The sequence below is a fragment of the Microcaecilia unicolor genome, unplaced genomic scaffold (genome assembly GCF_901765095.1).
Source record: "Microcaecilia unicolor unplaced genomic scaffold, aMicUni1.1, whole genome shotgun sequence".
Classification (NCBI taxonomy): domain Eukaryota; kingdom Metazoa; phylum Chordata; class Amphibia; order Gymnophiona; family Siphonopidae; genus Microcaecilia; species Microcaecilia unicolor.
In genome coordinates, this window is record NW_021963085.1 from 25,286 (window position 1) to 169,464 (window position 144,179).

General features: G+C 45.2%; 1 protein-coding gene and 1 long non-coding RNA gene across 2 annotated transcripts; both read right to left on the reverse strand.

Annotated features, from left to right (window-relative positions):
* Positions 1-9,572: 9,572 nt before the first annotated feature.
* On the reverse strand, positions 9,573-108,759 carry LOC115458911 (zinc finger protein 709-like). Its single transcript, XM_030188757.1, has 8 exons — positions 108,739-108,759; positions 108,472-108,585; positions 99,855-100,094; positions 26,952-27,065; positions 19,617-20,535; positions 18,855-19,519; positions 17,372-18,623; positions 9,573-9,594 (listed from the first exon to the last, which is right to left on the reverse strand). The coding sequence occupies exons 2-8, from the start codon at positions 108,521-108,523 to the stop codon at positions 9,573-9,575; spliced, it is 3,264 nt and encodes a 1,087-aa protein (XP_030044617.1). The 5' UTR covers positions 108,524-108,585; positions 108,739-108,759.
* A 32,299-nt stretch (positions 108,760-141,058) lies between these two features.
* LOC115458910 lies at positions 141,059-142,047 on the reverse strand. Its single transcript, XR_003940166.1, has 3 exons — positions 142,007-142,047; positions 141,268-141,381; positions 141,059-141,129 (listed from the first exon to the last, which is right to left on the reverse strand). It is a non-coding gene; the product is annotated as an uncharacterized LOC115458910 (long non-coding RNA).
* Positions 142,048-144,179: the final 2,132 nt, after the last annotated feature.

Here is a 144,179-nt window from a genome sequence, read left to right on the forward strand (position 1 = left end):
CATGTTGATGGCTTGCCTATCTCTGGACAGCCTTTAGTCATGCGTTTCATGAGAGGTTTGTTTTTGTCAAAGCCCCCTGTCAAACCTCCTCCAGTGCCATGGGATCTCAATGTCGTTCTCACCCAGCTGATGACAACTCCTTTCGAGCCACTGGATTCCTGTCATCTGAAGTACTTGACCTTGAAGGTCATTTTCTTGGTGGCTGTTACTTCAGCTCGTAGGGTCAGTGAGCTCCAAGCCCTGGTAGTTCATGCACCATTCCTTGTCTTTCATCATGACAGAGTAGTTCTCCGCACGCACCCAAAGTTTCTACCGAAGGTGGTGTCGGAGTTCCATCTGAACCAGTCAATTGTCTTGCCAACATTTTTTCCCCCTCCTCACATGAGCCCGGGCGAAAGCAAGTTGCACACTTTGGACTGTAAAAGAGCACTGGCCTGTTACGTGGAGCGGACACGCCCCTTCAGACAGTCCGCCCATCTGTTTATTTCTTTTAATCCCAATAAGAGGGGAGTTGCTGTCGGAAAACGCACCATTTCTAATTGGCTAGCAGATTGCATTTCCTTCTCTTACGCCCAAGCTGGGCTGACTTTGGATGGCCATGTCACGGCTCATAATGTTAGAGCCATGGCGGCGTCACTGGCTCATCTAAAGTCAGCCACCATAGAAGAGATTTGCAAAGCTGCGACGTGGTCTTCAATCCACACATTCACATCACATTACTGCCTTCAGCAGCATAGCCGACGCGACAGTCGGTTTGGGCAGTCGGTGCTGCAGAGTCTGTTTGGGGTTTAGAATCCAACTCCACCCCCCTAGGCCCATTTTTATTCTGTTCCAGGCTGCACTCTCAGTTAGTTGTGTTTTGTTTCAGGTCAATTTTGTTTTTGTCCTCGCCGTTGCGGGACCCAATTGACCATTCTTTGTTATGTTGAGTGAGCCTGGGGGCTAGGGATACCCCATCAGTGAGAATATTGGCCTGCTTGTCTTTGGAGAAAGAGTAGTTACTTACCTGTAACAGGTGTTCTCCGAAGACAGCAGGCAATATATTCTCACAACCCTCCCACCTCCCCTTTTGGAGTTGTATTCCTCTAATTCTTATAAATTAACTGAGGAATGTGCCCGCGCGACGGGCGGGAAAACGGACGCGCGCATGCGCACTGCATCCGCCCGCGCGACGGAGGACATTTTTGTTTTTGTCATGGACTTTGCTAGAAAGTCCTCCGGGCCGACGTGACGTCACCCATCAGTGAGAATATATTGCCTGCTGTCTTCGGAGAACACCTGTTACAGGTAAGTAACTACTCTTTCTCCCAAAGGCAGCCACCGCCATCTTTGTAAACCCAAAACAACATACTTGGCAGGATGATAAGCTCTGCCTACTAACTTCAGGTCACATAATGGGTCATGCACGCTCCTTGGTGTTTTTCTGGGATTTCCTACCTCCTTAAAGTGCATCTGTGTAGAACAAGGAGGTTAAATAAACAGGAGTGGAAGTGAGCCTATCTAGTCCACTGTAAGCAAGAAAGCCAGTTTCCCCTTCCCAGCGCAGCCGTCATCCTCATTCACTCAAAACAAAGCAAGCAAACCTAGGAGCTGCTGCTCCACATTGTCGTTTTTTAATTGTTGTTCCATCTGAAACAAGTCTAAAGCTATTTCAACTGGATAGACAGTGCCTTAAAAGGTGGAGGACAAAAGGTTTTTATTTTTTGTTTCTTACTGGACAGCTTTTTAATTTATTTGAAAGCTTCCCATCTGTAGATATGAATATCCTGAAATCACAATTGAATATCACTAAAACAGCTTTAAAAAATATTATAGCTGGCAGAAACAGCAATTTTAAACTCAGTATTTTGTGCTCATTTTTCTACACTAAAAACTAAATAAATACACTGTATACAATACAGATGGCCAAATTTCAATGAGAATATCCTGTTTCCTGATGGGTTCATCTTAACTGTTGTTGTAATCTGCCCTGGGAAGCCTGGTGTTATAACGATGATGGAATATATTGAAATTAAATGGAAGTAGAATTAAACTCTCTTTTCATTGGGGCATATGGAATCACATCTTCATCTGTTTTGTAGAATTTTACCTTTTAGATACACAAATGGATTATTCTGTTGTTTGAGCATGTTTCAGGGACAAGTGGTTTATAAGTCAAAATAATACAAATATTTTCTGTCAAACAGATCTAGGATTCAGGATTTCCAAACAAGCTTGGCAGAAACAGGAGCACACAGAGCGGAGACAAGCAGGAAAGGGACTGGAGCTAAAGACTACCAGGGAAAAGACAGACAAGCAGGGTCAGAACCAAAGCTGAAGGTTTGCAAGGCAGAGACAAGCAGGAAGGGAACTGAAGCTAGAGACAGACAGGGCAGATACAAACAGAAGGGGAACAGAAGCTGACTATAGCTGAAGACAACCAGGGCAGAGACAAGCAGGATACAAAGCTGACCCACACAGACAAACAACAGAACAGTGGCAGAAGCTAAGGTAGAGGATACTAGAACAAGCAAGGCAGACTAGGCAGAACACAAAGCTGACAAACAACGGATTAAGGCTAAAGGCAGAAGTGCACACAGGCACCCTAATTAAGAAATCAAGCCCGGGTCCGTAACGTCACCCTGACGTCACTTCAACTGTGTGGCTAGATGATCCCACTGTCCATGGAGAGCAGGAAATACACACTGAACACCGAAGTGAGGCTTGGAACACACAGGAAGTAGAAACCCTACACTCTGAACACCAAAGTGAGGCTTGGAACACACAGGACAAACACAACAATACAGATAGACATCAGCTCATGAGCTGACCAGCAGAAAAGGTGAGTCAAAAGAGGGGTCACGGCCACAATTGTGACATTAATCATGTTTTTATCTATTGTCAGTTTCACTTGCTTGTAAATAGCCTTTATTTTTAGAATAGTTGGTTTGTTTTCTATCTTGTCAGTTTCCAGAGCAATAAAACTTGGGTACACATCTCAGCATGGCCCTCTTGAATGGTGAGCTCTCCAAAACCCACCAAAAACCTATTGTACTCAACTGTACACCACTACAATTCTCCTTTATATAGGTACAGTAGGTATTTATTGGGTTTTGGAAGGTTCACACTTTCCTCCACAAGTTTACCAGTTAGAGTTGGATATGGACCTAGGTCCCCCCTCACCTCTACAGTCCATTGTACCAACCACTAGGCTATTCCAGGGACCTCCTTGCTGCTCTAATAGTACTGGTCATAACATCTCAAGCTATCTGTAGAAGCTGGTGTGTACTATTTTATTCACAGCTTTGGGAGATGGAACAGAGTCAGTGACCACTGGGGAATAAGGAGGGTTTATGCCTTTATTGCTTCAGTGGTCATTTAAGGCACCTTGTGGTCACTTAGTCTTGACTGAAACAGGTCTAGCCAAAAAGTCTTAATTTTGGTCCTAGACATTTTCATTTTGTTCCAATATTGCAGAAAAATGTCTCTCTTTTGGTGTCGCTCATGTCCCACCCAAAACATGCCCCCAACATGCCCCCTTGAAATATGGACGAACTGTGAAGCAAAACTGAGGCGTCAGAATTGCAACTTGGACATTTTTGAGAGAAAAATGTCCTTCTGCCACCTTAAATGACATTTTTTGGATGTTTTTGTTTTGAAAATGAGCCCCTTAATCTCTTATAATATTTTTTACTGAATTTTTCTCTCAGTGATTTCTGCTCAATAGTTGTTCCTTCCTCCAGTCCTAGATATTTAAATATACCTTCCTGATCAAGTTCCTTTATCTTCCAGTCAACAGTCAAACAGGATATCAAAATATGGGTAACATAATTTCAATATAGTTGTAACATCAAACCTATTCAAATATCATCACAACTATCATCACAACTATGGCCAATTACATTCCTCCTGACTAGACTGGACCCGTTTACGCAGGGCCACTGAGAGGGGGGGACAGGGGGGACAAAAGTCCCGGGGCCCGACGCCGGCACCGCCTGGCCCGCCCTCCGTCACTCCCAGAACTAACCTTAAGCCTCCTTTCACTTCGCAGCAAGCAGCAGCAGGTCAGGCTACTCCTTCCTTCCATGTCCCGCCCTCACCTGACATAACGACCGCGAGGGCGGGGCACGGAAGAAAGGAGGAGAGGTCTGCCCTGCCGCTGCTTGCTGCGAAGTGAAAGAAGGCTTAAGGTTAGTTCCGAGGGCCCGGCCCGATAGCGGGTGGAGGGGGCCTGGCGACCTCGGGTGGGTGGGTGGCGGGGGGGCCCGGTGATCTTGGGTGGGCGGCGACCTCGGGTGGGTGGCGACCTCGGGTGGGGGGGGGGGGTCCCGGGGGCGGCCTTGTCCTGGGCCCGGCTCTCGGCGGCCCTGCGTTTACGCATTTAGTGTGATTCGTTGGGCAAGCGATGGGAGAAGGGAAAGTGGGCCCTTTACTGAGACACAGATGTCTGTGGGGGTGGAGACGGTTATGGAAGCTTGCTTAAGGTCATGGAGAAGGAGGGGCATCTTGAGAATGGAACAAAACATGTATTTTTGCTGACCAATGTTAATGTCATGTCTAGGGCAAGATACTATACAAAACAGCTTAAACATTTACTGACTGTGAACTTTGTTAAAAGCTTTTAGTAGATAAGGATATAACATAGTAACATAGTAAATGATGGCAGATAAAGACCTGTACGGGTCCATCCAGTCTGCCCAAGATAAACTCATTTTACATGGTATGCGATACTTTATATGTATACCCCAGCTTGATTTCTCTTTGCCAATCTCAGGGTACAGACTGTAGAAGAGTTCTGAAGTTAATGTCGAAGCCCCTTCAAATTTACACTCTAGCCCATCCATATCTATTCAGTCACGATCAGGGCACAGACCGTAGAAGTCTGCCCAGCACTGGTTTTGCTTCCCAATAACTGGTGTTGCTGTTGCCAGCCAATCTCCACTAAGATTCCTTGGATCCATTCCTTCTAAACAGGATTCCTTTGTGTTTATCCCACGCATGCTTGAATTCCATTAGTGTTTCCATCTCCACCACCTCGCGTGGGAGGGGGGGGGGGCATTCCATGTATCCACCTGACATTACTCCTGAGTCTGCCCCCCTTCAACCTCAATTTATTTCCCCTGGTTCTACTGCCTTCTCGTCTCCAGAAAAGGTTTGTTTGCAAATTAATACAGACGTTCAAATATTTGCAAGGTATCATCTCACCCCGTTTCTCCTTTCCTCCAAGTTATACATGTTCAGGGCATCATGTCTCTCCTCATAAAGTTTGCAACGCAAATCCCATACCATTCTTGTAGCTTTTCTTTGCATCGCTTCACGTGTTTTTACATCTTTATTTATTTATTTATTAAGATTTATTTACCACCTTTATGGCCTCCAAAACTGAACACAGTACTCCAAGTGGGACCTCACCAACGACTTGTAGAGGGGCATCAAAACCTCCTTCCTTCTGCTGGTGATACCCCTCTCTATGCAGCCTAGCAGCCTTCTGGCCCAACATTAAAACTGTACTGTGACCAAAATCCAGAATAAACAGAATTCAATAGAGAATAACACATGTGTACAAGAAAACAGAGACCCTGATACAATGTGACATTCATTGTGGTGAACATGTGTACCTATGAAGTAAACTGAAGTGAATGTGAAGGTCTACTGACATACATTAAAGTGAAATGTGAAATAGGTGGTTAATGTGTGATAATAAAAACCAAGTAACAGAATATAAAACAGCAACATCCACATGGTGGTGAGACCACAGAAAAGTAAAAGGAAAACAAGGCTTACCAACAGAACAGCAGAAATAACATGAGCGGTTACTCAAAATGTATTAGTGTATTGTCAGTCCACTCTATTAAAAAAATAAAGAAAACTGTAACAATCCAGGATTCTTATCAAAATAAAAGAACCTGAAATGATATAAACACCAAGCATGATAAATATAAAGATAAAGTGCTTGCAAGACATACAATACTACTATTCATACTATATCATGGTCTGGTGTCTAAAATGTGGGGAGAGAGCTGTCTTAACAATCACCGTGGTTTGCGATAAAGAAGCGGCACATTGCGTGGGACACGGTGCAAACATCATGACCTCTGGCTGCAAAATTCTTGTCTGAAAACATCACCCTGACAAAACCATGTCCCTCCACCGGGTTCGATCAATCACGGTATTAAACGGACTGACGGCATCGCGCAAAAGCAAGGAAGAAATCCCATAAAGGAGCTATAAATCATATAATATTGAAAAACAGCTAGTTGCCTCACCTGGGAACAGAGAAACACCGACTTGATGCAGTACATACCGCCATGGATACTGTGAAGAAGGGGATAAGGGAACAGAGAGGGGGGGTACTGGCGGAGAAGATAAGGTCCAAAGGAGGGGACAACCCAGATTCTTAGCTGAGGGAGCCCCACATGTCAGGAGAAGGCATAGATCATTTTCCCTAGTTGCCTCACCTGGGAACAGAGAAAGACCGACTTGTGCCAATCCATTTTTCAGCACACCTGTAAAAAAGGCCTTTTTAAACATTTTTGCCAAAACAGATGTGCGGCAAAATCAAAATTGCCGCGCATCCATTTTGGGTCTGCGACCTTACCGCCAGCCATTGACCCTATGCCTGAGGATGTAGCACAGCTCCTGCTTCCAGTCCTGGTTCCAGCTCCAGCATAGCTTCTGCTTCAAACACACTGTCAGTTTCCAGTTCTGGGTACACTTTCCTGCTTTCCTTGATGCCTCTACTGGAGCAATTCCTTCTGCAGGGACTCACCTACCCCTCCCTACCCATCTTCAAATCCTTGCTCAAAGCCCACGTCTTCAATGTCGCTTTGGGCACCTAACCATTGTACCTCTATCCAGGAAATCTAGACTGCCTCAATCTTGATTGACTGCACTTTTTGTCCTTTAGATTGTAAGCTCCTTTGAGCAGGGACTGTCCTTCTTTGTTAATTGTGCAGCGCTGAGCAACCCTGGTAATGCTTTAGAAATGTTAAGTAATAGTAGTAGTACAGTCTTCCTGCCCCCTGGGCAGACAGGCAGTGCTGTTCCAACGAGGTCCAAGGGCTCACTCATCCTGAAACGTGTCATATATATATATATATATCAAGAATTTTGTATCCATTGACCGAAGCAGCTCAGCCAGAGGCTTGACAAGATATTAAATAAAATTGGAGGCAATATGGCTCCCTGTGGCACCCCACAGTTCATTGCTGAAGAGAACTGATTGTCGTCTGTCTGACAAATAGGATTTGAACCAAGTAAACACTGTGCTACTGATACAGTGGTATGCTGGTAAATTTTTAACAGGCTCTCTCCCCGGGATAGCCAGCCCTCCAATTTTTTTATTTTTGGGGGGTGCAGAGGCCCCAGTCCACCTCTGTGCCCCCCCCCCCCCCCCCCACAAATTGCAAGGCTGGCTATACCCAGGGAGAGAGACTGGGAGGGGGCAATGCATTAATCTCTCCAGAAAAAAAGAAAGATTTTAAATGCTCCCAGGTTCCAATCTAATTCATGTTTAATGTAGGATAAAATGCCAAAAATTAAGTAAATGAATGGATAGAACCTCTGAATGTTGAGCATCTGATTCTCATACTGTGATGTCTGTTTTAGTGGACCTTTTACTAGGAGAAAAAAAAATCTCTGCACACATGCTAGGGTGTCCCTGTAACCAGCCCCTCCTCCAAATGACACACTAATTACGATTTATAACAAATTACTATTCTACCTATAAAAAGTTATATTTTCTCTAGTACATCCATATGCTGCAGAAGCTGGCTAGTATGTCTGAAAATATAAATAAGATTAAATCAAAATGCTACCAACAATTAAGCACAACAACGTGGTTGCAGCAGCTCTTATCCAATCCGATCTGCTCCGGCTCCCTCCATCCCCCATCCCAGACTCACACTTTCTGTGGCTCCTCTGGCTCTGTCCTCTGTGGTGGCGCTACAGGTCCCTCTCTCCTAATGATCTGCTCTCTTGCTTCTCTAACCCATGTTCTGATGTATGGTGGTATTGCGGGACCAAAATTCTATATCCCCTCTTGCCATTACAATGGCCTGGTATATGTGCTCTCATACAGTTAGTTATACCCATTGTAATTGGCAATCCTCACCAGGTATCTCATGTCAAAAGACATGTTCCTAACTCTCTTGATGACACTGTCAATCTAGACGCTATAGGAGTTCCAAGAGGGATACCTGATCAATTTAAGGCCAGAAATCAGGTATAGGCAGGTCTAGAATCTACTTTCTTTTGGATTAATTACATTTATTATAATCAGCAAAGATTCATAAATTTTACTAGAAATGCCATTCACGGCTTAGCGGATCAACTTGGTGCCACTAGTCGAGTAGCCTGGGAAAATAGATTTGTTCTTGATCAAATTCTTTCCAAAGATGGTGATGTTTGTATTGTACTTCATGCTCATTGTTGTACTTTTATTCCCAATAATACTGACCCTGATGGTTCTGTTATGAAGGCATTACAATGCCTTTCTGCTTTAGCCAACGAATTAGCTACCAATTCAGGTATTGATACTAGCTGGACATCCTGGTGGGATACAATCTTTGGTAACTAGAAAATCTTTCTTATGTCTATTTTTACCTCCATTTTGGTTGTCATTTTAGTTTTTGCTTTAATTGTCTGTTGCTTTATTCCCTGTGCTCGTGGGCTTGTCTTCAAACTTCTTTCTAATAGTACAATTGAATGTAATGTTTAATTTTATCTTTAACATTTTTCTGGTTTAGCCGCTTATTGGTTACATGAGTTTCTCCTTCTAGAGCTTATTTCAGCTCCCCAGGCATGGAAAGGTTTAGTTTGGGTTCCTTCCTTTTCCAACTATTGTACCCTTCATCAATGGACATCGAATGGGCACTCTGCGGAATCACAATTATTATCTGTACAGGTGATGATTTCTCAATCATCAAGAGGGGAATGAATTGATTTGCACTTTTCTGTGCACTGACAGGTCAGTTATGACCCATGAAATGCATAGCTAAAAGCTCAAACTTAAAAATGCCTGAGAACTGCATTTTCTGTACTTTTTGCTGAAAGCTGTGAATTTGAGGTCATGATGATCCAGCAAGGAGCACTTTTACCCCTCCCTGACAGAGTGGTGCCACTAACTCTACATCACAAGGACACAAAAATGAATACACAGTTTGAAAGTGAAGATGTGTTGAGGTTACCAGACAAAACAATGATAAGACCTGGGTCCTGGAGAGATTCCTGTAGCAAAGTGACGACTACAAGAAACCTTGGACTTGCTGTGTTCCACAAACATTTAAATATCATGTTCTGTGTTCTATAACATTCAGATAGTGTGTTTCATTATATGTAAACAATGAAGTAAGACAGAAATTAGCTGAAATTGCAAACTGTATGATTTGGGAGGGAATTTCCATTGTACAGAAAGTATATAAGCCACGGTTGCATTATATTTAGTCAGAGGCTGGGATGACCGACAGTGAGTAAATCTTTACAGCAGTGGCTTTTCTCTCCCTCTCATAACAAATTGCTATTTGTTATTGCATAATTGCTTTGTTATTGGTAAGAAATAAAGACTTTCTTCTTGGAAAGAACATAGCTTCTGTCTATTCTGCCACCCCATGTCCCCTGTGGGATTGGAGAAGAACAGCTGTGAGCCCTCTTCACGAAAGTGGCGACAGAGAAGATGCTGGAAACTACAGGCCAGTAAACCTCACGGGGAAGGGGCAAGGATGGGGACAGAGCCCCTGGGGTCAGGGACAAACTTTGCCCCTGTGTCATTTTCTACTTTGAAGCCTCTTAATGACCTGGAATGTTATTCATATTTGAGTGATGCAGACAACAATATTTTGATTTTTTGGAAAAATAAGCAAACATGCTGGCCACAACTAGCAAAATTTGCATGGGGGATCCTGTACATCCTGCTACCAGCACATCTTCTGAGAAGACAAGTTGCTTGTTTTTCTTATTGTTTTCTATTGGTGATTTATAAACAACAGTTGCACAGCATCTTGTTCCTTTTTATACTTTAATAAAAAGATTTAAATATAAAATCATATGTGTTCGAGGCTTCTACAGATGAGAACAGAGCCCACGGGTACGGGACGGGGACAAACTTTGTCTCTGTGCAATTCTCTACTAAGATAGGAGTGGTTTAGCTTCAAGATAGTTGGCAAGTTGTAAAGAGGATTGAACAAGCGATACAAGGAACTACGCCTTCATTGTGTAAATTCTCTCAAGAATGTTTGGTTAAAACGAAAGAGATGGATCAGAGACTTATAAAAGTTGAAACAGCATTTCGAAAGACTGAACAAACTGTTGTTACCTTGCAATCCACTGCAGTTTCTGCTGTTAAGGACAGTTGGCCGATTCATTCACACCTGGAAGCTCTGGAAAATAAAATCTCAGGGGTCCTGTTAACTAAAGGGTTGCCATGCAGCAATCTGGAATTACCACCGGTGGCAGTTCCACCGTGAAGGCGCAGCATTTCCAGCGCTAGCAGAAATATTGGAAAAATATTTCCGCAGGGGGTTACCGCTGACTTAGTGACGGAACCCTTACTGCCACCTAAATCCTTATTGCACGGCCATTTCGTTTAGGGGCTACGGTAAAATGAGGGACTCTGCAAGCATAAAAAATATGCACTGACGCTAGTGCAGGCCCCCTTTTACTGCAGCTTAGTAAAAGGGGCCCCTTAGGACCCTGAAATTTTCTAGTGACATTATCTGGCTCCTTTACAGCTTCTGAAAATGTACTACTACTACTACTTAACATTTCTAGAGCGCTACTAGGGTTACGCAGCGCTGTACAAAATAAAGGACGGTCCCTGCTCAAAGGAGCTTACAATCTAAAGAACGAAATGTCAAGTTGGGGCAGTCTAGCTTTCCTGGGTAGAGGTGTAGAGGTTAGGGTTAGGGTTTTGTTGGGTATCATCATGCAGCTGTTCTAACTGTCGAGGGTATATTTTATGTTCAAAGAAGCTCAATCCAGATAAGAGGAGAGGGTGAAATGGACCAAGTAATGTCTAGTCCTGATTTATCTCAATTTTTGGAGTCCTCACAGGATTTGATAGCAAAAAAGAGCTACTCTTCTGGTTAAATTTTCCTCTAAAATTGAACCCCCCCCCCCCCCCCCCCCAATATTCTTATATTTCTCAAAAAAAATGTACCTTTATGTGGTCACCAAAATTTATTTGTTTCCTGATGTCTCCAGGCAGAAGCAATTATGTAGAAAGCAGTTCCCACAAAGTAAAGTTTTGGCTGTGGGAGCAACTTTTTTCCTTAAATTTCCCCGTAAATGCCTTTTGGGGAATTGTTTCTTTCTGATAAACCGGTACTTACATAGTAACATAGTAGATGACGGCAGAAAAAGACCTGCACGGTCCATCCAGTCTGCCCAAGAAGATAAATTCATATGTGCTACTTTTTTTATTTGTACTGTCCTCTTCAGTGCACAGACCGTATAAGTCTGGCCAGCCCTATCCCCGCCTCCCAACCACCAACCCCGCCTCCCAACCACCAGCTCTGGCACAGGCCGTATAAGTCTGCCCAGCACTATCCCCGCCTCCCAACCACCAACCCCGCCTCCCAACCACCAGCTCTGGCACAGACCGTATAAGTCTGCCCAGCGCTATCCCTGCCACCCACCACCAGCTCTGGCACAGGCCGTATAAGTCTGCCCAGCAATATCCCCGCCTCCCAACCACCAACCCCGCCTCCCAACCACCAGCTCTGGCACAGACCGTATAAGTCTGCCCAGCAATATCCCCGCCTCCCAACCACCAACCCCGCCTCCCAACCACCAGCTCTGGCACAGACCGTATAAGTCTGCCCAGCACTATCCCCGCCGCCCAACCACCAGCCCCGGCACAGACCGTATAAGTCTGCCCACTCTAGTTCCGCCTCCCAACCACCAGCTCTGCCACCCATTCTAGGCTAAGCTCCTGAGGATCCCTTTCTTCTGCACAGGATTCCTTTATGTTTATCCCACGCATGTTTGAATTCCATTACCGTTTTCATCTCCACCACCTCCCGCGGGAGGGCATTCCAAGCATCCACCACCCTCTCCGTGAAAAAATACTTCCTGACATTCTTCTTGAGTCTGCCCCCCTTCAATCTCATTTCATGCCCTCTCGTTCTACTGCCTTCCCATCTCCGGAAAAGGTTTGTTTGCGGATTAATACCTTTCAAATATTTGAACGTCTGTATCATATCACTCCTGTTCCTTCTTTCCTCCAGGGTATACATGTTCGGGTCCGCAAGTCTCTCATACGTCTTGTAACGCAAATCCCATACCATCCTCGTAGCTTTTCTTTGCACCGCTTCAATTCTTTTTACATCCTTAGCAAGATACGGCCTCCAAAACTGAACATAATACTCCAGGTGGGGCCTCACCAATGACTTGTACAGGGGCATCAACACCTCTTTTCTTCTGCTGGTCACACCTCTCTCTATACAGCCTAGTAACCTTCTAGCTACGGCCACTGCCTTGTCACACTGTTTCGTCGCCTTCAGATCCTCAGATACTATCACCCCAAGATCCCTTTCCCCATCCGTACCTAGCAGACTCTCACCGCCTAACACATACGCCTCTCTTGGATTTCTACTCCCTAAGTGCATCACTTTGCATTTCTTCGCATTGAATTTTAATTGCCAAACCTTAGACCATTCTTCTAGCTTTTTCAGATCCTTTTTCATGTTTTCCACTCCCTCCGGGGTGTCCACTGTGTTACAAATCTTAGTATCATCCGCAAATAGGCAAACTTTACCTTCTAACCCTTCGGCAATGTCACTCACAAATATATTGAACAGAATCGGCCCCAGCACCGATCCCTGAGGCACTCCACTACTCACCTTTCCCTCCTCCGAGCGAACTCCATTCACCACCACCCTCTGGCGCCTGTCCGTCAACCAGTTCCTAATCCAGTTCACCACTTTGGGTCCTATCTTCAGCCCATCCAGTTTATTTAAGAGCCTCCTGTGGGGAACCGTGTCAAAAGCCTTGCTGAAATCTAAGAAGATTACGTCTATGGCACGTCCACGGTTCAATTCTCCAGTCACCCAATCAAAGAATTCAATGAGATTCGTTTGGCATGATTTCCCTTTGGTAAAACCATGTTGTCTCGGATCTTGCAACTCATTTTCTTCCAGGAAATTCACTATCCTTTCCTTCAGCATCGTTTCCATTACTTTTCCAATCATCGAAGTGAGCCTTACCGGCCTGTAGTTTCCAGCTTCTTCCCTATCACCACTTTTGTGAAGAGGGACCATATCCGCTGTTCTCCACTCCTACGGAACCTCGCCCGTCTCCAAGGATTTATTAAACAAATCTTTAAGAGGACCCGCCAGAACCTCTCTGAGCTCCCTCAATATCCTGGGGTGGATCCCATCCGGTCCCATGGCTTTGTCCACCTTTAGTTTCTCTAGTTGTTGATACACACTCTCTTCCGTGAACGGTGCTATATCCACTCCATTCTCAAATGAACTTTTACCAGTCCATCGCGGTCCTTCTCCCGGATTTTCTTCAGTAAAAACAGAACAAAAGTATCTATTTAGCAAATTTGCCTTTTCTTCATCATTATCTACATAGCGGTTTGCAGTATCTTTTAGTGTCACCCCTCCTTACCTTTCTAGCCATTTGTTGCTAATCAGTTCCTGAAATGTAATGGTTTTTGAGGTTTCGGAGTGATAGAGGAATATATTTGCATCACCTGCTCTGCTTTCCAGTGTTTCCATTTCCCTCTTGAGTCTCCAGCTTCCTCGTTAGCCTACTGCACTTTCCTAGATGTGGACTAAGCCTATGTATCTTTTCCTTTATTATTATTTTTTTAATTTTTGAATTATTCTTGGATATTTCTCTACTTTGTATGGTAAAATTACAAATAAGAATAAAAACCTTCCCTGTGGCTGCCTCCAAATGCTGTCTGAGTAAGATCATGTCATTTCCGTTCAGCTTTTCTTTTGAAAGAGTTTTCATATTTAGAACATTTCAATGGTTTATGTCACATGTGACAATTACACAACAAGGTGATGAAAAGTCCCCACAAAAAAAAAAAACTAGGAATAACCAAACACAAACCGGAGTGAGAAACACCTTAATTATTACCCTACTTTGAACATTACAAATCAAAATACATATGCACCCGAATCAACACACTTTATCTGTGGTAATGGAGGAAAAAGACCTCAGGAGCGGTAGAAGCTCTGCAGATCAGTGGCTTAACACACCTTACAGACCAGCGGTACTTCCGAATTGCCACGCAGCGAGCCTGCAATAGGCTTTCTGCACTTCAGTAAAATAGTCCCTTTATACATTTCTTTTAAACCATTTTTCTCTCCAGTGAGACCCTATAGGCCAGTGATGGCGAACCCATTGCACGAGTGCCAGAGAGGGCACGCAGAGCCCTCTCCCTTGGCATGCGTGCAGTCGCTGGTCTACCCACTCTCCCTCCGAGCACCAGGCTGGCCTCCCTTCCTCCCACCAAGCACCAGGCCGCCTGCCTGCCCTCCCTCCCTCCCAGGCGTACCTCGGGGTTAAGGTGGCGTCGGCAGCGGCAGTGAAAAGCGTGTTCTTTGCTCGGCGTGCCTTCGGCCTTCCCTTCTGTCTCTCAAGCTCTGGTCCCGCCTATGCTGGGTGGGAGGGAGGCCTGGTGCTGGGTGGGAGGGAGGCCTGCCTGGTGCTGGGAGGGAGGGCAGGGGGGGAGGAGGGTGGCTGGATGGGAGGGCAGGGGGGAGAGGAGGGTGGCTGGACATGGGTGGCTGGAGGGGAGAGGAGTGTGGCTGGACATTTGTGGCTGGAGGGGAGAGGAGGGTTGCTGGACATGGATGGAGGGCAAGAAATGAAGAAGAAAGGAGGAAAGTAAAGAAATAAATGGAAAGGAAGCCCTGGAAACAAAGTTAAGAGAACAGATAGAGAGCAGCAGAATCAGTGACTAGGACCAATATGGATAGAAAAACAAAATCACCAGACAACAAAGATAGAAAAAATCATTTTATTTTCATTTTAGTGTTTGGAATATGTCCAATTTGAGAATTTACATCTGCTGTCTTATTTTGCACTGGGTATACTGGAGCTGTAACAGCTTACGGAAATGATTTATAATGAAAGAAAATCATGTTATTTTTCTCCTATACTAGTATAATATTTCAATGATGTCTGTTTATATGCGCCATGGCTGGTGTAAGGGGTGTGGCTATCATAGGGGTGGAGTCATATGTGGTGACCCCACCCATAATGAGTACCGGCACTTTGCGATAAATAATTAGATTTTGGGTTGCTGTTTGGGCACTCGGTCTCTGAAAGGTTCGCCATCACTGCTATAGGCCATTGCAGCTTGTAAAACGCCATAAGATCATCTCGCAAATTTCTCAATCTGCGCTTCCCCAGCTGTAAAGGACTAAAATACAAGCTGATACACGCCACTACCTTTTCCTACATGAGTACACAGTTGTGGAATGCATTACCCACAGCCCTGAAAGCTACTGAAGAAATAACCAACTTCCGCAAATCTTTGAAGACATACCTCTTCAACAGGGCCTACAAAGAGAACCCATAGCCTTACAAAATACCTCACCAACCCACCCAGTTACTAAAGTCCACCTTCGGTACTATCCTGCCTAACACCTTCCTTCCCTCTTCTCTCTGACCTCACTTAATCTACAAACTACCAACTGTATCTATTATCATGTAATGACTGTGTCATAACAAATCTCTGTAAGCCACATTGAGCCTGCAAATAGGTAGGAAAATGTGGGATACAAATGCAACAAATAATAAATAATAATAAAACATTTAGAATATTGAACTGGTTTATTGTATAAGTCATTTCATGTCGTTGCAGCTCAGTATGACATTCAGGAACATTTAAATGGTTTCTCTTTTGTATGATTCACTATATGCCATTTGCATATCGGCCTCCCTTACCAGCCCACCATACACTCACTGTGAGGTTTAACCCCTTCACACCACCTCTGCGATGGGGACGTCTTACCCAAAAAATTCTCACACAACCAGCTGTCAAATTCAGCAAGATTCTTTATTTTTCTTACTTCAACCAGCAGACAAAAATCAAGGGCAGAGTGCAAGCAGCTACTGAAACATGAAAGAGAAAGATCAGGAGGGGGGCTATGCGGGAAGTTGTACAGAGGGTGCTTCCGGGGCAGGCAGGTAGCACTTACATTGGTGATGCTGTTGCCAGAAGCCTCGAAGTTGAAAGACGTGCAGGAGCGGAGGGGGAGAGCGATACCGCACTAGTTGGGGGATGGGGGTGGGGGAAGGACACCCATACAGCACCGCACCAGGGGGGGAGGGGTAAAGATGGCAGCACTGCACCAGTCGGGGGGGGGGGGGAGAGGAAGACGTCCAAGGCAGCACCCCCTCACGAGCTGCACCCGGGGCGGTCCGCTCCCACCGCCCCGCCCTCGGTACGCCACTGTCTATCTGTCCTCTTCTTCTCATTTGCTTATCTGTCTTTTCCACTTAGTTTCCATCCCTCCCATATTCCATAACCATCTTTCCCATCTTCTGTTTCTATGTCATGTCCAGCTACAGTTCTTTCTCTAAATTCTTAACAATGCAGAGACAGTTTGCTCCTGGTACTTTCCTTATCTGCTTAGAATACAAGCTTAGACGCAGTGGTAATAATGAACAGAATAAATGTTAAAGTACATATCTCCATACAGGCTTACCTTAATGTAATTTATATAAGTAAAGCTAATATAATTCATATATGTAACTCCCTGTCTAGAAGAGCTTATAATGTTACCATTTTTACAATACTTAAAGTGCAATGAACTCCTGTACACTCTCTACTGAACTGCCACACAGTTCATACATACTGGTCCCCGTCCTTGTTCTTAGGCATGTCTTAATGCCTTAAACTATGTGACAGGCCTACGCAATCCCTCTTTTCAGATATTCCTAGTTGTTTGTCCAGGCCATTGGCCTGCTCTGACCTTCCTATCTGACAGTAACCCCTTGCTTTTGAAACATGTATAACATCTTGAATATTGATTTATTGCAAGCCCAGTCAGATAGTTCTTCCCTCTGAAACATTTATCACCTTCTAAACATTTAAATGGTTTCCCTCCCATTTGAGTCCTTTTGTGCTATTTCAATTGGACCTTCTTATTAAAACACTTATCACATACTTAATATTTAAATGTTTTTTTTCTTCCGTATGAGTTTTCGTGAACTTTCTTCTTGGCCTTCCTTCTGAAACATTTATCACATTAGGAACACGTATGGTTTCTCTCCTGTATGAATCGTTTTGTGGCATTCCAGGTTTACCTTGGTTCCGAACCATTTATCACATTCTGAACATTGAAATGGTTTCTCTCCTGTATGAGTTCTTTCATGACGTTTTACCTTACCCTTGGTTGAGAACCATTTCTCACAATCTGAACACTGAAATGGTTTCTCTCCTGTATGAATCCTTTTGTGATTGTTCAGCCCAGACCTGGTTGAGAACCATTTCTCACATTCTGAACATTGAAATGGTTTCTCTCCTGTATGAGTTCTTCCATGCTGTTTCAGATGACTTTTACAGATAAAGGATTTATCACATTCTGAACACTGAAACAGTTTCTCTCCTGTATGAGTTCTTTCATGAAGTTTTAGCTCAGTCTTGGTTGAGAACCATTTCTCACATTCTGAACATTGAAATGGTTTCTCTCTTGTATGAGTTCTTCCATGCTGTTTCAGATTACTTTTACGGGAAAAGGATTTATCACATTCTGAACATTGAAATGGTTTCTCTCCTGTATGAATTCTTTCATGAAGTTTTAGCTCAGCCTTGGTTGAGAACCATTTCTCACAATCTGAACATTGAAATGGTTTCTCTCCTGTATGAGTTCTTTCATGACGTTTTACCTTACCCTTGGTTGAGAACCATTTCTCACAATCTGAACACTGAAATGGTTTTTCTCCTGTATGAGTTATTTCATGAAGTTTTAGTTCAGCCTTGGTTGAGAACAATTTCTCACATTCTGAACATTGAAACGGTTTCTCTCCTGTATGAGTTCTTCCATGCTGTTTCAGACTACTTTTACTGGTAAAGGATTTATCACATTCTGAACATTGAAACGGTTTCTCTCCTGTATGATTTCTTCCATGAAGTTTTAGCTCAGCCTTGGTTGAGAACCATTTCTCACATTCTGAACATTGAAACGGTTTATCTCCTGTATGAATCCTTATGTGGTTTTTCAGCCAAGCCCTGGTTGAGAACCATTTCTCACATTCTGAACATTGAAACGGTTTCTCTCCTGTATGAGTTCTTTCATGCTGTTTCAGATGACTTTTACAGGTAAAGGATTTATCACATTCTGAACATTGAAACGGTTTCTCTCCTGTATGAGTTCTTTCATGAAGTTTTAGCTCAGCCTTGGTTGAGAACCATTTCTTACATTCTGAACATTGAAACGGTTTCTCTCCTGTATGAGTTCTTCCATGCTGTTTCAGATTACTTTTACAGGTAAAGGATTTATCACATTCTGAACATTGAAACGGTTTCTCTCCTGTATGAATCCTTATGTGGTTTTTCAGCCAAGTCCTGGTTGAGAACCATTTCTCACATTCTGAACATTGAAACGGTTTCTCTCCTGTATGAGTTCTTTCATGACCTTTTAGCTCAGCCTTGGTTGAGAACCATTTCTCACTTTCTGAACATTGAAATGGTTTCTCTCCTGTATGAGTTCTTCCATGCCGTTTCAGATTACTTGTACAGGTAAAGGATTTATCACATTCTGAACATTGAAATGGTTTCTCTCTTGTATGAGTTCTTCCATGCTGTTTCAGATGACTTTTACAGGTAAAGGATTTATCACATTCTGAACATTGAAATGGTTTCTCTCTTGTATGAGTTCTTCCATGCTGTTTCAGATTACTTTTACGGGAAAAGTATTTATCACATTCTGAACATTGAAACGGTTTCTCTCCTGTATGAATTCTTTCATGAAGTTTTAGCTCAGCCTTGGTTGAGAACCATTTCTCACAATCTGAACATTGAAATGGTTTCTCTCCTGTATGAGTTCTTTCATGACGTTTTACCTTACCCTTGGTTGAGAACCATTTCTCACAATCTGAACACTGAAATGGTTTTTCTCCTGTATGAGTTATTTCATGAAGTTTTAGTTCAGCCTTGGTTGAGAACAATTTCTCACATTCTGAACATTGAAACGGTTTCTCTCCTGTATGAGTTCTTCCATGCTGTTTCAGACTACTTTTACTGGTAAAGGATTTATCACATTCTGAACATTGAAACGGTTTCTCTCCTGTATGATTTCTTCCATGAAGTTTTAGCTCAGCCTTGGTTGAGAACCATTTCTCACATTCTGAACATTGAAACGGTTTATCTCCTGTATGAATCCTTATGTGGTTTTTCAGCCAAGCCCTGGTTGAGAACCATTTCTCACATTCTGAACATTGAAACGGTTTCTCTCCTGTATGAGTTCTTTCATGCTGTTTCAGATGACTTTTACAGGTAAAGGATTTATCACATTCTGAACATTGAAACGGTTTCTCTCCTGTATGAGTTCTTTCATGCTGTTTCAGATGACTTACAGGTAAAGGATTTATCACATTCTGAACATTGAAACGGTTTCTCTCCTGTATGAGTTCTTTCATGAAGTTTTAGCTCAGCCTTGGTTGAGCACCATTTCTCACATTCTGAACATTGAAACGGTTTCTCTCCTGTATGAGTTCTTCCATGCTGTTTCAGATTACTTTTACAGGTAAAGGATTTATCACATTCTGAACATTGAAACGGTTTCTCTCCTGTATGAATCCTTATGTGGTTTTTCAGCCAAGTCCTGGTTGAGAACCATTTCTCACATTCTGAACATTGAAACGGTTTCTCTCCTGTATGAGTTCTTTCATGACGTTTTAGCTCAGCCTTGGTTGAGAACCATTTCTCACATTCTGAACATTGAAATGGTTTCTCTCTTGTATGAGTTCTTCCATGCCGTTTCAGATTACTTTTACTGGTAAAGGATTTATCACATTCTGAACATTGAAACGGTTTCTCTCCTGTATGAATCCTTATGTGGTTTTTCAGCCAAGTCCTGGTTGAGAACCATTTCTCACATTCTGAACATTGAAATGGTTTCTCTCCTGTATGAGTCATATGGTGGGTTTCCAAGTTCGCCTTGCTTGCGTAACATTTATCACATTCAGAACATTGAAATGGTTTTTCACAGTATCCAGATGGGTTAGTTTTATGCATACCTTGACAGTCATGAACTTCAGTCCTAAGCCCACTTATGTGGTGCTCAATAAAATTGGAGTCGGTAGTAAAGGTTTCCCAAACATCAGCCCTTTTAAAATCTCTCTCACCGTTGAGTCTTCCAGGTTGTTCAAGTGTTGGGAAAAAGCTACAGTTTCTCTTTTGTCTTTCAAATCTTTCTCCTTTCTGAACTGCTGCTTTCTCACCAGTTGGTATTATGCTACCGATACCTCCTTCACAGTCTGCTGAAGGATCTGTGCTGTCTCTGGAGGAGTCTTTGTGTTTCCATTCCTCTTTCTGCTGCTCATCACACATTCTCACTCTTTCACTCTCATTCCCAAATCCATCATCTGTTGGATAAAATAGAAAGAGTATGATCATTCATTTTACAGCTATGGAAAAGGATATACTTAAGGTGGGCAGGAACGAGGAGAATGTGCTCCTACCCCACAAAATTCACTGGAGCACCTGGGCTAGAGGTAGAACCGGGAGAGGAAGAAAAGATGGAGCATTGTCAGGAGAGCCCGGGGGGGGGGGGGGGGGGGGGGGGCTCGAAAACCTGAAAGTGGAAAAAGCTACAGAGCTGGATAGGATACATCCCAGTGAGGATGTGTTTTTTGCCTCTATGTCACTGATCAGGTAGGATTTATTACTGGAAGGCAAGCAGCTGATGGTAGAAGAGTACTTTCCATCTATGAAGGGTGAAATACAAAAGAGGTGTATAGACTCTTTGCTTTCGTATCAAACTGCTAAAATAGACAAGGAAATTTCTTCCTGGATAGTTCAGGCATCAAGCTCAAAACAGATTTGTTTCAGAATTATGGAAGGAAATGAACATATTAGTTTTCATTCATGATAATATGCTGTAATTTCTGGTTTGTCTAGTCTCGTTGTACGTAACCCACACAGAACTGCGAGGTATTGCGGACTATAAAAACAAAGTGTTATTGTCACCAAACGCCTAGCGCCCGCCTGAGGTTAACCCTGTGGCCACCTGGAGGGTCTGTCTCCAACATTGCTCAGGACCGCCTGCACCTGGGCATGTGCTCTATACTAGAACCCTCCTCCCACCGACTGTGTCCTGCTTGCCTCTGAGCTAGTCTCCCACTCTCAGATTATTCTCTGGTAATTTCTAGGACACTGGGGGCCACACTCCAGGAGTTCCACAGTTTCTAGAAAGCAAACCCAAAAACACAAACCAGGATTCTTAGTCAGTACAGGACGGCAGAACTAATAAACTATTGGTTTATTATCATGAAAATGAACAGTGAATGTTTGAAAAACCAGATGAAAAAGTACAGCAAGCAATAACAGATAACCACCAAAACAACCCAAACATTAAAACTATCTAACAACAGCAGAGTGGTCCCTCATTAACCGTACATCTGAGAGCCACGGGTGTGCCAACCCTCTCTCACCTGCAGCTAGCGCGCGGCTGAGTTCTCCTGTCTGTGCTCAGGAAGTTCAACAGACCATTAAATCTTTATCAATGGGCACCGCCCTGGGCCTGGATGGCTTTTCCTCAGAGTATTATAAGATTTTGGTGCATAAAATAATTGTACCGCTCACTCTTTTCTTTGAGGAGGCGATGTTGGGCGGTGAGCTGCCTGCTAGAGCGAACGAGGCGCTCATTGTTCTGGTTTCCTAAGCCAGGTAAACCCCCGGATTTACTGGGGTCCTACCGCCCGATCTTCCTCCTCAACGTAGACGTGAAAATCCTAGCCCGAATCTTGGCGGACAGACTAGCCACTCATATTCCTACCCTGGTGGGAGACCATCAGGTAGGCTTTGTCAGGGGATGACACCCAGGTCTGAATGTTCGTAGAGCGCTGCTTGCAGTGAGCAAGGCGAAGGCTTCTCAACAGCCACTGCTGCTGGTGGGACTGGATGCAGAGAAGGCTTTCGACTGGGTGAGCTGGGACTATCTTTTCGTAGTGCTACGCTTTGTGGGATTCTCTGGATGGTCCTTGCAGGCGGTGAGAATACTTTATGCAGATCCGGTAGCCCGAGTGTTGGTGAATGGGTCACAATCTCCTAGTTTTCGGGTACGCAGGGGAACCAGACAAGGATGCCCTTTGTTCCCCCTCCTGTTTCTACTATATCTGGAACCTCTCCTCTGTGACATTAGGGGAGACCCGACGATTGCTGGTGTGGCACTGCCCCAGCTCACCGTCAAGGCCTTGGCTTACGCAGACGATATCTTGCTGGCTTTAACACACCCCCAGAGCTCCCTGGTCGCAGGAATTCAGATATTACTCTGGCTTTCGGCTGAATTTGCAAAAATCTGAAGCTCTGCCGGTTCCCCTCTCAGTACAGACAACATGGGAGGGGCCCTTCCCGTTAAAGTGGGCCTCTGGCTATCTACATTACTTAGGCATCCGGGTTCCGACAGTCTTGACACAGCTCTATAACATTAACCTAGCACCGTTGTGGTCTTCGACTAAACTTTCTTTGGAGATGTGGCAACACCTCCCGGTGTCCCTGTGGGGAAGAATCGCGCTATATAATATGACCCTAGTCCCCAAATGGTTCTACATAGTCCAGGTATTGTCACTTTTTAACTTGAGAAGGGATGAACTGGCATTGCATCGCCTGTTAGTAAAGTTCTTTTGGAATGGGAAGAGATCTCGTGTCCCTTTCTCACAGACTTATCTCCCGATGGATAAGGGGGGCCTGGGAGCAGATAGTATTAAGAAGTTTTCTGTTGCGGGTTGTATGAGACACATTAGTGATTGGTTCCGGAGTACCTCATTTTTCCTTTTCCTGATACAGAGTCTAGGGTGCTGAGTTCCTTCCATTTTAGCTATTGGTTGCATGCACCGGCTGGGCGTGCCCCCACGAAGCCGGGTTTTGCTCCTCTTTTCTTACCTTTACGGAGAGCATGGCACTGGATTTGCAAACTACATGGGTTTGACGTCCCGGTGCCCCCGCTATTGCCAAAAGGGGCAATGCTGATTTTCCGGTGGGTACGTCCACAGTGGTTTTCCGGGAGTGGAGAGAGGGGGGGACCATTTTCCTTTTCCAAGTCCTGAAGAAGGAGGGCACTTGTAAATCTTTACAGGAGTTGTGTGCGGGCGGATACTTGTCCACCTGGGCTTTTTTGTCCTACCTGCAATTGTGTCATTATATTGCACCCTTGCCGGGGGACTCTTTGACCTCTAAGAGACGGAAACAATTAACAGAGCTCTATGACCTGGAGGCGCAGCTTCTGGTTCCCCTAAAACATTTTCATAACCAAACTAGAGAAGCGTCCCCTGTGGTGCACTATGGAACCTTGGCGCAGTCTTGGGCTGGGGAATTAGGGTGTAGAGTCCAGGAAAAGTCATTGCAGGCATGCATAACTACTTGTTACAGAACGTTTGGGAGTGCGAATCTACGAGAACTACAATATAAATTTATTATGCGTCTGTATATTTCTCCGCACAGAGCCTTCAGGACTACCTTGAGACCCCAAGACGACTGTCCAAAGTGTTCGGGACAAGGGGCGCATTTGGGCCACATGTTTTGGCCATGCCCCCCGGTGCGAACCTTCTGGAACTCAATATGTGCCTTTGTGTCTAGGTTCTGGGGGATCGAGTGGCGTCCCACTCCCATGCTTTTGTTTGATGTTTATCAGGTGATGGGTCGTCAAAGGAGGGGAAACTCGCGTTTCTTCGGCGAGCATCCATTATGGGGAAAAAGACTGTACTATCTGTTTGGTTGTTAGCAGAACAGCCTGCGCTGCAGACGTGGTGGTCTCTGATGGTCTCCCTGAGTGCAGTGGAACGTAAAGATGTAGAAGATCTGGCCTCGCAGAGGGGAGACCGCTTGTTTCAATGCTGGTCTCCCTTCTGGGATATCTTGACACTGACAGCCCGCAGTCGGATTCCGAATGGGTAAAGTCCACACGAGTAGGGTAGGGAAGGGAAGGGTGGGAGGGGGGGTTTAGGGGAAGGGGAGGGTTATGGGTAGTAAGTCAAAGAATCTAGTGGATGTTATAACAAAAAGAAAATGTTGGAACATGTTACAGTTGACTGTTGTTAACCACAATCTTCTTTTGAATAAATAAAGTTATATATATATATATATATAAAACTATTTAACACTTGTTACTACGTGGGTAGCACCTGGGGAGTTCAGGAACTTAACTGTTCACAAGAATTGGACAGGATCTCAGGACACAGATGTTCCTCCTTCTTACCCCCCACCTTGAGAATAAAGAAAAATCCAGTACCTCCTGTCTAGTTTGAAGTCCAGGGCTAATCAGAGCCCCAGGGCATCAACTTTGAAAGTATCTGGCCAATGATTGCAGATTGCCTTTCCATAAGCTTAAACTGGAAAAGACAAAGCCTTTTTTTCTGCTACAGCTTTAAAACTCAAAACAAGAGCCATCTGCTGGCCAACCAGTAGAAAACATTTCATGAAATAATACAGTTTTCAGGCTTAGAAACCCAGAGTTTTGTCACAGTTATGTTATCTTTTGGAAGGCTCATCAAGAGTGGATACCTATGATAGCAGAAGCAGTGTCGCTCGTTGCTTGCCTTGGTGGTAGGGAAATTAAAGGACTTATAATAGGAGATAAGGAACATAGACTCTCCTTGTTTGCCGATGATCTTTTGATATTGACTCAAGGTACAGAAAAAGCCCAAATGGCTTTACAGGAGCAAATGGCAGAATATGGAAGCTTGTTGGGATTCAGAGCTAACCCCACTAAGACAGAGATTTTGAATACATCCCTTCCAAAAGGGGAGGAGACAAATCTTAGGAAATGTTTGCCCTTTCAATGGGTTTAGTATCTCTGTATCAAACTTGGGGCAGACTGGGAGACACTCTGTAGTTGGTATCGAGATTTAGAGAGGTGGGATTAATTAATACTGTTCAAGAGAGGAAGGATGGGGGCAGTGAGAATGATGGTTCTCCTTAAATTTTTATATTTATTCCAAGTTCTTCTTGTTGAACTACCTCATAGAAAGATATTTTGCTTTATATAGGGAAGGAAGAGATCCAGAGTAGCCTGGGAGCCTGTATTCCAGTCTAAGGGAATGGGGGGATGGGTATACCCAATCTGGAAAAATACTACCAAGATGCACAACCTAAGGCAGTGTTAGAGTAGCAGATACCCCCAACCCAACCCAAACAATGGGTGCTAGCAGAATAAGAGGCTAGTATGTTTTAGTTGAAGATTCTCTACTGGGCAGCTAGCATGCTCAAACACATTCAAGAGGTCCAAAACCCCTTTACGAGGACCACTATGAACCTATGCCTCAAGACACATCCCCATTTATTGAAGAATAAGACATGGGACATACGGATAAGTTTATACCCGAGCTAGGCAATAGCTTGTTTCAAAGATGGGAAAGACATGGTCTTCTCTATTTTGGTCAATTTATAGGAGTTAACCAAATTCTACATTTTGGAACGTTACAAGTTCACTATCAACTAGCAGCTAGAGATGTTATTCCCTTATCTTCAAGATAAATGTTTCATTCAGGTAGAACAACAAATAGCAGGGGGTGGAGGCCTTAAGTCAGCTTTTGAAACTTTAGTGGGTGGACAAGTTGGTAGAGGTTATATATCTTTTGTTTATGGGCTCCTCAACACCTTAGATAAATGGAAGGCTACCTACAGGGGGGCATGGGAGAGGAATGAGAAAATGTCTCAATGCCATCTCATAAACTGTCACATGCACCTCACATTATTGAGAACGGTCTTAAGGTACTGGTGAGATGGCATTACTCTCCATGTAGACTGCAAGCCATTATGAGGAAAGGGGATGGTTTATGTTGGAGAGGGTGTAGCCGGAGGGGAATATATACTCACATCTGGAGGGAATGTCCTAAGCTCCAGAAATTATGGAAGGAGGTATCTGCATATGGGCAACAGTTACTCGAGACTCATATAGAGTGTACTATAGAAAATGCCCTACTAAGTGGGAGAGTGGAAGGGATAACGGGAGCTATGGATACATTAATGCTACTGGTTTTTACAGCAGCTCGACTGCTGATTGCCTCACATTGGCATACACGGACCATGCAAAAACAGGCTGTATATTATATGCAAACGATATAGATTGACTACCTTAAAATCTAATAAATGCAAATATCAAGAAATGTGGGGCAATTCCTCCAGTTGGAAGGACAATCTGAGTTTTGGGGAGGGGAGTGAAGGGAAGGGGAGAGATAAGGGATGTGGAGGGTCTACTTTTAGTTTTTCATTATTGTGGGGTGGCAGTTTGTTATGTAACAAAATACTTGTTCTTAATTTTTTCTGTTAAGAGATGCTGTCAGTTATTTTGCTAGAAAATTAATAAACAAAGTTAGAAATGGCAGTCGTAATTTCCCGTGGCAGCCTGCATGAGGTTGCGGCCGCCATTTTGGAATTGGGAATGGCATCATTACGATAAACTGCATTATATACTGTGATTTGTATTAACCTATCAGCAACACAAAATGTCCATGACTAAGTCAAACTGAACCATGTTCATCAGTCATGTCCCTCCACAACAGTGCAAAAGACTCTCCACCTCCAGAAGCCCTTTCAACAGTACAGATTTCACAACCCCAAGACACTCTAGGATAAAGGGTTTTGCAGACCAGATCCCACCGCTGGGATACCCATCTCTATCCGTGCCTCCTCCATCTCCACAGACAGTTTAATCTGTCCAAAGTAGGGAAACAGACAGAGGGAGGAGAAGAGGAGATGACAACCTTTTATCTCACCAGCGCTGAATTCCTGAATGATTCCAACTGACTTTAGTAAAGATGTGCAGGAGGAATTCTATACTTACCTGTTATAGAAGTCAGGGTATGTTCAGACATCTTTGATTCAGGATGTTCCATGAAGGGGAGATCTTCCTCTTGCTTAATACTCAGGGAGAACACAGATGTTACAATTGGAAGGTCTGTGATGAGAAAACACATTCACAAGGATTCACGAGGTATCTGATAATACTAAATTAGGAAACTGATTTTAAGTGGCCAAATGTTTGATGTTATTGACCCATCTCCTGTGATATAAAATGCAAAGCCCATTAAATCCAAAACATTTACTTACTGTTGAGGTCATTTGGATTTTCTTTTCCCTCCCTCTCAAATTGTTGAGTGAAATATTTCTCATCTTCCTTTTTAATCTTGAATATAACATCAGGATTAAGAATTAAATAACCTGTTGATAAGAAGTAGGAAAATTACATTTAAATTGTAATTGTAGAATCCCTCGGGAGGTTCCCTCTGCTTCATGTTTTGATGGAGAAGTGCGTGATTTGTGCATGGAGGTCTGTGTACAGATATCTTGAGACGTGTGTATTTGACTGACAAAGCTTGGAGAGAAGAGGCAGCAGTGGTCCGACACTTGATTAAGATTATATCATAGAGGTTTTCTGGTATAGAGATTTCTCTTCGTTTCCCTCCTAGGTGGAGGCATTGCAGCTGCCAGTCTTCTGGTTACCATTTGGAGAGGTTATACGTTGTACAGTATAGTTGACGTGTGCAGCTGTTATGTCATGACCTTATGTAGAAGTCTCAGAGGAAATCTCTCTCTGGTCTTCTGTGCCAAAATATTTTGTATAGGAATGGGAGAGAAACTCCTGCTGGTGCTGTGTGAAGCCTCTAGTTTCAGTTGTACATTTTATCTTACAACAGAGAGCAGCATCTTTTGCAGATCCTGTAGAAGTGGAGTCTTTCACAGGCTCCTATTGCATATGGGATGGTATCAGAAGCCAGGATCTAAATTTCAGGTGCTCATGGTATCTAGTTCCTGTGATTTTTATACCACTGATTCCATAATGTGCTTGTGTGGTAGATGATAGAGAAACATATTTACCTCGTGAGATGAGGATGTAATGAATCTCCTTGATGACCTTCTTGTACAGCTCCTTCTGCCATTCTCCCAGAAGGTCCCAGTCCACTTCCAAGAAATAAGCAGCAACATCCTTGAAAGTGACCAATGCCTAGAACAGCAAACAGGACACCCTATGTCAGAGTTTCATTATTTTCTCATTTCATTTTATTTTTATTAGCATTAGCAGTTTTTATTAGCATTTAGCATATTAATCACACAGTACATTTCTCTGGACTAAATCATCAACGAATTATGTTATATAAGCCAATACAATTCTGAACAGTAACTTCAAACTTTTAATTTCCACCCCCCCCCCTTTCCCCTCAGCTTCCCCCTCCTACCCCACCTCCCAATCCTTTGGTAATCATACATCCGAATAATCTATAGACTCAGTACCCATTTAGTACCTCCTATACCCCCTTACCCCCTCTGGGCTTGGGCTCTGATAGCCCAGGGGTACTTCCCTCCCCTTCCCTGCGTGTCAACCTTAACTGGGGGGTGGTTTTGTAGGGAGTATCACTCCCCATATCAGGGTTACAGCAAATTAAGAAGCAGACTTCGTCCTTGCGGGCTTAGTTCCTGTATGTAATGATCCCAGATCCTTACAAAATTCTTTTTCCGTTTCGGAGATCCCTTTGCTTCCCTGGCTTCCCAAGTGGCCAACTCGTGCACTTGGTTTCTCCAATGCCAGTAAGCCGGCGGGTCTGATGAGATCCAATTTTGTAAAATATTTTTTCTAGCCACCAAACATACTTTGCGACACCATATTCTATCCCCCCCAGCCTGTGTTTGGAATGCTGTTTGTGTATCTAGCACGTAATGATCCCAGGTTCCATCCACGGGTTTCTTTACTATAAAAGACATAAATCTCTGGATCTCTCCCCAAAAAGCTTTTACTCTTGGACATCCCCAAAAGGCATGATATAGAGTGTGGGGTATGTTTTGTTTTTTGTTACATTTGTACCCCGCGCTTTCCCACTCATGGCAGGCTCAATGCGGCTTACATGGGGCAATGGAGGGTTAAGTGACTTGCCCAGAGTCACAAGGAGCTGCCTGTGCCTGAAGTGGGAATCCAACTCAGTTCCTCAGTTCCCCAGGACCAAAGTCCACCACCCTAACCACTAGGCTACTCCTCACATTTAACACATTTCTCCTCCCTTGTGCCGCCTATGTGTCCCCGTTGGCGTCCAGACATGTAGGCCCTCACCACCACTCTGAATCCACATTCTCTAAGTCTCTCATCTATAGTGAGGGCTGGGATATGTGCCAATGTTGCCCCAATGTCCCATCCCGCTAGGGTGGCTCCCGATTCCTTTTCCCATTTTTGTATTATATACCGTATTTTTCGAACTATAAGACGCACCGGACCATAAGACGCACCTAGGTTTTAGAGGAGGGAAAGAGGAAAAATTTTTTTTTTCCTACTTTCTCTCCTCTAAAACCTAGGTGCTCCGGTGCGTCTTGTCCGAGTTCGGGATCGCCCTCCCCTACTCACGTCACGCGATGTTCTCTGGTGGTCTAGTGACGTCGGGCCAGGAAATAGCCCCCTCTCCAGTGCACTATGACTCCTGGCCCCTCCCACGAACAAATGCCTTGGATTTATTAGTTTTTGAGCTGGGCGCTTTCATTTTCCATTATCGCTGAAAAACAAAAACGCCCAACTCACAAATTGTCGAATAAAACATGGACGTCTTTTTCGAAAATACGGTTCGGTCCGCCCCTTCACGGAACCGTTCTCGGAGATAACCGCCCATGGAGATAGACGTTTTCGTTCAATTATGCCCCTCCATGTCATAGGGGGCGAAATATTCTTCTTCTATAGCTAGCGGTGTAAATAAATTAGTCTGGCCAACCCAGTCTCCTATATGCCTTAATAGGCATGCCTGATTATATCCGGCTAGATTTGGCAATCCTAGTCCTCTATGACCCCATCCTCCCAATAATAACGGAGTTTGCATTTTAGGTTTCTTTTGTGCCCAGCAAAACCTACTAAATGCTCTCATGACTTTAGTCAAATCTCTCTTCAGTACACGCAGGGGGAGCGTCTGCATGAGATATAACCATCTCGGGAGTATTACCATTCTAATTAGATTTATCCTGCCTCTCAGCGTCAATGGGAGACCTTCCCATTTCTCTAACTGGCGTTTAGTCTCATCCACCATGGTGTTTATATTAATCTCATATAAATTCTCTAATTCCATGGTCAATCTGATTCCTAAATATTTAAATGATTTGTCTGCCCATCCCAAGGGAAAATCCTGATTCCATAGCTGTCTGACTATTAGTGACGAAGCCAGTGCTTCCGATTTTGCCAGATTCAACTTAAGGCCTGCATAGTCTCCATATTCCTTCAGGATTTCCATTAACGCCGAGAGGGATGCCCGTGGTTCCGTAATCATAACTAGGAGGTCATCCGCAAAGGCCGCTATTTTGAATACTGAACGTCCCATTTGCATCCCCTTTACCAACGGATTGTCTATTATCTCTCGTATCAACGGGTCAAGAGTCAAGACAAACAGCATCGGGGACACGGGGCACCCCTGTCGAGTTCCCCGTTGTATCAAGAACTCCTCCGATTCCACCCATTGACTCTTATTTTTGCCTTCGGCCTATGATACAGGGTCCGTACTGCCGCCAAAAACCGGCCGCTAAACCCATATTTTTCCAGCATCACGAACAGGAACGCCCAGTGTACTCTATCAAAAGCCTTTTCGGCATCAAAACTAATAAGTAAAGACTGGGCGTTCCTGCGCCTCCGCATTTCCAAGGCGGCTATGATTTTCCTGAGGTTTTTAGCTATTACTCTGCCTTCTACGAAGCCCACTTGTGCCTCATGTATTAACTTTGGCAGCACTCTTTTCATACGGTTTGCCATTATTTTTGCCAACAGTTTAAAATCCACATTTAGAAGGGAAATCGGACGGTATGACTCCGGATTTAGTAGGTCTCTCCCCGGTTTTGGTAGCACCACTATTTGCGCCAGAGCCAGACCATCCGCTGATTGCTCCATATCTATCATTCTATTAAAATAATTGGTCAAGGTCGGGGCAATGCTGTCTCCTAATATTTTATAGAATTCTATTCGTAGCCCATCCGGGCCTGGTGCTTTTTGCCGTTTCCCTTGTGCTATCCCCAGCAACACTTCCTCCACCTCAACCGGCTTGTTCAGTTTGTCTCTGTCCTGTTGACTGAGGGATGGCAAGCTTAAATTATCTAAATATATAGACTCTGGTAGTCCTTGGTCTTCTGGCTTCGCGTAGAGTTTACCATAAAATGCGGCGAAAGTTTGGCAGATTTGCTCCGTCTTACTCTCTATCTTTCCCTTTTCTCCCCGTATTTGGAGTATTTGCCTTTTACTGCCCCGTGGGTTAGCCAGTCTAGCCATCAGGCGCCCTGCCTTATTGCCGAATCTATGTAACTGATACTTATAGTACAACTGGGATTTAGATGCCCGCTGATGTAGTAGCACGTTGAGTGCTGTCTGTGTTTCTAAGAGTTTGCTGCGGTGGGCGTCAGTTTGTCTCTGTCCGTATGCTTTCCGGGCTTGACAAACTAATGCGCTCAAACGCAAAATTTCCCTGTTTCAGGCTTTCTTCACATGGTGATAATAACTAATTATTTCACCACGGAGTACTGCCTTTGCTGCATCCCAAAACAAAACCGGGTCTCCTATATGTTGTGTGTTCAGGGTCATATAATCTTCCCATCGTTCCTTTAATTTCTCTCTGAATGTCCCATCGTTAAACAACTCTAGTGGAAACTGCCAAGAGCCATCCTTAGATCCCGTATCTCCCATGTTCCACTCTATATATACCCATGCATGGTCTGATATCGTGTAAGGCCCTATATTTACTTCTTTTATCCCTCCAAACATGGCTTCTGATGTGAGTATGTAGTCTATTCTAGCTTGAGATGTATGCGCCCGTGCATGGTGGGTATAATCCTGCTCACCAGGATGTAGGACTCTCCATATATCTACTAGGTCCAACATCTGTCCCAGTCGCTTCAGGCCCTTATTGGACGCCGTGTTATCACTTCTCTGCCCCTTAGAGCTGTCTATTGAGGGATCCCACACCGTGTTAAAATCTCCTCCTACTAGTGTGTAAGTCTTGGAGTGCTGGAGAAGGTGGGCTATTACTTGATTGTAAAATTGCTTATCATATTGGTTGGGTGCATACAAGTTACAAATTAGGATCGTTTGACCCGCCATCTCCACCTCCAGCAACACATATCTGCCCCTTGGATCTCCTTTAAGAAGTCGGACTGCCGCTGCCACCCCTTTTCTAATTAACACCGCCACCCCTCCTTTCTTCCCCTGTGCTCCTGCCGAAATACATTCCTCCACCCACCACGTCTTTAACTTAGTGTGTTCTTCTTGGCTAAGGTGCGTTTCTTGCAGCAAAGCGATGTCTATTTTATGTCTCTGCAAGTGATGCAATATTTTTGTTCTTTTAATCGGTGAGCTGATGCCTCCCACATTCCAGGTGACACATCTGGAATGTGAGACTTGCTGACCTGAACATGTATACCCTGGAGGAAAGGAGGAACAGGGGTGATATGATACAGACGTTCAAATATGTGAAAGGTATTAATCCGCAAACGAATCTTTTCCGGAGATGGGAAGGCGGTAGAACGAGAGGACATGAAATGTGATTGAAGGGGGGCAGACTCAGGAAAGATGTCAGGAAGTATTTTTGCACGGAGAGGGTGGTGGATGCTTGGAATGCCCTCCCGCGGGAGGTGGTTGAGATGAAAACGGTAACGGAGTTCAAACATGCGTGGGATATGCATAAAGGAAACCTGTGCATAAGGAATGGATCCTCAGAAGTTTAGCTGAAATTGGGTGGCGGAGCAGGTGAGGGGAAGAGGGGTTGGTGGTTGGGAGGTTAAGATAGGGGAGGGCAGACTTATACGGTCTGTACCAGAGCCGATGATGGGAGGCGGGACTGGTGGTTGGGAGGTGGGAAATACTGCTGGGCAGACTTGTATGGTCTGTGCCCTGAAAAGGACAGGTACAAATTCAAGGTAAGGTATACACATATGAGTTTGTCTTGGGCAGACTGGATGGACCATGCAGGTCTTTTTCTGCCGTCATCCGTAGATGAATTGTATCGTGTCTGCCTCTCTACAAAACCAATTTTTCCTCCCAGAAGGGCATCCCAGCCTATGCCCCCCCCCCCCCCCCATTCCTGCCATCGTTCATTATTCAGCTCTTGCCCTCGATCCCCTCCTTTTCCTTTTTTTTTTTTTTTTTTAACAATTTTTTTATTAATGAATAATTGCATATCACAAATGACAACCAAATTCTGTAGCTCCAATACATCTTAGCCAACAGTATACACCATTTGGTATAGTAACATCAATTTTCTTTTTCCTTAATACACAAAATAGACGCTCTTCAATAGAACGTGATAGTCATTACCTAAACATGACATAAATATTCCCAGCCTCCAATTACATCAGATATTTTTGATCCCCAAACTTCCCTTATCCCCCCTCCCCCCCACCCATCATCGGTACATAACATAGCCTCATTAAATTCCTTTCCATTGTTCATACACATGCCATATTTTTTGGAATTGTTGTATTTGCCCTTTACGGATAGCTGTCAACTTTGACATTTGATAGAGATGGTGCAGTCTACCTTTTATTATCTGCATTCTGGGGACTTCCTTCTGTCTCCAGGCTTGAGCTAGCGCTATTTTAGCTGCTCCAAGGAGATGGATAACCAACTTATGGCAATGTATAGGGCTCTTCCCTGGACGTGCATTCAGTAAGCAATATTGGGCTTGAGCTGGGTATTTTATCTTTAACATGTCAAATATCATGTCTAGAATCTCGGTCCAAAACCCCTGAACCCGGGGACAATCCCACCAGATGTGCCAAAATGTCCCTCGTCCCCCACATTCTCTCCAACAGTCTGTTGTAATCTGTGGATAAATTTTATGTAATCGCATCGGCGTATAATACCATCTATACAGAATTTTATATCCGTTTTCTGCCAATGACTGGGCCACGGTCAGTTTCAACAGATGTCTATACCCAGCCGCCCACCATTCCTCCGAATACTGTGTCTGGAGATCTTCCTCCCATCGCCTCGTATAAAAGCCTTGGGGCGACGAGAGGAGGAGTAATGCTCTATACAGGCATGTTATGCTACCTTTCCATCCCCCCCTCTCATCGCTTGCTCCAACCCTGTCTCAGTCAGTTCTAGTTCATCCCTGGCTCGTTTCAAAATGTAACTCCTTAAGCAGACATAAAATACCAGGTCTCTTTCCTCTAGATCAAACTCTTCCTGCAGATCTTCAAAGGATTTTATTTCTCCATTACTCCATAGCTGTCCTAGTCTATCAAGCCCTTTCTTGGCCCATATTGAGTACGTTCTCTCTTCTTCTCCAAGGGGGAAGCCCGGTGCACCTCGTATAGCCATCTGTAGAAAGTACTTTCTATCTGGAAACACCTTTCTCCTGACTTGGAGCCATGTATTTAGTAAGTGTTTGAGACCCATCGGAACTTTCCCTGCTGCTGCTAAGATCTCCCTTCCCGGGCCCCATAGTATGTCCCTCAGGTATCGGGTCCCCAGCCACGCTCTTTCCCAATGTAGCCACTTCTTGCTGTTCCTTGAATCCCACCCCGCTAGAATCCTAAGTTGTGCTGCCTGGTAATACAGATAAAAATTAGGGACTCCCATTCCACCCTTTGCTGGAGTTTGAAACATCATACTCCTTCGTACCCTTGGTGGTCTCTTTCTCCAAATATATGCAAACATTTTCTTATTTAATTGTTGAAAGAAAGCTCGGGGAATCGGCAATGGGAGTGCCAGAAACAAGTACAGCAATTTAGGTAAGAGCATCATCTTTACGGCCTGAATTCTACCCAGCCATGTTATTGTTAGGCCTTCCCATCTGTCCAGCTCCTCGAACAACTCCCTCAGTTTCTTTGGGAAATTTTCCTGGACTATGTTCTCAATCCTAGATGTGACCATTATGCCTAGATATCTGATTGTTTTGGTTGCCCATTGAATTGGATATAATGCTTTCAACCTCTGGGCCTCATCCTGGGGCATGGTAAGATTAAGTATCTCTGATTTATTTACATTTATTTTAAATCCCGACATCTTCCCATATTGTTGCAACTCCTCCATCACCTGCCCAAGCGATTGTGCAGGGTGAGCCAATGTCATCAGCACATCATCAGCGAAGAGCATAATCTTATGCTCTCGCTTCCCTCTAATTACTCCCCGTATATTCCCGTGCTCCCTGATCTTCTTAGCTAAGGGTTCAATTGAGAGTGCAAAAAGCAGAGGAGAAACTGCACAACCCTGTCTCGTCCCTCTTCCCAGGTTCAGCAATTTCGTGTGAGAACCATTTATTTTTAGCATTGCCATAGGGCTTGTGTATAATAATTGTAACCACTTTAGAAACCTCCCTCCCATTCCTATCTGTTCTAAGACTGCAAATAAAAAGGACCATTCCACTCGGTCAAAGGCCTTTTCCGCGTCAACCGAGAACAAAATTACTGAGTCTGCCTCATCAGACGCCTGCTGGATGATATGCAAGAGGCATCTGATATTATCAAACGTCTGTCTGCCCTCAATAAATCCCGCTTGATCATCATGTATAATATGTGGTAACATTTTCTGCAACCTATTTGCAAGGATTTTAGTGAAGATTTTATAATCAATATTTAATAGCGATATGGGCCTATACGAGCCACAGCTCAGGGGGTCTTTTCCCGGTTTCTGTATTAAGACTACTTCAGCCAGTCTCCAGGAATATGGTAACTCCCCTGCCTCATCAAAAGATGTTATTACCTTCAGCAACAAGGGGCCCAACCATTTGGCAAACATTTTATAGAAACGTGCGGGAAAGCCATCCGGTCCTGGGGCTTTATTCGTAGGCATTTTCCTGATCACTGTCTCAATTTCTTCTAATGTCATGGGATTTGACAGGGTTTCAAGCGCTTCCTCAGATAGTCTTGGGAGCCTGACCTCCTGTAGATATTTCTCTATATCTCCCTGGGCAGTTTCCTGCTCTGATTTATATATTTGGTCATAATAGTCCCAGAATATTGTTTGTATCTCCTCTGCTTGAGTTAACAGTTTACCCGTGTCGTCATATATACTCGATATATAATTCCTCTGAGCTTGCTTTTTTAATTTGTTGGCCAACAGTCTACTAGCTCTGTTCCCAAATTCGAAATGTTCTTGCTGGGCTTGTTGCATCTGATGCGCTATATCTAATAATTGCAATTCATTAAGCTGGGCCCTATATTGTTGTAATTCCTGCAACATTTTTGTATCTGTCTGATCCCTTTTATGTGCTCTCTCACTGAGTTCTATCTTTTTTCGCAGGTCAGCCTCTTGCTCTATCTTTTTTTTGGTGGTATGGGACTGTAAAGCTATTAATTGACCTCTCAGGACCGCTTTCATGCCCTCCCACACGTGGGCTGGGTGCACCTCTCCCGTGTCATTATACTTTATATATTCCATAATATAGTTTTCTATTATAGGTATATTTTGTGGGTCTAATAACAACGCCTCATTTAATCTCCAGGGCTTTCGCCTTTTCTTCTGAGTATCTGATAGCATTGTTAATACTACCATAGAGTGGTCTGACCAGGTACATGATTCTATCTCCACCTTATCTATTTTGGATCTCATGGTCACATCACCCAACCAATAATCAATTCTCGAGTATGTGTTATGTGTGGGTGCATAATGAGTATAGTCTTTTTCTAACCCATGAGTGTCTCGCCATAGGTCCATGAGTCCCCATCTTGCCATCCATGCCCTAAAGGCCATACGCTCTCCTTTGGCATAGCTTTCTGCACCACCCGAATTATCTAATTGTGGGTTAGTTGTCAAATTAAAATCTCCTCCCACAATCAAATTGCCTTTGACATGATCCCGTAGGACCCGCTCCAGTTCTGCCAGGAACACCTTTTGGCCCTCATTGGGTGCATAGACGCACAATAGAGTGTAATACACATTACCTCTAGAGACTATCAGCAGTAGATATCTGCCCGCTTTATCTTTAACTGTTTTATGTATTATCCACGGGTGAGAACTCGAGAGCGCAATCAAAACCCCTTTTTTTTTTTTATCTTCTATACTGGATGCACAGATTATGTTGGGATAATGTTTATGCTTTACTAGGTGTTCATGCTGCCTTTTGAGATGGGTCTCTTGTAGAAACACCACATCTGCCTTTTGGCGCAGCATTTCTCTGAACATCTGCTTACGCTTTTGCGGGGAATTTAAACCCCGTACATTTATGGTAACATATTTAAACATGGCAGTATAGTAATGTGATATCTAATTCACTGAGAACCTTATCGTGTACCAAGATGATAGTCCCTTTTCCCTCTCTTCCCCACCCTCCTCCCTCCAATAGCATATTACCCCAAACAATTTCAGCTTCCCCACCCTCCTCCCCCCTCCCCTCAACCCTACCCTATAACTTTAACATCCGATCCCACAATTAGGTCGGAACTTACAAGGGGGGAAGTGACCCTCTTGCCCTCTTCCACCTTCAATCTCAGCCAAACATTAACTCTTATCTAATAGCCCTCTGAGCAACCCGGGCATAATATCTTCAACCCAAATTAACTTTTCAACCAAATGTCCACAGTTAAACAGACAGCCAATTCCACTCGCCTCCTCGAGTGTACCGTTAGCCTTCAGCCGGCCATACTTCATCCAGCCTCCCGCAATCCGGAAATCTCTCAGGTGAGGCGTCCCGCTGACTTCTGGCGTTGCAGACGCCTCTGGCCTACTCTCTGCCATTTCGGGTGGGTTCGCTGACCTTGGACTGGCCGTGAGGCAGCTGGCGTGGACGGCGGATCCGCCTGCTGATCTCCCTGAAGAATGTCATGGGCCTCTGCTAGTGATTTTATTTGATACTGTTGTCCATCTTTGTAGAATGCTATCGCAAACGGGTATCTCCAGCGGTAGCGAATCCCCAAGTCTCTCAGTTTGGTAGTAAGTGGCTTGAGGTCTGCTCTACGCTTTAATGTGATCGCGGCCAAGTCCTGATAAATTTCTATAGGGTACGAGTCCCATTGGAAATCTGTTGTTTTTCGAGCCGCAGCTAGTACTCGCTCTTTTAATTTGAAGTCCTGGAAACATGCAATTATGTCCTTAGCGAGATTTAGTCTATTGGCTCCCAGTGCCCGGTGGGCCCGTTCCAGGTTTACATTTTCTGGTGGGATCGGGTCAGCTGAGTCCGCTAGTATAGCACTTACAATCTTTTGTACCACCTCTTCACTATTTTGGTAAGTCGGGGTCTCAGGTATTCCACGAAATCGGAGGTTATGGCGTCTACTCCTGTTTTCCAGGTCCTCCAGTTTATCATTGATTGTTTGTTGCCCTAGCCGTCCATCGGCTATTTGTCTCTCCAAAGAGCCCAGAGTCTCCGCATGGTCATCCAGGCTGTTCGCCACTTCCTCAACTCTGTGGCCCAGCTCCTTTATCTCTCCTCTTAGATCGTTTCCAAGAGTAGCCAGCTCTGAGCGCATCGCTTTCAAATCGGCGCGAATCTCTTGAATCCAGCCACAGAGTTCTGGTAGTCCGGCGCACTCCGAGTCTCCGCGGCCTTGCGTTGCAAACAGATCCCCCGAAAACGGGATCTCCGCTGCCATTTGGTCCGCTGTCTCCTCTAGCGTTTGAGGCGCCATATTTTTTTTGGACCCTTCGCTCGCGAATGCGAACTGTGAAAGATCGACGGCGTCCGCCCGCTTCTGCATGGCCCTGACGGGATATCTCCCCTCCTCTAGTTCTGCCGCTGTTTTTCTCCGGTTGCACGTTGGGCTTTCACGTTCGAGGGCGCTAATTATTGCGGTGGGCAGTCAGGAGCACGGCACTTAAGCGGCCATGTTCTCCGATGACGTCACTTCCTCCCGATCCCCTCCTTTTCCCAGTACATTGGTTGACCGTCTACCCCCCTCTAATTCCCTCCTCACCCTCCTTTCCCCCCCATTTGACTGTTCCCTCCCTCTTCCCATCTCATATCCCATTCCCCCAAACTTGTGTCCCTCAATAGGGAACCAATCACTTTTGATGCCTCTAGTCCTCCCCCCCCTGCATTAGTCAGAACATTAACATCATAACCCTGTATAACAGTTCTTTATATTTACCATCATTAAAATAGGAAAAGAAAGATGAAAGAAAAAGAAAAAATGGGGAACCCCCTATAAGACATCTCATTACATTAACCAAGACTCGTTTAGTATGTTTTGAAAGACCCCTTATTTGCTTTCAGCCATTCACTCCTCCAGACCCAACCCCACTATATCTCCCTCTATTATCCCCAGCAACTACAAACAGATGAAGGAAAAATAACACGTCTTAAACAATTCTTCTCTCACGTCTGGAGATGCTGCACTTGCTTCTTCTCCAGGTCTTCTCTTTCTAACTAGAGTTTGCAGCGTCCTAGTCCCTCAAACTTGGAGATCTAAATTGACATTTAACTTCCCCAAACAGTACTTGCATGTGCTGATCAGTTTCTGCTTAAGATGGGGAAGCAGTGCTGGTTCCGGTCACCTCTCCCTTCTCCAGCCGCTGTAGGAATTCCTTCGCCTCCTCCACCGACTCATAGGAATGGGTTACCCCATTGTAGGTGACTCTCAATCGTGCTGGATATAATAGCGCGAAGCGGACCTTCAAGTTAAATAATTGGGAGCAGATTGAGGAAAAGGCACGTCTTTTCTCTGCTACACCCGCCGAGTAGTCTTGAAAGCAAAGAATCCTCTTCTGCTCGTACTGCAGGGTGTTCTCGTTCCTCGCGGCTTGCAGGATCATCTGTTTGTGGGCGAAATTTAGAGAAAAAAATATCCGCCAGAAGGCGGAGAACTCTAGACGCCCCACGGACAACAACAAGAAATGAAATAAAAGTGGGAGGACGACCAAGGATTCCAAAGACTGAAAGGATATATAATAATAAAGATGTTTATTGAGGTATGAAGACTCGACACAACGTCGTGTTTCGGCCGTTAGGCCTGCATCAGGAGTCTTAATGCCGAATGCTTTTGAGAACTATTTGATGAAGGCAAATCCTCAACAAAGGGAGGTCTCCTGATGCAGGCCTAATGGCCGAAACACGACGTTGTGTCGAGTCTTTATACCTCAATAAACATCTTTATTATTATATATCCTTTCAGTCTTTGGAATCCTTGGTCGCCCTCCCACTTTTATTTCATTTCTTGTGGGCGAAATTTAACACCTTCAAGATTATAACTCGTGGTTTAGTAGCTTGATCTCGACGTACGCCTAGTCGATGGGCTCTTTCCACTCTTAGGGTGTCCGGAAATTTTACTCTCGCAGTGAGCCAGCGCTCTAAAACCCCCACCAGATCTCTGCCTCAGATGGCCTCGGGAAACCCCATCAATCGTAAATTGTTTCTTCGGGACCGGTTTTCAAGGTCCTCAATTTTTTGTTCCATCGCTTCTATTTGTTCCCGGAGTTGTTTCTGTCCGACTTCCACTTCTGTGACCCGATCTTCCACTTCACTTGTTCGGGTCTGGAACGCCACACATTCCTGCGTCAAGTCTTCCATGCGGGTTTGTAATTTCTCTAATTTAGAGTCTATGGGTGACAGTCTTCTTTCCAGAAGCTCTTCCAGTACCGTGGTCATTTCAGCCTTTATTTCGGCGACCCACGTGGATGAGACCGAGGAGCCGATCATGCTGGGTGAGGCCGCCATCTTTGGATCCGCCAATTTCTGTCGCAAGCGTTCCTTGGCGTTTGTTTTTGTTGTCATTTCTATACCCGGCTCCCGCAAACGATTGCCAGGGCTTCAATCTACTACTACTACTACTATTATTTAGCATTTCTATAGCGCTACAAGGCATACGCAGCGCTGTTTAGATTCATTTTTTAGATGCTGTTTAGATTCGTTTTTTAGGGTTTTAAATGGCCCGAATCTTAACGGGGGCGAAGATCGAGGTCGGAGAGCGCTTTACATGCGTCCTCTCTCCGGCATGGCGTCACGTGATCTTCGTTTTATTTTTTTTAAATATACTCCTATCAACATAATTCTAGATGGTTTACAACAAACATATGTAATAGTTCACATAAAAAGAAATAATAGAAAATCATTCAAAATAAAATGGGAAAGTAGAAGAAAGCAGTCAAGCCTTTATCTTTTTTCAAAACATCAAATAATGCTACACACACCACAACTTCAAGGGTAAATTGTTCCAGTTGTATACATCATACTGAAAACACACACTGTCTCATGGACGTTTTATACCACAGCACTGCTAAGAAGAACGAAGGTTTCTAGAAGGAAGACGTTTAAGTAGTGTGCGATATTTTACAGGTGTCCAATGCAACTCCCTCAGAATGGAAGAACTAGGCATTAAATGGGCAATTCTAAATTGAGGGAGGCGAGAGGATGTCGCAATCGTAAAACCCGTTTTTTGAAGCTCTGGGACCCTTTTCTGTCCTCTCTGTCCCCTAGGGGAAGAAGTTTGGTGCTTAACGTGTTGGGATTGCATTATCTCTTTGATCTGCCCTCTTATCGAATAACGACTCCAAATTATTGCCTAACCTGTGTTGGGAGGGTACCTGGGTGGGTAGGGGTAGGGTAATACAACCCCGTAGCCAAAGCGCCCTCTGTGCCGCAAGTACGAGGGACATATTCTTTGCTGATGCACGTAGCAAATCATAAAAGCCATCAGTCAGGAAAGAAGAACCCATCTCCAACTTGACCAACTGCTGCACTAAATCAGCCCTGTCCAAGACCGAATCTGCCCAGCGAAAGGAAGCGCGGGCCACTAGCCACGCACAAACGGATGCTTGCAGCACTATAGCCAATAAATCAAAACTACGCTTAAGAAAAGACTAAGAATCCAGGGAGTCTTCCTCCTCCATCCCTCCTGAGCATTCATCAGCCAAAAAAGGACCAGACCGAATATCTTCCGAGAGACTGGGCCGGGACTGGGGCAAGGCTGTCCCCCCCCCCTTCCGAGGTCGCCGCAGCTGCAACTCCCCCCCGAGGGTGGCCGCCCCCTCCATTGAAATCAGAGCGCCTCTCACCTCCTTGTGAAAGTGCTGCACGCAGCAGCAGATCGCCTCCCTCCGGGGCTCCTTCCCTCCCTGTGGTCCCACCCTCGTCTGACATAACTTCCGCAAAGACGGGACACAGGGAGGGAAGGAGGCCCAAAGGGAGGTGATCTGCTGCTGCCTGCAGGCGCTTTCACAAGGAAGTAAGAGGCGCTGTGCTTTCAATGCAGGGGGCCCGGCCCGGTGGCAGACGGTCGACAACAAAGACACAGGTGGGTGGGACTACAGCGCCAGGACCCCCATGGAGGCCCAGGCCCAGAGAATTTTGTCCCCCCCCCCCCCCGCCCCCTCTCCCTGCGGCCCTGCAGTGATGGAAGAATTCAAAATGGCGGAGGTTTCCACTGAAAATGGAGCCGCCATCGGTTAACCCGCCTGCAGGTCAGCCTCCGTTCAAGCTGTTCCTGCTGCACTGTGCTCAGTGGTCAAATCGGGGTGGTGTTGCCGAGGACAACTGCGGCTCACCACAAAGCCGGTGCTGCGATCCATGCGCCTCAACCCCCTAACCACAGAAAGGCTCTCCTCTGGTAGTAAGACATCTTTCTTCTGAGAATCCAGAGAATCTTCCTCCTCGAGCTCACTAAAAACCTCCTCTGAGCCTGAGAGGGAAACCGTCCAGATCCTCAGCCCAATCCAGGCAAGGTCTTTTGGCCACCACCGGACCACCTCTCTCACCTGTCTTCCAGGCCTGATATAAGGTCCAGACAAACTCAGGAGGGAGCCCCATTCCTCCTGAGCATTCACCGACCAAAAGAGGCCCAGACCAAATATCTTTTTTTTGTTTTTTGTTACATTTGTACCCCGCGCTTTCCCACTCATGGCAGGCTTAATGTGGCGGGCAATGGAGGGTTAAGTGACTTGCCCAGAGTCACAAGGAGCTGCCTGTGCCGGGAATCGAACTCAGTTCCTCAGTTCCCCAGGACCAAAGTCCACCACCCTAACCACTAGGCCACTCCTGCAACAACTGAGGCGGGCCTGTAGCACGGGATCCGCCGAAAACGGAGCCACCGCTGGTGAACCCACTGGCAGGGCAGCCTCTGTTCCAGCCGTTCTTGCTGCGCTGTGCTCCACAGTCAAATCGGGTGGAGTCACAGAGGATGACTTTGGCTCATCATCAGAAAGCCGGCACTGTGATCCAGGCACCTCAACCCCTGGTGCGCACACGAGCAGCAGCGAAGGAGCTTGGCAGCACACATCACAGTGGTAAAAACAGGAGGGAGGAAAGATGTGACCCGCCCTACAAACCAAGCAAAAACAACTTCCCCTCCAGCACAGAATCAACACTCTGCTCTCCCGGACAGCCAAAACGTACCGGCACTGAGTCTGGTGGTGTTTACTCTCTCTCTCTGTTTTTTTTAACCTTGAGCCCCGCTGCTGAAGGCTGAGCAAGGCACTCAAGGCTCCCACCCAGACACGGTAACAGAGGCACAAAGCTGTCCACTCCAGAGAGTAGAGAATGGGGAGGGACCTGGCCACCTGGGTTTAACACCCCAAGGGGAAACGGGGCCCCACCGGACCCACACTCCAGAACCCCAGAAGCACTACAAGGGACCAGGTGTAGGGTTTTTTTTTCCATATGCTCTACGCAAAATACGAAATTGGCATTCACGAATATCCGCATTTACCGACAATGTGAGCACTTCGGCCAATAGCTGATCAAAATCTAAAACAAGATCCAGCCTCCCTAAATCTAGAGCTCACCAGCTCCTTATTCTTGCGAGGAGCTATTCTCATAAGCGTCTTATATAATCTGGAGACCAAAAGACGGTCTCCCATGACCATACCAAAGAAATCCCTTACTCGTTTGCCGTGTCTACCTGACGAATATAATGAGCTAACTGGTTATGCGCAAAGATATTACCAGAATCAGAATCAATACCCATCCCTAGGGCCCCAAGATTCAACATCGACACATTCGCAGTCAGAACATGTTCTAATCTAGTAACATAGTAGATGACGGCAGAAAAAGACCTGCACGGTCCATCTAGTCTGCCCAACAAGATCAACTCATATGTGCTACTTTTTGTGTATACCCTACTTTGATTTGTACCTGTCCTCTTCAGGGCACAGACCGTATAAGTCTGCCCAGCACTATCCCCACCTCCCACCACCGGCTCTGGCACAGACTGTATAAGTCTGCCCAGCACTATCCCCGCCACCAGTCCCGCCTCCCACCACCGGCTCTGGCACAGACCGTATAAGTCTGCCCAGCACTATCCCCGCCTCCCAACCACCAGCCCCGCCTCCCACCACCGGCTCCCCATCTTCGAAACACAGGGTTGTCCATACCCGGGGAAAACAATAAATTACCCTTAATGGGCATCAAATCAGAGACTTCCGACGTTACACTCCAGTATCTATTCAAGTCCTTCCAAACCTCCCTCAAGGAACGTAGCAAGACACTTTCTCTAAAAGAGGAAGGTATCCTCCGACTAGGAACCTGCAGTAAAAAATATAGGTGACAAGGTCGAGAATGTTCCATTTCCAGCTCTCGGGGAGTATAATCCTGTTGTATTGTTATTTGACAGCCAAGGCCTGAGACTTTGGTTCAGGCTCCAAAATGGTATAAAAACTTACAGGCCTTTAGCCATAATTTGAACTCTGAAGTTCCAACAAGCTCCTGAGCTATTGGGACACAGCATGCAGCAAAATGAGGAAGGAGCTGGGGTGCAAAAAAACCTTGTAAACAGGATACAGATGGCTCCTCAAGCCAGATGCAAGGTCTTGCTTAAATTTGTGGTTAACTGGGCTGAGGATGAGAACATGTTCTCAAGATAGAGCTACTCATTAGCAGAAGCCAATCAGTGCTAACCATGACATAATCTAGATCCAATCAGGTGAGCTTCCTGTAATATAACTGATAGTAACATAGTAACATAGTAGATGACGGCAGAAAAAGACCTGCATGGTCCATCCAGTCTGCCCAAGACAAACTCATATGTGTATACCTTACCTTGAATTTGTACGTGTCCTTTTCAGGGCACAGACCATATAAGTCTGGCCAGCAGTATTTCCCGCCTCCCAACCACCAGTCCCGCCTCCCATCACCGGCTCTGGTACAGACCGTATAAGTCTGCCCTCCCCTATCCTCGCCTCCCAACCACCACCCCGTCTTCCCCCCTCCTGCTCCGCCACCCAATTTCAGCTAAGCTTCTGAGGATTCATTCCTTCTGCACAGGATTCCTCTATGCATATCCCACGCATGTTTGAACTCCGTTACCGTTTTCATCTCCACCATCTCCCGCGGGAGGGCATTCCAAGCGTCTACCACCCTCTCCGTGAAAAAATACTTCCTGACATCTTTCCTGAGTCTGCCCCCCTTCAATCTCATTTCATGTCCTCTCGTTCTACCGCCTTCCCATCTCCGGAAAAGATTCGTTTGCGGATTAATACCTTTCAAATATTTGAACGTCTGTATCATATCACCCCTGTTCCTCCTTTCCTCCAGGGTATACATGTTCAGGTCAGCTAGCCTCTCTTCATATGTCTTGGAACGTAAATCCCATACCATCCTCGTAGCTTTTCTTTGCACCGCTTCCATTTTTTTAACATCCTTCGCAAGATACGGCCTCCAAAACTGAACACAATACTCCAGGTGGGGCCTCACCAACGTCTTATACAGGGGCATTAAAACCTCCTTTCTTCTGCTGGTCACTCCTCTCTCTATACAGCCTAGCAATCTTCTAGCTACGGCCACCGCCTTGTCGCACTGTTTCGTCGCCTTCAGGTCCTCAGATACTATCACCCCAAGATCCCTCTCCCCGTCCGTGCCTATCAGACTCTCCCCGCCTAACACATACATCTCCCTTGGATTTCTACTCCCTAAGTGCATCACTTTGCATTTCTTCGCATTGAATTTTAATTGCCAAACGTTAGACCATTCTTCTAGCTTCTTCAGATCTTTTTTCATGTTTTCCACTCCCTCCGGGGTGTCCACTCTGTTGGAAATCTTGGTGTCATCCGCAAAAAGGCAAACTTTACTTTGTAACCCTTCGGCAATGTCACTCACAAATATATTGAACAGAATCGGCCCCAGCACCGATCCCTGAGGCACTCCACTACTCACCTTTCCCTCCTCCGAGCGAACTCCATTCACCACCACCCTCTGGCGTCTGTCCGTCAACCAGTTCCTAATCCAGTTCACCACTTCGGGTCCTATCTTCAGGCCGTCTAGTTTATTTAAGAGCCTCCTGTGGGGAACCGTGTCAAAAGCCTTGCTGAAATCTAAGTAGATGACGTCCATAGCACGTCCTTGATTTAATTCTCCTGTCACCCAGTCAAAGAATTCAATGAGATTCGTTTGGCACGATTTCCCTTTGGTGAAACCATGTGGTCTCGGATCTTGCAACTTATTGGCTTCCAGGAAATTCACTATCCTTTCCTTCAGCATGGCTTCCATTACTTTTCCAATAACCGAAGTGAGGCTTACCGGCCTGTAGTTTCCAGCTTCTTCCCTATCCCCACTTTTGTGAAGAGGGACCACCTCCGCCGTTCTCCAATCCCTCGGAACCTCTCCTGTCTCCAAGGATTTATTAAACAAGTCTTTAAGAGGACCCGCCAGAACCTCTCTGAGCTCCCTCAGTATTCTGGGGTGGATCCCGTCCGGCCCCATGGCTTTGTCCACCTTTAGCTTTCCAAGTTGTTGATACACACTCTCTTCTGTGAACGGCGCTCTATCCACCTCATTCTCAGGTGTACTTTTGCCAGTCCCTCTCGGTCCTTCCCCAGGGTTTTCTTCAGTGAAAACAGAACAAAAGTATCTACTTAGCAAATTGGCTTTTTCTTCATCATTTTCTACATAGCGTTTTGTTGTATCTTTTAGTCTCACAATTCCCTTTATAGTCTTTCTCCTGTCACTAATATACCTGAAGAAGTTTTTGTCTCCCCTCCTTACATTTCTAGCCATTTGTTCTTCCGCTTGCGCCTTCGCCAGACGTACCTCTCTCTTGGCTTCTTTCAGTTTCATCCGGTATTCCTCCCCGTGTTCCTCCTCTTGAGATTTTCTATATTTCTGGAACGCTAACTCTTTAATCTTTATTTTCTCAGCCACTTGCTTTGAGAACCATATCGGTTTTCTTTTTCTCTTGCTTTTATTTACTCTCCTTACATAAAGGTCTGTGGCCCTGTTTATTACTTCTTTTAGCCTGGACCACTGTCCTTCCACTTCTCGTATGTCCTCCCAGCCCATCAGCTCCTTCCTCAGGTATTCTCCCATTTTGTTAAAGTCAGCTCGCTTGAAATCCAGGACTTTGAGTTTAGAGTGGCCGCCATCCACATGAGCCGTTACATCAAAACAAACCGTTTGATGGTCACTGTTTCCCAGGTGTGCAGCCACTCGGACATTTGACACACTATCCCCATTTGTGAGCACCAGATCCAACGTGGCTCCCTCCCTCGTGGGTTCGTTCACCATTTGTCTGAGCAGAGCACTTTGGAAAGCATCCACAATCTCTCTACTTCTTTCCGATTTTGCAGACGGAACCTTCCAATCTACATCCGGCAGATTAAAATCTCCCAACAACAGCACCTCTCTTTTCTTCCCCAACTTTTGAATATCAGCGATCAGATCTTTATCTAGTTCTTCCAATTGTGTCGGGGGGTCTATAGACAACACCCATGTGGACCAAGGTTCTATCCTCTCTTTTTTTTTTTAATTTATTATTTATTAGTTTTAATAATACAAACAAATAATCATTTGTAAGGCAATACAGAGAAATTATTTACAAGAAAATGAAAAGAAAACATAGAAAATCTAACAAAGATTTCCAGAATACAATTATTTATACTCTGCCTCGGACCACAATCTAGGAAGGGGGGGTAGTGGGTTGTAAGTACAATTTCAAGGAGAATGTAACTTAAGAAGAAACTATTTTAATAACGTATAGGTAAGTCCTGATCTTTATCCCGAGTTATTATTGCTGATAGTTCTTAATGTCATTCAACTAGAAGATCTTTTAGAGTCCAGAAACGTCTTTAGTTGAGATGGTTAAAAAAAAAACATATTTTGTCCCAGACAGGCGAATCAAACATTTACAAGGGTAGGCCAACATAAATGTTGCACCTAATCCCTTGACTTCATCTCTCATAACTAAAAATTGTTTTCTCCTTTGTTGTGTAATCTTTGCCACATCCGGGAACATCCACACTTTCTGGCCACAAAATGTTTTAGAAGAATATTTAAAATACAGTTTCATCAACATATTTATATCTTGTTCAAAAACTAAAGTTATGATCAAAGTTCCTCTGGATGTGATCTCATCCATAGATTCTTCCAGAGCAGCTGTTAAATTTTGAATGTCAATAGCGGGCATAGTTTTCACTGGTTCTGAAACTTCTCTATTTTTTTGAACATTTGGCAAATAATAAACTTTACTGCAAGGAGGTATATCTGTTAAAGATAAATTCAGTATTTCTTGAAAATACTTCTTAAGAAAATCACGGGGTGTCATTATTGACGATATAGGAAAATTAAGTAATCTCAGAGTCAGTCGTCGATTGTGATTTTCTAGTTGTTCTAATTTCCGTGCCGAAAAAACTTTATCTTTAACCAAAGTATCCACTACCATTTTCACAGAGTTAACCTCTTCTTTTAGTTGACCTATTTGATTAGCATGATCTTGTTTTATATTGTCTAGAGAGTCAGACATAGTCGTCAATTTACTCACTATCATAAGCATTTGTTTAGTGGAGTTTGCCACCTCTTCCGTCAGTTTCTGAACCGCTTGCCAAATGACTTCCATTGTTGCCTCCTTGAGCACTTCCTGCTCCTCGATGTCTCCCTCTGCTCCTCCAGGGGAAGCACCGCCGTGTGAGCTCAGACTCAACACTTCGGAATCAGTCCGGTCCGCAACTTCCAACCTGGAGGCTGCAGGGCAGGGCGGTGGATTCAGCGTAGGCGGCAATAAAGAAGTTTCCGGCCCCAAAGTCGGCGTCGCTCCCTCGACGTCGCTTACAGCAGGGCTCGCCGATCCTTGTCCAGGAGGTAAGCTTCTCACATAGCGGTCAATTGTTTGCTGGGCGGGGGACGACGTTAGGGGTATCGGCAGCAATCTCCTTGTCGTCCCTTTTCTTTTAGTGTGTGGCATTTTAATTTTCAAGAAGGAAAACAGACCTGAGGAATCACCCGCTAACACAGAGAACGCTGAGAGACCAGCTAGGACGCCATCTTGCCACGCCCCCCCATTTCTCTATCCTCTCTTTTTAAGGTGATCCATATCGCTTCTTCCTTTCCCCAGTTCCCTGTCATTTCAGTCGCTGCGATATCATTTCTCACATACAGAGCTACTCCTCCACCTTTACGTCCCTCTCTATCCTTCCTAAAAAGATTATAGCCTGGTATGTTTACATCCCATTCATGGGAACCATTGAGCCATGTCTCTGTGACTGCAACTATGTCCAAGTCAGCCTCCAAAATCAGGGCTTGAAGGTCATGAATTTTATTGCTTAGACTGCGAGCATTTGTGGTCATTGCTTTCTATGTACGTTTCCTAGTATGTGTTATGGTTTTAGTGATTTGTGAGGGTGTTTTCTCTTTGGGTACCTTCTCATATTTTTGTTCCCCCTTCCTTGCTTTTTCTTTTTTTTCCGCTTCAGTTTTATTTTCAGGAACATCATGGTGCTGTAGTGGAGCAAAAGAATTTTGTAGTGGCAACACTTGTGTGGACGGATGCTTCTGTGTCACATGACGAATTCTGCCTGAGCCTACTGTGAACCATCTGTTCCTTTGTGGTTTTATTCTCTGAGGCAGTGGTGAGAAGTTATGATTCTGCACAGTCCTATAAGTTGCTTTAATTGCATCTAATTCTTGCATTACTTTATAGAGCTCTTGTTTTAAAGTAGATAGCTGAAGACAGATAGGACAAGCTTTAAGTTTCCAGATGATTGGCCTTGAAACTAAAGCAGCACAATTATTGCAGAGAATAAAAGTCATCCTGATTGGTTGAAATGGGTATGAACAGGTGTACTATGTTGGAGTATCAGCCTGCAAGACTGCCTGTGTATGACTGTGGAGTAAAGTTAATGAGGTTTGGTTTGTCTATAAATGAGTGGACAACCCTGGGGTGGGTGGGATTATAAGTCCCAATGGGTCAGCTAAGTGCTGCTATCTATCAAGGGAATTCTTTAGCTGAATGGACCAAAATGGTAGTGTCTGATCCAGGACTTTACACTTTATTTTACTTTTTAAAACTGCCTTAGATATTAATAACTTTCCTTTTAAATAAATCTAGATATTGCCAATAATTATAGCAGTGTAGCAGCTATGTAAAAATGCCCCTCCCCTCTATCAGAGTTTGGCAGGAACAGAAAGAAAGAAAGAAAGAAAGACAGAAAGAGAGGTTTCCCAGTGCTAATTATATTGATTAAGCAACAAGCCTTAAAAATTTAAGACAATATCAGGTAGGTTTCTCACCTAACGCCAGTCAGTCAATTTGAGAAGTATGGGATTTAGGGGTCAGAATAAACCTGTCCTTTTAGTAGGAGCTTGGTTCAGTCCCAGCACCTGGAAGTTAGAAGTACAAGTGATATCCTGAGTAAACCTATAAAAGTTAGCGTACTTCATACTTCAAGTTAGAGAGGAGTCGTAGCTCATTCTCTCTCCAGGGGAAACCGGGGCAGCCCAATAGAATTGGCAAATTACCCAATTGTTTTCCCCTGAATACCTTTGAGTGATAAAATATATCACACAAGACTAAAACCCGGATAGCACCTGTTTGCAACTGGGGGACTATATTCCTACAACTAATTGATTGCACATGCCACTTGTATGTTCTTTGGTGTCTTTGGTAAGTAAATAAATTTATAATCCTTAGAACCATAATGTCTCTCCTTCTCTTTACTAATATCTATTAATAATCCCTTGGTTTGGTTAAAAAAATATGAAGGTAAAATTATGTATCATACCTGATAATTTTCTTTCCATTAATCATAGCTGATCAATCCATAGACTGGTGGGTTGTGTCCATCTACCAGCAGGTGGAGATAGAGAGCAATCCTTTTGCCTCCCTATATGTGGTCATGTGCTGCCGGAAACTCCTCAGTATGTCGATATCCAAGCTCCATCCGCAGGACTCAGCACTTAGAGAATTACACCCACAAAGGGACACTCTGCCCAGCTCACCACCGCCGAAACGGGGGAGGGGAATTAACCCAGCTCATCCCCACACAAGTGGGGGAGGGGAATCCGTCCAGCTCATCCCGCGGAGCGGGGGAGGGTCACCACCCCGCCGATGCGGGGGGATCTGGCTTATCCTGCAACCGCAACCGCGGGAGGAGCTGACTGACCCTAACACCGCCAAAGTGGGAGGGGTACAAAGCTGCCCTACAGCCGCACGAAGCGGGAGGGAGCGCCGGCAGAATTTATGTCTCAATCCAGCCCCGTAAAACGGAGGGGAGAGGAATGCAGCAGCTCACTGTAACACAAACTCGTCTCAACTCTTGAAGAATCCAATTGAAAAAACTTGAACACGAAGTCCTCCTGAACAGGAACTGAAGACTAAACTTGAATCTGAAATGCAACCAGAATATAAACAGTACAGATATCTGGGAGGGGCTATGGATTGATCAGCTATGATTAATGGAAAGAAAATTATCAGGTATGATACATAATTTTACCTTCCATATCATCATGCTGATCAATCCATAGACTGGTGGGATGTACCGAAGCAGTACTCACCCAGGGCGGGACATTGAAATCCCTGACCGCAAACACTGAAGCTCCAAACCGGGCCTCCGCCCGAGCAGCCACAGTCAAGCGGTAATGCCTGGAGAAGGTATGGGCCGATGCCCAAGTTGCCGCCTTGCAAATCTCTGCCAAGGAGACGGACCTGGCCTCTGCCATCGAGGCCGCCTGAGCTCTAGTGGAGTGAGCCTTCAGCTGGATAGGCGGCACCTTCCCCGCGGCCACATAAGCCGCTGCAATGGCTTCCTTGACCCATCTTGCCACTGCAGGCTTAGCAGCCTGCAGACCCTTACGAGGACCTGCAAACAGGACAAACAGATGATCCGATTTCCGGAAATCATTGGTCACTTCCAAGTATCTGATGATGACTCGTCTCACATCCAGATATTTGAGAGCAGAGTATTCCTCTGGGTAGTCCTCCCTACGAAAGGAAGGGAGACAGAGCTGCTGATTCACATGGAAGCGAGAAACAATCTTGGGCAGGAAGGAAGGCACTGTGCGAATAGTCACTCCTGCCTCAGTGAACTGCAGAAAAGGCTCTCTACATGAGAGCGCCTGGAGCTCGGAAACTCTTCTGGCTGAAGTGATAGCCACCAAAAAGACTGCTTTCAACATCAGGTCTTTCAGAGATGCCCTCGACAGGGGTTCAAAAGGCGGCTTCTGCAAGGCTCTTAGCACCAGGTTGAGATTCCACGCAGGCACCACTGAGTGCAGAGGAGGGCGCAGGTGATTAACTCCCTTGAGAAAACGTACCACATCTGGCTGCGAAGCCAGGGAAGCACCCTTCAGGCGGCCCCTGAAGCAAGCCAGAGCCGCTACCTGGACTTTAAGGGAACTGAGCGACAGGCCTTTCTCCAGACCTTCTTGCAGGAACGCCAGCACTGAAGAAATTGGAGCAGTGAAGGGAGAAAGTGAGCCTGCTTCACACCACGCTGCAAAGGTACGCCAAACCCTGGCGTAAGCAGTAGAAGTAGAGCGCTTCCTCGCTCTCAGCATAGTGGCGATGACCTTGTCTGAGAAGCCCTTCTTCCTCAGACGCTGCCGCTCAATAGCCAGGCCGTAAGACCAAAGGGGGAGGGATCCTCCATCACCACGGGACCCTGATGCAACAGGCCCTGCTCCACTGGCAGCCGCAGAGGGTCGTCCACTGAGAGCCTGATCAAGTCCGCATACCAGGGACGTCTGGGCCAGTCCAGACCCACCAGGATTATCCGGCCCGGATGCTTTGCCACCCTGTCTAGTACCCTGCCCAACATGGGCCAGGGCGGGAACACATAGAGAAGCTCTTGTGTCGGCCACTGTTGGAGAAGAGCATCTACTCCCAGAGATCGAGGGTCCCGTCCTCTGCTGAAAAAGCGCGGCACTTGGCAATTGGCCGATGACGCCATCAGATCTAGGCTCGGCTGGCCCCAGCGCTTCGTGATGTCCAAGAACGCCTGAGCCGATAACTGCCACTCTCCGGGATCCAAGGTATGGCGACTGAGAAAGTCCGCCTTGACATTCATGACTTCGGCAATGTGGGCAGCTGACAGCTGTTCCAGGTTCGCTTCCGCCCACTGGCATAGATTCATGGCTTCCTTGGCTAGAGGGGCGCTCTTGGTACCTCCCTGGCGGTTGACATAGGCCACAGCCGTGGCATTGTCTGACAGGACCCGTACTGACTTCAACGCCAGTATCGGGAGGAACTGCAATAGCGCCAACTGAATGGCTCTGAGTTCCAGGAGGTTGATAGACCACTTTGCCTCTGCAGGAGACCAGAGCCCCTGCGCTGTCCTTCCCAAACAGTGGGCTCCCCAGCCCGTCAAAGAGGCGTCCGTCGTGACGACAATCCACTCCGGGGACACAAGAGGCATCCCTGCAGACAACTTGTCTGTCTTCAGCCACCAGCTCAGCGCCTTGCGCACTGCTGGGTCCAAGGGAAGGCACACAGCATAATCCTCTGACACCGGAGTCCAGCGCTGCAGCAGAGAGTGTTGAAGTGGTCTCATATGAGCCCTGGCCCAAGGCACTACATCCATCGTGGCCGTCATAGAGCCCAACAGCTGCACATAGTCCCAAGCCCGAAGGGGAGAGGCTACTAGGAACTGGTCCACCTGAGCCTGAAGTTTGACAATCCGATTGTCCGGCAGGAACACTCTGCCCACTTGGGTGTCGAATCGAACTCCCAGATACTCCAGGGACTGAGTCGGGCGCAGCTGGCTCTTCTCCCAGTTGATGATCCACCCCAGGGAGCTCAAAAGAGCAATCACCCGGTCCACAGCTTTGCCGCACTCTGCATAAGAGGGGGCTCGGATCAACCAGTCGTCCAGATAAGGATGGACTTGTACTCCTTCCTTTCGCAGGAAGGCCGCGATGACCACCATTACTTTGGAGAAGGTCCGCGGAGCAGTAGCCAACCCGAACGGGAGGGCTCTGAACTGGAAGTGTCGGCCCAGGACTGCAAAACGCAGAAAGCGTTGATGAGGAGGCCAGATGGGAATATGCAAGTACGCTTCCTTGATGTCCAAGGATGCCAGGAACTCCCCTGCCTTCACTGCCGCTATAACAGAGCGGAGAGTCTCCATGCGAAAGTGCCGAACTTTCAAGGCCCGATTGACCCCTTTGAGGTCGAGGATAGGCCGTACAGAACCTCCTTTCTTTGGTACCACAAAGTAAATGGAGTAACGTCCCTTGCTAAGCTGATTTTCTGGCACCGGAACGACCGCACCCAGGCGGATCAGATTGTCCAAGGTCTGCTGCACTGCCACAGCTTTGACCGGAGACTTGCAGGGAGAGAGTACAAACCCGTCTCTTAAGGGTCGGCAGAACTCTAGCTTGTAGCCGTCTCTGATGACTTCCAGCACCCAAGCGTCTGAAGTTACCCTGGTCCACTCGCCCAGAAACAAGGACAGGCGTCCTCCAATCTGCACTGGGCCATGGACCAGGACCCCGTCATTGGGTACAAGACCCTGGGGGAGGACCGGAGGGCGCACCTCCGGGACGGCGGTCTCTGCGAAAGGAATGCTGCTTGGGGGAGAAATTCCTCTTGAAGGAAGAGGGGGGCAGAGGAGCCCGACTTGCCCGGGCGGTACCGACGGGCTTCCTGAAACCGTCCTCTGGAGATACCGGGGCGAGCACTGGCCCGAGCCCTGACCTCTGGTAACCTCTTGCCCTTAGACGTGCCGAGATCGGTCACAATTTTGTCCAGCTCGACCCCAAAGAGCAGCTTGCCTTTAAAAGGCAACTTAGCCAGGCGGGACTTAGAGGCATGGTCAGCAGACCAATGTTTCAGCCAAAGCCACCGCCTCGCAGAGACTGTCTGAGCCATACCTTTAGCTGAGGCTCTCAAGACATCATACAGTAAGTCTGCCAAATAAGCCAAGCCCGATTCCAGGGCCGGCCAATCAGCCCTCAAGGAAGGATCCGAGGGGGAAGCCCGCTGCACAATCGTGAGGCACGCCCTGGCCACATAGGAGCCGCAAACTGAGGCCTGCAAACTTAAGGCAGCCGCCTCGAAGGACGACCTTAAGGCCGCCTCCAATCTTCTGTCTTGGGCGTCCTTTAGGGCCGTGCCACCTTCCACCAGCAACGCCGTTTTCTTAGTCACCGCAGTGATTAAAGAATCCACGGTAGGCTAAAGAAAGGCCTCCCGTTCACTTTCAGGCAAAGGATAGAGGCGGGACATAGCCCTAGAAACATTGAGGCTCGCTTCCGGGACATCCCATTGAGCCGAAATTAAGGTGTGCATGGCATCATGCACGTGGAAGGTTCTAGGCGGGCGCTTCGTCCCCATCATAATGGCGGAGCCAACAGGGGCTGAGGGAGAGACGTCCTCTGGAGAGGAAATCTTCAAAATGCTCATGGCCTGCACTAACAGGTTGGGCAAATCCTCTGAGCGAAAGATCCGCGCTGCAGAGGGGTCATCCGCTCCATCCGAGCGGGAATCCGTTTCCTCCAAGGAATCTCCAAAGGACCGTTGGGAGAACTCAGATACGCTGCCCTCATCTACATCAGAGGAAACAGAGTCCTCTAAGGCCTGGGAATCCACCCGAGGGCGTTTACTTCCGGGGGCCTCAACCCCTTTATCGGACAAGGGAGAAGGGGCAGCGTTTTGCATAAGGAAGGCCTGATGCAGCAGCAAAATAAACTCGGGGGAGAAACCCCCCAGACTGTGCACTTCAGCAGCCTGGGCCACAGCCCTAGACGCACCCTCAACCGGCGCTCGCAAGAGCGGGGAAGAAACATGCTGCGCATCCAAGATGGCGTCCGGCGCGACACTCCGCGAAGGAGCCGCGCGGGAAGAACGGCGCTTAACTTTAGCCGCTTTTTTGCCGTCGCCCAAATCAAGGGCGGCCATGGCATTAACGTCTCCCAGCTCAAGGGCGGCCCAAGAAGAAGCTGTCCGAGCAGAGTGGCCGGCCAAGATGGCGGAGGCGAGCAGCGGGGGATGGGCGTTTATGGCGGGAAAAACCGCCGCACCGGAGGAAGACCCGGGACACTGACCGGCCTCCGAACTGACACCCAACAAGGGCGAATCAGACTTTAAGACCCCCGCATCCCCGCTAGAAGCGCACACGCGGTCCGGGGAGCGATTCTTCGCGCCCTCGCCCTCCGACGCCATAGGCCACGTGGAGATCGATCGGGGAACCCCCTGCCCGCTATAAAAAGGTAAAAATTACCTGCTTCTCGCTCCGAGCTGTAACGACCTGGTGTCCCAGTGAATAGCTGCAATAAACATTTAAATAAACGTCGAAATAAACGCCTTTAAGGACGTCCAAATTTTTTTTTTTTTTTTAACGGAGCCAGCGGGAGGGGGGAGAAAAGGAGGGACCTGGCGCCACCAGGTTTGCACTTGCTCAAGAAGAGCCCTCAACCACAGGCACTCAACAAAACCTAAAAATTAGGCTTGGAGGCCTAGCCAGAGCTGCTGCTCTGTGTGACCACCACCTCCTGAGATAGAGAACATACTGGGGAGTTTCCGGCAGCACATGACCACATATAGGGAGGCAAAAGGATTGCTCTCTATCTCCACCTGCTGGTAGATGGACACAACCCACCAGTCTATGGATTGATCAGCATGATGATATGGAACCACTATTTTATTTAGAGATGGAGTCAGTTTTGAGGTCCAATCAGCCTTCTCGGGGCTTTCTCTGATACTAGACAGCTGAACCGCAGTACCAGGCGGAATCTGGAGGGGAACATTTAACCCTCCCATAAAATTCACTGTCTATATAGCAACCTACCTGGCTCCCTATCCGTTTTCGCATCCTGTTCAAACTTCTTCTACTAATCTATAAATGTACTCACTCTGCTGCTCCCCAGTATCTCTCCACACTCGTCCTTCCCTACACCCCTTCCCGTGCACTCCGCTCCATGGATAAATCCTTCTTATCTGTTCCCTTCTCCACTACTGCCAACTCCAGACTTCGCGCCTTCTGTCTCGCTGCACCCTACGCCTGGAATAAACTTCCTGAGCCCCTACGTCTTGCCCCATCCTTGGCCATCCTTTAAATCTAGACTGAAAGCCCACCTCTTTAACAATTGCTTTTGACTCGTAACCACTTGTAACCACTCGCCTCCACCTACCCTCCTCTCCTCCTTCCTGTACACATTAATTGATTTGATTACTTTATTTTTTGTCTAGTAGATTGTAAGCTCTTTGAGCAGGGACTGTCTTTCTTCTATGTTTGTGCAGCGCTGCGTACGCCTTGTAGCGCTATAGAAATGCTAAATAGTAGTAGTAGTAGTAGTAGCAATCCCCCAAGTGACGAAGCACGCAAGCTTGATTATAACGACGCAGATTGGGAATTCCTAAACCCCCTTCTCTCCAAGAACCTAACATGAACTGTAACGGCATTTTAGGTTTAGCTCCTCCCCACAGAAAAGTTCTTAACTGTCTATGCAATAAAACCAAATCCTTTGCCAGAATACGTAAGGGCAGCATTTGAAGAACATAAAGCCACCTTGGAAATTCTACCATGCGAAATAAATGTATTCTTCCATGAAGGGAGAGAGGAAGGGCCCTCAACGCTTCAAACATTCTGTAGTATTTTCTAATAAGCGGGAAATATTTAAATGGTATAAGGACCCTACTTTCATTGCCAGCTGTATGCCCAAATAGGTGAAAGACTCCCATGCCCACCTAAAAGGGAACGCCCCTCCCCAATCCTGTTTCAAACGGTCCTTCGACGGCAATGCCAAACAGTTGGAAAAATTTAACTTGAAGACTGCAAAGTCCCCAAATTCACAGAACAAATCTAACAACTCCTCCAGAGATCTCCAAGGCTGAGTAATATGCATTAAAAGATCATCAGCTAAAGCTGAGATCTTAAAAGTAGCACATCCAATAGGTACCCCAGCAATCTCCGAATGGGAAGCAATTTCTCTAATAAGGGGATCCACAGACAACACAAAAAGCAATGGAGACAAAGGGCAACCCTGTCTTGTACCATGACTTATAGAGAATTCCGAAGATCTCTCCCCATTAACCCACATAAAAGCCTTTGGATCTGAATACAACATTCTTACCGCCTCTCCAAATAAACCCTCCATCCCAACCTTTCTCAAGTTTGCAAAAAGGAATTGCCACGCAACCCAATCAAAAGCCTTTTCTGCGTCGAAGCTTTTCAACAAAGATTCCTCCCCAGAACGTTCCACTGCTTCCAATGAAGCCAATATTGATCTAATGTTTTAGTTGCCATCCTGCCCTTCACAAAACCCACCTGTGAGGGAGAAATCAAGTCTGGAAGTACATGCCAGGCTTCAGAAGCACAATCATTTGAGCAACTTTAAATGACTCCGGCATGGTCCCAGTCTCCCCCATTGAATTAAAAAGATTTAATAATGGGGTCTTCAACTGATCGCAAAGCAATTTATAGAACTCCACACTAAGGCCATCGGGGCCTGGTGTCCTATGGAGCTTACTTTGTTGGAGTGCCAGCAATAAATCTCCCTCTGTAATGGGAGCATTGAGAAATTCTCTTTGCGAGGGTGTAATCTTGGGTAAGGATAGGTTATCTAAGTACAAATTACTGTCTAGCATAATACCTGTAGGTTCTTGATACAATTGTTCGTAGTATTTCCCAAAACACGCCGCTATCTCAGTATCCGAGCGTACCCATCCCCCTCTGGAGTCTCGCAACTGCAATATCCTTGGTCGCTCTTCTTTTTTTTATTAGTCATGCCAACAAGGCCCGCCTTATTCCCGTGTTGGAACAGCTTATATCGATAATACAATTGGGATTTTCTCGCTGTTTGATGGAGCAGCTCATTCATTTCTTTCTGAGAAGTCAGAAGGGCTTCTCTAGCCTCCACTGACCCCGTATTGGAGGTGTTGCTTCCGGACCATCTTCTTCAACTGGAGAATGTCCTTATCTCTCGCTTTCCGAGTACAGGCTCTATAAGAGATTATCCTCCCCCGCATCACTGCTTTTGCCGTTTCCCAAAAAAGACCATATTGGTGGGCATGAGCTCTATTAGGAAACACAAAATCCTCCCATCTTTCCCGGAGAAATATGCCAAAACCTGCATCCCAGTAGTGCTATATGTTAACGAGGAAATTGAGTGAAACAGAGTAAAAATTCAGCCGGAAACAGATTGCAAAGTGGATATAGAGAGGTCAGAAAGAGTGAGAGATATAGGGAAGATTATAAAAATTAACAAAGGATGAAGACAATAGATACTAAAGATAAAGAGAAGAGGCAGAGCGACATGGGATAAGGGTGAGGGAGAATAAGAGAAAGAAGAAATGAAAAAAAGAAAGAAAGAATATGAAAAATAGAACAAACACATTATCTACACAAGAGTTAGAAGTCAGAGGCTGTGATTATAACACCTCGTTCTCACTATCTCTGGTCCACAGGAGGGAATCTTTCTTATAGGAAAAGTTTGTATCACCTCATTACTAGCTTTAATCGTAGCTTCATCACATGCTTCAGGCAGTTCCTCACATCTGCCTGTTGTGGTCAGATTTCCTGTTTCCTCAGATCCCCGAGGCTCAGTTCGGAATCCTTTTTGCTCAAATTGGATTAAAATGTCAGGCCTGACATTGTAGAAACCTATTATAAGAAAAAGACAGCAAAATATGTTTGTTTGTTCGTTTGTTTTTTAAGTTACCACAGAATTATTCACAGGCACCTCCACTGGTACAGAATTAAAATAAAGGTGGGTACTGCTGTACTGATCATCATCAAAAATGTATTCTAGAAATACCTCGATATTTTCATGCTGTGGTGAACAACTCCTTTCTCAACAGCACTAATACTGCATAAATATAATGGAAATGTCTGTCATCACGAGTTTTGTTGGTGATTCGATTATTAGGCATGTAGATAGCTGGGTGGCTGGTGGACGTGAGGATCGCCTGCTCACTTGCCTGCCTGGTGCAAAAGGTGACGGATCTCACGCATCACCTAGATAGGATTAGATAGTGCTGGGGAGGAGCCAGCTGTCTTGGTACATGTGGGTACCAATGACATAGGAAAATGTGGGAGAGAGGTTCTGGAAGCCAAATTTAGGCTCTTAGGTAGAAAGCTCAAATCCAGAATCTCTAGGGTAGCATTTCTGAAGTGCTATCCGTTCCACGCGCAGGGCCCAAAAGACAGGCAGAGCTCTGGAGTCTCAATGTGTGGATGAGATGATGGTGCAGGGAGGAGGGTTTTAGATTTGTTAGGAACTGGGCAACATTCTGGGGAAGGGGGAGCCTATTCCAAAAGGACGGCTCCACCTTAACCAGGGTGGGACCAGGCTGCTGGCATCGGCGTTTAAAAAGGAGGCGATAAGAGCAGCTTTTAAACTAGAAACTGGGGGAAGGCTGACAATCGCTCAAAAGCGCATAGTTCGGGATAAGGCATCTTTCAGAGACATCACCAAAACAGGGAAGATAGGATATCCCGATAGTGAGGTTGCAAAAAAGACCATAGTAGATCAGGTGTCCTTAAATAAAAATCAGACAAAAGATTGCAAATTAATACTGTCAAGTACTGAGCATGATGTAAATAGGAACAACAAACATAATTTGAAATGTCTATGTGCGAATGCCAGAAGCCTAAGAAATAAGATGGGAGAGTTAGAATATATTGCACTAAATGAAAAATTAGATATAATAGGAATCTCTGAGGCCTGGGGGAAGGAGGATAAACAGTGGGACACTGTCATACCGAGGTACAAATTATATCGTAGCGATTGGGTGAATTGAATTGGTGGAGGGGTAGCACTGTATGTTAAGGAGGGCCTTGAATCAAATAGATTGAAAATTCTGCAGGAAACAAAATACATCTTGGAATCCCTATGGATTGAAATTCCATGTGTAAAGGGGAAAAGGATAGCGATAGGAGTGTACTACCATCCGCCTGGCCAGGATGAACAGACGGATGTAGAAATGTTATCAGAAATTAGGGAAGCTAACAAGCTGGGCAACACAATAATAATGGGTGATTTCAATTACCCCAATATTGACTGGGCAAATGTAACATCAGAGCATGCTAGGGAGGTACAATTCCTTGACGAAATCAAAAACTTTATGGAGCAACTGGTACAGGAGCTGACAAGAGGAGGAAAAATTCTAGACCCAGTCCTTACTGGAGTGCATGATCTGGTGCGGGAGGTAATGGTGATGGGGCCACTTGATAACAGTGATCATAATATGATCAGGTTTGATATTAGCTTTGGAGTAAGTATAAACAGGAAATCCAAAACGTTAGCGTTTAACTTTCAAAAAGGATAAAATGAAAGAGAGAAAAAAAAAAACTTAGAGGAGCGGATGCGAGGGTCAAAAATTTACATCAGACGTGGATGCTGTTCAAAAATAAATACCATCCTGGAAGCCCAGGTCAAATATATTCCACGTTTTAAAAATGGAGGATGGAAGACCAAATGACAGCTGGCATGGTTAAAAAGTGAGGTATAGGAAGCTATTAGAGCTAAAAGAAAATCCTTCAGAAAATGGAAGAAGGAACCGACTGAAAATAATAAGAAACAGCATAAGGAATGTCAAGTCAAATGCAAAGCGCTGATAAGGAAGGCAAAGAGGAACTTTGAAAAAAAGGTTGCGTTGGGAGGCAAAAACACATACTAAAATTTTTTTATGTATATTAAAAGCAAGAAGCCGGCAAAAGAATCAGTTGGACCTCTAGATGACCGAGGAGTAAAAGGGGCGATCAGGGAAGACAAAGCCATAGTGGAGAGATTAAATGAATTCTTTGCTTCAGTCTACACCGAGGAAGATTTGGGGGAGTTACCCGTGCCAGAAATGGTATTCAAAGCTGACGAGTCGGAGAAACTGAATGAAATCTCTACGAACCTGGAGGATGTAATGGGGCAATTTGACAAATTGAAGAGTAGCAAATCTCCTGGACCAGATGGTATTCATCCCAGAGTACTGACAGAACTGAAAAATGAACTGGCGGAACTATTGTTAGCAATATATAATTTATCTTTAAAATTGAGTGTGGTACCAGAAGATTGGAGGGTAGCCCATGTAACGCCAATATTTAAAAAAGGTTCCAGAGGACAGCCTAAGGTTCGGTGCCAGGAAAATGGTAGAGACTATTATAAAGGACAAAATTACAGAGCACATTCAAAAGCATGGATTAATAAGACAAAGCCAACATGGATTTAGTGAAGGAAAATCTTGCCTCACCAATCTATTACATTTCTTTGAAGGGGTGAACAAACATGTGGATAAAGGCGAGCCAGTTGATATTGTGTATCTGGATTTTCAAAAGGCGTTTGACAAAGTACCTCATGAAAGACTCCAGAGGAAAATGGAGAGTCATAGGATAGGAGGAAGTGTCCTATTGTGGATTATAGCTACGTAATGCAAGGTTCCATGTTAGGAGTCACCGACCAAGAAAGGGATCTCGGAGTCGTTGTTGATGATATGTTGAAACCCTCTGCTCATTGTTCTGTGGCAGCTAAGAAAGCAAATAGAATGTTAGGAAAGGAATGGAAAACAAAAATGAGGACGTTATAATGCCTTTGTATCGCTCCATGGTGCGACTCCATTCTCTTCTGTTCTACAATTCACCCTTTCGACAATGTTAACTCCCTAATCCCTAATTGGTCTGTCTTGAATAGACTGTAAGCTCTGATGAGCAGGGACTGTCTCTTCAAGTTCAAGTGTACAGTGCTGTGTATGTCTAGTAACCCTACAGAAATGATACGTAGTAGTACTAGTAGTAATAGCAATGCTGCTCAATTACACACCCCGGCAGTATCTGCTTTGCAGAGAGGATTATGGCTTCTTATCCTTACCAGCTCTGAATTCCTAAATAATCCCGGCTGATTTTATTAAGATGTGCATGAGGAATTTTATACTTACTTGTTACAGGAGGGTAAGTCTGTTCAGACATCTCTGATTTAGGAGGATCCATCAAGGGGAGATCTTCCTCTTGTTTAACACCGCGTGAGATCACAGACGTTACAACTGGAAGGTCTGTTAAGAGAAAATACATTAGAAGGAGTCATCAAAGATACAATAATACTAAATAAGGAAATGGACCTTAAATCTCTAAACGCCTGGAGACTTTGATCTGAAAATTCAGAGCCCTTCAAACCCAAAACATTTACTTACTCTTAATGAGATCATCTGGGTTTTCTTTTTCCTCCCACTCAAAATGTTGAGGGAAATAATTCTCGTCTTTGTTCTTAATCTTGAAAATGACATCAGGATTAACAACTGAATAACCTGTAAGTAAGCAGGAAAATAGCATTTAAATAAAAATGTATAAGCCCTGGGGAGGTTCCATCTGCTTCCTGTTGTGAACAAGCAGTGCATGAAAGTGTGTGTGTGTACATACAGGACTAAGTTCTGTATATGGAGCCAAAAAAATGATGCTGATAAAAATTGGAGCTAAACGCTATTCTATAAACAGTTCTCAGAGTTAGTCGCTGTTGATAGAATAGTGTTTTGCGCCGGGATCTGCGACCAATTTTGGGTGTAAGGATTTACGCCCACTGAAACCTGGTTTATATTCTTACACAGAAGTTGTAGACGGAGCTAGGCAGCCATTTCGGACGGTGACGTCACACCTCCGTCCTGATTTATATTCTTACACAGAAATTGTAGTTCTCAGGAAAAAAGGTCAAAATTTTGTTGTACAGAAAAGGGAGACAGACTGCAGCTGGTCTTGTATGAAGCCTCCAGTTTAAAGTAAACATTTTACCTTTTGCAACAGAAGCCAGGTCTCAATTTCAGGTGCCCACGGGACCTGGTACCTGGGATTTTTCCAGCTCTGATAAAATAACAGCACCCATTCCATTAATGTGCCTGTGTGGTAGATGATAAAAAAAGACATAACTACCTTGTGAGATGAGGATGTCATGAACCTCCTTGATGACCTTCTTGTACAGCTCCTTCTGCCATTCTCCCAGAATGTCCCAGTCCACTTCTAAGAAATAAGCAGCGACATCCTTGAACAAGGCCTAGAACAACAGACAAGACACCGTCAGTCATAGTTTCACTATATTGTTTACCTTGTTGGGTAGACTGGATGGACCGTGCAGGTCTTTATCCGCCGTCATCTACTATGCTACTATGTTTTTGTTTTCTCCAGAACTTCGGATCCTTAAATGTGAAGGACGAAAACTGGAAAGGAGATGGCGCAAATCTCACCTGGATGAAGACAGGCTAAACTGCAGGAAGCACATGGCAAAGGACCGCCAAGCCGTAACAGCAACCAAAAAACAGTATTTCTCTCAATGCATTGCACAGGCTGCCAATTCAACCAAGCAGCTGTTCAGTATAGTAAACAGCCTACTGCAACCCCCACAACAAAACCAGCCTGCCCAGTCTAAACTCACAACGAGTTTGAAGAAAATTAAAAGACGAACACACACTCAATGCATAGAAACAGACACAAAGAAAATATAAATACGCAATAAGACAAATCAAAAGGACATACTATAAAACTAAAATAGGGCCAGACTTCAAAGACACGAAGAAACTTTACCAACTTGTGAACAAGCTACTAGATACCACAGCGGTCACTGCTACCAATATAGACATCCCCTCCGCAGACAAACTCGCTAAATACTTCAATGAAAAAATTATAAACCTACGCAAAACGCTACCCCAGGTCAATACTGATACCGATAACTTCATTAATAGCTTGGATCCAAACCCTGAAGAACACCCAGCCGACCGAATTTGGTCAAACTTCACACTCCTCACCATCGAAAGTCACCCAGGCGATCAAAAGGTTCTCCAGCACCCACTGCAAACTGGACACCTGCCCCAGATACCTACTAAAATCTGCCCCGGACCGCTTCTTAACAGACCTCACATCTCATCTAAACGACCTGCTCCAATAAGGTCTTTTCCCAGAGGAACATGGTAACATCTTACTCACCCCAATCCAAGAAGACACCCCAAAAAAAAAAATAACCGAACTTACCAACTACCGCCCAGATGCATCTATTTCTCTAGCAGTCAAGCTGATGGAGAGCATGGTGACCAAACAGATCACTGACTACATGGTCAAGTTCTCAATACTACATGAATCACAATCGGGATTCCGCCCCCTCCATAGTACCGAAACTGTGCTAGTCACTCTCATGGCCAAATTCAAGCAAGAAATAGTCACAGGTAAAAGCATACTCCTCCTCCAATTCGACATGTCGAGCGCATTCGACATGGTCAACCACAATATACTACTAAAACTCTTAGAGTACTTCGGGATTGCTGGAAATATACTTAAGTGGATCAAGGGTTTTCTAACCACCAGAACATACCAAGTGAAATCAAACCTAAACATATCACAACCTTGGAAAGCAGACTGTGGAGTACCTCAAGGATCACCACTATCACCAATTTTATTCAACATAATGATGATCCCACTGGCCAAATCCTTATCTAAACAAGGCCTCAATCCATTCATCTACGCTGACGATGTCACTATATACACTCCCTTCAGACACGATCTAACAGAAATCATCAACAAAATCAAACTTGGATTGAACATCATGGACTCATGGGCAAATGCTTTTCATCTGAAACTGAACACGGAAAAAACACACTGCCTCATTCTCTCATCTCAACACAACACATACAAACCCACAACTTTAACCACTCTAGAACACACCCTCCTTATCTCAGACAACTTGAAAATACTCGGCGTCACACTCGACCGCAACCTTACACTCGAGAGCCAAGTGAACTCCACAATAAAGAAAATGTTCCACTCAATGTGGAAACTTAAACGAGTAAAACCTTTCGTGCCAAGGGAATCATTTCGTAACCTAATACAATCAATGGTACTAAGCCACGCAGACTACTGCAACGGAATCTATGCGGGATGCAAAGAACAACTCACAAAGAAACTTCAGACCGCTCAAAACACAGCAGCCAGGCTGATATTTGGCAAATTGTGATTCGAAAGTGCCAAACCCCTCCGAGAAAAGCTGCATTGGCTTCCAATCAAAGAACGCATTACCTTCAAAATATGCACCCTGGTCAACAAAATTATCTACGGCCAAGTCCCAGGCTACATGACAGACCTCACAGACCTACGACTCGGAAACATAACCAGATCATCTTGAACATACCTAAACTTCCACTACCCAAACTGCAAAGGACTTAAATACAAAGCAGTCTATTCATCCAGCTTCTCCTACATAAGCACACAAATATGGAACGCATTGCCAAAAGCTGTGAAAACAACATACGACCATCTAAACTTCAGGAAATCATTAAAAACCAACCTGTTCAAAAAGGCATACCCCACCGACCCAACATAACCGCCTACCTATACACTGCAACAAAACAAAACCAAAGATCGTAATGGACACTATATAACCTTCCTCTGCTTGATCCCCATTGTACCTGAAACACATGTACCTTTATTCGACTATATCACCTTGTATTTGTTTCTCTACTGGACTTGGCGAATGCCATAACGGTACTATGTAAGCCACATTGAGCCTCCAAATAGGTGGGAAAATGTGGGATACAAATGTAACAAATAAATAAATAAAATAAAAATAAACTGAGCTGCAATGATTTTGCTGCATATTTTGCCAACAAAATTAAAACTCTCCACCAGGATTTACAGGCAATCCCACCCACTGCCCAACCAGTCAATCAGGGGTGCACAAACTCGCCCGCTCCTAACAGAGACAGATGGAACACTTTTAACCTAATGACAGAGGACAGCCTTGACAAAATCCTAAGAGACCTTCGACCAACTACCTGCTCCTCGATCCCTGCCCATCAAAGATAGTGCAGCAGGCAAGTATGGGCCTTATAGAAGGCGCCACAAAAATTGTGAACACCTCTCTTTCTAATGGGCAACTACCAACAGCATTAAAAAGGGCAGTGGTTCGCCCTCTACTGAAGAAAAACAACCTTGACCAGGACAAACTTGAAAGTTACAGGCCAGTATCCAACATTCCGTTTCTAGGGAAACTCATAGAACAAACAGTCGGTGTTCAACTTAATGAATGGCTAGAAAAGAGTAACTGGCTAGATCCATGTCACTCTGGATTTCTACCTGGTTATGGAACAGAAACAGTCCTCATATCCTTGCTAGATGATCTTCACAGAAACCGAGACAAGGGATTTGCCTCGATGTTAGTACTGCTAAATTTCTCAGCAGCTTTTGACAGGAAGTATTTTTTCACGGAGAGAGTGGTGGATGCTTGGAATGCCCTCCCGCGGGAGGTGGTGGAGATGAAAACGGTAACGGAATTCAAACATGCGTGGGATAAACATAAAGGAATCCTGTTCAAAAGGAATGGATCCTCAGGAGCTTAGCCGAGATTGGGTGACAGAGCCGATAGTGGGAGGTGGAGATAGTGCTGGGCAGACTTATACGGTCTGTGCCAGAGCTGGTGGTTGGGGGGCAGGGATAGTGCTGGGCAGACTTATACGGTCTGTGCCCTGAAAAGGACACGTACAAATCAAGGTAAGGTATACACAAAAAGTGGCACAACAAGTTTATCTTGTTGGGCAGACTGGATGGACCGTGCAGGTCTTTTTCTGCCGTCATCTACTATGTTACTATGACACTGTGGATCATGATATCTTGCTAGCACAACTGACAGAAACAGGTATCAATGGAACAGTACTTGCCTGGTTCAGATCCTATCTATTAGACAGGCAACAATCCATAATGTTTGGCAGCAACTCATCACCACCATGGACACTGACCTGCGGGGTACCACAAGGATCGATACTGTCACCTATTCTGTTCAATATCTACCTCAAGCCACTAGCTGAGCTGATTCGGTCAATGGACACTCAGTTCTACATCTATGCGGATGATGTGCAGCTACTCATACCCATTGAACCTGACTTACCTACAGCCTTGAATAAACTGATCACTTGTCTAACATCAATTCAAGAATGGGCTAAACACAACGAACTTTGCCTGAACCCAAGTAAAACCGAGCTTCTCTGGGTCCCTAACACAAGTGGCTACATACCTGACATCAAAATCCCTTTTGGGAAGTATGAACTCCCCCTCAAATCATAAGTCAGGAACCATGGAATACAGTTAGATTCAATACTTACCCTGATTCCCCAAATCCAAGCAACCTTCAAAAGCAGCTTCTATGTCACATATACACAGCAGGTAACTAGGTTTGTGAGCCCTTGGGCCACTGCCAAGGAGCGGCAGCGGCAGGAGAATCACCCTAAACACAAGACAAGGCAGACCGGAACACAGTGGATCGGGGCAAGGCTTCACCTACACTTAGCCACCCTTCACCCGGAGTTAAGCTCCGGGCTGCAGGCGGCCGGCAGGACAGGAAGGCCGGACTGCCGGACACAGCAGCAAGCAGACAGACAGCAGGAAACACTAGAAACACGCTGGGTTCCAGGGAAACAGCAGGCAAACGAATAGTCCAGAAACAAGCCGGGTCACGCAGGTGGCACGCAGAAGAATAGTCCAGTAACAATCCGAGTGTAGGCAAGCGGCAAGCAGAAGAATAGTCCAGTAACAATCCGGGTTTATGCAGGCGGCAGGCAGAAGAAAAGTCCAGTAACAATCCGGGTCTAGGCAGGCGGCAGGCAGAAGAAAAGTCCAGTAACAATCCGGGTCTAGGCAGGCGGCAGGCAGAAGAAAAGTCCAGTAACAATCCGGGTCTAGGCAGGCGGCAGGCAGAAGAAAAGTCCAGTAACAATCCGGGTCTAGGCAGGCGGCAGGCAGAAGAAAAGTCCAGTAACAATCCGGGTCTAGGCAGGCGGCAGGCAGAAGAAAAGTCCAGTAGGCAAGCAGAGTCAAAGTCACAAAAGAGTAAAAGCACAACAGCACTGCAACAACTCACTCCAAAGGAACACCTCTGAAGAACCCTGTTGCAAGGCAAACTAGAACCCCTCCCAGGTGATTAATAAAGGCAGCCTACCAGGGAGTTCACCGGGTATGGGTACTGCTTAGTTCCAAAAAACTCCCACAACAATCTGGACCAGACCAGCATATCTTCTGGAACATGGGAAACTCCAAGTCATCGGTTCACAGCAGCCACCAGGTCTAACCACCAGGGGCCGAGGGGACTGAGAGCATGGAACCTGGGCACCACCATGACATTCTACTATTTGCGACAGCTACGCTGCCTCTCTCCTTACATCGAGAAGGTAAATCTTATCCCAGTTGTGCACGTCATGGTAACATCAAGACTGGATTACTAAAATGTACTATACAATGGTCTGACTACAAAGGGCTTACACCAGCTCCAGTTCATTCAGAATGCAGCAAGACTCATAGAAGGTTGCAAGCGACGTAACCGCATCACACCATTTTTGCAAAAACATCACTGGCTACCAGTACAATACAGGGCTAAATTTAAAACTCTATGTCTGATCTTCAAGGCCCTGAAAGGAAATGGCCCCGAGTATCTGAAGAATAGGATGATCCTCCACACACCGCCAAGCACACTAAGGTTCTCTCAAGGACTATCACTAACCAGACCGTCTCCAAAAGACATTACATGATGTGATACCCGCAAGAAAGCCTTCTCCATAGTAGTCCCCACACTCTGGAATGCACTCTCTGAAAGGCTTCGCTTAACACAAGACTACCTCTACTTCAGGAAGCAGGTGAAAGCTTGGCTCTTCAACCAAGCCTTTAATGGAAGAAGTAACTAACTTGTTAGTCTCACTCACACACACAAGGATTGACTCAAGGCTGCACATAATGCAGCGGGACATGTTTATCCACTCCTACCCTAGCTGAGATAATATTTAACCATCTCCCTGATCTCACGTGCAACTTTCTTCAAATCAATCACCTTACTTTCTAATTCTTCCTACTTTCATACTCATCTATATGTTACAACTTTGCCTTACCCTTCACTACCAATTATAATGTTCTAGTACATATTGTGTTGTCATTACAAGTAGTATACCATCCCTTACTATATCTTCCAGTTGGTATTTGAGTATTGTCCTCCAAGCTGATACTCAACTTCATAAACGTATCCAATTGGACCTCAATGCTTCCAAGCTTTGAACGATCTCCAAGAGATCACACTTTGCTCAATATTTATATGAGCGCCAACGCTATCATTGGAGCTAGTCTTACCATTGGTCCTGTTTCTTGTTTATTCCTAAATGGACCAATGATAAGACTAGCTCTAATGATAGCGTTGGCGCTCATATAAATATTGAGCAAAGTGATCGCTTGGAGATCGGTCAACGCTTCGAAGCATTGAGGTCTAATTGGATAAGTTTATCGAGTATCAGCTGGGAGGAAAATACTCAAATACCAACTGGAAGATATAGTAAGGGAGTGAATTTAAACCACTGGTTCCTGTAATTTAGATTGTGTTGAGTAACAAAAGTAGTATACCATGCCATACTTTGTATTGTTGTTTGAATATTTTTACTGCTCTAATTGACTATTGCTCATGTTTGATTTATTCTTACTGTACACCGCTTTGAGTGAATTCCTTCAAAAATGCGGTAAATAAATCCTAATAAATAAATAAAATAAATAAATAACAGACTTTGTTATATGACCTCAGTCAGTAACATCAGAGCTCCAGTACATTATAGTATGAAGTATATAGTACGAGTTCTGTCCCCTTAAATCTCCAATATTTTGAACAGACTTCCTGGTCCTTACACTGGAAATCTCTCATGTTGACTGATTTAGCAGTTGGAAGGAGGAGGCAGCAACAACTGAAGAGGTGGGAGATAAAGAGGCTGTAGGTTAGTGTAGCTAAGGTTGGAGAAAGAACAGGAGACGGCATGACGTCAGAAAGCTGAAGCCGGTTTAGCCCAACAGCCGCCATATTGGTACACGGAAAACAAAGCAAACAGTCAGCTGCTGTATCCATTGTTATTGTATCTCACTTAGATTTAGAAACATGATGGTGTGTGCAGCATATGTACACAGAGGAACTGTCACAACGGAATAAGTTTCATCAGTTAGAGCAGTAAGTTGTCCTAAATCACTATCACTGTGTCATTTTGAGGGTTTGTATTGGTGCTGACATTTTTTCACCTAGTAAAGGGCCACCAAAATAGACATCATGTTATGAGAATCAGGTGATCAACATTCAGAGTTTTTTTTAATTTCTAAGTGCAAAGGGTTTTTCAAACTTTAATAAGGGGGTGGCCTGAGGCAATAGTGTGAGGTGGAGCTGCTCTCTGCCGTTGTCAACTTACAGAGGGAGGAGCCCTCCTGTGAGGGAGAGTCGGTGCCAAATCCAACAGGCACCCTATTGGACACCCGCAGATATCGAGGGTCCTGTTGCCTTGAGAAGATTTGCGCCACAGGTGTGAGGCCGCAGGGCATGCCAAAAGGGGCGTGCTGTAAGGTACACACCCTGCCCCTTCGGAGTTTTGACTCTATACTATAATTCTCAAAGGGGAAGCGTAAAGTGAAGCCGAAGACAGCGACTACAAGTGTCCTGGGTCCTATGGACAAACACCTGATTTCTTCTGGACCATCAATTAATCAAGTATTCTCTCCCCTTGGAGCTTCTTTGAGCTCACTGGAGCATACCCTACCTCTCCCTCCCTTTGCCTGTCAGATAAGGGCTTCCCAGGTGGTGCCCCTTCCTCAGGCTGGAGCTTCAGTTGGAAGAAGCAGTTTCATCATTAAACTTTTGTCAAGTTGCCAACAGCTATTCAGGCACCTACCCCAATTCAGCAGCCTTCAGCTATTCAGGACCAGCAAGAAATGACGTTAAGAGATTTGTGGGATTTAATTCAGCGTATGGAGAGTTTGTTCAATTCCACTGTTTCTCAGATTGCAGTTTTTCTCAAACAGTGGTAAATAAATTGGAGAATGTAGATTCTAATACGCAATGTTTTGATAAGAGCGTATTTAATGTTGAGAAGCAAATAGAATGTTAGGTATGTATTAGGAAAGGAATGGAAAATGAAAATAAGAATGTTATAATGCCTTTCTATCACTCCACAGTGCGACTGCACCTCAAATACTGTGTGCAATTCTGGTCACCGCATCTCAAAAAAGATACAGCGGAATCAGAAAATTTACTGAGAAAGGCGACGAAAAAGATAACAGGGATGTGACGACTCCCCTATGAGGAAAGGCTAAAGCGGCTAAGGCTCTTCAGCTTGGAGAATAGGCAGCTGAGGGGAGATAGGACAGAGGTCAATAAAATAATGAGTGGAATAGAATGGGTGGACACAAATCGCTTGTTTACTCTTTCTGTAAATACTACGACTAGGGGACGCACAATGAAACTATTAAGTAGTAAATTGAAAAGAAATCAAAGAAAATATTTGATCTTCAATGTGTAATTAAACTCTGGAATTCATTGAAAGAAAATGTGGTAAAAGCAGTTACCTTAGCAAGGTTTAAAAAAAAGTTTGGCTAACTTCCTAAAAGAAAAAAGTCCAAAAGCCATTATTAAGATGGACTTAGGGAAAATCCACTGCTTATTTCTAGGATAAGCTCATAAAATCTATTTTATTTCCACCAAAGCGAGCATTCTACATGGGACTTTCACCTTGGGGTGAATGCGCAAAATGCGGCGCTCCTGGTGCAACAGTGGGTCACATGTTTTGGCACTGTGCGGGAGTTCAGAAATTTTGGAAAAAAATTATTAGCATGGTGACTCGAATCTGGGAACAACATTGGTATTATGACGCGAGCATGTTATTTGGACACCCGCAATTGGGGAAAACAACCAAAAGAGGATACAAAGCATTTGTGCTAAGAACAGTTCTAATTGGTAAGCAGTCCATATTATCAGAATGGATGTCAAGTCAACCACCTACTTGGCAACAGTGGCGTACCCGGATGATGCTGCAACTACGGATGGAACGTATGGCTATAAAGGATTTAGACTCGAGACTGGGCAAAGCATTCCAGCAAAGATGGTGCCCCTTTTGGAATACAATGACTCCGGCTGCCAGAAGCCATCTATTAAATTTTTGAGACTGTAAATTACATATAGAAAACCCTTTAAGAGACATTGAATAAAGGGGATAGGGGAAGATTAGGGTAGATTGGGGAGGGAGGAGAACAAGGGATGGGGAAAGAAATAGGGGGGGGGGGGGAAATAATAAAAATACATGTTTGTCAAGTTATAAATGATGAGACAGTTTGATATATTTCATGTTTATTATTGAATGTTTTATGGCTTTACAATTTTCTAATAAAAAAGAATTAAACATAAAATCTATTTTACTGTTTTGGGATCTTGCCAGGTACTTGTAAATTGGTTTGGCCACTGTTGGAGAATAGGATACTGGGCAGGATGGACCTTCAGTCTGTCTCAATCTGGCAACACTTTCCTACTATGGCAACATTCATGTGCATTTCCCCCTCTGCCTTCTCTTCTACACTCGCACACACACTTTCCTTGAATCCATGTGCAGAATAGTCTCCTCTCCCATTCCTTCCTTTCATTTGCTTTCCCACTCCCCTTCTCTTCCATGTGCATTTCCCCCTCTCCTCTTTCTTTTCCTTCATGTGGATCCCCCACTTCACTTCCCTTCCATCCATATGCAGAATCTTCCCCTCTGCCTTCCATTCATGTGCAGCTTCTGGCCCCCACCCTGTTCCCCCCTAGGGGTCCCACATGCCTTCCTACCTCCCAATGTCCCCCTCCTCAAAGGCCTACAGATTTGCAGCATTAGCAGGTAGGGTCCGCAGTCTTGCTCTCTCCAGCTGGCCTGAAGCTTTCCCTCTGCTGCCTCCTTCCCACATGGCAACAGAGGGAAGGACCCTGGGGCTGGCTGTAAACAGCTTTAATCTTTTGTTTACCTTTGCAGTATATTGTTATCCAGGGTTGTCTTGTCACAGGAGGAGTGTGAAAGATTACAAGAAGACCTGTGAGACTGAGGGATTGGGCATCCAAATGGCAGATGAAGTTCAACGTTGACAAATGCAAAGTGATACATGTGGGAAGGAGGAACCCGAATTACAGCTATGTCGTGCAAGGTTCTGCTTTAGGAGTTATGGACCAGGAAAGGGATCTGGGAGTCATCGTGGATAGGACATTGAAATCTTCAGCTCAATGTGCTGCGGCGGCTAAGAAGGCAACAGAATGTTGAGTATTATTAGAAAAGGGATGGAAAACAAGCATGAGGATGTTATAATGCCGTTATATCGCACCATGGTGAGACCGCATCTGGAGTATTGTGTTCAGTTCTGGTCGCCTCATCTCAAAAAAGATATAAAGGAATTGGAGAAGGTGCAGAGAAGGGCGATAAAAATGATAAAATGGATGGAATGACTACCCTATGAGGAGAGGTTAAGACGGCTAGGACTCTTTAGCCTGGATAAAAGGTGGCTGAGATGTGATATGATAGAGGTCTACAAAATAATGAGTGGGGTAGAGCGGACAGATGTGAAGCGTTTGTTTACACTTTCTAACAATAATAGAACCAGGGGACACAAGATGAAATTAGAATGTGGTAGGTTGAAAACAAATCAGAGAAAGCGTGATTAGACCAGTGGCGTTCCTATGGGGGCTGACACCCAGGGCGGATCGCCGATGCGCCCTGCCCCCCGGGTGCAGCGCCCCCCCCCCCGGGTGCACGCCGCTGGGGGGAGGGCACGCGCGCCTGTCCTTTCTTCGTTCCATGCTCTCTCTGCCCCAGATCCTGTTCCTGGGCAGAGAGAGCATGGAACGAAGGAAGGACAGGTGCGCGTGCCCCCCCCCCCAGCGGCGTGCACCCGTGGCGGACCGCACCCAGCACACCCCCCCTAGGAACGCCACTGGGTTAGACTCTGGAACTCATTGCCGGAGAAGGTAGTGACGGCAACTGGCCTTGCTGAGTTTAAAGGGGGCCTGGCCAGATTCCTGAAGGAAAAGTCCATTGATCATTATTGAATTTTGGGTTTTTGCCAGGTTCTTGGGGCCTGGATTGGCCGCTGTTGGAGACAGAGTGCTGGGCTTGATGGACCCTTGGTCTTTTCCCAGCGTGGCAGTGCTTATGTACTTATTGTTTTAAGAAACATAAACTAGACCTACTGCTTCACTCGACATGGACAAATAAGGAGGGAGAAGAGAAAGCAGGAAAAACTGGACAGAAATCTTTTCCTGTTAGTGCTGGAACCCTGTGTGCAAGAGGAGAGAGAATCATTTCTTACCTGATCAGACATTTCCCTGCTGTTTCCCCTCTGAATAGATTCAAGCTGGAGATTTCCCTGGACAGATGAATAAAACAGGAGGAGGTTGAGCTGATTCCAGGTCTCAGATAAATTCCCTCTGCAGATCTGAGATTGGGTCTTGCAGGGATTCCAGGACCCAGAGACAGAAAGGTTTTGCTTTTGTTCTCAGTCTTTTCCCTCTTTGCAGCTCTTGTTGCAGACACTAGACAAAGAACAGACAGACAGAGTATGTTCAGAGCTCCTCCCCCTGGTGTGGTCAAGGAGATGGAACGGACAGAGCTCCTCCCCCTGGTGTGGTCAAGGAGACGGAACAGACAGAGCATGTTCAGAGCTCCTCCCCCTGGTGTGGTCACGGAGATGGAACGGACAGAGCATGTTCAGAGCTCCTCCCCCTGGTGTGGTCAAGGAGACGGCATGATGTGAAAAGGCTGAAGCCACTTCATCCAAGGAAGTTTTCATTCTCCCAAATGCAGCCACCGCCATCTTTGTACACTCAAAACAACATACTTGAAAGGATGATAAGCTCTGCCTACTAGGTCACATAATGGGTCATTCACGTTCCTTGGGTGAAGGAGGTTAAATAAACAGGAGTGGAGGTGAGCCTATCTAGTCCACTGTAAGCAAGAAAGCCAGTTTCCCCTTCCCAGCGCAGCCGTCATCCTCATTCACTCAAAACAAAGCAAGCAAACCTAGAAGCTGCTGCTCCACATTGTCGTTTTTTAATTGTTGTTCCATCTGAAACAAGTCTAAAGCTATTTCAACTGGATAGACAGTGCCTTAAAAGGTGGAGGACAAAAGGTTTTTGTTTCTTACTGGACAGCTTTTTAATTTAATTGAAAGCTTCCCATCTGTACATATGAATATCCTGAAATCACAATTGAATATCACTAAAACAGCTTTAAAAATTATTATAGCTGGTAGTGTCATGAAAATGTAACCTTTTATACTCACAAACAGCACAAGACCAAGTCAAGCTCTAAGCATTTATTTCTTGCAAGAGAGACAAATTCTGCATTCATATAGGAAGTTGTCTGAACTTCCCAAACTCCTTCTGTTCTTATATACCTTTCTTACACCATTAGATCAGTTCCTAGAAACTAATTCATTATCCTGCTTGTCCAATTATCTATTCCCTTATATGGTCTACCTACTCAGTTTCCCAGTTACTTTTCTCCATGTCTTACCTCATTCTGCACCTGGGTCATTATTCTTTAACTACTTTTGGATGAACTTCATGACCCATACAATTAACACATTCTTGTACTTTATTTAAATTTAGCTGTATCAAAGCTAGACAAACTACAGTGCTTCTTTTCTAGAAACTGTATATGTAAAAATGATTAACCCATTTATTTCCCTAACACGTAGAAACAGCAATTTTAAACTCTGTATTTTGTGCTCATTTTTCTACACTAAAAACTAAATAAATACACTGTATACAATACAGATGGCCAAATTTCAATGAGAATATCCTGTTTCCTGATGGGTTCATCTTAACTGTTCTAATCTGCCCTGGGAAGCCTGGTGTTATAACGATGATGGAATATATTGAAATTAAATGGAAGTAGAATTGAACTCTATTTTCATTGGGGCATATGGAATCACATCTTCATCTGTTTTGTAGAACTTTACCTTTAGATACACAAATGGCAGTAGCTAGAAGATTGCTAGGCTGTATAGAGAGAGGAGTGACCAGCAGAAGAAAGGAGGTTTTAATGCCCCTGTATAAGACGTTGGTGAGGCCCCACCTGGAGTATTGTGTTCAGTTTTGGAGGCCGTATCTTGCGAAGGATGTTAAAAAAATGGAAGCGGTGCAAAGAAAAGCTACGAGCAGGGCCATGCTAACCCGGTAAGCGGGGTAAGCACGGCAGGGGGGCGCCTCATGTTCAAGGGCGCCACCGCCACCGCCCGCCGAGTCAATGTTGTATTTAATAAAATTAAAAAACATATTACAAACCGCTCTCGCGTTGGCGCCTATATGCGCATGCGCTGCTGGCTCGCTCTGGCTTCTGACTTCCCGTGCGCTGCGTCGTTCGTCTGTTAGCACCGCCCCAGCGTGATGCACGGCGTGACGTCATCGCGCCTGGAGCCTCGCAGGCAGTCCGTCCGACTCCGAAGGACGACGACGACGCGTTGAGTGCACTGACTGCTGAGAGCCGGCGCCACTGCTGGATCACTGCATGATTAGCTGCTGCTGCCCGCTCCTGCAGCGCTCCGCAAGTCCGCCGCATCGGCATTCTTTTTGGGTTTTTTTTGAGAGAGAGTGGTGGACAAGGTCAGGACATCATTGGCATTGGTAAGGACGGTTTCGCCTTAACGTTTCATTATGGCTGGCTGGCCTACACTTGTTGTTAATGTAATATCGATAAAGAAAAAAGTTACATTGAGGCTGCAGTTGGGGGAACTGGAACGTGGAACTAACCAGGCCAGCTGGGGAAAAGAAAGACAAGGCAAGGAGGAAATTTCTGGGGGGGGGGGGGGGGGATGGGAAGAGAACAAGCTAGACTCGGAGGAACGAAGGAGGGGAGAGTAAGGAAAGGAAAATAAGAGCTGATGAAACAGAAAGGCAAAGAGGAAGATAGGAAAAACATGGCAATGAAATTTCTGTTTGTTGGGGGGGGGGGGGATAAAGAAAGTTACATTTGAGGCTGCAGGTTGGGGGAACTGGAACCAACCAGGCCAGCTGGGGAAGAAAAGAAAGACAAGGCAAGGAGGAAATTTCTGTGTGGGGGGGGGGGGAGAACAAGCTAGAATCAGGGAGGAACGAAGGAGGGGAGAGTAAGGGCAGGAAAGGAAAATAAGAGCTGATGGAACAGAAAGGCAAAGAGGAAGATAGGAAAAACAAGGCAAGGACATTTCTGTGTGTTGGAGTAGCAAGGAGGGTAATCAATCGTGATAGGCTTTTGGTTTTGTATAGTACTACTACTACTATTTTACATTTCTAAAGCGCTACTAGGGTTACACAGCGCTATACAAGTTAACAAAGACGGATAGTCCCTGCTCAAAGGAGCTTACAAGAATGCAGTCAATCAAATTGGGGCATTCTGGGTTTCCTGGTTAGTCCAATGGTTAGGTGCCAAAAGCGACATTGAAGAGGTGGGCTTTAAGCAAGGATTTGAAGATGGGGAGGGATAGATCCTGTGTAGTGTTATTATTTAGTGTTTAAGATGGATGATTATGGTATGCCTTCTTGAAAAGATCTGTTTTCAGTAGCTGTGTGCAGATGTATAAGAAACTGGCTTTTAGAAAATTGAAATAAAATATGAGCCTTTTTTTTAACTTTCCACATAGGCACCCTGTTATAATCAGGCTCTTTTGAATGTAGGTACTTTTACACCTTAATACTAACTTGACTGGCACCAACTAAAGTTCATTTAAATGTCATGTTGAAATTCTAAAGCTGTGTTATTCTAGATCTGTAAAGGGACCGATGCTATATTGTACTGATCTGCAAATGGGAATGATGAGTGAGGAAATTAAATTTGCAGATGACACAAAACAATTCAAATCTATTAAAATGCATGCGGATTGTAAAAAATTGCAGGAAGACCTTAGGAAGTTGGAAGACTGGGAATCTTAATAGCAGATGAGATTTAATGTTGGCAAGTGCAAAGTGGTACACTTTGGGAAGACTGCTAATCCTGCCAGCCTGCCCTGCGCTCTGAACATCCATCAGAACAGCACAAGAGGTAAGAGGAAACCTGACCGACGTCCACACCATCCGCTACAACACAACAACCAGTCGTCAAAAACAACCCCACTACCCTTACTTTCACACACACACACACACACACACGATCTCTGTCTGTGAGACACGCATACTCTCCCGCACCCTCACAATTACGCCCCCCTTTGTCACTTTCACACATACACACACACGATCTCTGTCTGTGAGACACACACACTCTGTGTTATACAGACACATTCATGCTGCAAACTGACAATGATTCTTGTTGTTGTTGGTTTGTTTTTAGTATAAAAGTCAAAGAGCTTTTGAGTGTTCACACAAACTGGTCGTGGTTGTGATGGCAACTAAAAAGAAACTGTCAGGTTGGCAAAACAGAAAAAGAAAAGCAGCAAAAGAAGAAGCCATCCAGAAGCAAGCAGGAGCAATATATAGCTTTGTCAAACGATTAAAAGTGACTGGTGAGTACTCTCAGGAGGAGGAGGAGGAAGACCCCCAACCAGGTGCAAGTACCTCTGGATCAAGCCCAACGAAAAAAGTCATTGCCAGCCAACAATCAGAAGATTCCTGTTCATTTATTCTCACTGATGATGATGATGAGGAGGAGGAGGAGGAGGAAGACCCCCAACCAGGTACAAGTACCTCTGGATCAAGCCCTTCAGATTCCTTGGCACCTGAGCTATCTGATCCAGCAAAATGGCCAAAACTCACTGACAAAGTAAGACTTATTCTCACAGAATCAGGACCTGTTCAAAAGAAAGGCATTTTGTATCCCGCAAACTCTAGTGGACGCAAGTTCAGCGATATATACTACAACCGAAAAATGGAAAATGGTGAACTTTTGCCAAGACCATGGTTACTGTACTCGGTTTCCACAGATCACGTGTTCTGTTTCTGCTGCAAACTGTTTTCACCAACAGATCCAAGTGAATCATCGAGTAGTTTTATATCGACTGGCTACAACAACTGGAGGAGTTTATCCAAAGCACTGCTTACACATGAAACAAGTCTAGCTCATATGAAACATTCAAAAATGTGGATCGACTTCAAAAAGAATCTGAAAAACAAAACTACACTTGATTCACAGCAACAAAGGCTGTATGAGCTAGAAAAAAAACATTGGTCAGATGTAATTGAAAGGCTCATCGAAATAATCAAATTTCTTGGATCTCAATGTCTGGCTCTACGAGGCACATCTGGAAAGCTGTTTGAAAGAAATAATGGCAACTTTCTTAAACTGGTTGAACTGTTTGGAAAGTTTGATTCTGTCATGGCAGCACATATAAGGAGGGCTGTAAAAGAGGAATCCAAAATCCATTATTTGAGCAATCGCATACAAAATCAAATTATTTCGCTTTTGGGCAATGCCATCACTGAGAAGATCTTATCTGAAATCTAAACAGCAAAGTACTATTCTATAATATTGGATTGTACACCAGATGTCAGTCACACTGAGCAGATGACTGTTATTATTCGCTTTGTTAACTGCAAAGAAGGAAATGTAGACATTGAAGAACATTTCCTAGGCTTCCTAGAAGTTCATGATTCAACTGGAGAGGGTCTGTGTGACACTGTTATCAGTCAACTGCGCACCTGGAATCTTAATATTGGTGATATAAGGGGTCAAGGCTACGACAACGGAGCCAATATGAAAGGGAAAAGAAATGGGCTGCAGAGGCTGATTTTAAACATGAACCCTCGTGCTTCCTACATTCCATGTGGAGCTCACAGCCTGAACTTAGTTGTAAATGATGCTGCCAAAGTGAATCATGAGACCATTGGCTTCTTTGGAACAGTTCAAGAGTTATATAAGTTTTTCTCGTCATCAACGAAGCGCTGGGCAGTTCTCAGGAAGCACGTTCCCTCTCTGACATTGAAACCTCTTTCAGAAACTCGTTGGGAAAGTCGCATAGATGCTCTGCAGCCACTCAGGCACAAAATTGGAGAAATCTATGATGCTCTGTATGAGATTCTTAGTGATGAGAAATATGACAATGAATCAAAATATGAAGCGCATATTTTGAGCACCAAGTTGAAGGATTTCCAGTTCTTGTGTTCCCTCATCCTGTGGCATGACCTGTTGAATCATATCAATCCAGTCAGTAAGATTCTTCAGAGTAAAAGTGAAAATGTTGCAACTGCTTTGACAGCCATTAACAACTTAAAAACGTTTATTTCTAACTACCGTACTGATTCCAGTTATGAGTCATTGCTTCAAACTGCTCGGCAAATTTGTCATGACGTTGAGGGGGAACCGGAGTTCAAAGCCACTGCTCAAATCCGTCAGAGGAAGAAGACTAAACAGTTCCAGTATGAACAAGAAGATGAATCGCCTCAATCACCTGAAAATAAATTTCGTGTAAATTTTTTCTTTACAATTTTGGATGTTGCAATGACTTCTCTCAGTGAAAGATTTGATCAATTACAACAACACTACAATCAATTCAAATTGCTGTACAACATAAATAAACTTGCCGAAACAGATCATGAACAGCTCCAACAGTATTGCAATGATTTGCAACTTCATTTATCAGATGGTGATAATAAGGACATCAATGGAACTGAACTGTATGATGAACTATGTGCCTTTAAAGATCTGTTTAAGACCGAATTGTGCCATTTTCATATTCCTTTTGAAACTCTAAAATTTGTTCTATCAAATAGCCTCCCATTCCCAAATGTGAGCATCATTCTAAGAATATTGCTGACAATTCCTGTCAGTGTGGCAAGTGGTGAGCGATCATTTTCACGGTTAAAAATCATAAAAAATTATTTGCGATCAAGTATTTCGCAAGAAAGGCTTGTAAGCCTTGCCATGATTGCTATTGAGAATGATATATGTGCCCAGTTAGATATCAAAGATTTAATTACTAATTTCGTGAACATGAAAGCACGAAAAGCTAAGTGGTTGTAAGGGAGCCCCGAAAAGAAAAAAACAGTTAATGTCAATATGAGGCCGATATATACAAGGACTTAGTCCACGGGGGTGAAGTTTGCTCCTTAACCTACTGTGAGTTTCCTTGGAAGTACACATGGTCTGAAGTTTAAACACACTATCCCCAATATTGGTTGGCACATACAGCGGAGAGGGGGAAAAGTATAAAAATTTGATGATGGTCTGTTCAATACTTATATGTGATGTTCCATTGTACTGTTGAAGTTTTATATTTTATGGTATCTGTTATACCATGTTTATTTCCTCATCAATAAAAATGTTGAAACATAAAGCTAAGTGGTTGTAAACCCTTTATTTGTTCAGCAATCCCACAAAGATGCACTCCATCTTTCAGCTCCTATTTCCTTTGCATCTTGTGCCAAACCGGGGGGGGGGGGGGGGGGGGGAGCGCCAACTGATAGTCTGCAGGGGGGCACCAGAGACCCTTGGCACGGCCCTGGCTACGAGGATGGTATGGGATTTACGTTCCAAGACGTATGAAGAGAGGCTTGCTGACCTGAACATGTACACCCTGGAGGAAAGGAGGAACAGGGGTGATATGATACAGACGTTCAAATATTTGAAAGGTATTAATCCGCAAACGAATCTTTTCCGGAGATGGGAAGGCGGTAGAACGAGAGGACATGAAATGAGATTGAAGGGGGGCAGACTCAGGAAAGATGTCAGGAAGTATTTCTTCACGGAGAGGGTGGTGGACGCTTGGAATGCCCTCCCGCGGGAGGTGGTGGAGATGAAAACGGTAACGGAGTTCAAACATGCGTGGGATATGCATAGAGGAATCCTGTGCAGAAGGAATGGATCCTCAGAAGCTTAGCTGAAATTGGGTGGCGGAGCAGTTGGGGGGAAGAGGGGGTGGTGGTTAGGAGGCGAGGATAGGGGAGAGAAGACTTATACGGTCTGTACCAGAGCCGGTGATGGGAGGCAGGACTGGTGGTTGGGAGGCGGGAAATACTGCTGGGCAGACTTATATGGTCTGTGCCCTGAAAAGGACAGGTACAAATTCAAGGTAAGGTATACACATATGAGTTTGTCTTGGGCAGACTGGATGGACCATGCAGGTCTTTTTCTGCCGTCATCTACTATGTTACTATGTTGTTTGAGCATGTTTCAGGGACAAGTGGTTTATAAGTCAAAATAATACAAATATTTTCTGTCAAACAGATCTAGGATTCAGGATTTCCAAACAAGCTTGGCAGAAACAGGAGCACACAGAGCGGAAACAAGCAGGAAAGGGACTGGAGCTAAAGACTACCAGGGAAAAGACAGACAAGCAGGGTCAGAACCAAAGCTGAAGACAGGGCAGATACAAACAGAAGGGGAACAGAAGCTGACTATAGCTGAAGACAACCAGGGCAGAGACAAGCAGGATACAAAGCTGACCCACACAGACAAACAACAGAACAGTGGCAGAAGCTAAGGTAGAGGAGACTAGAACAAGCAAGGCAGACTAGGCAGAACACAAAGCTGACAAACAACGGATTAAGGCTTAAGGCAGACGTGCACACAGGCACCCTAATTAAGAAATCAAGCCCGGGTCCGTAACGTCACCCTGACGTCACTTCAACTGTGTGGCTAGATGATCCCACTGTCCATGGAGAACAGGAAATACACACTGAACACCGAAGTGAGGCTTGGAACACACAGGAAGTAGAAACCCTACACTCTGAACACCAAAGTGAGGCTTGGAACACACAGGACAAACACAACAATACAGATAGAAGTCAGCTCATGAGCTGACCAGCAGAAAAGATGAGTCAAAAGAGGGGTCACGGACACAATCGTGACATTAATCATGTTTTTATCTATTGTCAGTTTCACTTGCTTGTAAATAGCCTTTATTTTTATAATAGTTGGTTTGTTTCCTATCTTGTCAGTTCCTGGAGCAATAAAACTTGGGTACACATCTCAGCATGGCCCTCTTGAAATATGGACGAACTGTGAAGCAAAACTGAGGCGTCAGAATTGCAACTTGGACATTTTTGAGAGAAAAACGTCCTTCTGCCACCTTAAATGACATTTTTTGGATGCTTTTGTTTTGAAAATGAGCCCCTTAATCTCTTATAATATTCTTTACTGAATTTTGCTCTCAGCGATTTCTGCTCGATAGTTGTTCCTTCCTCCAGCCCTAGATATTTAAATATACCTTCCTGTTCAAGCTCCTTTATCTTCCAGTCAACAGTCAAATAGGATATCAAAATATGGGTAACATAATTTCAATATAGTTATAACATCAAATCTATTCAACTATCATCACAACTATGGCCAATTACACTCCTCCTGACTAGACTGGACCCGTTTACGCATTTAGTGTGATTTGTTGGGCAAGTGATGGGAGAAGGGAAAGTGGGCCCTTTACTGAGACACAGATGTCTGTGGGGGTGGAGACGGTTATGGAAGCTTGCTTAAGGTCATGGAGAAGGAGGGGCATCTTGAGAATGGAACAAAACATGTATTTTTGCTGACCAATGTTAATGTCATGTCTAGGGCAAGAAACTATACAAAACAGCTTAAACATTTACTGACTGTGAACTTTGTTAAAAGCTTTTAGTAGATAAGGATATGCATATAACATAGTAACATAGTAAATGATGGCAGATAAAGACCTGTACGGGTCCAACCAGTCTGCCCAAGATAAACTCATTTTACATGGTATGCGATAATTTATATGTATACCCCAGCTTGATTTCTCTTAGCCAATCTCAGGGTACAGACTGTAGAAGAGTTCTGAAGTTAATGTCGAAGCCCCTTCAAATTTACACTCTAGCCCATCCATATCTATTCAGTCACGATCAGGGCACAGACCGTAGAAGTCTGCCCAGCACTGGTTTTGCTTCCCAATAACTGGTGTTGCTGTTGCCAGCCAATCTCCACTAAGATTCCTTGGATCCATTCCTTCTAAACAGGATTCCTTTGTGTTTATCCCACGCATGCTTGAATTCTATTACTGTTTTCATTTCCACCACCTCCCGTGGGAGGGCATTCCACGTATCCACCTGACATTACTCCTGAGTCTGCCCCCCTTCAACCTCAATTTATGTCTACTACTACTACTACTACTATTTAGCATTTCTATAGCGCTACAAGGCGTACGCAGCGCTGCACAAACATAGAAGAAAGACAGTCCCTGCTCAAAGAGCTTACAATCTAATAGACAAAAAATAAAGTAATCAAATCAATTAATGTGTATAGGAAGGAGGAGAGGAGGGTAGGTGGAGGCGAGTGGTTACAAGTCAAAAGCAACGTTAAAGAGGTGGGCTTTCAGTCTAGATTTACTAGTTCTACTGCCTTCTCGTCTCCAGAAAAGGTTTGTTTGCAAATTAATACAGACGTTCAAATATTTGCAAGGTATCATCTCACCCCGTTTCTCCTTTCCTCCAAGTTATACATGTTCAGGGCATCATGTCTCTCCTCATAAAGTTTGCAACGCAAATCCCATACCATTCTTGTAGCTTTTCTTTGCATCGCTTCACGTGTTTTTACATCTTTATTTATTTATTTATTAAGATTTATTTACCACCTTTATGGCCTCCAAAACTGAACACAGTACTCCAAGTGGGACCTCACCAACGACTTGTAGAGGGGCATCAATCCTGGACCCTTTCTCTTTGCTATTATTATAGATTTATTTACCACCTTTATGGCCTCCAAAACTGAACACAGTACCCTGATACAATGTGACATTCATTGTGGTGAACATGTGTACCTATGAAGTAAACTGAAGTGAATGTGAAGGTCTACTGACATACATTAAAGTGAAATGTGAAATAGGTGGTTAATGTGTGATAATAAAAACTAAGTAACAGAATATAAAACAGCAACATCCACATGGTGGTGAGACCACAGAAAAGTAAAAGGAAAACAAGGCTTACCAACAGAACAGCAGAAATAACATGAGCGGTTACTCAAAATGTATTAGTGTATTGTCAGTCCACTCTATTAAAAAAATAAAGAAAACTGTAACAATCCAGGATTCTTATCAAAATAAAGGAACCTGAAATGATATAAACACCAAGCATGATAAATATAAAGATACTACTATTCATACTATATCATGGTCTGGTGTCTAAAATGTGGGGAGAGAGCTGTCTTAACAATCACCGTGGTTTGCGATAAAGAAGCGGCACATTGCGTGGGACACGGTGCATACATCATGACCTCTGGCTGCAAAATTCTTGTGTGAAAACATCACCCTGACAAAACCATGTCCCTCCACCGGGTTCGATCAATCACGGTATTAAATGGACTGACGGCATCGCGCAAAAGCAAGGAAGAAATCCCATAAAGGAGCTATAAATCATATAATATTGAAAAACAGCTAGTTGCCTCACCTGGGAACAGAGAAACACCGACTTGATGCAGTACATACCGCCATGGATACTGTGAAGAAGGGGATAAGGGAACAGAGAGGGGGGGGGGTACCGGCGGAGAAGATAAGGTCCAAAGGAGGGGACAACCCAGATTCTTAGCTGAGGGAGCCCCACATGTCAGGAGAAGGCATAGATCATTTTCCCTAGTTGCCTCACCTGGGAACAGAGAAAGACCGACTTACGCCAATCCATTTTTCAGCACACCTGTAAAAAAGGCCTTTTTAAACATTTTTGCCAAAACAGATGTGCGGCAAAATCAAAATTGCCGCGCATCCATTTTGGGTCTGCGACCTTACCGCCAGCCATTGACCCTATGCCTGAGGATGTAGCACAGCTCCTGCTTCCAGTCCTGGTTCCAGCTCCAGCATAGCTTCTGCTTCAAACACACTGTCAGTTTCCAGTTCGGGATACACTTTCCTGCTTTCCTTGATGCCTCTACTGGAGCAATTCCTTCTGTAGGGACTCGCCCACCATTTGCTACAGTCTTTCTGCCCCTGGGCAGACAGTCAGTGCTGTTCCAAGGAGGTCCAAGGGCTCACTCATCCTGAAACGTGTCATATATATATCAAGAATTTTGTATCCATTGACCGAAGCAGCTCAGCCAGAGGCTTGACAAGATATTAAATAAAATTGAAGGCAATATGGCTCCCTGTGGCACCCCACAGTTCATTGCTGAAGAGAACTGATTGTCGTCTGTCTGACAAATAGGATTTGAACCAAGTAAACACTGTGCTACTGATACAGTGGTATGCTGGTAAATTTTTAACAGGCTCTCTCCCCGGGATAGCCAGCCCTCCAATTTTTTATTTTTGGGGGGTGCAGAGGCCCCAGTCCACCTCTGTGCCCCCCCCCCCCCCACAAATTGCAAGGCTGGCTATACCCAGGGAGAGAGCCTGGGAGGGGGCAATGCATTAATCTCTCCAGAAAAAAAGAAAGATTTTAAATGCTCCCAGGTTCCAATCTAATTCATGTTTAATGTAGGATAAAATGCCAAAAATTAAGTAAATGAATAGATAGAACCTCTGAATGTTGAGCATCTGATTCTCATACTGTGATGTCTGTTTTAGTGGACCTTTTACTAGGAGAAAAAAAAAATCTCTGCACACATGCTAGGGTGTCCCTGTAACCAGCCCCTCCTCCAAATGACACACTAATTACGATTTATAACAAATTACTATTCTACCTATAAAAAGTTATATTTTCTCTAGTACATCCATATGCTGCAGAAGCTGGCTAGTATGTCTGAAAATATAAATAAGATTAAATCAAAATGCTACCAACAATTAAGCACAACAACGTGGTTGCAGCAGCTCTTATCCAATCCGATCTGCTCCGGCTCCCTCCATCCCCCATCCCAGACTCACACTTTCTGTGGCTCCTCCGGCTCCGTCCTCTGTGGTGGCGCTACAGGTCCCTCTCTCCTAATGATCTGCTCTCTCGCTTCTCTAACCCATGTTCTGATGTATGGTGGTATTGCGGGACCAAAATTCTATATCCCCTCTTGCCATTACAATGGCCTGGTATATGTGCTCTCATACAGTTAGTTATACCCATTGTAATTGGCAATCCTCACCAGGTATCTCATGTCAAAAGACATGTTCCTAACTCTCTTGATGACACTGTCAATCTAGACGCTATAGGAGTTCCAAGAGGGATACCTGATCAATTTAAGGCCAGAAATCAGGTATAGGCAGGTCTAGAATCTACTTTCTTTTGGTGGGTCACTATTAATAAAAATGTTGATTGGATTAATTACATTTATTATAATCAGCAAAGATTCATAAATTTTACTAGAAATGCCATTCACGGCTTAGCGGATCAACTTGGTGCCACTAGTCGAGTAGCCTGGGAAAATAGATTTGTTCTTGATCAAATTCTTTCCAAAGATGGTGATGTTTGTATTGTACTTCATGCTCATTGTTGTACTTTTATTCCCAATAATACTGACCCTGATGGTTCTGTTATGAAGGCATTACAATGCCTTTCTGCTTTAGCCAACGAATTAGCTACCAATTCAGGTATTGATACTAGCTGGACATCCTGGTGGGATACAATCTTTGGTAACTAGAAAATCTTTCTTATGTCTATTTTTACCTCCATTTTGGTTGTCATTTTAGTTTTTGCTTTAATTGTCTGTTGCTTTATTCCCTGTGCTCGTGGGCTTGTCTTCAAACTTCTTTCTAATAGTACAATTGAATGTAATGTTTAATTTTATCTTTAACATTTTTCTGGTTTAGCCGCTTATTGGTTACATGAGTTTCTCCTTCTAGAGCTTATTTCAGCTCCCCAGGCATGGAAAGGTTTAGTTTGGGTTCCTTCCTTTTCCAACTATTGTACCCTTCATCAATGGACATCGAATGGGCACTCTGCGGAATCACAATTATTATCTGTACAGGTGATGATTTCTCAATCATCAAGAGGGGAATGAATTGATTTGCACTTTTCTGTGCACTGACAGGTCAGTTATGACCCATGAAATGCATAGCTAAAAGCTCAAACTTAAAAATGCCTGAGAACTGCATTTTCTGTACTTTTTGCTGAAAGCTGTGAATTTGAGGTCATGATGATCCAGCAAGGAGCACTTTTACCCCTCCCTGACAGAGTGGTGCCACTAACTCTACATCACAAGGACACAAAAATGAATACACAGTTTGAAAGCGAAGATGTGTTGAGGTTACCAGACAAAACAATGATAAGACCTGGGTCCTGGAGAGATTCCTGTAGCAAAGTGACGACTACAAGAAACCTTGGACTTGCTGTGTTCCACAAACATTTAAATATCATGTTCTGTGTTCTATAACATTCAGATAGTGTGTTTCATTATATGTAAACAATGAAGTAAGACAGAAATTAGCTGAAATTGAAAACTGTATGATTTGGGAGGGAATTTCCATTGTACAGAAAGTATATAAGCCACGATTGCATTATATTTAGTCAGAGGCTGGGATGACCGACAGTGAGTAAATCTTTACAGCAGTGGCTTTTCTCTCCCTCTCATAACAAATTGCTATTTGTTAGTGCCTGATTGCTTTGCTATTTGTTATTGCATAATTGCTTTGTTATTGGTAAGAAATAAAGACTTTCTTCTTGGAAAGAACATAGCCTCTGTCTATTCTGCCACCCCATGTCCCCTGTGGAATTGGAGAAGAACAGCTGTGAGCCCTCTTCACGAAAGTGGCGACAGAGAAGATGCTGGAAACTACAGGCCAGTAAACCTCACAGGGAAGGGGCAAGGATGGGGACAGAGCCCCTGGGGTCAGGGACAAACTTTGCCCCTGTGTCATTTTCTACTTTGAAGCCTCTTAATGACCTGGAATGTTATTCATATTTGAGTGATGCAGACAACAATATTTTGATTTTTTGGAAAAATAAGCAAACATGCTGGCCACAACTAGCAAAATTTGCATGGGGGATCCTGTACATCCTGCTACCAGCACATCTTCTGAGAAGACAAGTTGCTTGTTTTTCTTATTGTTTTCTATTGGTGATTTATAAACAACAGTTGCACAGCATCTTGTTCCTTTTTATACTTTAATAAAAAGATTTAAATATAAAATCATATGTGTTCGAGGCTTCTACAGATGAGAACAGAGCCCACGGGTACGGGACGGGGACAAACTTTGTCTCTGTGCAATTCTCTACTAAGATAGGAGTGGTTTAGCTTCAAGATAGTTGGCAAGTTGTAAAGAGGATTGAACAAGCGATACAAGGAACTACGCCTTCATTGTGTAAATTCTCTCAAGAATGTTTGGTTAAAACGAAAGAGATGGATCAGAGACTTATAAAAGTTGAAACAGCATTTCGAAAGACTGAACAAACTGTTGTTACCTTGCAATCCACTGCAGCTTCTGCTGTTAAGGACAGTAGGCCGATTCATTCACACCTGGAAGCTCTGGAAAATAAAATCTCAGGGGTCCTGTTAACTAAAGGGTTGCCATGCAGCAATCTGGAATTACCACCGGTGGCAGTTCCACCGTGAAGGCGCAGCATTTCCAGCGCTAGCAGAAATATTGGAAAAATATTTCCGCAGGGGGTTACCGCTGACTTAGTGACGGAACCCTTACTGCCACCTAAATTATTGCACGGCCATTTCGTTTTGGGGCTACGGTAAAATGAGGGACTCTGCAAGCATAAAAAATATGCACTGACGCTAGTGCAGGCCCCCTTTTACTGCAGCTTAGTAAAAGGGGCCCCCTTAGGACCCTGAAATTTTCTAGTGACATTATCTGGCTCCTTTACAGCTTCTGAAAATGTACTACTACTACTACTTAACATTTCTAGAGCGCTACTAGGGTTACGCAGCGCTGTACAAAATAAAGAAGGACGGTCCCTGCTCAAAGGAGCTTACAATCTAAAGAACGAAATGTCAAGTTGGGGCAGTCTAGCTTTCCTGGGTAGAGGTGTAGAGGTTAGGGTTAGGGTTTTGTTGGGTATCCTCATGCAGCTGTTTTAACTGTCGAGGGTATATTTTATGTTCAAAGAAGCTCAATCCAGATAAGAGGAGAGGGTGAAATGGACCAAGTACTGTCTAGTCCTGATTTATCTCAATTTTTGGAGTCCTCACAGGATTTGATAGCAAAAAAGAGCTACTCTTCTGGTTAAATTTTCCTCTAAAATTGAACCCCCCCCCCCCCCCCCCCAATATTCTTAATATTTCTCAAAAAAAATGTACCTTTATGTGGTCACCAAAATTTATTTGTTTCCTGATGTCTCCAGGCAGAAGCAATTATGTAGAAAGCAGTTCCCACAAAGTAAAGTTTTGGCTGTGGGAGCAACTTTTTTCCTTAAATTTCCCCGTAAATGCCTTTTGGGGAATTGTTTCTTTCTGATAAACCGGTACTTACATAGTAACATAGTAGATGACGGCAGAAAAAGACCTGCACGGTCCATCCAGTCTGCCCAAGAAGATAAATTCATATGTGCTACTTTTTTTATTTGTACTGTCCTCTTCAGTGCACAGACCGTATAATACTGGCCAGCCCTATCCCCGCCTCCCAACCACCAACCCCGCCTCCCAACCACCAGCTCTGGCACAGACCATATAAGTCTGCCCAGCAATATCCCCGCCTCCCAACCACCAACCCCGCCTCCCAACCACCAGCTCTGGCACAGACCGTATAAGTCTGCCCAGCACTATCCCCGCCGCCCAACCACCAGCCCCGGCACAGACCGTATAAGTCTGCCCACTCTAGTCCCGCCTCCCAACCACCAGCTCTGCCACCCATTCTAGGCTAAGCTCCTGAGGATCCCTTTCTTCTGCACAGGATTCCTTTATGTTTATCCCATGCATGTTTGAATTCCATTACCGTTTTCATCTCCACCACCTCCCGCGGGAGGGCATTCCAAGCATCCACCACCCTCTCCGTGAAAAAATACTTCCTGACATTCTTCTTGAGTCTGCCCCCCTTCAATCTCATTTCATGCCCTCTCGTTCTACTGCCTTCCCATCTCCGGAAAAGGTTTGTTTGCGGATTAATACCTTTCAAATATTTGAACGTCTGTATCATATCACTCCTGTTCCTTCTTTCCTCCAGGGTATACATGTTCAGGTCCGCAAGTCTCTCATACGTCTTGTAACGCAAATCCCATACCATCCTCGTAGCTTTTCTTTGCACCGCTTCAATTCTTTTTACATCCTTAGCAAGATACGGCCTCCAAAACTGAACATAATACTCCAGGTGGGGCCTCACCAATGACTTGTACAGGGGCATCAACACCTCTTTTCTTCTGCTGGTCACACCTCTCTCTATACAGCCTAGTAACCTTCTAGCTACGGCCACTGCCTTGTCACACTGTTTCATCGCCTTCAGATCCTCAGATACTATCACCCCAAGATCCCTCTCCCCATCCGTACCTAGCAGACTCTCACCGCCTAACACATACGCCTCTCTTGGATTTCTACTCCCTGAGTGCATCACTTTGCATTTCTTCGCATTGAATTTTAATTGCCAAACCTTAGACCATTCTTGTAGCTTTTTCAGATCCTTTTTCATGTTTTCCACTCCCTCCGGGGTGTCCACTGTGTTACAAATCTTAGTATCATCCGCAAATAGGCAAACTTTACCTTCTAACCCTTCGGCAATGTCACTCACAAATATATTGAACAGAATCGGCCCCAGCACCGATCCCTGAGGCACTCCACTACTCACCTTTCCCTCCTCCGAGCGAACTCCATTCACCACCACCCTCTGGCGCCTGTCCGTCAACCAGTTCCTAATCCAGTTCACCACTTTGGGTCCTATCTTCAGCCCATCCAGTTTATTTAAGAGCCTCCTGTGGGGAACCGTGTCAAAAGCCTTGCTGAAATCTAAGAAGATTACGTCTATAGCACATCCACGGTTCAATTCTCCAGTCACCCAATCAAAGAATTCAATGAGATTCGTTTGGCATGATTTCCCTTTGGTAAAACCATGTTGTCTCGGATCTTGCAACTCATTTTCTTCCAGGAAATTCACTATCCTTTCCTTCAGCATCGCTTCCATTACTTTTCCAATAATCGAAGTGAGCCTTACCGGCCTGTAGTTTCCAGCTTCTTCCGTATCACCACTTTTGTGAAGAGGGACCATATCCGCTGTTCTCCACTCCTACAGAACCTCTCCCGTCTCCAAGGATTTATTAAACAAATCTTTAAGAGGACCCGGCAGAACCTCTCTGAGCTCCCTCAATATCCTGGGGTGGATCCCATCCGGTCCCATGGCTTTGTCCACCTTTAGTTTCTCTAGTTGTTGATACACACTCTCTTCCGTGAACGGTGCTATATCCACTCCATTCTCAAATGAACTTTTACCAGTCCATCGCGGTCCTTCTCCCGGATTTTCTTCAGTAAAAACAGAACAAAAGTATCTATTTAGCAAATTTGCCTTTTCTTCATCATTATCTACATAGCGGTTTGCAGTATCTTTTAGTCTCACAATTCCCTTTTTAGTCATTCTCCTTTCACTAATATACCTGAAGAAATTTTTGTCACCCCTCCTTACCTTTCTAGCCATTTGTTGCTAATCAGTTCCTGAAATGTAATGGTTTTTGAGGTTTCGGAGTGATAGAGGAATATATTTGCATCACCTGCTCTGCTTTCCAGTGTTTCCATTTCCCTCTTGAGTCTCCAGCTTCCTCGTTAGCCTACTGCACTTTCCTAGATGTGGACTAAGCCTATGTATCTTTTCCTTTATTATTATTTTTTTAATTTTTGAATTATTCTTGGATATTTCTCTACTTTGTATGGTAAAATTACAAATAAGAAAAAAAACCTTCCCTGTGGCTGCCTCCAAATGCTGTGTGAGTAAGATCATGTCATTTCCGTTCAGCTTTTCTTTTGAAAGAGTTTTCATATTTAGAACATTTCAATGGTTTATGTCACATGTGACAATTACACAACAAGGTGATGAAAAGTCCCCACAAAAAAAAAAACCTAGGAATTACCAAACACAAACCGGAGTGAGAAACACCTTAATTATTACCCTACTTTGAACATTACAAATCAAAATACATATGCACCCGAATCAACACACTTTATCTGTGGTAATGGAGGAAAAAGACCTCAGGAGCGGTAGAAGCTCTGCAGATCAGTGGCTTAACACACCTTACAGACCAGCGCTACTTCCGAATTGCCACGCAGCGAGCCTGCAATAGGCTTTCTGCACTTCAGTAAAATGGTCCCTTTATACATTTCTTTTAAACCATTTTTCTCTCCAGTGAGACCCTATAGGCCAGTGATGGCGAACCCATTGCATGAGTGCCAGAGAGGGCACGCAGAGCCCTCTCCCTTGGCATGCGTGCAGTCGCTGGTCTACCCACTCTCCCTCCGAGCACCAAGCCGGCCTCCCTTCCTCCCACCAAGCACCAGGCCGCCTGCCTGCCCTCCCTCCCTCCCAGGCATACCTCGGGGTTAAGGTGGCGTCGGCAGCGGCAGCGAAAAGCGTGTTCTTTGCTCGGCGTGCCTTCGGCCTTCCCTTCTGTCTCTCAAGCTCTGGTCCCGCCTATGACCAGAGCTTGAGAGACAGAAGGGAAGGCCGAAGGTGCGCCGAGCGAAGAACATGCTTTTCGCTGCTGGCGCCGCCTTAACCCCAAGGTATGCCTTTTAAATTTCGGAGGAGGAGGGGAGCCCTGGTGCTGGGTGGGAGGGAAGATGGGCGGGCGGCCTGATGCTTGTTTTGTTGGAGGGAGGGCAGGAGGCAGGCCTGGTGCTGGGAGGGACGGAGGGACGGAGGCCTGGTGCTGAGTGGGAGGGAGGCCTGATGCTGGGTGCTGCTGGGTACTGGGTGGGAGGGAGGCCTGATGCTTGCTGCTGGGTGGGAGGGAGGCCTGGTGCTGGGTGGGAGGGAGGCCTGCCTGGTGCTGGGAGGGAGGGCGGGTGGGAGGGCAGGGGGGGAGGAGGGTGGCTGGATGGGAGGGCAGGGGGGAGAGGAGGGTGGCTGGACATGGGTGGCTGGAGGGGAGAGGAGGGTGGCTGGACATTTGTGGCTGGAGGGGAGAGGAGGGTTGCTGGACATGGATGGAGGGCAAGAAATGAAGAAGAAAGGAGGAAAGTAAAGAAATAAATGGAAAGGAAGCCCTGGAAACAAAGTTAAGAGAACAGATAGAGAGCAGCAGAATCAGTGACTAGGACCAATATGGATAGAAAAACAAAATCACCAGACAACAAACATAGAAAAAAATCATTTTATTTTCATTTTAGTGTTTGTAATATGTCCAATTTGAGAATTTACATCTGCTGTCTTATTTTGCACTGGGTATACTGGAGCTGTAACAGCTTACGGAAATGATTTATAATGAAAGAAAATCATGTTATTTTTCTCCTATACTAGTATAATATTTCAATGATGTCTGTTTATATGCGCCATGGCTGGTGTAAGGGGTGTGGCTATCATAGGGGTGGAGTCATATGTGGTGACCCCACCCATAATGAGTACCGGCACTTTGCGATAAATAATTAGATTTTGGGTTGCTGTTTGGGCACTCGGTCTCTGAAAGGTTCGCCATCACTGCTATAGGCCATTGCAGCTTGTAAAACGCCATAAGATCATCTTGCAAATTTCTCAATCTGCGCTTCCCCAGCTGTAAAGGACTAAAATACAAGCTGATACACGCCACTACCTTTTCCTACATGAGTACACAGTTGTGGAATGCATTACCCACAGCCCTGAAAGCTACTGAAGAAATAACCAACTTCCGCAAATCTTTGAAGACATACCTCTTCAACAGGGCCTACAAAGAGAACCCATAGCCTTACAAAATACCTCACCAACCCACCCAGTTACTAAAGTCCACCTTCGGTACTATCCTGCCTAACACCTTCCTTCCCTCTTCTCTCTGACCTCACTTAATCTACAAACTACCAACTGTATCTATTATCATGTAATGACTGTGTCATAACAAATCTCTGTAAGCCACATTGAGCCTGCAAATAGGTAGGAAAATGTGGGATACAAATGCAACAAATAATAAATAATAATAAAACAATTAGAATATTGAACTGGTTTATTGTATAAGTCATTTCATGTCGTTGCAGCTCAATATGACATTCAGGAACATTTAAATGGTTTCTCTTTTGTATGATTCACTATATGCCATTTGCATATCGGCCTCCCTTACCAGCCCACCATACACTCACTGTGAGGTTTAACCCCTTCACACCACCTCTGCGATGGGGACGTCTTACCCAAAAAATTCTCACACAACCAGCTGTCAAATTCAGCAAGATTCTTTATTTTTCTTACTTCAACCAGCAGAAAAAAATCAAGGGCAGAGTGCAAGCAGCTACTGAAACATGAAAGAGAAAGATCAGGAGGGGGGCTATGCGGGAAGTTGTACAGAGGGTGCTTCTGGGGCAGGCAGAAGGTAGCACTTACATTGGTGATGCTACTGCCAGAAGCCTCGAAGTTGAAAGATGTGCAGGAGCGGAGGGGGAGAGCGATACCGCACTAGTTGGGGGATGGGGGTGGGGGAAGGACACCCATACAGCACCGCACCAGGGGGGGAGGGGTAAAGACGGCAGCACTGCACCAGTCGGGGGGGGGGGGGGAGAGGAAGACGTCCAAGGCAGCACCCCCTCACGAGCTGCACCCGGGGCGGTCCGCCCCCACCGTCCCGCCCTCGGTACGCCACTATCTGTCCTCTCCTTCTCATTTGCTTATCTGTCTTTTCCACTTAGTTTCCATCCCTCCCATATTCCATAACCATCTTTCCCATCTTCTAACTTGTTTCTATGTCATGTCCAGCTACAGTTCTTTCTCTAAATTCTTAACAATGCAGAGACAGTTTGCTCCTGGTACTTTCCTTATCTGCTTAGAATACAAGCTTAGACGCAGTGGTAATAATGAACAGAATAAATGTTAAAGTACATATCTCCATACAGGCTTACCTTAATGTAATTTATATAAGTAAAGCTAATATAATTCATATATGTAACTCCCTGTCTAGAAGAGCTTATAATGTTACCATTTTTACAATACTTAAAGTGCAATGAACTCCTGTACACTCTCTACTGAACTGCCACACAGTTCATACATACTGGTCCACGTCCTTGTTCTTAGGCATGTCTTAATGCCTTAAACTATGTGACAGGCCTACGCAATCCCTCTTTTCAGATATTCCTAGTTGTTTGTCCAGGCCATTGGCCTGCTCTGACCTTCCTATCTGACAGTAACCCCTTGCTTTTGAAACATGTATAACATCTTGAATATTGATTTATTGCAAGCCCAGTCAGATAGTTCTTCCCTCTGAAACATTTATCACCTTCTAAACATTTAAATGGTTTCCCTCCCATTTGAGTCCTTTTTTGCTATTTGGACCTTCTTATTAAAAACACTTATCACATACTTAATATTTAAATGTTTTTTTTCTTCCGTATGAGTTTTCGTGAACTTTCTTCTTGGCCTTCCTTCTGAAACATTTATCACATTAGGAACACGTATGGTTTCTCTCCTGTATGAGTTCTTTGATGAAGTTTGACCTCACCCTTGGTTCTGAACCACTTCTCACATTCTGAACATTGAAATGGTTTTTCTCCTGTATGAGTTCTTTCATGAAGTTTCAGCCCAGCCCTGGTTGAGAACCATTTCTCACATTCTGAGCATTGAAATGGTTTCTCTCTTGTATGAGTTCTTCCATGCTGTTTCAGACTACTTTTACTGGTAAAGGATTTATCACATTCTGAACATTGAAACGGTTTCTCTCCTGTATGAGTTCTTTCATGACGTTTTACCTTACCCTTGGTTGAGAACCATTTCTCACAATCTGAACACTGAAATGGTTTCTCTCCTGTATGAATCCTTTTGTGATTGTTCAGCACAGTCCTGGTTGAGAACCATTTCTCACATTCTGAACATTGAAATGGTTTCTCTCCTGTATGAGTTCTTCCATGCTGTTTCAGATGACTTTTACAGATAAAGGATTTATAACATTCTGAACACTGAAACAGTTTCTCTCCTGTATGAGTTCTTTCATGAAGTTTTAGCTCAGTCTTGGTTGAGAACCATTTCTCACATTCTGAACATTGAAATGGTTTCTCTCTTGTATGAGTTCTTCCATGCTGTTTCAGATGACTTTTACGGGAAAAGGATTTATCACATTCTGAACATTGAAACGGTTTCTCTCCTGTATGAATTCTTTCATGAAGTTTTAGCTCAGCCTTGGTTGAGAACCATTTCTCACAATCTGAACATTGAAATGGTTTCTCTCCTGTATGAGTTCTTTCATGACGTTTTACCTTACCCTTGGTTGAGAACCATTTCTCACAATCTGAACACTGAAATGGTTTTTCTCCTGTATGAGTTATTTCATGAAGTTTTAGTTCAAACTTGGTTGAGAACCGTTTCTCACATTCTGAACATTGAAATGGTTTCTCTCCTGTATGAGTTCTTCCATGCTGTTTCAGATTACTTGTACAGGTAAAGGATTTATCACATTCTGAACATTGAAATGGTTTCTCTCTTGTATGAGTTCTTCCATGCTGTATCAGATTACTTGTACAGGTAAAGGATTTATCACATTCTGAACATTGAAACGGTTTCTCTCCTGTATGAGTTCTTTCATGGTGTTTCAGATGACTTTTACAGGTAAAGGATTTATCACATTCTGAACATTGAAACAGTTTCTCTCCTGTATGAATCCTTATGTGGTTTTTCAGCCCAGCCCTGGTTGAGAACCATTTCTCACATTCTGAGCATTGAAATGGTTTCTCTCTTGTATGAGTTCTTCCATGCTGTTTCAGACTACTTTTACTGGTAAAGGATTTATCACATTCTGAACATTGAAACGGTTTCTCTCCTGTATGAGTTCTTTCATGACGTTTTACCTTACCCTTGGTTGAGAACCATTTCTCACAATCTGAACACTGAAATGGTTTCTCTCCTGTATGAATCCTTTTGTGATTGTTCAGCACAGTCCTGGTTGAGAACCATTTCTCACATTCTGAACATTGAAATGGTTTCTCTCCTGTATGAGTTCTTCCATGCTGTTTCAGATGACTTTTACAGATAAAGGATTTATAACATTCTGAACACTGAAACAGTTTCTCTCCTGTATGAGTTCTTTCATGAAGTTTTAGCTCAGTCTTGGTTGAGAACCATTTCTCACATTCTGAACATTGAAATGGTTTCTCTCTTGTATGAGTTCTTCCATGCTGTTTCAGATGACTTTTACGGGTACAGGTAAAGGATTTATCACATTCTGAACATTGAAATGGTTTCTCTCTTGTATGAGTTCTTCCATGCTGTATCAGATTACTTGTACAGGTAAAGGATTTATCACATTCTGAACATTGAAACGGTTTCTCTCCTGTATGAGTTCTTTCATGGTGTTTCAGATGACTTTTACAGGTAAAGGATTTATCACATTCTGAACATTGAAACAGTTTCTCTCCTGTATGAATCCTTATGTGGTTTTTCAGCCCAGCCCTGGTTGAGAACCATTTCTCACATTCTGAGCATTGAAATGGTTTCTCTCTTGTATGAGTTCTTCCATGCTGTTTCAGACTACTTTTACTGGTAAAGGATTTATCACATTCTGAACATTGAAACGGTTTCTCTCCTGTATGAGTTCTTTCATAGTGTTTCAGATGACTTTTACAGGTAAAGGATTTATCACATTCTGAACATTGAAACGTTTCTCTCCTGTATGAGTTCTTTCATGGTGTTTCAGATGACTTTTACAGGTAAAGAATTTATCACATTCTGAACATTGAAACGGTTCCTCTCCTGTATGAGTTGTTCCATGCCGTTTCAGATGACTTTTACAGGTAAAGGATTTATCACATTCTGAACATTGAAACGGTTTCTCTCCTGTATGAATCCTTATGTGGTTTTTCAGCCAAGTCCTGGTTGAGAACCATTTCTCACATTCTGAACATTGAAATGGGTTCTCTCCTGTATGAGTCATATGGTGGGTTTCCAAGTTCGCCTTGCTTGCGTAACATTTATCACATTCAGAACATTGAAATGGTTTTTCACAGTATCCAGATGGGTTAGTTTTATGCATACCTTGACAGTCATGAACTTCAGTCCTAAGCCCACTTATGTGGTGCTCAATAAAATTGGAGTCGGTAGTAAAGGTTTCCCAAACATCAGCCCTTTTAAAATGTCTCTCACCGTTGAGTCTTCCAGGTTGTTCAAGTGTTGGGAAAAAGCTACAGTTTCTCTTTTGTCTTTCAAATCTTTCTCCTTTCTGAACTGCTGCTTTCTCACCAGTTGGTATTATGCTACCGATACCTCCTTCACAGTCTGCTGAAGGATCTGTGCTGTCTCTGGAGGAGTCTTTGTGTTTCCATTCCTCTATTTGCTGCTCATCACACATTCTCACTCTTTCACTCTCATTCCCAAATCCATCATCTGTTGGATAAAATAAAAAGAGTACGATCATTCATTTTACAGCTATGGAAAAGGATATACTTAAGGTGGGCAGGAACGAGGAGAATGTGCTCCTACCCCACAAAATTCACTGGAGCACCTGGGCTAGAGGTAGAACCGGGAGAGGAAGAAAAGATGGAGCATTGTCAGGAGAGCCGGGGGGGGGGGGCTCGAAAACCTGAAAGTGGAAAAAGCTACAGAGCTGGATAGGATACATCCCAGTGAGGATGTGTTTTTTGCCTCTATGTCACTGATCAGGTAGGATTTATTACTGGAAGGCAAGCAGCTGATGGTAGAAGAGTACTTTCCATCTATGAAGGGTGAAATACAAAAGAGGTGTATAGACTCTTTGCTTTCGTATCAAACTGCTAAAATAGACAAGGAAATTTCTTCCTGGATAGTTCAGGCATCAAGCTCAAAACAGATTTGTTTCAGAATTATGGAAGGAAATGAACATATTAGTTTTCATTCATGATAATATGCTGTAATTTCTGGTTTGTCTAGTCTCGTTGTACGTAACCCACACAGAACTGCGAGGTATTGCGGACTATAAAAACAAAGTGTTATTGTCACCAAACGCCTGAGGTTAACCCTGTGGCCACCTGGAGGGTCTGTCTCCAACATTGCTCAGGACCGCCTGCACCTGGGCATGTGCTCTATACTAGAACCCTCCTCCCACCGACTGTGTCCTGCTTGCCTCTGAGCTAGTCTCCCACTCTCAGATTATTCTCTGGTAATTTCTAGGACACTGGGGGCCACACTCCAGGAGTTCCACAGTTTCTAGAAAGCAAACCCAAAAACACAAACCAGGATTCTTAGTCAGTACAGGACGGCAGAACTAATAAACTATTGGTTTATTATCATGAAAATGAACAGTGAATGTTTGAAAAACCAGATGAAAAAGTACAGCAAGCAATAACAGATAACCACCAAAACAACCCAAACATTAAAACTATCTAACAACAGCAGAGTGGTCCCTCATTAACCGTACATCTGAGAGCCACGGGTGTGCCAACCCTCTCTCACCTGCAGCTAGCGCGCGGCTGAGTTCTCCTCTCTGTGCTCAGGAAGTTCAACAGACCATTAAATCTTTATCAATGGGCACCGCCCTGGGCCTGGATGGCTTTTCCTCAGAGTATTATAAGATTTTGGTGCATAAAATAATTGTACCGCTCACTCTTTTCTTTGAGGAGGCGATGTTGGGCGGTGAGCTGCCTGCTAGAGCGAACGAGGCGCTCATTGTTCTGGTTTCCTAAGCCAGGTAAACCCCCGGATTTACTGGGGTCCTACCGCCCGATCTTCCTCCTCAACGTAGACGTGAAAATCCTAGCCCGAATCTTGGCGGACAGACTAGCCACTCATATTCCTACCCTGGTGGGAGACCATCAGGTAGGCTTTGTCAGGGGATGACACCCAGGTCTGAATGTTCGTAGAGCGCTGCTTGCAGTGAGCAAGGCGAAGGCTTCTCAACAGCCACTGCTGCTGGTGGGACTGGATGCAGAGAAGGCTTTCGACTGGGTGAGCTGGGACTATCTTTTCGTAGTGCTACGCTTTGTGGGACTCTCTGGATGGTCCTATGCAGATCCGGTAGCCCGAGTGTTGGTGAATGGGTCACAATCTCCTAGTTTTCGGGTACGCAGGGGAACCAGACAAGGATGCCCTTTGTTCCCCCTCCTGTTTCTACTATATCTGGAACCTCTCCTCTGTGACATTAGGGGAGACCCGACGATTGCTGGTGTGGCACTGCCCCAGCTCACCGTCAAGGCCTTGGCTTACGCAGACGATATCTTGCTGGCTTTAACACACCCCCAGAGCTCCCTGGTCGCAGGAATTCAGATATTACTCTGGCTTTTGGCTGAATTTGCAAAAATCTGAAGCTCTGCCGGTTCCCCTCTCAGTACAGACAACATGGGAGGGGCCCTTCCCGTTAAAGTGGGCCTCTGGCTATCTACATTACTTAGGCATCCGGGTTCCGACAGTCTTGACACAGCTCTATAACATTAACCTAGCACCGTTGTGGTCTTCGACTAAACTTTCTTTGGAGATGTGGCAACACCTCCCGGTGTCCCTGTGGGGAAGAATCGCGCTATATAATATGACCCTAGTCCCCAAATGGTTCTACATAGTCCAGGTATTGTCACTTTTTAACTTGAGAAGGGATGAACTGGCATTGCATCGCCTGTTAGTAAAGTTCTTTTGGAATGGGAAGAGATCTCGTGTCCCTTTCTCACAGACTTATCTCCCGATGGATAAGGGGGGCCTGGGAGCAGATAGTATTAAGAAGTTTTCTGTTGCGGGTTGTATGAGACACATTAGTGATTGGTTCCGGAGTACCTCATTTTTCCTTTTCCTGATACAGAGTCTAGGTGTTATGATTGGGGTCAGAACCCCTCTCAAACTTACCTCTTTTCTGGGGGTCAGCTTCTTAGCTGGCTTCTGTTTCTATTCTCTGTCCTTTCTGAGCTGTCTCTGTCTCTCTGTGCTGGCAGCTTCCAGCAGCATGGGGTTAATTGTTTTACTTTACTACAGCTGTGTGTTGCCTGAGTTGCTCTACCTCGCTTTGGGTGTACTGGCTTCAAGTGCTTCACAGTGTTGCATTGGTGTGGGTTGGGCCTCTCTGGGTCAGTGTGCTTTTGCCTAGGTCTAGGGAGTGTGACATCATCAGGGAGGGCCTTGATAAGGAAGTGGTGTTGTTTCCTTCAGGGCCTTTGCAACAGTGGTGTTTGCTTTAGGTAGGGTGGTGCAGTGTGCACTTCTGACGTTGTGTCTAGTTTCCCTGCTTGCTTTTGCTAAGGTCCAGGTTAGTGTTAGTGCAGTGTGCACTGGTGACTGTGTGTTTAGCTTTCCTGCTTTTCCCTTTTGGATCCCCTGCTGTTCCCTCTTGGTTTTGGAAGCATTGCTGTGTGTAGGGCTTTGGAAGCTCTGTTGCTGATAGAAGTACTTCAGGGTTTGGTGTTGTTAGGAACACTGCAGAGTTTGCTGTTAGAAGTACTTCTGGGTTTATGCTAGTGGGAGCATTGCAGTCTTTGCTGTTGGTGTTTGGTGATTTAGAATCACTTTTGGCTTATGTGTTAGCTTCCCTTCTTTTCTTGTGGCTCCCCTGTCTTCCCTTTTAGTGCTAGGAGCTCTTCTGGTTGCTTGCCAGAGTAGTGCTTAGGAAGCACCTGGTTAGTTGTGTATCTAGCTTGCTAGAGCAGTGCTTAGGTAGCTTGGTAGTTTTGTGTTTAGCTTATTAGTGTAGAGCTCTGCTTGTAGCTTGGTGCTTAGTAGCACCTGTGTTAGCTTTGTGTTTAGTTCCCTGCTCTGTTAGTTTAGGGCTTAGGAAGTCCCTTTCTTGAGCAGGGCTTAGGAGCTCCTGTTTAGTATAGGGCTTAGGAAGTCCTTTTGTCAGTTTTCTGTTAGGAACACTCCTGCTGGTTTAGGGCTTGGGAGCACGTAGATCAGTTTAGGTTTAGGAGCACTTCTGTTTCCAGTCCTGTGTCATCCGGTATCCAGTAAGTCCTGCCGGCTACTCGAACCCAGGAGCTCAACTTCTGGGGGGCTTAGTAGCTAAGTGCAGGTGAAGCTGTGTGGACCAGTCCAGTGTGCTCCAGTCCCGTGTTGCAGTCCTGTGTCCTCCAGTCCGGGGGACCAGTCCAGTGTGCTCCAGTCCAGTGTGTTCCGGTCCGGTGTGTGTTCCAGTCTGGTGTGCTTCAGTCCAGTGTGTTCCGGTCCGGTGTGTGTTCCAGTCCGAGGGATTGCAGTCCAGTGTTCCAGTCCTGTGTCCTCCAGTCCGGGGGATTCCAGTCCAGGTGTTCCGGTTCGCTGGGCAGTGCCTGCAGTCCCTGCCGGTGTGCTTACCCAGTGTTGGTTGGTGGGTTTTGCCTGCTGCTGTCGCTCCTCGTCAGCAGCCCAAGGGCTTACGTTTGCTCCAGAGCCCAGTCCCGCGGGCTCTGAACCTGAGAACCTGACACTAGGGTGCTGAGTTCCTTCCATTTTAGCTATTGGTTGCATGCACCGGCTGGGCGTGCCCCCACGAAGCCGGGTTTTGCTCCTCTTTTTTTACCTTTACGGAGAGCATGGCACTGGATTTGCAAACTACATGGGTTTGACGTCCCGGTGCCCCCGCTATTGCCAAAAGGGGCAATGCTGATTTTCCGGTGGGTACGTCCACAGTGGTTTTCCGGGAGTGGAGAGAGGGGGGGACCATTTTCCTTTTCCAAGTCCTGAAGAAGGAGGGCACTTGTAAATCTTTACAGGAGTTGTGTGCGGGCGGATACTTGTCCACCTGGGCTTTTTTGTTCTACCTGCAATTGTGTCATTATATTGCACCCTTGCCGGGGGACTCTTTGACCTCTAAGAGACGGAAACAATTAACAGAGCTCTATGACCTGGAGGCGCAGATTCTGGTTCCCCTAAAACATTTTCATAACCAAATTAGAGAAGCGTCCCCTGTGGTGCACTATGGAACCTTGGCGCAGTCTTGGGCTGGGGAATTAGGGTGTAGAGTCCAGGAAAAGTCATTGTAGGCATGCATAACTACTTGTTACAGAACGTTTGGGAGTGCGACTCTACGAGAACTACAACATAAATTTATTATGCGTCTGTATATTTCTCCGCACAGAGCCTTCAGGACTACCTTGAGACCCCAAGACGACTGTCCAAAGTGTTCGGGACAAGGGGCGCATTTGGGCCACATGTTTTGGCTATGCCCCCCGGTGCGAACCTTCTGGAACTCAATATGTGCCTTTGTGTCTAGGTTCTGGGGGATCGAGTGGCGTCCCACTCCCATGCTTTTGTTTGATGTTTATCAGGTGATGGGTCGTCAAAGGAGGGGGAAGCTCGCGTTTCTTCGGCGAGCATCCATTATGGGGAAAAAGACTGTACTATCTGTTTGGTTGTTAGCAGAACAGCCTGCGCTGCAGACGTGGTGGTCTCTGATGGTCTCCCTGAGTGCAGTGGAACGTAAAGATGTAGAAGATCTGGCCTCGCAGAGGGGAGACCGCTTGTTTCAATGCTGGTCTCCCTTCTGGGATATCTTGACACTGACAGCCCGCAGTCGGATTCCGAATGGGTAAAGTCCACACGAGTAGGGAAGGGTGGGAGGCAGGGTTGCCAGGTGGAAAATTTTTTTCTAGCCCAATCCAGCCCCAAAACCAGCCCAAAACCCGCCCAAACACAAACCCCGCCCCTGACACCCCCACCCCCGCGTCATCACCCCCGCCCCCGCCGTCATCGGCCCCGCCCCTGCCGTCACCGGCCCCGCCTCCCACGTCACCAGCCCCGCCTCCCCCGTCATCGGCCCCGCCTCCCCGTCATCGGCCCTGCCTCCCACATCATCGGCCCCGCCTCCCCCGTCATCGGCCCCGCCCCCCGCGGCCGAAAAAGGCAAAAAGCCGCCTAAAAAACCGCACAGAAACCTAAAAAGCCGCCCAAAAAACCGCAACCCGCCGCGGGCAAAAATTTCCCGCGGCGGGTCGCGGAAAACCGCCCAATTGGGCGGTAAAACCGCCCACCTGGCAACACTGGTGGGAGGGGGGGTGTAGGGGAAGGGGAGGGTTATGGGTAGTAAGTCCAAGAATCTAGTGGATGTTATAACAAAAAGAAAATGTTGGAACATGTTACAGTTGACTGTTGTTAACCACAATCTTCTTTTGAATAAATAAAGTTATATATATATATAAAACTATCTAACACTTGTTACTACCTGGGTAGCACCTGGGGAGTTCAGGAACGTAACTGTTCACAAGAATTGGACAGGATCTCAGGACACAGATGTTCCTCCTCTGTACCCCCACCCTGAGAATAAAGAAAAATCCAGTACCTCCTGTCTAGTTTGAAGTCCAGGGCTAATCAGAGCCCCAGGGCATCAACTTTGAAAGTATCTGGCCAAAGATTGCAGATTGCTTTTCCATAAGCTTAAACTGGAAAAGACAAAGCCTTTTTTTCTGCTACAGCTTTAAAACTCAAAACAAGAGCCATCTGCTGGCCAACTAGTAGAAAAACATTTCATGAAATAATACAGTTTTCAGGCTTAGAAACCCAGAGTTTCGTCACAGTTATGTTATCTTTTGGAAGGCTCATCAAGAGTGGATACCTATGATAGCAGAAGCAGTGTCGCTCGTTGCTTGCCTTGGTGGTAGGGAAATTAAAGGACTTATAATAGGAGATAAGGAACATAGACTCTCCTTGTTTGCCGATGATCTTTTGATATTGACTCAAGGTACAGAAAAAGCCCAAATGGCTTTACAGGAGCAAACGGCAGAATATGGAAGCTTGTTGGGATTCAGAGCTAACCTCACTAAGACAGAGATTTTGAATACATCCCTTCCAAAAGGGGAGGAGACAAATCTTAGGAAATGTTTGCCCTTTCAATGGGTTTAGTATCTCTGTATCAAACTTGGGGCAGACTGGGAGACACTCTGTAGTTGGTATCGAGATTTAGAGAGGTGGGATTAATTAATACTGTTCAAGAGAGGAAGGATGGGGGCAGTGAGAATGATGGTTCTCCTTAAATTTTTATATTTATTCCAAGTTCTTCTTGTTGAACTACCTCATAGAAAGATATTTTGCTTTATATAGGGAAGGAAGAGATCCAGAGTAGCCTGGGAGCCTGTATTCCAGTCTAAGGGAATGGGGGGATGGGTATACCCAATCTGGAAAACTACTACCAAGATGCACAACCTAAGGCAGTGTTAGAGTAGCAGATACCCCCAACCCAACCCAAACAATGGGTGCTAGCAGAACAAGAGGCTAGTATGTTTTAGTTGAAGATTCTCTACTGGGCAGCTAGCATGCTCAAACACATTCAAGAGGTCCAAAACCCCTTTACGAGGACCACTATGAACCTATGCCTCAAGACACATCCCCATTTATTGAAGAATAAGACATGGGACATACGGATAAGTTTATACCCGAGCTAGGCAATAGCTTGTTTCAAAGATGGGAAAGACATGGTCTTCTCTATTTTGGTCAATTTATAGGAGTTAACCAAATTCTACATTTTGGAACGTTATAAGTTCACTATCAACTAGCAGCTAGAGATGTTATTCCCTTATCTTCAAGATAAATGTTTCATTCAGGTAGAACAACAAATAGCAGGGGGTGGAGGCCTTAAGTCAGCTTTTGAAACTTTAGTGGGTGGACAAGTTGGTAGGGATTATATATCTTTTGTTTATGGGCTCCTCAACACCTTAGATAAATGGAAGGCTACCTACAGGGGGGCATGGGAGAGGAATGGGAAAATGTCTCAATGCGATCTCATAAATTGTCACATGCACCTCACATTATTGAGAATGGTCTTAAGGTACTGGTGAGATGGCATTACTCTCCATGTAGACTGCAAGCCATTATGAGGAAAGGGGATGGTATATGTTGGAGAGGGTATAGCCGGAGGGGAATATATACTCACATCTGGAGGGAATGTCCTAAGCTCCAGAAATTATGGAAGGAGGTATCTGCATATGGGCAACAGTTACTCGAGACTCATATAGCGTGTACTATGGAAAATGCCCTACTAAGTGGGAGAGTGGAAGGGATAACAGGAGCTATGGATAAATTAATGCTACTGGTTTTTACAGCAGCTCGACTGCTGATTGCCTCACATTGGCATACATGGACCATGCAAAAACAGGCTGTATATTATATGCAAACAATATAGATTGACTACCTTAAAATCTAATAAATGCAAATATCAAGAAATGTGGGGCAATTCCTCCAGTTGGAAGGACAATCTGAGTTTTGGGGAGGGGAGTGAAGGGAAGGGGAGAGATAAGGGATGCGGAGGGTCTACTTTTAGTTTTTATCATTATTGTGGGGTGGCAGTTTGTTATGTAACAAAATACTTGTTCTTAATTTTTTATGTTAAGAGATGCTGTCAGTTATTTTGCTAGAAAATTAATAAACAAAGTTAGAAATGGCAGTCGTAATTTCCCGTGGCAGCCTGCATGAGGTTGTGGCCGCCATTTTGGAATTGGGAATGGCATCATTATGATAAACTGCATTATATACTGTGATTTGTATTAACCTATCAGTAACATAAAATGTCCATGACTAAGTCAAACTGAACCTTGTTCATCAGTCATGTCCCTCCACAACAGTGCAGAAGACTCTCCACCTCCAGCAGCCCTTTCAACAGTACAGATTTCACAACCCCAAGACACTCTAGGATAAAGGGTTTTGCAGACCAGATCCCACCGCTGGGATACCCATCTCTATCCGTGCCTCCTCCATCTCCACAGACAGTTTAATCTGTCCAAAGTAGGGAAACAGACAGAGGGAGGAGAAGAGGAGATGACAACCTTTTATCTCACCAGCGCTGAATTCCTGAATGATTCCAACTGACTTTAGTAAAGATGTGCAGGAGGAATTCTATACGTACCTGTTATAGAAGTCAGGGTCTGCTCAGACATCTCTGATTCAGGATTTTCCATGAAGGGGATATCTTCCTCTTGCTTAATACTCAGGGAGAACACAGATGTTACAATTGGAAGGTCTGTGATGAGAAAACACATTCACAAGGATTTACGAGGTATCTGATAATACTAAATTAGGAAACTGATTTTAAGTGGCCAAATGTTTGATGTTATTGACCCATCTCCTGTGATATAAAAATGCAAAGCCCATTAAATCCAAAACATTTACTTACTGTTGAGGTCATTTGGATTTTCTTTTCATTCCCTCTCAAATTGTTGAGTGAAATATTTCTCATCTTCCTTTTTAATCTTGAATATAACATCAGGATTAAGAATTAAATAACCTGTTGATAAGAAGTAGGAAAATTACATTTAAATTGTAATTGTAGAATCCCTCGGGAGGTTCCCTCTGCTTCATGTTTTGATGGAGAAGTGCGTGATTTGTGCATGGAGGTCTGTGTACAGATATCTTGAGACGTGTGTATTTGACTGACAAAGCTTGGAGAGAAGAGGCAGCAGTGGTCCGACACTTGATTAAGATTATATCATAGAGGTTTTCTGGTATAGAGATTTCTCTTCGTTTCCCTCCTAGGTGGAGGCATTGCAGCTGCCAATCTTCTGGTTACCATTTGGAGAGGTCATACGTTGTACAGTATAGTTGACGTGTACAGCTGATATTTCATGACCTTATGTAGAAGTCTCAGAGGAAATCTCTCTCTGGTCTTCTGTGCCAAAATATTTTGTATAGGAATGGGAGAGAGACTCCTGCTGGTGCTGTGTGAAGCCTCTAGTTTAAGTTGTACATTTTATCTTACAACAGAGAGCAGCATCTTTTGCAGATCCTGTAGAAGTGGAGTCTTTCACAGGCTCCTATTGCATATGGGATGGTATCAGAAGCCAGGATCTAAATTTCAGGTGCTCATGGTATCTAGTTCCTGTGATTTTTATACCACTGATTCCATAATGTGCTTGTGTGGTAGATGATAGAGAAACATATTTACCTTGTGAGATGAGGATGTCATGAATCTCCTTGATGACCTTCTTGTACAGCTCCTTCTGCCATTCTCCCAGAAGGTCCCAGTCCACTTCCAAGAAATAAGCAGCAACATCCTTGAAAGTGACCAATGCCTAGAACAGCAAACAGGACACCCTATGTCAGAGTTTCATTATTTTTTAATTTCATTTTATTTCTTTATGTTTAAACAGCTTTTATTAGCATTTAGCATATTAATCACACAGTACATTTCTCTGGACTAAATCATCAACGAATTATGTTATATAAGCCAATACAATTCTGAACAGTAACTTCAAACTTTTAATTTCCACCCCCCCCCCTTTCCCCTCAGCTTCCCCCTCCTACCCCACCTCCCAATCCTTTGGTAATCATACATCCGAATAATCTATAGACTCAGTACCCATTTAGTACCTCCTATACCCCCTTACCCCCTCTGGGCTTGGGCTCTGATAGCCCAGGGGTACCTCCCTCCCCTTCCCTGCGTATCAACCTTAACTGCGGGGTGGTTTTGTAGGGAGTATCACTCCCCATATCAGGGTTACAGCAAATTAAGAAGCAGACTTCGTCCTTGCGGGCTTAGTTCCTGTATGTAATGATCCCAGATCCTTACAAAATTCTTTTTCCGTTTCGGAGATCCCTTTGCTTCCCTGGCTTCCCAAGTGGCCAACTCGTGCACTTGGTTTCTCCAATGCCAGTAAGCCGGCGGGTCTGATGAGATCCAATTTTGTAAAATATTTTTTCTAGCCACCAAACATACTTTGCGACACCATATTCTATCCCCCCCAGCCTGTTTTGGAATGCTGTTTGTGTATCTAGCACATAATGATCCCAGGTTCCATCCACGGGTTTCTTTACTATAAAAGACATAAATCTCTGGATCTCTCCCCAAAAAGCTTTTACTCTTGGACATCCCCAAAAGGCATGATATAGAGTGTGGGGTATGTTTTGTTTTTTGTTACATTTGTACCCCGCGCTTTCCCACTCATGGCAGGCTCAATGCGGCTTACATGGGGCAATGGAGGGTTAAGTGACTTGCCCAGAGTCACAAGGAGCTGCCTGTGCCTGAAGTGGGAATCCAACTCAGTTCCTCAGTTCCCCAGGACCACCCTAACCACTAGAAAAAATGTCACCCCCAAATGAAGAACCCTAGGCCATTTTGAATCTCGCCGAGACCGTCAGGGAGCATACAGGAGGACAGAGAGCAGCGCGCTGGGCAGGAATGAGGGGGCTCTTTCCTGCCCCGATGTCACTAGACCACCAGGGAACATCGCGTGACGTGAGTAGGGGAGGGCGATCCCGAAATCGGACCTCGCTACCTTCGGACTATAAGACGCACCCCCCATTTTCCTCCCAAATTTGGGGGAAAAAAAGTGCGTCTTATAGTCCGAAAAATACTGTAGTTTAAGTTATGTGGTGGGGTTCGCTTCTGCAAAATTTTATATATGTTTGATACTGTCACACCCGTCACCTCCATGGGTTGGAAAAATATCCGTACTTTACCCCCTAGTTTCCTCCGTAAGTCTGATTGGTGCAAGGCTAAGATGTAGTGTTTGGCTTGGGAATAAGCGAATCGGTCTCCCCATGCAGTCCCAATCTTTGCCTGTAATTCCTCAAACGGGATAATAGTCACTGCAGCTCCTAATAAATGCTCCACTCTTGTAATTCCTAGTTGTTCCCATCTGAGAAATACCGAATTACTTTGACCTGGTTCAAAATTCGGGTTCCCCCTAAATGATAAGAGCTCTGATGTTGTGGCACTCCCTCCCAACCTTTTAATCACCATCCTCCATGCCGCCTTCAGCGGTTGAAGCAAAGAACAACGTTTGAAGTGGGCCGGGAGCTGGCCTTGTTTTAGATGCAGCAAAGTGACCATCCAGCTTATAATCGAAAGACAAAAACGCCTATATTGCGACCTAAATTGGGAGATAGGCGTTTATCTCCCAAAAATGAATAACGCGGTATAATGGAAAGGCGATTTTGGACGTTTTCAACTGCACTCCATTGCGGAAGCATACAAAGTTGACGGAGGCGTGTCGGAGGCGTGGTGAAGGCGGGACTGGGCGTGGTTATCACCTGAACAGAGATGGGCGCCTTTCGCCGATAATGGAAAAAAAATATGCGTTTTTAGCGAGAATTTAGGGCACTTTTCCTGGACCCTGTTTTTTCACGAATAAGGCCCCAAAAAGTGCCCTAAATGACCAGATTATCCCCAGAGGGAATCGGGGATGACCTCCCATGACTCCCCCAGTGGTCACTAACCCCCTCCCACCACAAAAAATGATGTTTCACAACTTTTTATTTTCATCCTCAAATGTCATACTCACCTCCCTGGCAGCAGTATGCAGGTCCCTGGAGCAGTTGTTAGGGGGTGCAGTGGACTTCAGGCAGGTGGACCCAGGCCCACCCCCCCCCCCTTCCTGTTACAATTGTGCTGCTTAATGCTTATTAGTCGTCCAACCCCTCAAACCCACTATACCCACAAGTAGGTGCCCCCCTTCACCCCTTAGGGCTATAGTAATGGTGTAGACTTGTGGGCAGTGGGTTTTGAGGGGGATTTTGGGGGGCTCAACACCCAAGGGAAGGGTGCTATGCACCTGGGAGCTGTTTTACCTTTTTTTTTTTTTTTTTGTTTGTAAAAGTGCCCCCTAGGGTGCCCGGTTGGTGTCCTGGCATGTGAGGGGGACCAGTGCACTACGAATCCTGGCCCCTCCCACGAACAAATGCCTTGGATTTATTCGTTTTTGAGCTGGGCGCTTTCATTTTCCATTATCGCTGAAAAACAAAAACGCCCAGCTCACAAATTGTCGAATAAAACATGGACGTCTATTTTTTTTTAAAATACGGTTCGGTCCGCCCCTTCACGGACCCGTTCTCGGAGATAACTGCCCATGGAGATAGACGTTTTCGTTCAATTATGCCCCTCCATGTCATAGGGGGCGAAATATTCTTCTTCTATATCTAGCGGTGTAAATAAATTAGTCTGGCCAACCCAGTCTCCTATATGCCTTAATAGGCATGCCTGATTATATCCGGCTAGATTTGGCAATCCTAGTCCTCTATGACCCCATCCTCCCAATAATAACGGAGTTTGAATTTTAGGTTTCTTTTGTGCCCAGCAAAACCTACTAAATACTCTCATGACTTTAGTCAAATCACTCTTCAGTACACGCAGGGGGAGCGTCTGCATGAGATATAACCATCTCGGGAGTATTACCATTCTAATTAGATTTATCCTGCCTCTCAGCGTCAATGGGAGACCTTCCCATTTCTCTAACTGGCGTTTAGTCTCATCCACCATGGTGTTTATATTAATCTCATATAAATTCTCTAATTCCATGGTCAATCTGATTCCTAAATATTTAAATGATTTGTCTGCCCATCCCAAGGGAAAATCCTGATTCCATAGCTGTCTGACTATTAGTGACGAAGCCAGTGCTTCCGATTTTGCCAGATTCAACTTAAGGCCTGCATAGTCTCCATATTCCTTCAGGATTTCCATTAATGCCGAGAGGGATGCCCGTGGTTCCGTAATCATAACTAGGAGGTCATCCGCAAAGGCCGCTATTTTGAATACTGAACGTCCCATTTGCATCCCCTTTACCAACGGATTGTCTATTATCTCTCAAATCAACGGGTCAAGAGTCAAGACAAACAGCATCGGGGACACGGGGCACCCCTGTCGAGTTCCCCGTTGTATCAAGAACTCCTCCGATTCCACCCCATTGACTCTTATTTTTGCCTTCGGCCTATGATACAGGGTCCGTACTGCCGCCAAAAACCGGCCGCTAAACCCATATTTTTCCAGCGTCACGAACAGGAACACCCAGTGTACTCTATCAAAAGCCTTTTCGGCATCAAAACTAATAAGTAAAGACTGGGCGTTCCTGCGCCTCTGCATTTCCAAGGCCGCTATGATTTTCCTGAGGTTTTTAGCTATTACTCTGCCTTCTACGAAGCCCACTTGTGCCTCATGTATTAACTTTGGCAGCACTCTTTTCATACGGTTTGCCAACACTTTAAAATCCACATTTAGAAGGGAAATCGGTCGGTATGACTCCGGATTTAGTAGGTCTCTCCCCGGTTTTGGTAGCACCACTATTTGCGCCAGAGCCAGACCACCCGCTGATTGCTCCATATCTATCATTCTATTAAAATAATTGGTCAAGGTCGGGGCAATGCTGTCTCCTAATATTTTATAGAATTCTATTTGTAGCCCATCTGGGCCTGGTGCTTTTTGCCGTTTCCCTTGTGCTATCCCCAGCAACACTTCCTCCACCTCAACCGGCTTGTTCAGTTTGTCTCTGTCCTGTTGACTGAGGGATGGCAAGCTTAAATTATCTAAATATATAGACTCTGGTAGTCCTTGGTCTTCTGGCTTCGCGTAGAGTTTACCATAAAATGCGGCGAAAGTTTGGCAGATTTGCTCCGTCTTACTCTCTATCTTTCCCTTTTCTCCCCGTATTTGGAGTATTTGCCTTTTACTGCCCCGTGGGTTAGCCAGTCTAGCCATCAGGCGCCCTGCCTTATTGCCGAATCTATGTAACTGATACTTATAGTACAACTGGGATTTAGATGCCCGCTGATGTAGTAGCACGTTGAGTGCTGTCTGTGTTTCTAAGAGTTTGCTGCGGTGGGCGTCAGTTTGTCTCTGTCCATAAGCTTTCCGGGCTTGACAAACTAATGCGCTCAAATGCAAAATTTCCCTGTTTCAGGCTTTCTTCACATGGTGATAATAACTAATTATTTCACCACGGAGTACTGCCTTTGCTGCATCCCAAAACAAAACCGGGTCTCCTATATGTTGTGTGTTCAGGGTCATATAATCTTCCCATCATTCCTTTAATTTCTCTCTGAATGTCCCATCGTTAAACAACTCTAGTGGAAACTGCCAAGAGCCATCCTTAGATCCCGTATCTCCCATGTTCCACTCTATATATACCCATGCATGGTCTGATATCGTGTAAGGCCCTATATTTACTTCTTTTATCCCTCCAAACATGGCTTCTGATGTGAGTATGTAGTCTATTCTAGCTTGAGATGTATGCGCCCGTGCATGGTGGGTATAATCCCGCTCACCAGCATGTAGGACTCTCTATATATCTACTAAGTCCAACATCTGTCCCAGTCGCTTCAGGCCCTTATTGGACGCCGTGTTATCACTTCTCTGCCCCTTAGAGCTGTCTATTGAGGGATCCCACAACGTGTTAAAATCTCCTCCTACTAGTGTGTAAGTCTTGGAGTGCTGGAGAAGGTGGGCTATTACTTGATTGTAAAATTGCTTATCATATTGGTTGGGTGCATACAAGTTACAAATTAGGATCGTTTGACCCGCCATCTCCACCTCCACCAACACATATCTGCCCCTTGGATCTCCTTTAAGAAGTCGGACTGCCACTGCCACCCCTTTTCTAATTAACACCGCCACCCCTCCTTTCTTCCCCTGTGCTCCTGCCGAAATACATTCCTCCACCCACCACGTCTTACTTAGTGTGTTCTTCTTGGCTAAGGTGCGTTTCTTGCAGCAAAGCGATGTCTATTTTATGTCTCTGCAAGTGATGCAATATTTTTGTTCTTTTAATCGGTGAGCTGATGCCTCCCACATTCCAGGTGACACATCTGGAATGTGAGACTTGCTGACCTGAACATGTATACCCTGAGGAACAGGGGTGATATGATACAGACGTTCAAATATTTGAAAGGTATTAATCCGCAAACAAATCTTTTCCGGAGATGGGAAGGCGGTAGAACGAGAGGACATGAAATGAGATTGAAGGGGGGCAGACTCAGGAAAGATGTCAGGAAGTATTTTTGCACGGAGAGGGTGGTGGATGCTTGGAATGCCCTCCCGCGGGAGGTGGTTGAGATGAAAACGGTAACGGAGTTCAAACATGCGTGGGATATGCATAAAGGAATCCTGTGCATAAGAAATGGATCCTCAGAAGTTTAGCTGAAATTGGGTGGCGGAGCAGGTGAGGGGAAGAGGGGTTGGTGGTTGGGAGGCTAGGATAGGGGAGGGCAGACTTATACGGTCTGTACCAGAGCCGATGATGGGAGGCGGGACTGGTGGTTGGGAGGCGGGAAATACTGCTGGGCAGACTTATATGGTCTGTGCCCTGAAAAGGACAGGTACAAATTCAAGGTAAAGTATACACATATGAGTTTGTCTTGGGCAGACTGGATGGACCATGCAGGTCTTTTTCTGCCGTCATCTACTATGTTACTAACTAACCATAATCCGTAGATGAATTGTATCGTGTCTGCCTCTCTACAAAACCAATTTTTCCTCCCAGAAGGGCATCCCAGCCTATGCCCCCCCCATTCCTGCCATCGTTCATTATCAGCTCTTGCCCTCGATCCCCTCCTTTTCCCAGTACATAGGTTGACCGTCTTCCCCCCTCTAATTCCCTCCTTACCCTCCTTTTCCCCCATTTGACTGTTCCCTCCCTCTTCCCATCTCATATCCCATGCCCCCAGACTTGTGTCCCTCAATAGGGAACCAATCACTTTTGATGCCTCTAGTCCTCCCCCCCCCTGCATTAGTCAGAACATTAACATCATAACCCTGTATAATAGTTCTTTATATTTACCATCATTAAAATAGGAAAAGAAAGATGAAAGAAAAAGAAAAAATGGGGAACCCCCTATACGACATCTCATTACATTAACCAAGACTCATTTAGTATGTTTTGAAAGACCCCTTATTTGCACTTCATCCATACAAGTATTGCTTTTGCTTTCAGCCATTCACTCCTCCAGACCCCACCCCAACTATATCTCCCTCTAATATCCCAGATGAAGGAAAAATAGAAAAAAGAACATGTCTTAAACAATTCTTCTCTCACGTCTGGAGATGCTGCACTTGCTTCTTCTCCAGGTCTTCTCTTTCTAACTAGAGTTTGCAGTGTCCTAGTCCCTCAAACTTGGAGATCTAAATTGACATTTAACTTCCCCAAACAGTACTGATCAGTTTCTGCTTAAGATGGGGAAGCAGTGCTGGTTCCGGTCACCTCTCCCTTCTCCAGCCGCTGTAGGAATTCCTTCGCCTCCTCCACCGACTCATAGGAATGGGTTACCCCATTGTAGGTGACTCTCAATCATGCTGGATATAATAGCGCGAAGCGGACCTTCAAGTTAAATAATTGGGAGCAGATTGAGGAAAAGGCATGTCTTTTCTCTGCTACACCCGCCGAGTAGTCTTGAAAGCAAAGAATCCTCTTCTGCTCATACTGCAGGGTGTTCTCGTTCCTCGCGGCTTGCAGGATCATCTGTTTGTGGGCGAAATTTAGAGAAAAAATATCCGCCAGAAGGCGGAGAACTCTAGACGCCCCACGGACAACAACAAGAAATGAAATAAAAGTGGGAGGACGACCAAGGATTCCAAAGACTGAAAGGATATATAATAATAAAGATGTTTATTGAGGTATAAAGACTCGACACAACGTCGTGTTTCGGCCGTTAGGCCTGCATCAGGAGTCTTAATGCCGAATGCTTTTGAGAACTATTTGATGAAGGCAAATCCTCAACAAAGGGAGGTCTCCTGATGCAGGCCTAACGGCCGAAACACAACGTTGTGTCGAGTCTTTATACCTCAATAAACATCTTTATTATTATATATCCTTTCAGTCATTGGAATTCTTGGTCGCCCTCCCACTTTTATTTCATTTCTTGTGGGCGAAATTTAACACCTTCAAGATTATAACTCGTGGTTTAGTAGCTTGATCTCGACGTACGCCTAGTCGATGGGCTCTTTCCACTCTTAGGGGTCCGATGGTGTCCGGAAATTTTACTCTCGCAGTGAGCCAGCGCTCTAAAACCCCCACCAGATCTCTGCCTCAGATGGCCTTGGGAAACCCCATCAATCGTAAATTGTTTCTTCGGGACCGGTTTTCAAGGTCCTCAATTTTTTGTTCCATCGCTTCTATTTGTTCCAGGAGTTGTTTCTGTCCGACTTCCACTTCTGTGACCCGATCTTCCACTTCACTTGTTCGGGTCTGGAACGCCACACATTCCCGCGTCAAGTCCTCCATGCGGGTTTGTAATTTCTCTAATTTAGAGTCTATGGGTGACAGTCTTCTTTCCAGAAGCTCTTCCAGTACCGTGGTCATTTCAGCCTTTATTTCGGCGACCCACGTGGATGAGACCGAGGAGCCGATCATGCTGGGTGAAGCCGCCATCTTTGGATCCGCCAATTTCTGTCGCAAGCGTTCCTTGGCGTTTGTTTTTGTTGTCATTTCTATACCCGGCTCCCGCAAACGATTGCCAGGGCTTCAATCTCCCTTCCGATGCTGTTTAGATTCGTTTTTTAGGGTTTTAAATGGCCCGAATCTTAACGGGGGCGAAGATCGAGGTCGGAGAGCGCTTTACATGCGTCCTCTCTCCGGCATGGCGTCACGTGATCTTCGTTTTATTTTTTTTAAATATACTCCTATCAACATAATTCTAGATGGTTTACAACAAACATATGTAATAGTTCACATAAAAAGAAATAATAGAAAATCGTTCAAAATAAAATGGGAAAGTAGAAGAAAGCAGTCAAGCCTTTATCTTTTTTCAAAACATCAAATAATGCTACACACACCACAACTTCAAGGGTAAATTGTTCCAGTTGTATACATCATACTGAAAACACACACTGTCTCATAGACGTTTTATACCCAGCACTGCTATGAAGAACGAAGGTTTCTAGAAGGAAGACGTTTAAGTAGTGTGCGATATTTTACAGGTGTCCAATGCAACTCCCTCAGAATGGAAGAACTAGGCATTAAATGGGCAATTCTAAATCGAGGGAGGCGAGAGGATGTCGCAATCGTAAAACCCGTTTTTTGAAGCTCTGGGACCCTTTTCTGTCCTCTCTGTCCCCTAGGGGAAGAAGTTTGGTGCTTAACGTGTTGTGATTCCATATCTCTTTGATCTGCCCTCTTATCGAATAACGACTCCAAATTATTGCCTAACCTGTGTTGGGAGGGTACCTGGGTGGGTAGAGGGTAGGGTAATACAACCCCTTAGCCAAAGCGCCCTCTGTGCCGCAAGTACGAGGGACATATTCTTTGCTGATGCACGTAGCAAATCATAAAGGCCATCAGTCAGGAAAGAAGAGCCCATCTCCAACTTGACCAACTGCTGCACTAGAGCCAATAAATCAAAACTATGCTTAAGGAAAGACTAAGAATCCAGGGAATCTTCCTCCTCCATCCCTCCTGAGCATTCATCAGCCAAAAAAGGACCAGACCGAATATCTTCCGAGAGACTGGGCCGGGACTGGGGCAAGGCTGTCCCCCCCCCCCCTTCCGAGGTCGCAGCAGCTGCCACTCCCCCCCGAGGGTGGCCGCCCCCTCCATTGAAATCAGAGCGCCTCTCACCTCCTTGTGAAAGTGCTGCAGGCAGCAGCAGATCGCCTCCCTCCGGGGCTCCTTCCCTCCCTGTGGTCCCACCCTCGTCTGACATAACTTCCGCAAAGACGGGACACAGGGAGGGAAGGAGGCCCAAAGGGAGGTGATCTGCTGCTGCCTGCAGGCGCTTTCACACGGAAGTAAGAGGCGCTGTGCTTTCAATGCAGGGGGCCCGGCCCGGTGGCAGACGGTCGACAACGGAGACACAGGTGGGTGGGACTACAGCGCCGGGACCCCCTTGGAGGCCCAGGCCCAGAGAATTTTGTCCCCCCCCCCCCGCCCCCTCTCCCTGCGGCCCTGCAGTGATGGAAGAATTCAAAATGGCGGAGGTTTCCGCTGAAAATGGAGCCGCCATCGGTTAACCCGCCTGCAGGTCAGCCTCCGTTCAAGCTGTTCCTGCTGCACTGTGCTCAGTGGTCAAATCGGGGTGGTGTTGCCGAGGACAACTGCGGCTCACCACAAAGCCGGTGCTGCGATCCATGCGCCTCAACCCCCTAACCACAGAAAGGCTCTCCTCTGGTAGTAAGACATCTTTCTTCTGAGAATCCAGAGAATCTTCCTCCTCGAGCTCACTAAAAACCTCCTCTGAGCCTGAGAGGGAAACCGTCCAGATCCTCAGCCCAATCCAGGCAAGGTCTTTTGGCCACCACCGGACCACCTCTCTCACCTGTCTTCCAGGCCTGATATAAGGTCCAGACAAACTCAGGAGGGAGCCCCATTCCTCCTGAGCATTCACCGACCAAAAGAGGCCCAGACCAAATATCTTTTTTTTGTTTTTTGTTACATTTGTACCCCGCGCTTTCCCACTCATGGCAGGCTTAATGCGGCGGGCAATGGAGGGTTAAGTGACTTGCCCAGAGTCACAAGGAGCTGCCTGTGCCGGGAATCGAACTCAGTTCCTCAGTTCCCCAGGACCACAGTCCACCACCCTAACCACTAGGCCACTCCTGCAACAACAGAGGCAGGCCTGTAGCACGGGATCCGCCGAAAACGGAGCCACCGCTGGTGAACCCACTGGCAGGGCATCCTCTGTTCCAGCCGTTCTTGCTGCGCTGTGCTCCACAGTCAAATCGGGTGGAGTCACAGAGGATGACTTTGGCTCATCATCAGAAAGCCGGCACTGTGATCCAGGCACCTCAACCCCTGGTGCGCACACGAGCAGCAGCGAAGGAGCTTGGCAGCACACATCACAGTGGTAAAAACAGGAGGGAGGAAAGATGTGACCCGCCCTACAAACCAAGCAAAAACAACTTCCCCTCCAGCACAGAATCAACACTCTGCTCTTCCGGACAGCCAAAACGTACCGGCACTGAGTCTGGTGCTGTTTACTCTCTCTCTCTGTTTTTTTTAACCTTGAGCCCCGCTGCTGAGGGCTGAGCAAGGCACTCAAGGCTCCCACCCAGACACGGTAACAGAGGCACAAAGCTGTCCACTCCAGAGAGTAGAGAATGGGGAGGGACCTGGCCACCTGGGTTTAATACCCCAAGGGGAAACGGGGCCCCACCGGACCCACACTCCAGAACCCCAGAAGCACTACAAGGGACCAGGTGTAGGGTTTTTTTTTTCCATATGCTCTACGCAAAATACGAAATTGGCATTCACGAATATCCGCATTTACCGACAATGTGAGCACTTCGGCCAATAGCTGATCAAAATCTAAAACAAGATCCAGCCTCCCTAAATCTAGAGCTCACCAGCTCCTTATTCTTGCGAGGAGCTATTCTCATAAGCGTCTTATATAATCTGGAGACCAAAAGACGGTCTCCCATGACCATACCAAAGAAATCCCTTACTCGTTTGCCGTGTCTACCTGACGAATATAATGAGCTAACTGGTTATGCGCAAAGATATTACCAGAATCAGAATCAATACCCATCCCTAGGGCCCCAAGATTCAACATCGACACATTCGCAGTCAGAACATGTTCTAATCTAGTAACATAGTAGATGACGGCAGAAAAAGACCTGCACGGTCCATCTAGTCTGCCCAACAAGATCAACTCATATGTGCTACTTTTTGTGTATACCCTACTTTGATTTGTACCTGTCCTCTTCAGGGCACAGACCGTATAAGTCTGCCCAGCACTATCCCCACCTCCCACCACCGGCTCTGGCACAGACTGTATAAGTCTGCCCAGCACTATCCCCGCCACCCAACCACCAGCCCCGCCTCCCACCACCGGCTCCCCATCTTCGAAACACAGGGTTGTCCATACCCGGGGAAAACAATAATATACCCTTAATGGGCATCAAATCAGAGACTTCCGACGTTACACTCCAGTATCTATTCAAGTCCTTCCAAACCTCCCTCAAGGAACGTAGCAAGACACTTTCTCTAAAAGAGGAAGGTATCCTCTGACTAGGAACCTGCAGTAAAAAATATAGGTGACAGGGTCGAGAATGTTCCATTTCCAGCTCTCGGGGAGTATAATCCTGTTGTATTGTTATTTGACAGCCAAGGCCTGAGACTTTGGTTCAGGTTCCAAAATAGTATAAAAACTTACAGGCCTTTAGCCATAATTTGAACTCTGAAGTTCCAACAAGCTCCTGAGCTACTGGGACACAACATGCAGCAAAATGAAGAAGGAGCTGGGGGTGCAAAAAAACCTCGTAAACAGGATACAGATGGCTCCTCAAGCCAGGTGCAAGGTCTTGCTTAAATTTGTGGTTAACTGGGCTGAGGATGAGAACATGTTCTCAAGATAGAGCTACTCATTAGCAGAAGCCAATCAGTGCTAACCATGACATAATCTAGATCCAGTCAGGTGAGATTCCTGTAATATAACTGATAGTAGCATAGTAACATAGTAGATGACGGCAGAAAAAGACCTGCATGGTCCATCAGGTCTGCCCAAGACAAACTCATATGTGTATACCTTACCTTGAATTTGTACGTGTCCTTTTCAGGGCACAGACCATATAAGTCTGGCCAGCAGTATTTCCCGCCTCCCAACCACCAGTCCCGCCTCCCATCACCGGCTCTGGTACAGACCGTATAAGTCTGCCCTCCCCTATCCTCGCCTCCCAACCACCACCCCGTCTTCCCCCCTCCTGCTCCGCCACCCAATTTCAGCTAAGCTTCTGAGGATCCATTCCTTCTGCACAGGATTCCTCTATGCATATCCCACGCATGTTTGAACTCCGTTACCGTTTTCATCTCCACCACCTCCCGCGGGAGGGCATTCCAAGCGTCTACCACCCTCTCCGTGAAAAAATACTTCCTGACATCTTTCCTGAGTCTGCCCCCCTTCAATCTCATTTCATGTCCTCTCGTTCTACCGCCTTCCCATCTCCGGAAAAGATTTGTTTGCGGATTAATACCTTTCAAATATTTGAACGTCTGTATCATATCACCCCTGTTCCTCCTTTCCTCCAGGGTGTACATGTTCAGGTCAGCAAGCCTCTCTTCATATGTCTTGGAACGTAAATCCCATACCATCCTCGTAGCTTTTCTTTGCACCGCTTCCATTTTTTTAACATCCTTCGCAAGATACGGCCTCCAAAACAGAACACAATACTCCAGGTGGGGCCTCACCAACGTCTTATACAGGGGCATTAAAACCTCCTTTCTTCTGCTGGTCACTCCTCTCTCTTTACAGCCTAGCAATCTTCTAGCTACGGCCACCGCCTTGTCGCACTGTTTCGTCGTCTTCAGGTCCTCAGATACTATCACCCCAAGATCCCTCTCCCCGTCCGTGCCTATCAGACTCTCCCCGCCTAACACATACGTTTCCCTTGGATTTCTACTCCCTAAGTGCATCACTTTGCATTTCTTCGCATTGAATTTTAATTGCCAAACGTTAGACCATTCTTCTAGCTTCTTCAGATCTTTTTTCGTGTTTTCCACTCCCTCCGGGGTGTCCACTCTGTTGGAAATCTTGGTGTCATCCGCAAAAAGGCAAACTTTACTTTGTAACCCTTCGGCAATGTCACTCACAAATATATTGAACAGAATCGGCCCCAGCACCGATCCCTGAGGCACTCCACTACTCACCTTTCCCTCCTCCGAGCGAACTCCATTCACCACCACCCTCTGGCGTCTGTCCGTCAACCAGTTCCTAATCCAGTTCACCACTTCGGGTCCTATCTTCAGGCCGTCTAGTTCATTTAAGAGCCTCCTGTGGAGAACCGTGTCAAAAGCCTTGCTGAAATCTAAGTAGATGACGTCCATAGCACGTCCTTGATTTAATTCTCCTGTCACCCAGTCAAAGAATTCAATGAGATTCGTTTGGCACGATTTCCCTTTGGTGAAACCATGTGGTCTCGGATCTTGCAACTTATTGGCTTCCAGGAAATTCACTATCCTTTCCTTCAGCACGGCTTCCATTACTTTTCCAATAACCGAAGTGAGGCTTACCGGCCTGTAGTTTCCAGCTTCTTCCCTATCCCCACTTTTGTGAAGAGGGACCACCTCCGCCGTTCTCCAATCCCTCGGAACCTCTCCTGTCTCCAAGGATTTATTAAACAAGTCTTTAAGAGGACCCGCCAGAACCTCTCTGAACTCCCTCAGTATTCTGGGGTGGATCCCGTCTGGCCCCATGGCTTTGTCCACCTTTAGCTTTCCAAGTTGTTGATACACACTCTCTTCTGTGAACGGCGCTCTATCCACCTCATTCTCAGGTGTACTTTTGCCAGTCCCTCTCGGTCCTTCCCCAGGGTTTTCTTCAGTGAAAACAGAACAAAAGTATCTACTTAGCAAATTGGCTTTTTCTTCATCATTTTCTACATAGCGTTTTGTTGTATCTTTTAGTCTCACAATTCCCTTTATAGTCTTTCTCCTGTCACTAATATACCTGAAGAAGTTTTTGTCTCCCCTCCTTACATTTCTAGCCATTTGTTCTTCCGCTTGCGCCTTCGCCAGACGTACCTCTCTCTTGGCTTCTTTTGTTGCAGGAATTGAGATAGGAATTTGTGATGCTTCAGGAGTCAGACAGCACACACCAGAATGAGGGAGAAATCTTCTTTATTTGCCAGCAAACAAAGCAGGACATCAGTTCTAGCTCTCTTCTCTCTCTCTCAGCTCTCTGTGTCTTTGTGGCTTCTGTCTGTCCTCTTCAGCTCTCTTCTCCTCTGTCTGTTCCTTCTGCTCTCTTTCAGCTCTCCTTCCTTTCTTCTGACGTAAACTGCTTCTGCTCCTACTTAAATAGGGTCCTAAGCCCTCCTCCTAGCCTAGCCCCCTCTACTCTCCAATTGGTTAAGGAATAGATTGGTCACTTTGCCTCAACCAATCATTACTTTTGAAATATCAGTTACATAGGTTTGGTATTCCTCAAACTGACCTCTAACCTGGGGCCCCTTACACCAGACATTTGGTCTCCAGAACTCTTGCATGTTCATTATGATTGATTTCTCATATTCCTAGTACTAACTGCTAACTAAACTCTGGCATTCATTAAAGGGGTCAAAAGCCAATCTTACTTAATGGCATTCTGCTATACTTTCAGGACTATTCCTGCATTTTACCTATAATTAATCAAGGAGAAGAGAGCTGGCTAGTTCTGACCTTTTTCACCTTCAGCTTATACATTGAACCAGCCAGAACTGCAGATAAGTCAAAACACATGTGCTGATCTCCTCAACTGCAGTCTTAAACAGCAGACAAAGGATCATTTTAAAAGTAACACTGAGTTGAACAAACATCCTACATAGAAATTACAAAGAATAAAACATATTCTAAAATAAGCATCCTTTAAGACATATTCTAAATATCAAGAACTTCTAAATTCTAATCTATTGCCTCTCTCTCTAAATAGTATTTCCTTCTAAGCAGTGTTCAATTTAATCCTAAACAAACTGCCTGCTTGCCTTGTCCATTCATAATAGTATCCCCTCAAGACTTAATAGTATACAGATGTGCCAGCATTTAGCAATCCATCCCTCACAAGGGTCTTTCTGACCTTTCTGACCCAGCCCGGCAAGACTTTCAAATAATATGAACCATCTGGCATACCTTCACTTTAGTTACAAGGTAAAAAGCTAGAATTCAAACACCACTTTTAAATCCCAGAATTAACAGAATTAACCCTTCATATGATTTCTCAGAATTATTCAATTTCTTTTGCCCACTGCCTCACTTTCAGTTTCATCCGGTATTCCTCCCCGTGTTCCTCCTCTTGAGATTTTCTATATTTCTGGAACGCTAACTCTTTCTCAGCCACTTGCTTTGAGAACCATATCGGTTTCCTTTTTCTCTTGCTTTTATTTACTCTCCTTACATAAAGGTCTGTGGCCCTGTTTATTACTTCTTTTAGCCTGGACCACTGTCCTTCCACTTCTCGTATGTCCTCCCAGCCCATCAGCTCCTTCCTCAGGTATTCTCCCATTTTGTTAAAGTCAGCTCGCTTGAAATCCAGGACTTTGAGTTTAGAGTGGCCGCCATCCACATGAGCCGTTACATCAAAACAAACCGTTTGATGGTCACTGTTTCCCAGGTGTGCAGCCACTCGGACATTTGACACACTATCCCCATTTGTGAGCACCAGATCCAACGTGGCTCCCTCCCTCGTGGGTTCGTTCACCATTTGTCTGAGCAGAGCACTTTGGAAAGCATCCACAATCTCTCTACTTCTTTCCGATTTTGCAGACGGAACCTTCCAATCTACATCCGGCAGATTAAAATCTCCCAACAACAGCACCTCTCTTTTCTTCCTCAACTTTTGAATATCAGCGATCAGATCTTTATCTAGTTCTTCCAATTGTGTCGGGGGGTCTATAGACAACACCCATGTGGACCAAGGTTCTATCCTCTCTTTTTTTTTTTAATTTATTATTTATTAGTTTTAATAATACAAACAAATAATCATTTGTAAGGCAATACAGAGAAATTATTTACAAGAAAATGAAAAGAAAACATAGAAAATCTAACAAAGATTTCCAGAATACAATTATTTATACTCTGCCTCAGACCACAATCTAGGAAGGGGGGGTAGTGGGTTGTAAGTACAATTTCAAGGAGAATGTAACTTAAGAAGAAACTATTTTAATAACGTATAGGTAAGTCCTGATCTTTATCCCGAGTTATTATTGCTGATAGTTCTTAATGTCATTCAACTAGAAGATCTTTTAGAGTCCAGAAACGTCTTTAGTTGAGATGGTTGAAAAAAAAAACATATTTTGTCCCAGACAGGCGAATCAAACATTTACAAGGGTAGGCCAACATAAATGTTGCACCTAATCCCTTGAGTTCATCTCTCATAAGTAAAAATTGTTTTCTCTTTTGTTGTGTAATCTTTGCCACATCCGGGAACATCCACACTTTCTGGCCACAAAATGTTTTAGAAGAATATTTAAAATACAGTTTCATCAACATATTTATATCTTGTTCAAAAACTAAAGTTATAATCAAAGTTCCTCTGGATGTGATCTCATCCATAGATTCTTCCAGAGCAGCTGTTAAATTTTGAATGTCAATAGCGGGCATAGTTTTCACTGGTTCTGAAACTTCTCTATTTTTTTGAACATTTGGCAAATAATAAACTTTACTGCAAGGAGGTATATCTGTTAAAGATAAATTCAGTATTTCTTGAAAATACTTCTTAAGAAAATCACGGGGTGTCATTATTGACGATATAGGAAAATTAAGTAATCTCAGAGTCAGTCGTCGATTGTGATTTTCTAGTTGTTCTAATTTCCGTGCCGAAAAAACTTTATCTTTAACCAAAGTATCCACTACCATTTTCACAGAGTTAACCTCTTCTTTTAGTTGACCTATTTGATTAGCATGATCTTGTTTTATATTGTCTAGAGAGTCAGACATAGTCGTCAATTTACTCACTATCATAAGCATTTGTTTAGTGGAGTTTGCCACCTCTTCCATCAGTTTCTGAACCGCTTGCCAAATGACTTCCATTGTTGCCTCCTTGAGCACTTCCTGCTCCTCGATGTCTCCCTCTGCTCCTCCAGGGGAAGCACCGCCGTGCGAGCTCAGACTCAACACTTCGGAATCAGTCCGGTCCGCAACTTCCAACCTGGAGGCTGCAGGGCAGGGCGGTGGATTCAGCGTAGGCGGCGATAAAGAAGTTTCCGGCCCCAAAGTCGGCGTCGCTCCCTCGACGTCGCTTACAGCAGGGCTCGCCAATCCTTGTCCAGGAGGTAAGCTTCTCACATAGCGGTCAATTGTTTGGTGGGCGGGGGACGACGTTAGGGGTATCGGCAGCAATCTCCTTGTCGTCCCTTTTCTTTTAGTGTGTGGCATTTTAATTTTCAAGAAGGAAAACAGACCTGAGGAATCACCCGCTAACACAGAGAACGCTGAGAGACCAGCTAGGACGCCATCTTGCCACGCCCCCCCATTTCTCTATCCTCTCTTTTTAAGGTGATCCATATTGCTTCTTCCTTTCCCCAGTTCCCTGTCATTTCAGTCGCTGCGATATCATTTCTCACGTACAGAGCTACTCCTCCACCTATACGTCCCTCTCTATCCTTCCTAAAAAGATTATAGCCTGGTATGTTTACATCCCATTCATGGGAACCATTGAGCCATGTCTCTGTGACTGCAACTATGTCCAAGTCGGCCTCCAAAATCAGGGCTTGAAGGTCATGAATTTTATTGCTTAGACTGCGAGCATTTGTGGTCATTGCTTTCTATGTACATTTCCTAGTATGTGTTATGGTTTTAGTGATTTGTGAGGGTGTTTTCTCTTTGGGTACCTTCTCATATTTTTGTTCCCCCTTCCTTGCTTTTTCTTTTTTTTTCCCCGCTTCAGTTTTATTTTCAGGAACATCATGGTGCTGTAGTGGAGCAAAAGAATTGTGTAGTGGCAACACTTGTGTGGGCGGATGCTTCTGTGTCACATGACGAATTCTGCCTGAGCCTACTGTGAACCATCTGTTCCTTTGTGGTTTTATTCTCTGAGGCAGTGGTGAGAAGTTATGATTCTGCACAGTCCTATAAGTTGCTTTAATTGCATCTAATTCTTGCATTACTTTATAGAGCTCTTGTTTTAAAGTAGATAGCTGAAGACAGATAGGACAAGCTTTAAGTTTCCAGATGATTGGCCTTGAAACTAAAGCAGCACAATTATTGCAGAGAATAAAAGTCATCCTGATTGGTTGAAATGGGTATGAACAGGTGTACTATGTTGGAGTAACAGCCTGCAAGACTGCCTGTGTATGACTGTGGAGTAAAGTTAATGAGGTTTGGTTTGTCTATAAATGAGTGGACAACCCTGGGGTGGGTGGGATTATAAGTCCCAATGGGTCAGCTAAGTGCTGCTATCTATCAAGGGAATTCTTTAGCTGAATGGACCAAAATGGTAGTGTCTGATCCAGGACTTTACACTTTATTTTACTTTTTAAAACTGCCCTAGATATTAATAACTTTCCTTTTAAATAAATCTAGATATTGCCAATAATTATAGCAGTGTAGCAGCTATGTAAAAATGCCCCTCCCCTCTATCAGAGTTTGGCAGGAACAGAAAGAAAGACAGAAAGAGAGGTTTCCCAGTGCTAATTAAATTGATTAAGCAACAAGCCTTAAAAATTTAAGACAATATCAGGTAGGTTTCTCACCTAACGCCAGTCAGTCAATTTGAGAAGTATGGGATTTAGGGGTCAGAATAAACCTGTCCTTTTAGTAGGAGCTTGGTTCAGTCCCAGCACCTGGAAGTTAGAAGTACAAGTGATATCCTGAGTAAACCTATAAAAGTTAGCGTACTTCATACTTCAAGTTAGAGAGGAGTCGTAGCTCATTCTCTCTCCAGGGGAAACCGGGGCAGCCCAATAGAATTGGCAAATTACCCAATTGTTTTCCCCTGAATACCTTTGAGTGATAAAATATATCACACAAGACTAAAACCCGGATAGCACCTGTTTGCAACTGGGGGACTATATTCCTACAACTAATTGATTGCACATGCCACTTGTATGTTCTTTGGTGTCTTTGGTAAGTAAATAAATTTATAATCCTTAGAACCATAATGTCTCTCCTTCTCTTTACTAATATCTATTAATAATCCCTTGGTTTGGTTAAAAAAATATGAAGGTAAAATTATGTATCATACCTGATAATTTTCTTTCCATTAATCATAGCTGATCAATCCATAGACTGGTGGGTTGTGTCCATCTACCAGCAGGTGGAGATAGAGAGCAATCCTTTTGCCTCCCTATATGTGGTCATGTGCTGCCGGAAACTCCTCAGTATGTCGATATCCAAGCTCCATCCGCAGGACTCAGCACTTAGAGAATTACACCCACAAAGGGACACTCTGCCCAGCTCACCACCGCCGAAACGGGGGAGGGGAATTAACCCAGCTCATCCCCACACAAGTGGGGGAGGGGAATCCGTCCAGCTCATCCCGCGGAGCGGGGGAGGGTCACCACCCCGCCGATGCAGGGGGATCTGGCTTATCCTGCAACCGCAACCGCGGGAGGAGCTGACTGACCCTAACACCGCCAAAGCGGGAGGGTACAAAGCTGCCCTACAGCCGCACGAAGCGGGAGGGAGCGCCGGCAGAATTTATGTCTCAATCCAGCCCCGTAAAACGGAGGGGAGAGGAATGCAGCAGCTCACTGTAACACAAACTCGTCTCAACTCTTGAAGAATCCAATTGAAAAAACTTGAACACAAAGTCCTCCTGAACAAGAACTGGACTAAACTTGAATCTGAAATGCAACCAGAATATAAACAGTACAGATATCTGGGAGGGGCTATGGATTGATCAGCTATGATTAATGGAAAGAAAATTATCAGGTATGATACATAATTTTACCTTCCATATCATCATGCTGATCAATCCATAGACTGGTGGGATGTACCGAAGCAGTACTCACCCAGGGCGGGACATTGAAATCCCTGACCGCAACACTGAAGCTCCAAACCGGGCCTCCGCCCGAGCAGCCACAGTCAAGCGGTAATGCCTGGAGAAGGTATGGGCCGATGCCCAAGTTGCCGCCTTGCAAATCTCTGCCAAGGAGACGGACCCGGCCTCTGCCATCGAGGCCGCCTGAGCTCTAGTGGAGTGAGCCTTCAGCTGGATAGGCGGCACCTTCCCCGCGGCCACATAAGCCGCTGCAATGGCTTCCTTGACCCATCTTGCCACTGTAGGCTTAGCAGCCTGCAGACCCTTACGAGGACCTGCAAACAGGACAAACAGATGATCCGATTTCCGGAAATCATTGGTCACTTCCAAGTATCTGATGATGACTCGTCTCACATCCAGATATTTGAGAGCAGAGTATTCCTCTGGGTAGTCCTCCCTACGAAAGGAAGGGAGACAGAGCTGCTGATTCACATGGAAGCGAGAAACAATCTTGGGCAGGAAGGAAGGCACTGTGCGAATAGTCACTCCTGCCTCAGTGAACTGCAGAAAAGGCTCTCGACATGAGAGTGCCTGGAGCTCGGAAACTCTTCTGGCTGAAGTGATAGCCACCAAAAAGACTGCTTTCAACGTCAGGTCTTTCAGAGATGCCCTCGACAAGGGTTCAAAAGGCGGCTTCTGCAAGGCTCTTAGCACCAGGTTGAGATTCCACGCAGGCACCACTGAGTGCAGAGGAGGGCGCAGGTGATTAACTCCCTTGAGAAAACGTACCACATCTGGCTGCGAAGCCAGGGAAGCACCCTTCAGGCGGCCCCTGAAGCAAGCAAGAGCTGCTACCTGGACTTTAAGGGAACTGAGCGACAGGCCTTTCTCCAGACCTTCTTGCAGGAACACCAGCACTGAAGAAATTGGAGCAGTGAAGGGAGAAAGTGAGCCTGCTTCACACCACGCTGCAAAGGTACGCCAAACCCTGGCGTAAGCAGTAGAAGTAGAGCGCTTCCTCGCTCTCAGCATAGTGGCGATGACCTTGTCTGAGAAGCCCTTCTTCCTCAGACGCTGCCGCTCAATAGCCAGGCCGTAAGACCAAAGGGGGAGGGATCCTCCATCACCACGGGACCCTGATGCAACAGGCCCTGCTCCACTGGCAGCCGCAGAGGGTCGTCCACTGAGAGCCTGATCAAGTCCGCATACCAGGGACGTCTGGGCCAGTCCGGACCCACCAGGATTATCCGGCCCGGATGCTTTGCCACCCTGTCTAGTACCCTGCCCAACATGGGCCAGGGCGGGAACACATAGAGAAGCTCTTGTGTCGGCCACTGTTGGAGAAGAGCATCTACTCCCAGAGATCGAGGGTCCCGTCCTCTGCTGAAAAAGCGCGGCACTTGGCAATTGGCCGATGATGCCATCAGATCTAGGCTCGGCTGGCCCCAGCACTTCGTGATGTCCAAGAACGCCTGAGCCGATAACTGCCACTCTCCGGGATCCAAGGTATGGCGACTGAGAAAGTCCGCCTTGACATTCATGACTCCGGCAATGTGGGCAGCTGACAGCTGTTCCAGGTTCGCTTCCCCCCACTGGCATAGATTCATGGCTTCCTTGGCTAGAGGGGCGCTCTTGGTACCTCCCTGGCGGTTGACATAGGCCACAGCCGTGGCATTGTCCGACAGGACCCGTACTGGCTTCAACGCCAGTACCGGGAGGAACTCCAAAAGCGCCAACCGAATGGCTCTGAGTTCCAGGAGGTTGATAGACCACTTTGCCTCTGCAGGAGACCAGAGCCCCTGCGCTGTCCTTCCCAAGCAGTGGGCTCCCCAGCCCGTCAAAGAGGCATCCGTCATGACGACAATCCACTCCGGGGTCACAAGAGGCATCCCTGCAGACAACTTGTCTGTCTTCAGCCACCAGCTCAGCGCCTTGCGCACTGCTGGGTCCAAGGGAAGGCGCACAGCATAATCCTCTGACACCGGAGTCCAGCGCTGCAGCAGAGAGTGTTGTAGTGGTCTCATATGAGCCCTGGCCCAGGGCACTACTTCCATCGTGGCCGTCATAGAGCCCAACAGCTGCACATAGTCCCAAGCCCGAAGCGGAGAGGCTACTAGGAACTGGTCCACCTGAGCCTGAAGTTTGACAATCCGATTGTCCGGCAGGAACACTGCCCACTTGGGTGTCGAATCGAACTCCCAGATACTCCAGGGACTGAGTCGGGTGCAGCTGGCTTTTCTCCCAGTTGATGATCCACCCCAGGGAGCTCAAAAGAGCAATCACCCGGTCCACAGCTTTGCCGCACTCTGCATAAGAGGGGGCTCGGATCAACCAGTCGTCCAGATAAGGATGGACTTGTACTCCTTCCTTTCGCAGGAAGGCCGCGATGACCACCATTACTTTGGAGAAGGTCCGCGGAGCAGTAGCCAACCCGAACGGGAGGGCTCTGAACTGGAAGTGTCGGCCCAGGACTGCAAAACGCAGAAAGCGTTGATGAGGAGGCCAGATGGGAATATGCAAGTACGCTTCCTTGATGTCCAAGGATGCCAGGAACTCCCCTGCCTTCACTGCCGCTATAACAGAGCGGAGAATCTCCATGCGAAAGTGCCGAACTTTCAAGGCCTGATTGACCCCTTTGAGGTCGAGGATAGGCCGTACAGAACCTCCTTTCTTTGGTACCACAAAGTAAATGGAGTAACGTCCCTTGCCAAGCTGATTTTCTGGCACCGGAACGACCGCACCCAGGCGGATCAGATTGTCCAAGGTCTGCTGCACTGCCACAGCTTTGACCGGAAACTTGCAGGGAGAGAGTACAAACCCGTCTCTTAAGGGTCGGCAGAACTCTAGCTTGTAGCCGTCTCTGATGACTTCCAGCACCCAAGCGTCTGAAGTTACCCTGGTCCACTCGCCCAGAAACAAGGACAGGCGTCCTCCAATCTGCACTGGGCCATGGACCAGGACCCCGTCATTGGGTACGAGACCCTGGGGGAGGACCGGAGGGCGCACCTCCGGGACGGCGGTCTCTGCGAAAGGAATGCTGCTTGGGGGAGAAATTCCTCTTGAAGGAAGAGGGGGGCAGAGGAGCCCGACTTGCCCGGGCGGTACCGACGGGCTTCCTGAAACCGTCCTCTGGAGATACCGGGGCGAGCACTGGCCCGAGCCCTGACCTCTGGTAACCTCTTGCCCTTAGACGTGCCGAGATCGGTCACAATTTTGTCCAGCTCGACCCCAAAGAGCAGCTTGCCTTTAAAAGGCAACTTAGCCAGGCGGGACTTAGAGGCGTGGTCAGCAGACCAATGTTTCAGCCAAAGCCACCGCCGCGCAGAGACTGTCTGAGCCATACCTTTAGCCGAGGCTCTCAAGACATCATACAGTAAGTCTGCCAAATAAGCCAAGCCCGATTCCAGGGCCGGCCAATCAGCCCTCAAGGAAGGATCCGAGGGGGAAGCCCGCTGCACAATCGTGAGGCACGCCCTGGCCACATAGGAGCCACAAACTGAGGCCTGCAAACTTAAGGCAGCCGCCTCGAAGGACGACCTTAAGGCTGCCTCCAATCTTCTGTCTTGGGCATCCTTTAGGGCCGTGCCACCTTCCACCGGCAACGCCGTTTTCTTAGTCACCGCAGTGATTAAAGAATCCACGGTAGGCCAAAGAAAGGCCTCCCGTTCACTTTCAGGCAAAGGATAGAGGCGGGACATAGCCCTAGCCACTTTGAGGCTCGCTTCCGGGACATCCCATTGAGCCGAAATTAAGGTGTGCATGGCATCATGCACGTGGAAGGTTCTAGGCGGGCGCTTCGTCCCCAGCATAATGGCGGAGCCAACAGGGGCTGAGGGAGAGACGTCCTCTGGAGAGGAAATCTTCAAAATGCTCATGGCCTGCACTAACAGGTTGGGCAAATCCTCTGTGCGAAAGATCCACGCTGCAGAGGGGTCATCCGCTCCATCCGAGCGGGAATCCGTCTCCTCCAAGGAATCCCCAAAGGACCGTTGGGAGAACTCAGATACGCTGCCCTCATCTACATCAGAGGAAACAGAGTCCTCTAAGGCCTGGGAAGCCACCCGAGGGCGTTTACTTCCGGGGGCCTCAACCCCTTTATCGGACAAGGGAGAAGGGGCAGCGTTTTGCATAAGGAAGGCCTGATGCAGCAGCAAAATAAACTCGGGGGAGAAACCCCCCAGACTGTGCACTTCAGCAGCCTGGGCCACAGCCCTAGACGCACCCTCAACCGGCGCTCGCAAGAGCGGGGAAGAAACATGCTGCGCATCCAAGATGGCGTCCGGCGCGACACTCCGTGAAGGAGCCGCGCGGGAAGAACGGCGCTTAACTTTAGCCGCTTTTTTGCCGTCGCCCAAATCAAGGGCGGCCATGGCATTAACGTCTCCCAGCTCAAGGGCGGCCCAAGAAGAAGCCGTCCGAGCAGAGTGGCCGGCCAAGATGGCGGAGGCGAGCAGCGGGGGATGGGCGTTTATGGCGGGAAAAACCGCCGCACCGGAGGAAGACCCGGGACACTGACCGGCCTCCGAACTGACACCCAACAAGGGCGAATCAGACTTTAAGACCCCCGCATCCCCGCTAGAAGCGCACACGCGGTCCGGGGAGCGATTCTTCGCGCCCTCGCCCTCCGACGCCATAGGCCACGTGGAGATCGATCGGGGAACCCCCTGCCCGCTATAAAAAGGTAAAAATTACCTGCTTCTCGCTCCGAGCTGTAACGACCTGGTGTCCCAGTGAATAGCTGCAATAAACGTTTAAATAAACGTCGAAATAAACGCCTTTAAGGACGTCCAAAATTTTTTTTTTTTTTTAACGGAGCCAGCGGGAGGGGGGAGAAAAGGAGGGACCTGGCACCACCAGGTTTGCACTTGCTCAAGAAGAGCCCTCAACCCCAGGTACTCAACAAAACCTAAAAATTAGGCTTGGAGACCTAGCCAGAGCTGCTGCTGTGTGTGACCACCACCTGCTGAGATAGAGAACATACTGGGGAGTTTCCGGCAGCACATGACCACATATAGGGAGGCAAAAGGATTGCTCTCTATCTCCACCTGCTGGTAGATGGACACAACCCACCAGTCTATGGATTGATCAGCATGATGATATGGAACCACTATTTTATTTAGAGATGGAGTCAGTTTTGAGGTCCAATCAGCCTTCTCGGGGCTTTCTCTGATACTAGACAGCTGAACCGCAGTACCAGGCGGAACCTGGAGGGGAACATTTAACCCCCCATAAAATTCACTGTCTATATAGCAACCTACCTGGCTCCCTATCCGTTTTCGCATCCTGTTCAAACTTCTTCTACTAATCTATAAATGTACTCACTCTGCTGCTCCCCAGTATCTCTCCACACTCGTCCTTCCCTACACCCCTTCCCGTGCACTCCGCTCCATGGATAAATGCTTCTTATCTGTTCCCTTCTCCACTACTGCCAACTCCAGACTTCGCGCCTTCTGTCTCGCTGCACCCTACGCCTGGAATAAACTTCCTGAGCCCCTACGTCTTGCCCCATCCTTGGCCACCTTTAAATCTAGACTGAAAGCCCACCTCTTTAACATTGCTTTTGACTCGTAACCACTCGCCTCTACCTACCCTCCTCTCCTCCTTCCTGTACACATTAATTGATTTGATTTGCTTACTTTATTTTTTGTCTAGTAGATTGTAAGCTCTTTGAGCAGGGACTGTCTTTCTTCTATGTTTGTGCAGCGCTGCGTACGCCTTGTAGCGCTATAGAAATGCTAAATAGTAGTAGTAGTAGTAGTAGCAATCCCCCAAGTGACGAAGCACGCAAGCTTGATTATAACGACGCAGATTGGGAATTCCTAAACCCCCTTCTCTCCAAGAACCTAACATGAACTGTAACGGCATTTTAGGTTTAGCTCCTCCCCACAGAAAAGTTCTTAACTGTCTATGCAATAAAACCAAATCCTTTGCCAGAATAAGTAAGGGCAGCATTTGAAGAACATAAAGCCACCTTGGAAATTCCACCATGCGAAATAAATGTATTCTTCCATGAAGGGAGAGAGGAAGGGCCCTCAACGCTTCAAACATTCTGTAGTATTTTCTAATAAGCGGGAAATATTTAAATGGTATAAGGACCCTACTTTCATTGCCAGCTGTATGCCCAAATAAGTGAAAGACTCCCATGCCCACCTAAAAGGGAACGCCCCTCCCCAATCCCGTTTCAAACGGTCCTTCGACGGCAATGCCAAACAGTTGGAAAAATTTAACTTGAAGACTGCAAAGTCCCCAAATTTACAGAACAAATCTAACAACTCCTCCACAGATCTCCGAGGCTGAGTAATATGCATTAAAAGATCATCAGCTAAAGCTGAGATCTTAAAAGTAGCACATCCAATAGGTACCCCAGCAATCTCCGAATGGGAAGCAATTTCTCTAATAAGGGGATCCACAGACAACACAAAAAGCAATGGAGACAAAGGGCAACCCTGTCTTGTACCATGACTTATAGAGAATTCCGAAGATCTCTCCCCATTAACCCACATAAAAGCCTTTGGATCTGAATACAACATTCTTACCGCCTCTCCAAATAAACCCTCCATCCCAACCTTTCTCAAGTTTGCAAAAAGGAATTGCCACGCAACCCAATCAAAAGCCTTTTCTGCGTCGAAGCTTTTCAACAAAGATTCCTCCCCAGAACGTTCCACTGCTTCCAATGAAGCCAATATTGATCTAATGTTTTAGTTGCCATCCTGCCCTTCACAAAACCCACCTGTGAGGGAGAAATCAAGTCTGGAAGTACATGCCAGGCTTCAGAAGCACAATCATTTGAGCAACTTTAAATGACTCCGGCATGGTCCCAGTCTCCCCCATTGAATTAAAAAGATTTAATAATGGGGTCTTCAACTGATCGCAAAGCAATTTATAGAACTCCACACTAAGGCCATCGGGGCCTGGTGTCCTATGGAGCTTACTTTGTTGGAGTGCCAGCAATAAATCTCCCTCTGTAATGGGAGCATTGAGAAATTCTCTTTGCGAGGGTGTAATCTTGGGTAAGGATAGGTTATCTAAGTACAAATTACTGTCTAGCATAATACCTGTAGGTTCTTGATACAATTGTTCGTAGTATTTCCCAAAACACGCCGCTATCTCAGTATCCGAGCGTACCCATCCCCCTCTGGAGTCTCGCAACTGCAATATCCTCGGTCGCTCTTCTTTTTTTATTAGTCATGCCAACAAGGCCCCGCCTTATTCCCGTGTTGGAACAGCTTATATCGATAATACAATTGGGATTTTCTCGCTGTTTGATGGAGCAGCTCATTCATTTCTTTCTGAGAAGTCAGAAGGGCTTCTCTAGCCTCCACTGACCCCGTATTGGAGGTGTTGCTTCCGGACCATCTTCTTCAACTGGAGAATCTCCTTATCTCTCGCTTTCCGAGTACAGGCTCTATAAGAGATTATCCTCCCCCACATCACTGCTTTTGCCGTTTCCCAAAAAAGACCATATTGGTGGGCATGAGCTCTATTAGGAAACACAAAATCCTCCCATCTTTCCCGGAGAAAAATGCCAAAACCTGCATCCCAGTAGTGCTATATGTTAACGAGGAAATTGAGTGAAACAGAGTAAAAATTCAGCCGGAAACAGATTGCAAAGTGGATATAGAGAGATCAGAAAGAGTGAGAGATATAGGGAAGATTATAAAAATTAACAAAGGATGAGAGACAATAGATACTAAAGATAAAGAGAAGAGACAGAGCGACATGGGATAAGGGTGAAGGAGAATAAGAGAAAGAAGAAATGAAAAAAAAAACACCACCAATGAAAGAAGAAAAGGAAAAATATGAAAAATAGAACAAACACATTATCTACACAACAAGAGAAGTCAGAGGCTGTGATTATAACACCTCGTTCTCACCATCCCTGGTCCACAGGAGGGAAAAGTTTGTATCACCTCATTACTAGCTTTAATCGTAGCTTCATCACATGCTTCAGGCAGTTCCTCACATCTGCCTGTTCTGGTCAGATTTCCTGTTTCCTCAGATCCCCGAGGCCCACTTCGGAATCCTTTTTGCTCAAATTGGATTAAAATGTCAGGCCTGACATTGTAGAAACCTATTATAAGAAAAATACAGCAAAATATGTTTGTTTGTTTTTTAAGTTACCACAGAATTATTCACAGGCACCTCCACTGGTACAGAATTAAAATAAAGAGGGGTACTGCTGTACTGATCATCATCAAAAATGTGTTCTAGAAATACCCCGATATTTTCATGCTGTGGTGAGCAACTCCTTTCTCAACAGCTACAAACAGATGTGTTATACACACTAATACTGCATAAATATAATGGAAATGTCTGTCATCACAAGTTTTGTTGCTGATTCGATTATTAGGCATGTAGATAGCTGGGTGGCTGGTGGACGTGAGGATCGCCTGGTCACTTGCCTGCCTGGTGCAAAAGGTGACGGATCTCACGCATCACCTAGATAGGATTAGATAGTGCTGGGGAGGAGCCAGCTGTCTTGATACATGTGGGTACCAATGACATAGGAAAATGTGGGTACCAATGACATAGGAAAATGTGGGAGAGAGGTTCTGGAAGCCAAATTTAAGCTCTTAGGTAGAAAGCTCAAATCCAGAATTTCTAGGGTAGCATTTCTGAAGTGCTATCCGTTCCACGCGCAGGGCCCAAGAGACAGGCAGAGCTCTGGAGTCTCAATGTGTGGATGAGATGATGGTGCAGGGAGGTGGGTTTTAGATTTGTTAGGAACTGGGCAACATTCTGGGAAAGGGGAAGCCTATTCCAAAAGTATGGGCTCCACCTTAACCAGGGTGGGACCAGGCTGCTGGCATCGGCGTTTAAAAAGGAGGCGATAAGAGCAGCTTTTAAACTAGAAACTGGGGGAAGGCCGACAGTCGCTCAAAAGCGCATGGTTCGGGATAAGGCATCTTTCAAAGACATCACCAAAACAGGGAAGATAGGGTATCCCGATAGTGAGGTTGCAAAAAAGACCATAGTAGATCAGGTGTCCTTAAATAAAAATCAGACAAAAGATTGCAAATTAATACTGTCAAGTACTGAGCATGATGTAAATAGGAACAACAAACATAATTTGAAATGTCTATGTGCGAATGCCAGAAGCCTAAGAAATAAGATGGGAGAGTTAGAATATATTGCACTAAATGAAAAATTAGATATAATAGGAATCTCTGAGGCCTGGGGGAAGGAGGATAAACAGTGGGACACTGTCATACCGAGGTACAAATTATATCGTAGCGATTGGGCGAATTGAATTGGTGAAGGGGTAGCACTGTATGTTAAGGAGGGCCTTGAATCAAATAGATTGAAAATTCTGCAGGAAACAAAATACATCTTGGAATCCCTATGGATTGAAATTCCATGTGTAAAGGGGAAAAGGATAGCGATAGGAGTGTACTACCATCCGCCTGGCCAGGATGAACAGACGGATGTAGAAATGTTATCAGAAATTAGGGAAGCTAACAAGCTGGGCAACACAATAATAATGGGTGATTTCAATTACCCCAATATTGACTGGGCAAATGTAACATCACAGCATGCTAGGGAGGTACAATTCCTTGACGAAATCAAAAACTTTATGGAGCAGCTGGTACAGGAGCTGACAAGAGGAGGAAAAATTCTAGACCCAGTCCTTACTGGAGTGCATGATCTGGTGCGGGAGGTAATGGTGATGGGGCCACTTGATAACAGTGATCATAATATGATCAGGTTTGATATTAGCTTTGGAGTAAGTATAAACAGGAAATCCAAAACGTTAGCGTTTAACTTTCAAAAAGGATAAAATGAAAGAGAGAAAAAAAAAAACTTAGAGGAGCGGATGCGAGGGTCAAAAATTTACATCAGACGTGGATGCTGTTCAAAAATAAATACCATCCTGGAAGCCCAGGTCAAATATATTCCACGTTTTAAAAATGGAGGATGGAAGACCAAATGACAGCTGGCATGGTTAAAAAGTGAGGTATAGGAAGCTATTAGAGCTAAAAGAAAATCCTTCAGAAAATGGAAGAAGGAACCGACTGAAAATAATAAGAAACAGCATAAGGAATGTCAAGTCAAATGCAAAGCGCTGATAAGGAAGGCAAAGAGGGACTTTGAAAAAAAGATTGCGTTGGGAGGCAAAAACACATACTAAAATTTTTTTAGGTATATTAAAAGCAAGAAGCCGGCAAAAGAATCAGTTGGACCTCTAGATGACCGAGGAGTAAAAGGGGCGATCAGGGAAGACAAAGCCATAGTGGAGAGATTAAATGAATTCTTTGCTTCAGTCTACACCGAGGAAGATTTGGGGGAGTTACCCGTGCCAGAAATGGTATTCAAAGCTGACGAGTCGGAGAAACTGAATGAAATCTCTACGAACCTGGAGGATGTAATGGGGCAATTTGACAAATTGAAGAGTAGCAAATCTCCTGGACCAGATGGTATTCATCCCAGAGTACTGACAGAACTGAAAAATGAACTGGCGGAACTATTGTTAGCAATATATAATTTATCTTTAAAATTGAGTGTGGTACCAGAAGATTGGAGGGTAGCCCATGTAACGCCAATATTTAAAAAAGGTTCCAGAGGACAGCCTAAGGTTCGGTGCCAGGAAAATGGTAGAGACTATTATAAAGGACAAAATTACAGAGCACATTCAAAAGCATGGATTAATAAGACAAAGCCAACATGGATTTAGTGAAGAGAAATCTTGCCTCAACAATCAATTTCTTTGAAGGAGTAAACAAACATGTGGATAAAGGCAAGCCAGTTGATATTGTGTATCTGGATTTTCAAAAGGCGTTTGACAAAGTACCTCATGAAAGACTCCAGAGGAAAATGGAGAGTCATGGGATAGGAGGAAGTGTCCTATTGTGGATTATAGCTACGTAATGCAAGGTTCCACGTTAGGAGTCACCGACCAAGAAAGGGATCTCGGAGTCGTTGTTGATGATACATTGAAACCCTCTGCTCATTGTTCTGTGGCAGCTAAGAAAGCAAATAGAATGTTAGGAAAGGAATGGAAAACAAAAATGAGGACGTTATAATGCCTTTGTATCGCTCCATGGTGCGACTCCATTCTCTTCTGTTCTACAATTCACCCTTTCGACAATGTTAACTCCCTAATCCCTAATTGGTCTATCTTGAATAGACTGTAAACTCTGATGAGCAGGGACTGTCTCTTCAAGTTCAAGTGTACAGTGCTGTGTACGTCTAGTAACCCTATAGAATTGATACATAGTAGTACTAGTAGTAATAGCAATGCTGCTCAATTACACACCCCGGCAGTATCTGCTTTGCAGAGAGGATTATGGCTTCTTATCCTTACCAGCTCTGAATTCCTAAATAATCCCGGCTGATTTTATTAAGATGTGCAGGAGGAATTTATACTTACTTGTTACAGGAGGGTGAGTCTGTTCAGACATCTCTGATTTAGGAGGATCCATCAAGGGGAGATCTTCCTCTTGTTTAACCCCGAGTGAGATCACAGACGTTACAACTGGAAGGTCTGTTAAGAGAAAATACATTAGAAGGAGTCATCAAAGATACAATAATACTAAATAAGGAAATGGACCTTAAATCTCTAAACGCCTGGAGACTTTGATCTGAAAATTCAGAGGCCTTCAAACCCAAAACATTTACTTACTCTTAATGAGATCATCTGGGTTTTCTTTTTCCTCCCACTCAAAATGTTGAGGGAAATAATTCTCGTCTTTGTTCTTAATCTTGAAAATGACATCAGGATTAACAACTGAATAACCTGTAAGTAAGCAGGAAAATAGCATTTAAATAAAAATGTATAAGCCCTGGGGAGGTTCCATCTGTTTCCTGTTGTGAACAAGCAGTGCATGAAAGTGTGTGTGTGTACATACAGGACTAAGTTCTGTATATGGAGCCAAAAAAATGATGCTGATAAAAATTGGAGCTAAACGCTATTCTATAAACAGTTCTCAGAGTTAGTCGCTGTTGATAGAATAGTGTTTTGCGCCGGGATCTGCGACCAATTTTGGGTGTAAGGATTTACGCCCACTGAAACCTGGTTTATATTTTTACACAGAAGTTGTAGACGGAGCTCCGGAGCTAGGCAGCCATGTCGGACGGTGACGTCACTTCCTCCGTCCTGATTTATATTCTTACACAGAAATTGTAGTTCTCAGGAAAAAAGGTCAAAATTTTGTTGCACAGAAAAGGGAGACAGACTGCAGCTGGTCTTGTATGAAGCCTCCAGTTTAAAGTAAACATTTTATCTTTTGCAACAGAAGCCAGGTCTCAATTTCAGGTGCCCACGGGACCTGGTACCTGGGATTTTTCCAGCTCTGATAAAATAACAGCACCCATTCCATTAATGTGCCTGTGTGGTAGATGATAAAAAAAGACATAACTACCTTGTGAGATGAGGATGTCATGAACCTCCTTGATGACCTTCTTGTACAGCTCCTTCTGCCATTCTCTCAGAAAGTTCCAGTCCACTTCCAAGAAATAAGCAGCAACATCCTTGAACAAGGCCTGGAACAACAGACAAGACACCATCAGTCACAGTTTCACTATATTGTGTACCTTGTTGGGTAGACTGGATGGACCGTGCACGTCTTTATCCGCCGTCATCTACTATGCTACTATGTTTTTGTTTTCTCCAGAACTTCGGATCCTTAAATGTGAAGGACGAAAACTGGAAAGGAGATGGCGCAAATCTCACCTGGATGAAGACAGGCTAAACTGCAGGAAGCACATGGTAAAGTACCGCCAAGCCGTAACAGCAACCAAAAAACAGTATTTCTCTCAATGCATTGCACAGGCTGCCAATTCAACCAAGCAGCTGTTCAGTATAGTAAACACCTACTGCAACCCCCACAACAAAACCAGCCTGCCCAGTCTAAACTCACAACGAGTTTGAAGAAAATTAAAAGACGAACACACACTCAATGCATGGAAACAGACACAAAGAAAACATAAATACGCAATAAGACAAACCAAAAGGACATACTATAAAACTAAAATAGGGCCAGACTAAAAAGACAAGAAGAAACTATACCAACTTGTGAACAAGCTACTAGACACCACAGCGGTCACTGCTACCAATACAGACCCCCTCCGCAGACAAACTCGCTAAATACGTCAATGAAAAAATTATAAACCTATGCAAAACGCTACCCCAGGTCAATACTGATACCGATAACTTCATTAATAGCTTGGATCCAAACCCTGAAGAACACCCAGCCATCCGAATCTGGTCAAACTTCACACTCATCACCGTTGAAACAGTCACCCAGGCGATCAAAAGGTTCTCCAGCACCCACTGCAAACTGGATACCTGCCCCAGTTACCTACTAAAATCTGCCCCAGACCGCTTCTTAACAGACCTCACATCTCACCTAAACGACCTGCTCCAATAAGGTCTTTTCCCAGAGGAACATGGTAACATCTTACTCACCCCAATCCAAAAAGACACCCAAAAAAAAAAATAACCGAACTTACCAACTACCGCCCAGATGCATCTATTTCTCTAGCTGTCAAGCTGATGGAGAGCATGGTGACCAAACAGATCACTGACTACATGGTCAAGTTCTCAATACTACATGAATCACAATCGGGATTCCGCCCCCTCCATAGTACCGAAACTGTGCTAGTCACTCTCATGGCCAAATTCAAGCAAGAAATAGTCACAGGTAAAAGCATACTCCTCCTCCAATTCGACATGTCGAGCGCATTCGACATGGTCAACCACAATATACTACTAAAACTCTTAGAGTACTTCGGGATTGCTGGAAATATACTTAACTGGATCAAGGGTTTTCTAACCACCAGAACATACCAAGTGAAATCAAACCTAAACATATCACCACCTTGGAAAGCAGACTGTGGAGTACCTCAAGGATCACCACTATCACCAATTTTATTCAACATAATGATGATCCCACTGGCCAAATCCTTATCTAAGCAAGGCCTCAACCCATTCATCTACGCAGTTGATGTCACTATATACATTCCCTTCAGACACGATCTAACAGAAATCACCAACAAAATCAAACTTGGATTCAACATCATGGACTCATGGGCAAACGCTTTTCAACTGAAACTGAACACGGAAAAAACACACTGCCTCATTCTCTCATCTCAACACAACACGTACAAACCCACAACTTTAACCACTCCAGAACACACCCTCCTTATCTCAGACAACTTGAAAATACTCGGCGTCACACTCGACCGCAACCTTACACTCGAGAGCCAAGTGAACTCCACAATAAAGAAAATGTTCCACTCAATGTGGAAACTTAAATGAGTAAAACCTTTAAGCCTGAGGGAATCATTTCATAACCTAATACAATCAATGGTACTAAGCCACGCAGACTACTGCAACGGAATCTATGCGGGATGCAAAGAACAACTCACAAAGAAACTTCAGACCACTCAAAACACAGCAGCCAGGCTGATATTTGGCAAATTGTGATTCGAAAGTGCCAAATCCCTCAAAGAAAAGCTGCATTGGCTTCCAATCAAAGAACACATTACCTTCAAAATCTGCACCCTGGGCCACAAAATTATCCACGGCCAAGT

Coding starts and splice junctions, on each gene's coding strand:
- LOC115458911 (XM_030188757.1), bottom strand. CDS start 108,523: ATGGAAAATCCTGAATCAGAGATGTCTGAGCAGACCCTGACTTCTATA. Junction 100,095..108,471: donor GACCCTGACTTCTATAACAG/GTACGTATAGAA, acceptor TTTATCCAACAG/ATGATGGATTTGGGAATGAG. Junction 20,536..26,951: donor TACCCTGACTTCTATAACAG/GTAAGTATAGAA, acceptor TTTATCCAACAG/ATGATGGATTTGGGAATGAG.